This window comes from Bos indicus x Bos taurus, chromosome 20, assembly GCF_003369695.1.
Source record: "Bos indicus x Bos taurus breed Angus x Brahman F1 hybrid chromosome 20, Bos_hybrid_MaternalHap_v2.0, whole genome shotgun sequence".
Classification (NCBI taxonomy): Eukaryota; Metazoa; Chordata; class Mammalia; order Artiodactyla; family Bovidae; genus Bos; species Bos indicus x Bos taurus.
Genome location: NC_040095.1, coordinates 31,244,810 through 31,368,358, shown reverse-complemented (window position 1 = coordinate 31,368,358; position 123,549 = coordinate 31,244,810). Strand labels below are relative to the sequence as shown.

Here is a 123,549-nt window from a genome sequence, read left to right as displayed (position 1 = left end):
TTGGAAAATACTGATGATAGAATTAACTGAAATTTTTAGTTTGCCTTAAGATGTCCATGTTCCTGAGTTAGAGTTTTAAAAATGTTTAAATTCCTGACAGTGGTCTCAAGTATATAAATTACTAGTTAGTATCTAGTGAATTCTGAATGCTGAAAATAACTCATGCTATGCCCTTAAGCCAAGGTATGAAACAAGGTTTATTTTTAAACATAATTTTTCAAGAGCCCTGACTGCAATGTAGAGATCAGGGACAAAGGCACAGCAAAGCATTAAAATTATCATTTGAGTTTTCAGATTTGGCAAGGCCTTTCAAAGCAGGTTTGAGGGACAGATATAGTTCATTTACTTTTCCCAAAAGGTTTGAAGGCTATGTGTGCTCCAAATGCCAGTAAATTAGATTATCAGAGAAGACAAGGAAAGATACCCGCTGGTAGTAAACCTTGCAGTTCCTAAAGCATTTTTCATGTTATTGTTTAGTCACTAACTCATGTTCTTTTTGCATGACTCTTGGAACCTCATGGACTTTGTCCACCAGGCTTCTTTGTCCATGGGATTTCCCAGGCAAGAATACTGGAGTGGGTTGGCGTGTCCTTCTCCAGGGGAATCTTCCTGACCCAGGGATTGAACCCAAGTCTCCTGCATTGGCAGGTGGATTCTCTACCATTGAGCCACCAGGGAACGATAATGTATATTAAAGTACTGAACTGGATATTTTGTTCTTGCTTTACTCCTACTGGAGTTTTTAGCTAGGTCTACAGCATGACAGCTGGGTAGTACTGCCAGACGTTGGTCACCCACAGGAATCCCAAGAGCACTGGAAAATGATAGGAGAGCCTCTCCTGTCTACCCCACACTGTTCAACAGCAGTTCTTTGATTCCTAAACAGCAACTGGCTGTCCTTCAATTCTGACAGTACCTGGAATTAACATAGATTCCAGAAAGTGAGAAGGATCAAACTAGTCAATCCTAAAGGAAATCAACCCTGAATATTTATTGGAATGACTGTTGCTGAAGCTGAAGCTCCAATACTTTGGCCACCTGATGAGAAAAGCTGACTCATTGGGAAAGACCCTGATGCTGGGAAAGATTGAAGGCTGAAGGAGAAGGGGATAGCAGAGAATGAGATGGCTAGATAGCATTACCAGCTCAATGAACATGAATTTGAGACTTCAGGAGATAGTGGAGGACAGAGGGGCCTGGCATGCTGCAGTCCATGGGGTCACAGAGTCGGACACAACTTAGCAACTGAACATCCACGATACTGCCCCCACTTCAGACACCAGCCAAAAATAGAGTCCCCAGGGTACCCACACTTCCGCCTGGTTAACTACAAATTAGGTGTTCCCACTCCCGCCCAGGTTAAATAATTCAGTGGAATGATCCGGAACTCAGGAAAGCACTATGGAGTGTAGTTTATTATAAAGGATACAAACCAGGAAGAGACAGATCCATAGGGCAAAGGGGTGAGGTGGGGGGCAGGGGTGCACAGCACATCCCTGTCCTAGCCTGGTGCTCCACCCTCCCAGCACATGGATGTGTTTACCCAGATGCTCCCTTAACCTTGTTTACTTACTTCCCTTGGGGGTGGGGCTGATAGGTCTAGCCCTCTAATCAATATGGTTGAGGACTAGTGACTGGAGCTAAGAGTCACTGCATTATATAAACTCAGGTAGAGGCTTGTCAGGAATAACAAAAGTTACCACTCAGGAAATTGCAAGGGTTTTAAGATCTCATTGCCAGGAACCAGATACTTATTTTTTTATTATACCACATGTATCATCTGGGGTTCAAAGGGAAACTAACTGCACCCCAATGTCAAATTTAAAACCTAGAAATCTTTTGAACAGGTACAAAAACAAGGATCTTAACAGTCCTACCATTAAAAATAGGCTGCAATCCTCTTCCTAATATTGAAAGTAGAAATACTTTAATGGAAAGGTAAGTGCTTCTGATCCTACTACATTAAATTTTGAAGTAATATTTCAATATTAAAAAGTCTATGAGAATCTTCTAGGCTACTTACCCACTTTGTACTTTGATTAAGCGAACAGCATTGACTGTGGCCTGAATGTGATAAATGTCCACTGGTAAATCAAGTGGATTTTAATGCACATCAACATTTGTTACTGTTTTAAATGATCAGATGGTCATGACAGTATTCACCTGGAAACAGTTTTATAACCGTCATGTAAAATTACAAGTAAATGACCTTCAAAGTTTAGCCTGATTTTGCTGGAGATAGCAGCTTTGAATTTAACACTGAACTTTGTTACATCAGGAGAGGGAAACCTAAGCTGAATGTTAACTACTCCATGTTCTATAAATGTTACTTCCTTAATTCTGTAGACATGATATGTAGGAAGGCAGCATGTGAATTCATAATTGTTTTCTTAACTTTCCCACCTAATATGACACTAAATATGATGTAATTATACAACTGAAGTGATGCCCACCTTGATACTTGTACCAAAGTACAGCCTAGGAGAGGAACCTTGTAACATGATAGCATCATTTATGAATCACTTATGCCAAGCACTTTAATCATCTGAATGACCTCCTGAAATAATTACATTATTAGCTGTCATTTTGCAAATAGAGGAAACTAAGACAAGGAGATGAGAAATAGCTGGTGGAAAGTGAAGCCAGTATTTGAAACCAGAGAGCTTGACTTCACAGACTACAGTCACCTCTGTATGAGATCTTTGTGGCTGACAGTGTTGGCTTACACAGAGCATAAGCAAAACAGCCGTTTTCCTTCTGGAATTTACATCAGCCCTTGATGAGTTTGGTGTAGGGGGGAACAGGAGATCAGAAAAGATGGCAAGAGATTAACAGCAAATTGCCTTCTGATAGCTCCTTGCTGTCTCCTTGCCTAGAGACGGCACTGCCTAGGCAATGGTTCAACAACAGCATGCAACAGCATTTTGTTAATAATTCAATTGGTCTGGGTTAGTATTGCTGCTGCTGCTGCGTCCCTTCAATCGTGTCCAACTCTGTGCGACCCCATAGATGGCAGCCCACCAGACTCCGCTGTCCCTGGGATTCTCCAGGCAAGAACACTGGAGTGGGTTGCCATTTCCTTCTCCAATGCATGAAAGTGAAAAGACAAAGTGAAGTCGCTCAGTGTGTCTGACTCTTCACGACCCCATGGATTGCAGCCTACCAGGCTCCTCTGTCCATGGGATTTTCCAGGCAAGAGTACTGGAGTGGGGTGCCATTGCCTTCTCCCTGGGTTAGTATTAGGACCTGAGAATTTGCATTCCTAACATTCCCAGGTAATATACTGATACACCTGGAGAATGGCTGACATAGAGTACTTAAGGGAAGCACAGATGACTAGCCAGTGGTGTGAACATTTTGAGGGTTTCTCTTTTTTTTATAGGTAGTAGGTGCTACTTTCAAAATATCTTGTTATTTATTGTCCATGTTGACTATTCATGTAATGCACTGGACAAAGACAGTGGTCTTGTTTTTTCATATTTAATCAAGAACATTTTACTTATTCTCAGTAATAAATTGCTTTTATGTTTCTGAAATGAAAATGCCACAAAGACATGATCTATTAGAGAATAATAAAAACTGGGAATTCAGAATAATTGAATACTTTTGCTTCCACTGGGTAACTCAAATACACTTTAGAGACCAAACGATGGCTAATATCTGCTGAGGAGCAAATGTCAGTGTATGAACTCACCTAAAGGAAGAGCTGATCATTAACTCTGTTGCCTGGTAGACCACTTTATTAGAGGTGTATTAGAGCAGTAACTGTGTCCTGTGAAATAATAGTTATCTGTTAGATACAGCTATGAAACATTATGGAGGGAATAATAGATTCAGAACCCTAGTCCAGTTGAAATGGTGCTTATTAAAAACTAAAGGTAAAAATCAAAAGTAACTATTTGATTCTTAAAACTTTTCATGAGATAATTTTGGCAAAGGATCAATGGGCCCAGAGCCTTCATCTGTTCGTTGTTCAACTGTAGATCATACCCAAGTGCTGATTATTAAGACAATATCACACTTATTGCTATACTTGGGCTTCCCCGGTGGCTCAGACAGTAAAGAATCCCCCTGCAATGCAGGAGACCTGAGTTCGATTCCTAGGTTGGGAAGATCCCCTGGAGAAGGGCAAGGCAACCGACTCCAATATTCTTGCCTGGAGAATGTCAATGGACAGAGGAGCCTGGAAGGCTGCAGTCCATGGGGTTCCAAAGAGTCGGACATGACTGAGTGACTAAGCACCACACAGCACATTGCTATACTTAGCTACATATTCAAGAAAAGTTTGGAGTACAGTTGCTATTAATATTATAGTGGGAATCTCAGGTAATAACTCAAATTTAATAATGAAAATTACTTTTATAATGAAAATGTCTCGAGGTTACAATTTGGGTTTTTTTCTTTTTACCCCCTCTATTCATTGTACCTTACCTTTAGGAAGAAAGCTAAGTATTGAACACTAATGACTAAATGATGAGGCAGGAATGTCTGAAGTGAATTAAAGTACCCAGAATATCAACAAAATTTAAGCTGACTTGTTAGAGGAAGTAGTGGCACTTCACCAAGTCACTGAAATGTACAACCTTTTTTTCTATTTTGTTGTTTTTGTTGTTAAATTATACTTGCTCAACAAAAAGATTCGTGTATTTTAGAAAAATAAGAAAGTTAAAAGCCACTCCAAGACTCATTTGTTGTTCACTCACTCAGTTGTGTCCTATTCTTTTCGACCCCATGGACTGCAGCATGCCAGGCTTCCCTGTCCTTCACCATATCCTGGAGCTTGCTCAAACTCATGTCCATTGAGTCAGTGATGCCATCCAACCATCTCATCCTCTGTCATTCCCTTCTCCTCCTGCTTTCAATCTTTCCCAGCATCAGGGTATTTTCTAATGAGTCAGCTCTTCGCATCAGGTGGCCAAAGTACTGCAGCTTCAGCTTCAGTATTAGTCCTTCCAGTGAATATTCAGGATTTGTTTCCTTTAGGATTGACTGGTTTGATCTTGTAGTCCAAGGGACTCTCAAGAGTCTTCTCCAACACCACAGTTCAAAGCTCATTAATCAGAAATAATTACTGCCAATATTACATAAATATCTCTCCATACACATACACATGAGAGAAAACTTTTAAAAACAATTACCATACTAGTCTTAGTTCTTTTGGTTTAACATTGCTTGAAATTAATAGAAATAAGGGGAACAGAATACATGGGTAAACCTCAAATAAATGTTTCTTTCCTACTGGTTCTTTAAAAGTGCCTATAAAATTAAGGAAAAAGATTTTAATAAATCCTAATTGTTGTGATTCAGTTTGGTGTTCTAATTATACTTGCATTGTCAAGGCTTGTGAGGTTAGTGTGCCGATTAAACGGCTGACTAATTGGAGTACAAGAGAGAATCTGTGAAATAGATAGATCTGAAGAAACTAACCAGAATGTGAAAAAACGTAAATAGAAGATAAAAATCTGGAAAATACAAGAAAGACATGAGATAAAATGAGAAGGTCTGACACATAATGTTCAGCTGGAATTTCTTAAACATGGGACAGGGATCATAGTCAAAGAGATATTGTCTGAGAATGTTTCGGAATTGTCTCGAAGACTTGAAGTCTCAGATTGAGGTAGCATTTAGAATCTAAACAGCATAAATAAATTTTCCTGGAACAGGATATGCCTCTTGAGTTATAGATTCAGTTCAGTTCAGTTTAGTCGCTCAGTTTTGTCTGACTCTTCGCAACCCCATGAATCGCAGCACTCCAGGCCTCCCTGTCCATCACCAACTCCCAGAGTTCACTCAGACTCACGTCCATCGAGTCAGTGATGCCATCCAGCCATCTCATCCTCTGTCATCCCCTTTTCCTCCTGTCCCCAATCCCTCCCAGCATCAGAGTCTTTTCCAATGAGTCAACTCTTCGCATGAGGTGGCCAAAGTACTGGAGTTTCAGCTTTAGCATCATTCCTTCCAAAGAAATCCCAGGGCTGATCTCCTTCAGAATAGATTGGTTGGATCTCCCTGCAGTCCAAGGGACTCTCAAGAGTCTTCTCCAACACCCCAACTCTGCAGCAATACAGTCTTAAAAACTTTTGCTCTGTGTCCTCTCCCTGACATTTGTCAAATATCCCTCCCATATCCTTCCAAATATCCCTCCCAAATATCCTTCCCTTCCACTAGCTAAAAGTCTGAGGAAGAAAAGCAGAGGTAGGAAAACCTCATGAATAGCCTAGGTTCACATTCAATAGGGATGTTCTGTATCAGGTAACTTAAAATTAGAGTAGAATGTGCCTATATTCCCTAGAACAGCACTAAAGGTGGGAAGATACGTCAGAACTTGAAATAATAATGCTACCATTTATTAAGCATTTATTGAGGGGGTTCTGACATTTGGGCCCCAACTACTTAGAGACTGTGATGAAAGGAGTAGACAAATACACTGTTGATGAGGGAGCTTCCTGCCAATCATCCAAGCCCCTGGGACTCCAGGTTAAGAAAACCTAGTTCATTGTCTACCAGAAACTTTGTCTCATTAATTTTCACAACTCCCCGATTACAGATGAGAGAACAGATGAAGGTACATAAAACCAGAGTGTCATGTAATTAGTAAGGAACAGAGCTAAGAGGCAGGGTGTAGCTTTATGAGTCAAAACTCTAAACTTTTAGCCACTGCTGGTACTTCTTAAAGTATATAACAAGGACCTCCTGTTTTAGAGTAAGTTCTTCTATTAATAATTAGTTGTTTTTAAGAATGTACTTGGCTACTGCTAACGCAAGGGAGTTGTTTTAATACACTAAAGGAGTTTAGTTTAATACACTAAATTTTAATGAGCTCTCCAATAACCTGAAACTATATTGTCTTTATAGTTTTTACAGTTTCATCAATACTTTTGGAAAATAATATTTTTCTGACATTAAAAATTTTTTCTGACATATACTCCCATTGTAGAAAATGCAAACAACACTGGAAAGTATTAACATTGTTTAGATCACCTGAGGTTCCACAAGACAATGAAAAAGTATTTCTAATGTCTGGTATATTTCCTTCCAGTTACACATATCACAAATTTGTATCATTCTGTTTTGTAACTTTTGCTTTCTCTTAACATGTTGAAAGTATTTCCCCATACTGTTCAAAACAAAAATGTTAACTTTTCTATATACTGTTACATTGTAATTAGCCTATTGTTGAATGACCCTGTCTAGGAGAAAAACATTTTTTTCAAGTGAAGGAAATTCAGTGTGAGGTCAGTCCTGTATGGCTGAGTATCCCAGGACCCCCAAGGGAAAGGAAGGCATGAAGGAAGAGTTTATATTTTGAAATGGAGCAGGCCCTAGGAGTCTGTCTGCAAGAGGAATGTGGGTGACTCCTGGAAAAAAGTCTGGCTACTGGACTTTAGAAGTGGTTTCTGAAGCTGAGTTTTAAGTTTTCCTTTTCTACGGTAGCCTAAAGTTTTCGGTAACCTCTTAATTCTCTAGAATCCAGGATTGGCTTTGCCAAGCGTTGCTTTACAGGGGCACCATGGGATGACCTATGTCAGAGTATGTGTCACCTGGGAAGTTGAGGCTCTTGGTTTCTGGGCTGTTTCTTTAAGAATTCTTGTTCTGTGGATTTTCATGTTGTAGAATTCAAGGAGTCTTTTGTATTTAAAATATGCAATGACTTATCCTGTATTTCATTGTTTTAGAAAGACTGATGGCACGTACTATTTTAAGATTACTCCTTTAAAAAAAAAAGTCCTTTTGTCTTTGAGAAGAAGGCCTCCCTTTAAAGACACACTTTTCTCACAGAGAACCTTTATAACCACTCTTATAAAACAAGAAAGCACTTTTCCCAGGTTCTCTTGGTTTTCCTGCCAATCCCAGTGGTCAGTGTGTGGAGCTGTCCAAGGTTTTATTTCTTGCCCTTCCTGTTCTGGCCCCTTTAATCATCATACAAAGAGGCAGCACAGGCTGCTGAGGACGAGCACCAGACCTGAGTCAGACCCTCGGGTCTGAGTCCGGGCATCAGTACTGGACAACTGTGTGACCTTGAGCAAGTCAAGTAAATTTCTGGGCCTCAGTTCCCTCATCTGTCAAAACAGGGGTGGTAATCAGAGCACCTAACTGAAAAGGCTATTGTGAGGATTTAATCAGTCATTCTGTCAAAGTATAACAGTTACTGGCAAGTAGCAAAATCAGGAATCTTTGGATTCCCTAATTTCTACCATAAAAGGGCTTTAAACTCAGTTTATTTTTCCCCTTAGCTCTTTCGCTTTTGTAAATACACCCTAGCAATTATGGAGGATCCAGCCACATGAGGAGGCGGAAAGATTGTTCACAGAACTGTGACTTAGGGCCCCCAGTCACGGCTTTGCCATTAACCAGCCCTGTGGCCCTTGTTAACTGACTTCTCCGACTTCAATTTCTTCCTCTGTAAAATGATGGACGTGAACTTCAATAAATCATCTTTATTTTTTAGTATTCGGTGAATCGCATTCTCTCCTTGCTTGTAAACTGGAAAAACATTTGGCACCCACCCTGAGCCGGAGAGTCATAGCTGGGGAGTGCACAGGACATTGGGGATCCACTGCCCAAGGGGCACCCAAGGAACCAGGCCTAATCCGGGCTGAGCGTGGCGTTAGCACTTCTTTCTGCAAACCCTAAACGCTCCCAGACTCACCTGAAGGAGCTGTCACGGTGGTTTGCTAGAAAACCCCGTTCTGTTAGGAAGATTACCAGGTCTCCCAAGGACACGGAAACCCTTTTTATCAAGAGGCTGGAGCGACTCAGCACGCAGCGGGAGTTGATGGGAGCCGTGTCGCCTCTTGCCATCCATGCTCCAGGAGCGCTCCTCTTTGCGGCAGGGCTAACCCCCCCGCCGTGCTCCAGTGTATACGTTGGGTGTCCCCGCGCCGCGCGCCCCCAGCACCCCCCCCGCCCCTCCCCCCCGCCCACCTCCTTTCAGCCCCTCCTTCCCGGCTGCCATAGAAACCTGCCTACAAGGTCCAGGCCCTCGTCCGGGTGCCCCTCCGGCCTCCCCTTCCCCGCCTCCCCCGGGCCAGCCCCCAGCTCCGGATTGGTCCTTCGGGAAACGCTGCTGGGCGCCTGAGTCCCTTCTGCGGAGCCCCGGCCGGGCCGGTGGGCGGGGTCTGCCACTGCCGCCCCTGACAGCTCCCGAGCCTTCGGCGCGGCCACTGCGCTCTGACACCCACGCACCGCCCGCGCCCGAGCCCACCACCCAAAGAGCCCGGCCGGGCGCCGCGCAGCCGAGCCCGCGAGCGGAGCTCGCCACCAAGGTAAGCGAAGGCCGCGGGGCTCGCAGCCGGCACCCCACCCGGCCGCCCCTACCTCCGCCAGCCTGCCGACTTGGGTGCTGAGCAGGGACTCCTCTCCTCCCCGGAACCCCAGGGCAAAGAGAGACCCAACTCCCGGCGAGGGTGGGCGAATTGGGGTCAGGAGAGGATTAGCGCTCTTTAGGGGCGCCCCCTCCGAGGCCCATCGCGCCTGGGAGGCGAGAGCGTTGGAGGCGGAGGCCGGGGTGCGCCGGCGCGAGCAGCCTGCCAGTGCCCGAGGGCGTGAGCCCGGGGTGTGCTCGCCTGTGTCCCCGGGTCCCAGCTGGGTGCGGACATCCAGGTCTGTGCGCGCACCCCCAGCCTCACCCCGCGCACCCCAGCTGCGCGCCACCGGTGCCCCCGGGCGCGAGCCCGGAGCAGCAGAGTTTGAATCCAGTGCCGGGGACCTGCGTGACCCCGGCGGGCAGTGGGCAGTGAAGGGCACTGACAGGGAACGGCGGTGGTCCAGAGGAGTGGACCCTCCATCCCACCCCACGCCACGACGCGCCTTAAAGAAAGACGCTCCTTTGGAAAGACTGTACAAGTAAAGAAGAGCCTGTCTCTTCTTCCCTGAGGTCCCTTCAGGAATATTAGGAGCCCGAGGATTCGGCGACACGACTTGGAAAGGATCGCAACAGGGCTTTTAAAATGCCGTTTCCGATCAGCTCTGTGTGCCTGACCCAGGATCTGTGCAGATGGAGAGGTCAAGGCACCCGATAAAGGTGCTCTTAGCCCCAGTAAGGGCAGCGGAGATGTAGCCATCTGCACTTTTTTCTTCCCGGCTCTCCCCCTCCTCCTCCGTCCCTTCCCGGCTCTTCTCCCCACCCCCTCCCGATTTTCGTCCTCCCGACTTTATTAGACAAGAGGGCTCTCTGTTAGACCCACCCTCCCCCACCCCCTTCCTCACTCCGTTTCAAACCCAGAGCGAAGGAACCACATTTTAAGCTCTCACCCGTGCAATTCAGACAAGTTTGGAAGTTAAACAAATCGCCTTTGCACTCGAGGCCGCGGGAATCCAGAAGGGAAACAAACAAAACCAGACCGAAGGATCGATTCCAAGGTTAAGTCAAAAGATTGCAAAGGGGACTCTAAAACAAGTATTTGTTTATGGCAATATGATTTTTTTTAATGTTTGTAAATATGTATCACTCAAGCTTGCATCATCAGTATTCAATGTGATTCACAGAAGAGCTTCAAAAGATGGTTTCTGTTAGTGTTGCAAAAGCACTTCTAATTTTGGTTGCCATGGTAACTGGAGAAGTCGCCCGGCACTGTTGAGAGGCTGCCTGGATGGAATCGGGAACCGTTCTTGAGGAGACCTCCCCAAGCCCCCTCATGTTACCATGGTAATAATAATTGAGCCTAGAAGATACTTGTTTCTTTAGGGTACTGAAGTCCCGAGGCATGTTGTTGTTTAATTTTACCTTTGCAGAGTTTGCAGTTTGTGAAAAAGATCTTCCCTCGCAGACAACTGAGAGTAAACAGTGCCCTCAGCCAATTGGTCCTGCGGGCCCAGCTCTCTTCCCACAGTTCAGCTGCCCTAAGGAAGGGAGACCGAGAACAGTGTTTGATGCGAAAGGAATCCTGGCCTGTGACCAGATCTCTCTCCCCATTTAGCATGAAATTTGGACTCCTAATTAGCTTTCTAATTAGGAGGTGGAGGAATGCGAGAGGAAAGGCCAGAAAGAGGCTAATAGGGAAAAAGTCCAACTCTCCACGGACTGGTGCTTTGTATGCTGTTGAATTTGCCTAGTAAAGCCCTCATAGGTTTATTTTTGGCTTGACCACTGTTAAGTGGTAAGCCTGGAAAAACCTTCAGAGAGGTCTCCTTCTGTGCTAGGGGAAAACGTGGATTGATATTTAGTTTGAGGTGTGTGCTCTTTTCTAATAACAACTGCATTTAGAATAAAGGCAGTTTTGTATAAAACCTAAATTTTCCAGTAATAACTACAGATAGGCCATAGAGCCCTTTATGCTGTTGGTTTGGCCTTAGATTTTCAGTTTAAAAGGTTTAATTTGGGCAGAGTAATGGTCCCATTCAAATACTTTTATTAGTACATGTTCATGTCTTTAAAGGACCCTAATTCTTTACACATTCACAAGTCCTAAGCATTGAAACCTATAAATTAAATTTACATATTGATAGCATATGATTGGAAATTTTGAAAGCCAGTCCTTAGACTTACAGTTTTTTTTTTTTTTTTTTTTTAAAGAACATGGAGCTTCCCTGGTGGTCCAGTGGCTAAGACTCTGTAAAGCGGGGATCTGGGGTTTGATCCCTGGTCAGGGAACTAGATCCCACATGTCCCAACTAAGAGCCCATGCAGCCAAATAAATATTAAAAAAATGTTTTAATTAAAAAAAAAAACTTGTTTTAATAGGTTAGTGTTTTCAGCCAAATATTTAGTTCCATTTTGAGAAACTTAAAAATTAAAATATAATGTGAAAATCCAACTGCATTCTTTGAATCTCATTATAGTATTACTCTAAGGACTAAAGACTCTTAATTCATTTGCTAATTTTCTTTCAGTTGTTGAAATGACAACTAAAATTAGTTTATAAAATGAGTCTCATTCTATGTTTTCACTTTCCATGGTCATTGTAGAAAAAGTTCTCTAGAATTGAAGTTATAAATTTCAAGAAAAGAAGAAAATAGTCAAAGTTCTTAGGATGACAGTGTCTACAACTTGAATTAAGCAGATCACAGTTCTTAAATTACTTTTTCTCAAGAACTTCAAAGATAGCTCAATCGTTGTCATATAGCATCCTGAGGAATATTAACCAGTTTTATGGATAGGCAAATTGTGTTCAAAAAACTCAAGTCATTTCAGGTACCTACTTGGAAAATTAAGAAATGAAACCTAAAACCACCTGGCATGTCTAGGAATATGAGTACCAGGTAGGACTCAGAGAAAATCTAGGTGAGAAGAGAGATAAGGTACAGAGGCAGGAAGAATTTGGGATTAAGAGAAAAATAAAACAGTAGGTGAAAAAGAGTCTTAAATGAGAAGAAAACTCACAGATTAAAGGGAAGGGAGTAAAAAGAAAAAAAAAAAACATAGTGTAATGGGAGCTATACAGAAAAACAAAAAAACACAAGTTGGGGAACAGGAAGCTAAAACAAACTCTATTCTTTGCCTTTCACGGAGAACGGAGAACCTGATGCTTTTCAAGAAAGCTCTGGCTGTCCTATTTAGCCAAATTCTCCAATTTAGAGGCTCTCTGGTAGGACTGAAAGTGGACCAAAATTCACTTCCAGTGGTATGGACTTCCCATCTTCTGGCTAGACTCCTTCTTCTCAACCCTTCAGCCACCAAGAAAGCTTTCTACTCTGCGTTGGCTGGATCATTTAGTTGAGTCATTCTTAACTATAAGTTGCAAGCTTCACTTTTAAAAACTGCTCCAGTTGTTATCAGCCGAGTGCATTCATCTATAATTTTATGGATTAAAGCATGTTAAAAGATTCTAACAAAAAACAGTCCCTCTCTTGGGTTACGATTGCTCTGCTCTTTCTTAGCTGTTTGATCACATCCTTCCCTAGTTGGAAATAATTCTCTTATGTGGCTGGTCCTTGAGTTATCAATTTTAGACAGAATCTGTACACTTTCTTTTATTACAGGGGAGGATATAACTCTCTTACTCCTCCCCTCCAACTTCCCCTTCCTCCCTTTTTGCAACACAGTTGGTGGGAAAAAATCAGCCAGAGCACCCTTAGTATAATCCTTTATTTGCAAATGCCAGGCAGGGGAATGCTCCAGAGAGGGAAGGAGGACTGGATGTTTCCTAGGACTCCAGCCAGAGCAGCCAAAGTTCAGTTAATTTCAGAAATAGTTAGGGAGTTTGGGATCAACATGTACACACTGCTATATTTGAAATGGATAACCAACAAGGACCTACTGTATAGCGCAGGGAACTCTACTCAGTGTTATGTGGCAGCCTGGATGGGAGGTGAGTTTAGGGGAGAATGAATAGATGTATGTGTATGGCTGAGTCCCTTTGCTCTTCACCTGAAACTATCACTGTTAACTGGCTGTACTCCAATATAAAATTAAAAAGTTAAAAAAAAATGAAAGGAAATAATTGGTCAAGGATAGAAAATGGAGGAATTGCTCTTTCAAATTGGTAGCCATTATTTGAGTTAAATGGATTTTCTGCAGCGGAGTGGGAAGGAAGAGTCGGGGCCTAATATCTTGTGCTGGGATGGTGAGAAGGGAGGGTGCAGGAGGAAAGACCTTGCACACGTCTCCGTGCAAAGTTCTGCCCTATTAGTGCTTCTCACAAGAGACATCACAATGTTAATTATATCAACATTGCATCTGCATGATAATGACTGTGTAATTATTTTTCACTGGAGCCGGGTTGTGGACTGTGGATGTATTTCTTTTTCTGTACCACTCTTGGGGAAAATAGTTTTTCGTTTGTTTGCTTTTTAGAGTCTATCACCATTTATTCTAGTGGCTCTTTAAAATGCCTCTCCTTGGTTTTTTTTCACACAATGAAATACATCTGCCAATCCTCTTCCTTCTGGGCCCCACCCCAGCCCTCTGAACGGACCCCCCAGTTCTCCAGTCTGAACAGTTTTCTGATGGCCGGGACATATAGGGGCCTTCTGAGACTTCTCTTCACCCCACTTCTATGTTGAGTCCCTGTTCTCTTGTCTCCTTCTTTCTTGGTTTATGCTTTTCATTTTATAAAGCATCTGTTTTGCTATAAATAGCTTCTTAAAGGGGAGTATAGGAAGTAAATTTGGGGGACTTTGCATGTCTAGAAAAGTCCGTTTCACTCTCACACTTAATTGATGGTTTGTCTGTGTATAGGATTCTCGGCTGGAAATTCATTCCCGCAAATTTCCGAAGGCACTGATTTATTCTTTTCCAGCTTCCAGTGTTTCTGAAAGTTCAGTGCCATCATGGTGCTAGATTCTTGGCATGAGATCTATTTTTTCTGTCTGGAACCTTGTGGGATTCTCTCATTTTTTAAATGAAATTTCATTGAGCATAGATTCACTTTCTCTGCGTTATGTTCGTCTACCTGGTGGAGCCAGGAAACACATCCTGCACTTTCAGGGAAGTAATGATGTAGACATACTTGGAAATTACTCCATTTTATTGGTTTCTTTTCCTTATCATGTGTTGACTATTGTTAATTGTATCAACTCAGGATTTTTAGCTTTATATACATTGGTTGCTGTCCTTTGGAATCACGCATGCTGCCAGACCAGCTTCTCTGTTCTCACCACTTTTTGTCTTTCAGAAACTGATCTCTAGTGTCAATCACATAGAATCATATCCTTAACTTTACTAATAATTTTGGTGCTTTTTGGGCATTTGCTTTGTGTACATATTGGTTTAAAGATGTTAATCTAAGCACAAAGACAGCAAATTTGTTATAGGATGTGAAGGCCAAGTCTAAAATGCTGGTACAGCTTTCAAACGTTTCATGTAAATTATTGGTAATTTGCAGAGTAGGTATCTCTCTCGAATGTAGACTTGCATGCCTTCACATTTTACAGTGGAGGAAACCAATCCAGAGATGTTTAGCATGGAGTCATTTCTCCTGACTCATTACTTATTCTTTCACCCTGTCTCCTCCCTCTCCTTGGTTACTTTGTCTTATATTTCTTTTTGTTTTCATTTCTTAATCTTTTTAAAAAATAATAATTAATTGATTTTTGGCTGTGCTGGGTCTTTGTTGCTGCGTGGGCTTTTCTCTGGTTGCGGCAAGTGGGGGCTCCTTTCCCTAGTTCTCTAGTGCAGCTGTCTAGTTGCTGTGTGGGGCTTCTCATTGTGGTGGTTTGTCTTGTTGAGCATGGGCTCCAGGTGTGCGGGCTTTAGTACTTGCGGCACATGGGCTCAATAGTTGCAGCTCCCCAGCTCTAGAGCCCAGGCTCGATAGTTGTGGCAGTCAGGCTTGGTTACTCCATAGCGTGTAGGGTCGTCCCAGACCAGGGATTGAACCCATGTCTCCTGCATTGGCAGGTCGATCCTTTACTGCTGAGCCACCAGGGAGGCCCTCTATTTCTTAATATTATTTTCTTTAGCTTTAAGGAAACATAATTCCTTGCTATAAGACATTATAAAATATGTATTCAAAAGCAGCACATATTACAGAAGCAGCAAGTAATAGCGGTTAAGTCTAATTCTGGAACCAGCCTACTGGGTTTGAATCCTGTCTCTGTGACTTACTGTGTGACCTTGGGTGCATTATTTGACTACTTTTTGCCTCAGTTTGGGGACCTATAGTAATGCACCGACCTTCTCACATAGTTGTGAGAATTAAATGAGTTGATTCATGTGAAGTTCTTAGAATGGTGCCTGGCATACAATAAATATCAATGTCATTAGTATTATTGTCAAAAGTACAGAAATAAATGTTAAAAGAAATAATCTATTATTCTGTCTCTACTACCATCAATAATTCCCACTAGAGAGATGACTGTGGTTAACATTTCAGAGGGTTGGTTGCTTTTTGGTAGTTAAAGCAAAAAAAAAAAAAAGGAATGTTGTAGGTACAATTTTATTGTTTATTTTTCCACTTTATAGTTTGAGCTTTTTTCCCATATCATTGATTATTCAGTATTCTTCTGGGTGGTATTGATATATTGGCTTCCTGTATTCATCCTAACATAGAGCCTTACAAATTAGGTTCTTCATAAGAACCACCTGACTGGGAAGCCAATTCTTCCTTCTGGACCCCTTCGGGTTTAGAACAGGTGTAGAGAGGGGTCTTCCCATCATGAATTTGAGAAGACCCTGTTATAATGAAGACAGGCCTTCTCTTTCTCTACACAATGAAAGTATTCTGGAGATGGCACCTGAAGAGTGTGCATAAGAACAGAGTGATGGTGGGATTCGTATGAAAAGATTACGGGGGAGGAGGGGGAGGGCTGGGGGAGAACCAGATGGCAGTGGTGGGTGACACTCAGTGGGGCCATCACCCGTGGACGTGTGGGTCTCCCCACCCACACAGCAGAGACCACATGGAATGTGGATCTGATATTTTGAATTTTCCTTGGAACCTCAGCAATTCCATGAGGCTGGGAAGCCAATGAAAAGGCTTCTGTGTGCAGATACATCCTGAAAGCTGGAGCTGCTTTGATCTCCTGGGAGAGCTGACGTGACTTGGCCTCTTCCCAGGACATGACAGTCACCAGCCCGCTGCAGCCACACAGGACCTGTGTGGCCAGAAACAGCCAATCTAGCAATGTCTCCAGAATTTTGGAATTGAGCCTTGAGCAGCCCAGTGAAGATCCATACCTCTTGAGAGCGCTCCATTAAACCCTGAGACAAATGGATGTTAGTGGGTTTGTGTTCTGTCATGTCACAGGTACTACAGAGTTACTACCTTCCCAGGAGGAGGCAGAGAGGTTCTTCAGAGGATTGTGGGCTGGGTGTCTGGCTTTGGGTGGAGAGAGATAGAAGGTGATACAGAAGGTGAGGAGGGAAGCTTCTGTCTTGCCTAAACTCAAGCTTCCTTAAGAGTCATCCTCTCTGTTTAGCACATCATATCCATGTGAGAACCAGTCTGTGTGCTTTGGTGACTACTCTTTGCCAAGAAAAGTAAAAAAGATTTACCAAAACCACAAAATGAGTGACATGGTTAATATCTGTAGGAAACGGGATTCAGTGAGTTTTAAAGGTTAGTATATTGCAGTGCAAAGTCAGTAGACTCTTGGTTTAAAGCTGTTTGTCTCGTTGCTGAAATGTTCAGTGAGAGTGGAAAATGGGTGACTTTTGGTTCAATGCTAGATTGTTTGGTTGAAAGTTGTCCATCAGAACAGAGACTAAAATTCAAATACAGACTATTACTCCCATTCTTGGGTAGTAAGATATGCTTTGATCATATTTAATTATGGAAAAAATTTAAAAACCTTTTAAAGTTCTCTGAACTTCTAGTTCAGACAAACATGTCTTGGACACAAGCAAACACCAGTTCTTGTAGCAGACAATGAGGTACAGATTTTCCCACCCTTCACATTGCCTCAAGTCCATTTACAAACAACAAAACATATTCACTTTCTATTGCCCTGACCTACATTTTCTTATTTTAGCACTTGCTGAATCACAGGGGCAGGTTCTTTCAGGCCAAATCTCCTTCAGGTTTTCCCTGAACATGGCGCATACCGCCTGTGCTCTCTGGGTCCCATCCTTCCTGTACAAATGTCTAGCCCAGTGCTTTGAACATTGTATTTAGTTATCTATTTATGTATTCACCTTGCCCCCTAGCTGATGATTTAATCACATCCACGTGACTCTTGGGGAGGGACCTCATACCACTGGTTTAAAGTAGGCAGGCCCTTAAAAACAGTCTACTGAACTGGACACTTCAGTTCAATTACAGGATTGTTATTGGGGGAATATTCCCCAGTGGAGGAAGAGTGTAGCAACCTCACATTGCTTAGGTGAGAGCAAGAAAAGGGCTTCCCAGGTGGTGCTAGTGGGGAAGAACCCGCCTGCCAATGCAGGAAACATGGGTTGGATCCCTGGGTTGGGAAGGAAACGGCAACCCACTCCAGTATTCTTGCCTGGGAAATCCCCACGGACAGAGGAGCCTGGTGGGCTGCAGTCCATGGGATCGAAGAGAGTCAGACAGGACTGAGCACGAGTGAGAGTGTAAGGAAGTAGGGGAGAATGATCTCTTCTTCAACCTCACCGTTTCCTGCAGCATCTGTTCTGTGAGGGCACCCTGTGACACACACAGTTCCTGCTCACAAGACCAGGGAAGCCGGAGCACCTGTGGTTTGCACAGCTGAAGCACAGGCTCTGAGGTCAGAAAAGCCTGGACTCTGATGCTTATTGCCGGTATGACTTTAGAAAAGTTACCACGTTCTTTTGAAGTTCCTGAAAAATGAGGAAAACTGCAGGCACCTTTCAGGGCTGCTGTAAGGATGGAAGAAAGTATATACAGACGGCTTCTGACTTAGGATTTCTCGACTTTATGATGGTGTGGAAGTGACACACGTTCAGTAGAAACCAGACCTCCAGTTTTGAATTGTAATCTTTTCACAGGCCAGTGAAAAGATGCGCATACTCTCTCATGATGCCAGGCAGGGGCAGCAAGCTGCAGCTCCCAGGCAGGCACACAGTCACAAGGGCAAACCATTGCAATCCTTATAGCCATTCTCTGCACAGTCCACCTTCTGTTTTTCACTTTTGGTACAGTGACCAATCAGTTGCATAGGCTATTCAACACTTTATTATAAAATAGTCTTCGTATTAAGTGATCTTGCTGACTGTAGGTCCCCAGTGGTGTTAGTAGTAAGGAACCTGCCTGCCAGTGCAGGAGATGTAAGAGACGACAGTTCGATCCCTGGGTCAGGAAGAACCCCTGGAGGAGGGCATGGCAACCCACTCCAATATTCTTGCCTGGAGAATCCCATGGATAATGGAGCCTGGCAGGCGACAATCCATAGGGTTGCAGAGTTGGACACGACTACAGCAACTGAGCAGGTATGCACACAGGTTAATGTAAGTGATTAAAACATGTTTAAGGTAGGTGAGGCTAAGCTATTATTTCAGCTAAAAAAAGTTTATTTTTCTCGCAGAAGGGCAGTTCTAGATGGACGTATGTGTCTATTCAGGCTGTCATAACAAAATGCCATAGACGTGGGGACTTAAGTGCCAGAAATGAATTTTCTCATGGTTCTGGAGCCTGGAAGTCTGAGATCAAGGTGGCAGGCTGGTTGGGTTCTGCTGAAAGTGCCCTTCTTGGCTTCTTGCTGTGCCATCACATGGGAGGGAGGGAGAGAAAAAGGCAACACTCTCTGATCTCTTATTAGGACACTATACCCATCATGAGGGCCCCACCCTTATGACCTCATCTAAACCTAATTGTGGGCTTCCCAGGTGGCTCAGTGGTAAAGAATCTGCCTGCAGTGCAGAAGATGGGGGTTTGATCCCTGGGTGGGGAAGATCCCTGGAGAAGAGAATGGCAACCCATTCCAATATTCTTGCCTGGAGAATCCCATAGATGGAGAACCCTGGTGGGCTATGGTGCATGGGGCTACAGAAGAGTTGGACACAACTTGGAGACTAAACAACAACAGATGGTTGGATGGTATCACTGACTCAAGGGACACGAGTTTGAGCAAGCTCCCAGAGATGGCGAGGGACAGGGAACCAACCCATTCCAATATTCTTGCCTGGAGAATCCCATAGATGGAGAACCCCGGTGGGCTATGGTCCATGGGGCTACAGAAGAGTTGGACACAACTTAGAGACTAAACAACAACAGATGGTTGGATGGTATCACTGACTCAAGGGACACGAGTTTGAGCAAGCTCCCAGAGATGGCGAGGGACAGGGAACCTGGTGTGCTGCAGTCCATGGGGGCACAGAGTCAGACACAACTTAGCAACTGAAAAACAACTCCAGGGGATTTTCCCAGCCCAGGGATCGAACCCGCATCTCTTGCATCTCCTGCATTGGCAGGTGGACGCTTTACCGCTGAGCCAGCGGGGAAGCCCTCACCACTGACTGACAGGACAACCGTATGTCCCAGGTGGTCATGGGAAGCCCTGGTTTGCACCTCCTGTCCCAGAGTGGTTATTAATATCACCCCCTGCAACTCTCAAAAGTGTCTTGATTTGAATAACAAATTCTATGTCTCCCTACTTATTGAGCACTTGTTATTTATTATAGATTCTCATTAAACAGTAGTTATTAATAAGGGGGATAGACTACAACTATAGATAAATAACACTCCAAGATTTCACATAATGTTCTAACTGCAATTCACTGGTCTTATTGCTTAGACAGTCTGTGGCTGGCTGTTCTTCAACTCCACCCCTCCACTCCCATGTTTGTATGACTTCCTTTCTAAAAGGCATCCCTTATGTTTTGCAACTATACTTGACTATCACTTTGAATTTTGAAAGGAAAGACTTAGAATCGAGATAATTTACATGTTCAAACATCCCAACTAGTTTTTGATTAAGTTTTCCCTTGGGAAATATTATGTTACCAAGTAGATGAATATATTAGTATCCCAATATCACACTGCTACTTTAAGGAGTACCCATGTCATCAGATCAGATCAGTTGCTCAGTCGTGTCCGACTCTTTGCGACCCCATGAATCGCAGCACGCCAGGCCTCCCTGTCCATCACCAACTCCCGGAGTTCACTCAGACTCACGTCCATCGAGTCAGTGATGCCATCCAGCCATCTCATCCTCTGTCATCCCCTTCTCCTCTTGCCCCCAATCCCTCCCAGCATCAGTCTTTTCCAATGAGTCAACTCTTCGCATGAGGTGGCCAAAGTACTGGAGTTTCAGCTTTAGCATCATTCCTTCCAAAGAAATCCCAGGGTTGATCTCCTTCAGAATGGGCTGGTTGGATCTCCTTGCAGTCCAAGGGACTCTCAAGAGTCTTCTCCAACACCACACTTCAAAAGCATCAATTCTTTGGCACTCAGTCTTCTTCACAGTCCAACTCTCACATCCATACATGACCACAGGAAAAACCATAGCCTTGACTAGATGAACCTTTGTTGGCAAAGTAATGTCTCTGCTTTTGAATATGCTATCTAGGTTGGTCATAACTTTCCTTCCAAGGAGTAAGCGTCTTTTAATTTCATGGCTGCAGTCGCCATCTGTAGTGATTTTGGAGCCCAGAAAAATAAAGTCTGACACTGTTTCCACTGTTTCCCCATCTATTTCCCATGAAGTGATGGGACCTGATGCCATGATCTTTGTTTTCTGAATGTTGAGCTTTAAGCCAACTTTTTCACTCTCCACTTTCACTTTCATCAAGAGGCTTTTGAGTTCCTCTTCACTTTCTGCCATAAGGGTGGTGTCATCTGCATATCTGAGGTTATTGATATTTCTCCTGGCAATCTTGATTCCAGCTTGTGTTTCTTCCAGTCCAGCGTTTCTTATGACATATCTGCATATAAGTTAAATAAACAAGGTGACAATATACAGCCTTGACATACTGCTTTTCCTATTTGGAACCAGGCTGTTGTTCCATGTCCAGTTCTAACTGTTGCTTCCTGACCTGCATACAGATTTCTCAAGAGGCAGGTCAGGTGGTCTGGTATTCCCATCTCTTTCAGAATTTTCCACAGTTGATTGTGATCCACACAGTCAAAGGCTTTGGCATAGTCAATAAAGCAGCAATAGATGCCTTTCTGGAACTCTCTTGCGTTTCCCATGATCCAGCAGATGTTGGCACTTTGATCTCTGGTTCCTCTGCCTTTTCTAAAACCAGCTTGAACATCAGGAAGTTCACGGTTCACATATTGCTGAAGCCAGGCTTGGAGAATTTTGAGCATTACTTTACCAGCGTGTGAGATGAGTGCAATTGTGCAGTAGTTTGAGCATTCTTTGGCATCGTCCTTCTTTGGGATTGGAATGAAAACTGACTTTTTCCAGTCCTGTGGCCACTGCTGAGTTTTCCAAATTTGCTGGCATATTGAGTGCAGCACTTTCACAGCATCATCTTTCAGGATTTGGAATAGCTCCACTGGAATTCCATCACCTCCACTGGCTTTGTTCGTAGTGACGCTTTCTAAGGCCCACCTGACTTCACATTCCAGGAGGTCTGGCTCTGGGTCAGTTAAGTTACCTATGGAAATGGTAACGCTGGACTGATGTCTTCAAGGCACCAAGGACTCCTATTCCTGACCCACTCCATGCTGCCGTCCCTCACCACCCGTAATGTGGTTTGGAATTATTTTTAGGAATTTTTCTTCCCTGGAGAAGATAACTCCCTAGAGAGTTATCATCTCTACCTTCTCTGCTAACTTCTCTTCCCCATTCATGAAAACTCATTTATTTTTATGAAATCTTCTTCAGGTAAGATTTTTGTTTCCTCAGCTTTTTACTTATCAGAAGATAGTATCATCTGCTGAGTACTTCCTAATTGAGCAAAGTGATGGAAATACTGAGAAAGATTCCTCCCCATTTCATGCCCAGGACAACTCATTGCCTTTTTGGAAAGTTGCATAAAACTCGGCACTTCTGTGGCTGTTCTGAATGACTCATATGTAACAGTTTCGCAGATACCTCTTTTAGAAGGTACAAAAGATGTTTGCTCACCTGAAATTTGGAAATGAGAGCAAATGTACCAATTTACAGCATGAAAATGAAACAAGTGTGTTTGTATGTATGTGTTACCGAATACGATTCAATATACCATTTTAAGCATACTCATACAGAAAACCAAAAAATTGAACTTTGCTAAGGAAATTTATGACCAACCTAGATAGCGTATTCAAAAGCAGAGACATTACTTTGCCAACAAAGGTCTGTCTAGTCAAGGCTCTGTGGTCATGTATGGATGTGAGAGTTGGACTATAAAGAAAGCTGAGCGCCGAAGAATTGATGCTTTTGAAGTGTGGTGTTGGAGAAGACTCTCAAGAGTCCCTTGGACTGCAAGGAGATCCAACCAGTCCATCCTAAAGGAGATCAGCCCTGGGATTTCTTTGGAAGGAATGATGCTAAAGGTGAAACTCCAATACTTTGGCCACCTCATGCGAAGAGTTGACTCATTGGAAAAGCCCTGATGCTGGGAGGGATTGGGGGCAGGAGAAGAGGGGGATGACAGAGGATGAGATGGCTGGATGGCATCACCAACTCGATGGACATGAGTTTGGGTGAACTCCAGGAGTTGGTGATGGACAGGGAGGCCTAGCGTGCTGCAATTCATGGGGTCGCAAAGAGTCGGACACGACTGAGCGACTGAACTGAACTGAACTTTATAGATTCATTTGGGGATGAGTGTACATGTTTTTGATAGTGAGTATTCTCTTATTAATGTGGTATTTTTTTCTCATTTGTTAGGTATTTTTTAATATTCTCCAATAAATTTCCATAATTTTCTTAATTTATGTCTCTCTAACCTCCTTTGTTAGATTGATTCTTAGGTATCTCACAAATTTTACTGCTACTCATATGAATGGAACATGTTTTATTATACTTCCTTGTTATTATAAGATCATTATTGGTGAATTCAAATGTTATTGAATTTGCAGCAATATTGTCTCCTGCAATGCTGTTAAACTTACTTATTAGTTTTAATAGTTTATGAATAGAGTCTCTAGGATTTTCAGTGTTTAAAATCTTTGTATAGAGAACAGGCTTGTGGACACAGTGGGGGAAGGAGAGGGTGGGACAAGTTGAGAGAGTAGCATGGAAAAAATTACATTACCGTATGTAAAGTAGATAGCCAGTGGAAATTTGCTGTAATATGCGGGGAACTCAAACTAACACTGTGACAACCTAGAAGGGTGGGATGGGGTGAGAAGTGGGAGGAGGGAGGTTCAAGAGGGAGGTGACATGTATGCCTATGGCTGATTCAAGTTGATGTAGGTCAGAAACCAACACGATATTGTAAAGCAATTATCCTCCAATTAAAAATAAATAAAAAATTTTGAAAAGAACAGCAAGAGAGAAGGTCTAAAAAGAAAAACCTTTGCAAATCAGAACAGTTTTGTTTATTTTCAGTATTTAGTTCTTGTCTTCTTTCATTGGCTAGATGCTTCAATAATTATTGAATAGAAGCAGTGTTAGATGGTTCAGATAGTAAAGCGTCTGCCTACAATGCAGGAGACCTGGGTTCGATCCCTGGGTCGGGAAGATTCCCTGGAGAAGGAAATGGCAACCCACTCCAGTACTCTTGCCCAGAAAATCCCATGGACAGAGGGGCCTAGTGCAAGCTACTGCCCATGGGGTCGCAAAGAGTCGGACACGACTGAGTGACTTCACTTTCGCTTTCAGTGTTAGCAGGCAGTTTTGTCTTCTTTATGATTTTGTAGGGAATGCTTCTAATATTTCTTCATTTAAAAAGATGTTTGCTATAGGGTTTTGGTAGATAGCCTTTAACTTGGTTGAGCAAGTTCCCCTCCGTACCTAGTTTGCTAACAATTTTATTGATGAGTGTACATTTTTATAGAATGCTTTTTCTGCACCTGCTGAGATTTTTTTTTCTCCTTTAATTGATTCATGTGTTAAATATACACATCTATAATTAAGCCATGCTCACATTCTTGGGGGAAGTTTTAGTCAATCACATTTTTATAAATACACTGCCAGATTTGATTTAGTACTGTGTGTTTTACAGTTTTGATATTTATGTTAGGGAGTGAAACTGGCTTGTAATTTTGCTTTTTTGTTCAGTCTGCTAAGCTTACAACAGATATTCTATTCCAAGATGGCCTGAGCTATGATCTAACTTAAAGTATAGCTTGTTTCTTCTCTGGTGTATACATATACAGCAAATATTGCTGTGCATTCTTATTTATTTATAGCTGTCTTTGAGGCACTTCACTTGGACTTGTTCAGCAATAATAATAATCATTATGAATTATTGTTTGCTTTTTTTCTGGGTAGGTTGTCATCCAATAGCATAGGGCTATCTAGAGTTTCATCAGGTCAGTTTAGATCCTTATGTCGTTGGGAACAAAGGATACTTTCATTTGTGTTTGTACTGTCACTGATATTCATCAGGGTCAATGGTTTATTAAAAAGGAAAGCACTTTGAAGACTCTTCCTTAGGGAGGGAAGCTCAAGAGGGAGGAGATACATATATATAATTATGACTGATTTGCTTTGATATAGGGCAGAGACCACCACAACATTGTAAAGCAATCACCCTCCAATAAAAAGAAAGACTCTTCCTTTCTGATTCTCCTGCCTGCTTTTGCAGCTGTCTCTGGCCCAGACCCAAGCTTGGACCTCAGGGCAGTGGCCTGTTCCTCTGTAGTGACCCTGCGTGGAGGAATGGAATCAGGAGGGCCTGGGGCCCAGGCTGACCCTGACACTCACTTGCTCTCTGAGTTTGGACAAATTGCACAACCTGTGTGCGTGTGTGCTCAGTCGCTTAGTCATGTCCAACTCTTTTCGACCCCTTGGACTAGACTGCAGACTGCCAGGCTCCTCTGTCAGTTGAATTTTCCAGGCAAGAATACTGTAGTGGATGGCTATTTCCTCTTCCAGGGGATCTTCCTGACCCAGGGATCGAACCTGCTTCTCCTATGTCTCCTGCATCAGCAGGTGGATTCTTTACCACTGAGCCACCTGGGAAGTTCCACCCAACCTCTGTAAACCTTAAGTATTTCATCAGTGCAATGAGAATTTTAGTATCTGTCTTACGGTGTTAGTCATAATGACTAATCAATAATATAAGCGACACAGTGTTGGTATATAATAAATGCTTAATAAAATTAGCTTTTAGTATACCTTCTCTGTTGTAGCAAATAAAATGCTAGTAAGACTGTGCTGACACCAACTAAAAGTATGACCGCTTCTAAACAACCTTCCAAAAGTACCATTAGTTTATGGTTTACGCTGCTGTGCTGCTAAGTCGCTTCAGTCGTGTCCAACTCTGTGCGACCCCATAGACGGCAGCCCACCAGGCTCCCCGTCCCTGGGATTCTCCAGGCAAGAACACTGGAGTGGGTTGCCATTTCCTTCTCCAATGCATGAAAGTGAAAAGTGAAAGTGAAGTTGCTCAGTCATATCCAATTCTTCCCGACCCCATGGACTGCAGCCTATCAGGCTCCTCTGTCCATGGGATTTCCCAGGCAAGAGTACTGGAGTGGGTTGCCATTGGTTTATAGGTTTATATTAAATACATCACCTTTTATATATATTATGTTTTAAGTCTTTATTTTTAAAGCAAATATTTATTTGGTGCCTACCACATCCTAGGACTGGATGCTGGGGAATATTGAGGATACAAGGTAAACAAGCAGCAGAGGTCAGTCTAGAAAGGCCAAACATAATTAGAATATGAGCTGATAAGGGATCAGATATGAGATATCAAGATAGACTATCAGGATGGGATCTGAAAGTATCAAGAAATGAATTTCAGGGACTTCCCTGGTGGTCCAGTGGTTAAGAATCCACCTTCCAGTGCAGGGGACCCAGGTTCAATCGCTGGTGGGGAACTAAGATCCCATGTGCCAGTGGACAACTAAGCCCACACGCTACAGCTACCGAGCCAGCGCTTGCTCTTGAGTAACTAGGAACCAACACACGGGGACACATGTGCGCCCGTGGCGGCTTCATGGCGAGGTATGGCAGAAACCACCACAATATTGTCAAGGAGTTAGCCTCCAATTAAATAAATTAATTAATTTTCAAAAAAGAACCAACACAGCCAAATAAGTAAATATTAGAATAATTATTTGGGCCTTCCTGGTGGTTCAGTTGGTAAAGAATCTGTCTGCAGTCCAGGAGGCCACCCGCAATATAGTAGACCTGGGTTTGATCCCTGAGAAGGGGAAAGATCCTCTTGAGAAGGAAAATTTGTAATAATATTAAATGAATATTTTAAAAAAAATAAATGAATTTTAGAGGGCAGAACAGCTAGTTCTGTCTGGTCTAACACCGAAAAGGTGGTATTTCAGCAGGGTCCTGAAGACTGAGTGAGACAAGGAGCAAGTGTGCTCCAGTCAGGGCAGCTGGGTTCGTCAGGTTTCCTGGGCATGAAAGGATGTTTTCCGATAGGAAAGGTACAGATGTAGGAATAAAGTGCATGATAGATTCAGGTCTCAGAACTCCCTTCCGGGCTGCATAGTTAACTGTGAGTCTTCGGCCTTAGGGCGAGGGAGGAGGATTGCCTTGGAATGCTGGGAAAACACTGACCCTCCCGTGTCCCAGCAGTGGGATTTAATTCACTGCTAATTAGTGTTGGTGTTGGCTTCCCCAGGGAAGGGTAAACACAGAGAAGGCAAGGAGCAGGGAGAAGGGCAGAAGCAAGTGCATGGGTGTGTGTGTTTGCAGAACCATTTTGGAGGAACTGAGGAATGCAGAGAAGGTCTTGAAAATAGAGCAGGGATTAGTCCTCATGCTTTAAAAGACAACAAAATCTGCTGGAGGCTACTAACGAGTCACACTCTTAAAATAAAAATGAAGGGAGGTGGAGCCTTCTTGTTCTGTGATACTTTTTAACCTCGGTAGCCTTCCAAAGGGAAGCCATAATCAGGCTGTTTTTATTGTCTGTGGGCAGGAGCAAGCCTTGGTCTGTAAACACTGGATCCTTCCAATTCAAATAGCCTTCTATGGAATGTCTACCCACATTTGAGGTGTACTTCACTGGGAACCTTAGAATGCTCTGCAGAAGCAATGGGGCATCTCGTCAAACCCACAAGGTTTCAGAAATTTTCCAGCCAGAGGTGCTCGGGTTAGGGGCACTTGTAACAAACCTGCTCTTGTTTTAGTAGACAGCCTTGAGAGAGTTTTGGTTTTTTGGTTTGGTTGTCTTTTTGAATTTTTACCATATTTTTCTTCATGATACAACAGTTGTTTGTGGTGAGGTTTTTGTTTTTTAGCCAGAGAAGGATGTCTATGAGATAAATATCTATTTTTGTATCTTCCAGGATCCACACTACCTTTTAAAGTATCTGTATGATTCAAGTCAATTCAGCTAGCATTTATGGACTCCTGCTGGGTACTGGGTGCCCAGAACCTTGAAATTAGTAAGAATGAGGACCTACTCCATAGAAACCCAGATTCTGGTTGGGAGGACAAATGTGTACCCAAGTAACTCAAACATCAGACAGGATTTGAAGATGTTGAGAATGTTGGAGTTCATGGGGAAAACCAGAGAAGGAGCTAAGCTCTTGCTTGGAGTATGAGAAGAAGAGAAGGAAAAGAATGGGAAGACAATGGAATTTAATCTAGATTTGAATGTGTAGAATTTCAACTATTAGGTGGCTGAAATAAGAAAAGCAGTGAAATTTATCTCTTGTAAAATGAGAATTTAAAATAATTTTCTGCTTATCAACAGAAGAAACCTGTTTTAATTCATTTACTCATGTTTACTCCACAAACATGCACAGAGTACCTATGATGTGCCAGGCATTCTTTAGAGATAGAGATGAGATAGACCATCTCTGCTCTCAGCTCCTTCATAGTCTAAAGGTGGACAGAGATGTGTACACAGTGACACCACAGATATACACAGAGGAATGCATGAAATACTCTGAGAGCACTGTGGACATAAGGGATTCGAGGATGGGCTTTCCTGTGGGTACAGTGGTTAAGACTCCATGCTCCCAATACAGCGGCCCTGGGTTCAATCCCTGGTCAGGGAACTAGATCCCACACATTGTAACTAAGAGTTCACATGCTGCAACTAAGACCCATGCAGCCAAAATAAGTAAATTATTTTTAAAAAGAAACTCTAGGAAGACTTCAAGGAAGGATAGTGTTTTGCAGGTTTGATGGTGAGTGGGTCATGGAAACAGTTCATGTAAAGGGCATGTCATATGCAAAGGCAGAGGAGCACGAAGCAGCCTGGGATGTTTATGGGATCTTGGGTATTTTGGTATGTCTCAGGCTTCGGGCTTCCCTGGGGGCTCAGGTGGTAAAGAATCTTCCTGCAATGCAGGAGACCCAGCTTCAGTCCCTGAGTTGGGAAGATCCCCTGGAGGAGGAAATGGCAACCCATTCTAGTATTCTTGTCTGGAAAATCGCATGGATGGAGAAGCCTGGCAGGCTACGGTCCTTGGGGTCATAAAGAGTCAGATATGACTGAGTGACTAACACACATAGGGGAGGAAGAGTTTAGCTGGATCTGGAAATTAAATGATAAAAACAGATTAACAGGAAAAAAGATACACATTTATTTACTATATACTTTACGTGACATGGGAGCCTTGATAAGGAAATGAAGACCTGAAGAAACAGATCTAAATGTTTTATGCTGGATTTGATGACAAGTGGACAGTCATGGAGGAATGTGATAGGCTGAGGAGTAGAGTTGAGTGTAGTTAACTTAGCAAGACCTGTTTGTTAGGATTCTTCTTTAAGTTCTTTTGTCTTCAGAGATAAGGCTGCTCCTTTCCTCCAGATATAGGGAGGGCTGTCTCACCTGAGGGTTGTCTCACATGTTTCAGGGAAGAAAGCTAGAGTGACCCTGCTGCTGAAAATACTAGGGTGCCATATTTTGGGGTAGCTTGTCCTGAACCCCATCAGGGTATATGGAGGGGGACAAATGAGAGGGAGCCTGGGAGATGAGAAATGAGGCTGGAAATAAAATCAAGACCCAGACCTTGCAGAGTTTTCTGTACCTTGCAATGGAGATTGAATTTTGTCCTATAGTCATTTTAATAAAGGACTTTAAATGGGAAAGTAATATTTGCATTTTAGAAAGATCCTGCCGGTAGTTTGCTGCAGAATAAAGTTGAACTGGGTAAGATGGGAAGTAGAAAAGCCTGCTAGGAGACTGTTTCAGCCAAGTAGCTACTAGGGGGATTAAGACCTGTAAAGGCCATCACCCTCATTATCTCCTACATGCAATTCAAAATTTAAGCAGAGACTCAGCAGTAAAGAGTCTGTCTGCAGTGCCAGAGACCCAGGTTCAATCCCTGAATCAGGAAGATCCCCTGGAGAAGGGCATGGCAACCCATTCCAATATTCTAGCCTGGAGAATCCCATGGAAAGAGGAACCTGGCGGTCTACAGTCCATGGGGTCACGAAGAGTTGGACACGACTGAGTGACTAACACTCTCACTTTCAACCGTAAAATAAGAAAACCCAAGTTCTGACTTTTCTTATGATGATTGTTTAGATGCATTGAAAAAATATGTCAAATATAAAAGTATCTTAAGACTTCTATTGCATCTTCAGTGCCCTGGTCTGCTGATGCCCTAAAGCATGTGCGTCTCTATGAATTATGAGATCCAGCCCTGCCCTGAAGAAATGGTGGTCAGGATGATAGGTTGATTAAAGAATTGGGGTGGTTTAAAGTGGGAGGATGGACAGGATTGTGTGACTGGGTTCAGGGAAGAAAGAAGCCAGGGATGGCTCTGAGATTTCTTTTATACACACACACACACTCACATTTTTTTAAATTTATTAGTTGATATTTTTGGCTGTGCTGGGTCTTTGTTGCTGCACAGGTTTTTCTCTAATTTCTGTACACAGGCTGCTTATTGCAGTGACTTCTCTTGTCGTGGAGCACGGGCTCTAGGTGCGTGGTCTTCCGTATTTGCATCCCTGGGCTCAGTAGTTGCCGCTCCTCGTATCCAGAGCACAGGTTCAGTAGTTGTGGCACACGGGCTTAGTTGGTCCATGGCAAGTGGGATCTTCCCGAATTAGGGATGGAACCTGTGTCTCCTGCACTGGCAGGTGGATTCTGGATTCTTTACCACTGAGCCACCAGGGAAGCCTGGCACTGAGATGTCTGACTAGGTTGGCAGAGTGGTGACCATGGATATCTACCATTCATCACTCCTGACATTTGGCAGAGGACCCTCCCAGCAGGCACGCCTCCAGCATCTGTTCTCTCTGCAGAGTTCCTCCATCCTTTGCGCTTAGTCCAGACTCCCATGGGTATTTTAAAATGCGCTCTTCTGAGGGCCCCCAATAAATTCTTCACAAACTTTAAAATCCTCAGGGTCAGATTTAGCCTCTGACATAACTTCTGTCTCAGCACAGCTCTGTCATGAGGCTCCTGACTCAACCTTGGCTCAGACAGGAGGGCGCAGCAGGGACCCCCATTTCTTTCTCCCATCTCTTGTCCTCTCCTTGTAGGTGGCTCCTCTGAGCACAGGTAACCCTGTTTCCTTGTTCACTCTGGGACTGTGACCCGGTGACAAAAGAAGATGTAGCCTGTTGGAGACATAGTCACGCATAACGAATCCACCACCGGCCCCCAATTTGTCTGGGAACAAGGTCCCAGACAGCAGCTTAATATATCTCTGGGATTGTTCTTGAATATTCTGAAATATCAAGAACTCAGTTGGGAAGAGAATTCCCCCCATGATCCTGGGCCTTACTGTTCATTGCTCTGTTTTCTTAGGGATTCCCTAAGCCGTAACTTCTAGCGAAACAAACAAGAACAAGCGCACACCAGCACATATTCTCCATGAGAGCTTTAACTCCCTCTCCAGGCCCTGTGTCCAGATGCTGGCCCTGTAGAGCCATGTATTGTTTTCCATCGCCAATAATGGAGCACCTTGTTCTGCCTGGGGGGTGTATTCTACAGTCAGTTGGTAATTATGTCACCATTTCACCATGCCAGGTGGGTGGGCCAATTTACTGTATCAGAGATGAGTTACTTTTATATACACAGTCACCAGAGAGAGGCCACATTCCCAGGACATCAGTGGAGATGAATGTATATTTTTAGTTCTTAAGAAAATCACTGTCACAATCGATCATAAATAGTCCAAATAGCAACAACCACAGAAGTAAGCAGGATAAAATGTGGAAGAGCTTCTTTATTCTCTATATCTACCCCTATTTCATTGCCCTCCTCCCTGGCAACAGTTGGGTACTGCACATCCAGAGCTTTCCGTGGACTTTGTAGATATCTTTCCTTATATGTGCAATCTATGTGTGCATAGATTGCACATATAAGGAAATGAATAGTGACTCTTACCATGAAGCTCCCAAAGATGTGCCCATTTCCTGGGCCTCACGGCTGTTCCCCAGTACACCCCTTATCTTTACAATGATAAATAATTCATAAAACTCCAACTAGAAGGTCGTACAGGGCAGGGAGGAGGGGGAGTGTGGGCTGAGAATCACAGCAGAAAACTTCCTGATGCATAATGCACAATCTTTCCATGTTCAGTCTGTGATCTTTTCACAGTTTCATACATTTGAATAATACCTGGGTCTCTAGGGCTGACGCTGTACTCATGGGCTGCCCTGTGAGGTGAGAGATCTTTGTTATATACTTTCACTCACCTCCTTGGGGAGCTTTTTTTTCCAGCCAGAAATACCAGGTCAATTAGCTGAAGCACCGTGGAACAGTATGTAATTCTCAGAACTGGCTCTGAAAGCCTCCTGCTCCCTGGTGGGCACCACTTAAACTGCCTCCCAACACTGAGTAATCACTCCTTCTTCAATCAGCCCCAGATGGGTCCTGCTCTGGGAAAGGCAGCATCTCTAATTACATTTGTCTTTCTCCTCCTCAGTCACCATGGTCCTCTGTGCAGACACCGGTGCCCAGCAGTTCCTAGAGCAGCAAAGGCACCGCCGGATACGATAAGGCCCTTCCTCTCCTTTTAGAGAGCAGTGAATTTTGCTTTTCTAAGCCAAGTAGCCTACACAGTCTTTGACTTCTTGACTCATGTTCTTTAATGGGTTTGCCTTATTATTTACTACATTACTGCCTTCACCTGGAAGGCCAGTTTGGTTTTAATGTATTTTCTCTTCATATAAAGTCCAGAATGACTGCTTGTACTTACATGATTGATGAATTTCTTGCCTTTCTAGAGAGCCTGCAAGACCAGAGACTGGGGTTTGATCCCTGGGTCGGCAAGATCCCATGGAGAAGGGCATGGCAACCCACTCCAGTATTCTTGCCTAGAGAATCCCCATGGACAGAGGAGCCTGGTGGGCTACAGTCCATGGGGTCGCAAAGAGTAGGGCACAACTGAGTGACTAACACTTTAGAAGATTTTCTGTTTCTCATCAAGATAAATATTTATTTGATTTAAAAAAAGCAACTTAATCTTTGATCCTGGTATACCTATGGGTATCAACCTATAAGGACATGTAAATACCCTTTGTTACCATGTTCTTTCCCAAGGGCATTTAAGAATGTGGAGGTGCTGTATTTTATATGGACTAAATTGCTTTTTACTAAAGACCTCAGGAATGGTTTTCTGTGAAGTGAGTTGAGGGAACGTCCTTTATGGAAACCAGGTAAGGAGTTTGTCCCTGAATTTGCTCCTGGCTGGTCCGAGGCCAGCTTCCTGTGAAATTTGAATTGTTCGTGACAACTGAAAAAGGAAAAGCTACAGCAGCAGAGATGTCAGATATAGTGGCCATGGAGATAAAAGGGCTGTTTTTTTCTCTCTGGGCGGCAAACTTTGACTTTAAATGTGAATGATGTCTTAAGATCAATGCGTTTAATACCGTTCAGTAGTGCAATAAAGAATGGTGTCACAGATTGGGTAGAAAGATAAGGAAGTGTTCACTTAATGAATGAAGGCTTTTTGGAAGAGGTGAGCCAAAGAAAAAGTATTGAGTTAGCCAACAAGTTTGTTTGGGGTTTTCTGCAAGGTTTTATGGAAAAACCTCTATGAACTTGTTGGCCAATCCAATATTTTGGGAACCGGGGATACGTCATGTAACCTCTCTGGGCCCTTGTCTCCTAAGCCCTAAAGTGAAGGGTTGGGAGGGGAGGAGCACTGAGGGGGGTCTTACGTTTCTAAAGAAATGGAATATAAATATATTCCAGGATCGAGTAATTCTTTGTTCCAGCCATTTTGGACTGTGTGGGTAAAGGACCGTAGGCAAGACCTAAATAAAAGTGTGAAAGGGGAGATAGCTATTAAGACTGTGAGCTGGAATGGAAGATGTGGGCAAGATGTGACTGGCAAAAAGAGATCATGAATGGCTTGGAATCAGAAGATTGTATTTAATACAAATATATGGTCAAGGTAGGGAAAAGATTTGAAGGCAGCTGGCTGGGTAGTTTGCATTAAATTAAAACTTTGTAGTGTAAGATTTTAATTCCCTTAATTGTTTCAAATGTAGTTTAACAGCTTTGTCAACATGTAATTCAAATAGTATACAATTCACTCATTTGAAGTATACAATTCAATGACTTTTAATATATTCACAGAGATATCTATATTTACATCATCACCATCACCACAATCAACCTTAGAGTATTTTCATTACTCTAAAAAGAAATGCTGCTCTGCTTAGCCACATTCCCCACAAGCTCTAACCAATCATTCATTAATGTACTTTCTGTTTCTATAGATTTGCCTATTCTCTCATCATTTCATGTAAATGGAATCATACAATATTTAGTCCTTTGTTTCTTTCCCCTAGAAGAATGATTTCAAGATTTGTCCTTGTCACAGCTTATATCAGTACCTCATTTTTTTAATTGATGACTAATATTTGGTTGTATGGATATACCACATTTTATTTATTTATTCATCAGGTGATGGATGTTTAGGTTGTTTCTACTTTTTTAGCTTTTATGAATTATTATATGTGAACTTTGTGTCTAAGGTTTTGTGTGAACATGTTTTCATTTCTCTAAGGTATATATACCTAGGAGTGGAAGTGCTGGGTTATGAGATAACTATATTCAACTGTTTTAAAAACTGACAGATTGTCTTTTTAAGGTGCTGCACCATTTTACATTCCCACCAGCAGTGCATGAAGCTTCCAGTTCCTCCACATCCTCTCTAATACTTGTTATCACCTATTTTTATTTATTCTACCATCCTCATGGGTGTGAAGTGGTGTATCATTCTAGTTTTGCATTCCCTAATGGCACAGGATGTTGAGCATCTTTATATGTACTTCCTGGCTTCCTGTACATCTTCTTTGGAGAAATGTCTATTTAGATCCATTTTTAGTTGGGTTATGTTACTTTTTATTCAGTTATTTTTGAGTTATTTTATATTTATTTTATTTCTAGATACAAATCCCTTATCAAAAACGTGACTTGCAAAAAAGCCTTTCTTATCCTGTAGGTTATCTTTTCAATTTCTTTTTCTTTTTTTTATTATTATTATTTTTTTAATTCAATTTTAATTAAAAAAAAATTATACATGTGTTCCCCATCCTGAACCCTCTCAATGGTGTCCTTTGAAGCATAAAAGTTTTTAATTGATGATATCCAGTCTATCTGCCTTTTCTTTGTTTCTCATTTTTTTTTTGGTGTCACATCTAAGAAATTGTTGCCTACTCCAAGATTGTGAAGATGCATGCCTATATTTTCTTTTAAGAGCTTTATAGTTTTAGCGCTTACATTTGGATCTTTGATGTATGTTGAGTTAACTTTGGTTTATGGTGTGAGGTAGGGGCCTAACATCATTCTTCTGCACTTGGATAGCCCTTTAATTATTTTTTGACTATATATTTCTACTTATTTTCCAAGTCATTGCTGTAGGGCTTAAAATACACATCTTAATTGATCAGAGCCTAGTTTATTTATTTATTTATGACTGCACAGTGAGGCTTGTAGGACCTCAGTTCCCCTACCAGGGATTGAACCCAGGCCATGGCAGTGAAAGCACTGAATCCTAACCAATAGACCACTGGGGAACTCCCAGAACCTACTTTAAATTTATATGAACTCAATTTTAGTGAAGCCAAAAAACTTTATTCCTTTATAGCTCCATTCCCACCTGCCCTTTGCTGTACTATTATTGTTATAATTATGGTATCTCTGTTAAAAATAAAACAACATATTGTTATAATTATTAGTTTATATAATTTAATGTCTTTTAGAGAAGCTGAGAAAAGAAAGGAAAACAAGTGTAAATAGAGTTGGGGGTTATTACAAATCCCTCCAATGAAGAAATGCTCTCTACTTTGCTTCTCTATCATATCCCCTGCACCTGGAACAGTGTTTGTCACATAGTAGATGCTCATGAAATATATAAATGAATTAATAATGATCTCCATACAGATAAAAAATTAACTCCTAGAGAAAGAGAGTCCCAATAAAATGTAGCGATGAATAACAAAGACATTAAAGGGAGCAAGGTTGTGTGAGTTGTGCTTATTGGGGGAGAGGTAATAATCATCCTGAGAAGAAAGAAGAAAATGTCTTTCTCATTCAGTTTCATATGTAACTGAGGCTTAGCAGTGTTGGCACATAGCAGATACTCAATAAATGTTGAATGAATGAGTGAAGCATCCTGTGGCTGGTGCACGTCTTGGAGAATGAGGCAAGAGAACATCAGTCTTGTAAGTCCTTGTGTTCCCCAAATGGATGCAATCTCTGTCTCAGTGCCTGTGGGTCTAAACTGGTGCTTCTTCTGAGCTGGTCTCGCTTTGTGTCCCACATCCCCGCTGGACCACCTGCTCCCTTAGTGTGTCCTAAGCAGGATGTCCAATTATTGAAGGATGAGACATGCAAGCCTGTTGATTAGGTCTGAGCAGAGGAAAGACAAAATAAATTTATCATTAACCAAGTTGGTAGAGTGAGGGGTGGGCAGTGAGAAGGGGAAGAAGAAAGCTATTGGTGATAGATGGAAGCAACCGAGAGTAAACCTGTGATCTACATCTGGTACTCATTCACCTGCAACATTTTGTTGAAAGCTTGCTTTGTACCAGGTTAGAGATGCATAGAACAAAGTGTCAGCTTTCCCTATGCCAAATACTAAATCCTAGACATAAAAAACTACTGTATTATAAGAACATTTTGGAAATAACTATATAGTCCACTATAGTGGTTAAAATGAGTCCTGAGACTGGAGCTTCCCTGCCTAGGCTTGAATCCTGGATGGATAGAGTCGCCTGACCTCCCTTTTCTGTAAAATTGAGATGCATGGAAGGATTAAATGGTTAATACACATAAAGCTCCTAGAATAGTGCCTACCACATAGTATGTAATATGTAAGAGCTAGCTATTATTACTGATGTAATAACTGATATTAAACAAAGACTAGAATAGTTAGTTGAGATTATCAGTAAATTTCAACACAATTTTAGACTTCTCGTTTTCATACTATCTAGCTATCTAGGCAGCTTCTTGTGTGTGTGTGTTAGTTGCTCAGTCGTGTCCAATTCTTTGTGACCCCATGGACTGTAGCCCACCAGGCTCCTCTGTCCATGGGATTCTTCAGGCAAGAATACTGCAGTGGGTGACCATGCCCTTCTCCAGGGGATCTTCTCAACTCAGGGATCGAACCCAGGTCTCCCACATTGCAGGCAGATTATTTATTGTCTAGCCACCAGTAAAGCCAGGCATCTTCTTAGTAGCAGTCAATCATGTAAATATGGATTTATCATGTTACAGCTTGAGTTGTTATGAAGCAACTCTCTTCTTAACATTCACTTATTTCGTGTTGTTAAGCAATTACTATGACAAAGAGCTGTTTTCTCCCTTTGAAAAACCAGCTCTACTCTTAAGATTACCAGAACAGAGAGGAGACCCCGGGATAGATGATTCAGAGGGCTAGAAAGCAGTTGTTTTTCTTTCAAATTAGGTTGCTTTTAATGAATTCCTGCCAGAGATTTCAAAGCTGTGTCAGATCAATGAACTCAGGAATCAAAGGCTCCACAGGTGATGTTCTTAATGTAAATGTATGAGCCATTCGCAACACTAATTAATGACTGTTCCTAGCTGGTTTTATCTTGGAAGACAGCAGCACCATGAAAGTTTCCTTTTTTAAGGCTTAAAAAAATTCTTTAGAAATATACAGTAGAAAGGTTGGATATTTATTTCCATTACTGAATGCAAGAACCCTCCCCTCCCCCTACTCCAGCACTCCCCATCAGTGTTCTATAATCCACTTGTATTGCTTGGACCTTTAAAGTACCATTCACTTGTACAATCAAGATTTGTCTTACTGTAGAACTGCAGGGTCCCTTCCACTCAATTTTCTCTGTAGAAACACTGAACATACTTCAAACCCCAAACATTGGTACCCAGTGTGCTTATCTGAGCTGCAGATTGCCTATTTTAAGCCATGCATGCTCAGTGAGTATCCAGGTCATTGGATCCTTAGTAAACGCATCATGTGGAAAGGGGATTTTTGACACATAACAGGTGTTTAATAAATGCTTGTTAAATGAATGAATGATGGTGGTGATGGTGAGCTGAAAATAAATTTATTATAAATGGGAATCTCATCTAGATTTTTACCCTGAATGATCCCAGACAAGTCATTTAACCAGATCATTCTCTGCCTCAGTTTACATGTCTTTAAAAGAAAGTATTGATTAGAATATAATAGTGGTTTTAGGAGTAGAATAGAACTATGTTCATTCAAAATTTATTACACTGAAGACTTCTATGGCTCAATTCACCTGATTACAGCAAGGAGCAGGGAAGCAATCTAAACACCAGGTTATACACTTGTCAGGAGTCACACTGGTCGTTAGGACAGTGAGCACTTGCTCTTATTTGGCCTGGAAGGGACCTCTCCTTCCAGGAATGGATGCTAATAGGTAGAAGTAGTGCAGTGAATATGCAACTACATCAGAAGTCTCCAATTTTTTGGTACCAGGGACTGTGGAAGACAATTTTTCCATGGGTGGGCTTGGGGGGTGAGGGATGGTTCAAGCAAACGGGAGCCACAGATGAAGCTTCACTCGCTCACCTGCCACTCCCCTCCTGATGTGTGGCCTGGTTCCTAACAGGCCATGGACCAGTACCAGTCTGTGGCTCAGGTACTGGGGACCCCTGAGCTACATGATTATCTATCCTCACTGAGTATTCAAACTAAGAGAAATAACACATATAAGTAAAATAATCACAATATATATCATCCAAACAAGGACACTTTAGCGAATAAAGAGCTGATAATTAATCGCATTGGGAAACACTTGGACATCTTAAGCAAACCAGAATGTACAGTCAGCCTGGGTCTACGCCATCCACAGAAGCAGTCTCAAGTGTGCAGGATCAGTTTTGCCCTTTTTCACCTAACTGGAGATTTTCCCCTCCTGACTCCACCCTTTGCTGTGATAGAACTCTCAAGATCTCAGATCTACTCCTCTTAATATCTAGGGTAGATTTCGTGTGCATGTGTGCTCAGTCACTCAGTCATGTCCAACTCTTTGAGACTCTGTGGACTATAGCCTGCCAGGTCCCTCTGTACATGGGATTTACCAGGCAAGAATACTGGAGTGGGTTGCCATTTCCTCTTCCAGGGGATCTTTCTGACCCAGGGATTGAACCCACGCCTCCTACATCTTCCTGCATTGGCAAGTGGATTCTTTATCACCAAGCCACCTGGGAAACTCCAGATCACTTGTAGCTTCGCCTTTATTGGCTAGTTGCAGCATCTGTGTTTCTCATTATAAAATCATTAGCATTACCGAGGCAACTATAAGTGAGGCGTGTGCCTTCTGCTCCACTTGGTGAAATTCTTCCTGTGTTTTTAACTAATTTCCTGAAGTGAGTGTTCTACTGTTACTCAAGCCTCATTTTGTCTGGTTTTCTACAGGTCTTGGTGACCTGCTCACATTTTCCTGAATTTACTCACAACCCATTGCATTTCTACTAGTGAATCATGCTCACTTTCCTTCCTCCAGTATGGTAGATATCCCCTCTAGCACTGCCCACTCAATAGTCGTAGGATATTGACACTTCAGCTGTCTGTGAAAATGAAAGTGTTAGTCGCTGAGTCATGTCCAACTCTTTGGGACCACATGGACTATAGCCTACCAGACTCCTCTGTCAATGGGATTCTCCAGGCAAGAATGCTGGAGTGGATTGCCGTTCTCTTCTCCAGAGACTCTTCCCAACCCAAGGATTGAAACTGGGTCTCCTGCACTGCAGGCAGATTCTTTACCGCCTGAGCCACCAGGGAAGCCCTGTACTGCTAGAATATCCATGTATTTTGGAGGAAAAGAGTCAGGTGTTTTGTATATTAGCTCAACAAATATTTAATTGAGCTCTTACTGTGAGCCAGATACTGTTTAAAGTCTTGGATATATAATATAGCCTCTGATTTGTCTGTTGGTTTTCTTTCTCTCTCTTTTTTAATGCTTTTTAAAAGTGTGTTTTCTTCTAAAGACCTAAGCAGTTTTTAACATTTTATTTATTTATTTATTTATAGCTAAGCAGGTCTTTGTTTCTGCTCGAGGGTTTTCTCTAGTTGCCGCCAGTGGAGTCTACTCTCTAGTTGCCATGTGCGGGCTTCTCATTTCAGTGGCTTCTGTTGCGGAGCACAGGCTCTAGGGTGCATGGGCCTCAGTACTTGGGGCACATGGCTTAGTTGTGGGACACAGGCTTAGTTGCCCCATGGCATGTGGGATCTTCTCGGATCAGGGGTCAAACCTGTACCCTCTATTACTGGCAGGTGGATTCTCAACCACTGCACCTAGAGGGAAACCCCTATTGGTTTTCTTCATGGTATCTTTTGATATCCAGAAATGTTAAATGCCAATGAAGTTAAACTTAATTTTTTTTCCCTTTTAAGGTTTATGCTTTTTGTATCCCATCCAAAAATCTTGTCCTTCTTAAGTTCAGTTCAGTTCAGTTACTCAGTCATATCCGACTCTTTGCGACCCCATGGACTGCAGCATGCCACATTTTCCTGTCCATCACCAACTCCCGGAGTCTGCTCAAACTCATATCCATCGAGTCAGTGATGCCATCCAACCATCTCATCCTCTGTCATCCCTTCTCCTCCTGCCTTTACTCTTTCCTAGCATCAAGGTCTTTTCCAATGAGTCAGTTCTTCTCATCAGGTGGCCAAGGTATTGGAGCTTCAGTTTTAGCACCCATCTCTCCCTTGGATATTCAGGATTGATTTCCTTTAGGATTGACTGGTCTGATCTCCTTGTAGTTCAAGAAACTCTCAAGAGTCTTCTCCAACACCACAGTTCAAAAGCATCAATTCTTTGGCACTCAACTTTCTCTATGGTCCGACTCTCAAATCCATACATGACTACTGGAAAAACCCTAGCTTTGACTAGATGGACCTTTGTCGGCAAAGTAATGTCTTTGCTTTTTAATATGCTGTCTAGGTGGGACATAGCTTTTCTTCCAAGGAGCAAGTGTCTTTTAATTTCATGGCTGCAGTCACCATCTGCAGTGATTTTGAATCCCAAGAAAATAAAGTCTGTCACTGTTTTCATTGTTTCCCCATCTATTTGTCATGAAGTGATGATGGATGCCATGATTTTAGTTTTTTGAATGTTGAGTTTTTAAAGTTGAGTGAAAAGGCCAATTTTTTCACTCTCTTCTTTCACCTTCATCAAAAGACTCTTTAGTTCTTCACTTTCTGCCATAAGGGTGGTGTCACCTGCATATCTGAGGTTATTGATATTTCTCCTGGAAATCTGGATTCCAGACTGTGCTTCATCCAGCCTAGCATTTCTCATGATGTACTCTGCATAGAAGTTAAATAAGCAGGGTGACAATATACAGCCTTGATGTACTCCTTTCTCAGTTTGGAATCAGTCCATTGTTCCATGTCTGGTTTTAACTGTTGTTTCTTGACCTGCATACAAATTTCTCAGGAGGCAGATAAGGTGGTCTGGCATTCCCATCTCTTTAAGAATTTTCCAGGTCCTGGAGATATTCTCCTATGTATACTTCTAGAAGCTTTATGGTGCTAGGTTTTATGTTTAAGTCAATGATCGATCTCAGATTAATTTTTATGTATGGTGTAGGATAAGGTTAAGGTTCAACTTTTATTTACACAGACATCCAGTATATCCAGCACCATTTGTTAAAAAAAGACTTTTCTTTTCCCACCGAATTGGCTTGGTGCCCTGGTGGAAAATCAATAATGGACCATATGTGTGGATCAGTTCCTGGACTCTTTTTGATCTTTTGGTCTATCCTTCCACACTGTCCCAATTACTATAGCTCTTATAGAAATAGTCCAAATAAGAGAGTATGATCACCACCCTGAAGGAGCTTACAATCTGATTTATGAGAGAGACAGACAACATAGAAGTCATAATTGTACAAAGAGATGGAGAAATTCACCATGCTAGCTACAGATGTTGGAAGTACAAAAGAGAACTCTGCCTGGTTTAAGTGGGTGGGTGTGCAGGCATCCTGAATGAGGTAGCACCTAAAGCAATCCTGAAGGAGGCTGTGGGGGACTGGGCCTGGTACCCTCAAGGAAGAGAGAGGAAGCCAGTGTGGCTGGGGTGGCATGATTGAAGTGGAGATTGGAAGAGATGACATCAAAGGGGAACCGGACTGTACTGGGAAGAGCCTTGAAGGTAATTTTAAGGGCCTCGGCTTTTACTCCGAATGAGAACAGAAGGCATCCAAGGGTTCTGAATAGAGAAGTGACATGATCTGATATCTTTCAGAAGGATCCTCCTGGATGCTCTGTTTGAAAGAGACCATGTCTGAGCTGGTTTCAGAGCTTCTGATTTACCTGGCTGGTGGGTGCCAAATAAAACAGAAGCTCTGAGACCACCTAAAGAGACTAACTATAATCCAAAAAAAATCTGATGGTGGGACTTCCCTGGTGATCCACTGGTTAATAATCCACCTGCCAATGTGGGGGACACGGGTTCAAACCATGGTCTGGGAAGATTCCGCATGCCAAGGGGCAACAAAGTCCACTCGGTCACAGCTGTTCAGCCAGCACTCTAGAACCTGTGAGCTGCAACTGCTGAGCCCATGTGCCGCAACTACCAAAGCCTACTCACCTAGAGCCTGCGAACCACAACTAGAGCAGCCCTTGCTGTCCTCAACTAGAGAAAGCCTGTGCACAACGATGAAGACCCAGTGCAGCCAAAAATAAATAAACGTTAATTAAATAATTTTAAAAATCTGACGGTGTTTTGGACTCTGATAATGATGAGATGATTTGGGTGTGAATAATATTGGGGTGAGGGCTTCCTTGGTGGCGCTAGAACCTGCCTCCCAATGCAGGAGACAGAAGAGACACTGGTTCGATCCCCAGATTGGAAACATCCCCTGGAGGAGGGCATGGCAACCCACTCCAGTATTCTTGCCTGGAGAATCCCATGGATAGAGGACCCTGGCCGGCTACAGTCCATAGGGTTGCAAAGAGTTAGACATGACTGAGCACAGCACATAGTTGCTGCTGCTGCTAAGTCGCTTCTGTTGTGTCCAACTCCATGCAACCCCATAGACTGCAGCCCACCAGGCTCCCCCGTCCTTGGGATTCTCCAGGCAAGAACACTGGAGTGGGTTGCCATTTCCTTCTCCAATGCATGAAAGTGAAAAGTGAAAGTGAAGTCACTCAGTCGTGTCTGACTCTGTGCGACCCCATGGACTGCAGCCCACCAGGCTCCTCTGTCCATGGGATTTTCCAGGCAAGAGGACCGGAGTGGGTTGCCATTGCCTTCTCCGACAGCACATAGTAGACACCTGAGAAACGATAGCCAGTAGTAGGTGTTCTATGGGGGGAATAATGACAAAATCGTGAGTCAGACTCTCTTGATTCCACCTCACTCCCATGTCAACACTTACTCCTTCGGTGGCCTTTGCCCTTTCTTCTTTCCTGGGTTGTCTTCTCATGCTTCTATAAGAAACCTTCAAATCTGGCTTTCTAAATTGTTTATGAGCGGAAAAGGGACTCTCCTATTTCAGCATGTCCATGCAGGCTTCTGGATTTTTTATCATCTCACTCATGTGAAGACTACAAAGGTCCAGAAGGGGGCGATGTGACACTTGGACTTCAGGAGGGCCTTTTTTTCCCATAAATACTTTGGAATTCATCCTCCATTGTTAACATCAACAGTATCAGGTCAGGGCTGGAATGATCTATCGCTGTCATGGGGTCCAATATTCTCACTTGCCAGTAAAGATGCTAAAGCTCAGAGAGGGGAAGGGACTTGCTTAAGGCCCCACAGACGTTAGTGGGAGTTGGGACTTGAACCTCATTCTGACCTGAGTCAGTGCTAATTCCACAACCCCATCTGGTCCTTTGATTTGGGAGAATCACTGACAAAAGCCAAGTTTCTCAAACTTGTGTCATGTAAAAATTACTTTTAAAGGAATAAAATTCTCACAACTCCTTGGACTTAAATTATTTAGATAACTATAAGTAAAAATTCTACTTTAAAGACACCAAAAAAGTATGAATACGAAACTCCATTTATATTCTCTTTCCTTGTAGCTTATAAGCAGCTATAAAGCAAAATAAACTTTACTAAATTAAATTTAAACAGAAATTCAATGAAATTTAGATTAACAATGTTACCTGAAACTTATGGATGAAATTCTTTTGACAAAGTTGGTTTATTCCTCGTAAATTAAGTAAATATGGTACTTTTTTAAAAACAATGACATACTTTTTCATATCACCTTATTTTCTTTCATATGACCAGTCCTCAATAAGTATTTGTGACTTTGTATACATGATTTGAAGTCTTTTGAGATACAAGAAAACCAAAATCTGAAGTCTCTGAAGTTGCTATTTCTATCAATGACCCACATATTTTCTATCTATCTAGATATATATAAACTTCTAATTTTGGAATTAATTATATATTTTATAAACGATTCACACAATACAGAAATACATGAAGAAATGAAACAAGTTCATTCTGTAAACATCATAAAAGTTGTATAACATTAGGTCAGACTGATAGCTAAATAGTAATGTGTCCAGATTTAAAAAAAAATTTTTTTTTGGCCATGAGATGCAGCATAAATAATAAAATAGAAATATTTAGTCCCCTCATCAGGGATGGAGCCCACGCCCCCTGCACTGGCAGCACAGAATCCTAACCACTGGACTACCAGGGAAGTCCCCAGATAAAACTTTAATGTGGTAGAATAGTAGTTTTCAAATCTGGCTACACAACACAATCACTTGGGAAACTGAAAAACAGATGAAAAAGCATGCCTTCCTCCAAGACCGATTAAATCAGAACCTTTGGGACAAGGCCTGGGCTTCTGCATTTTTACAAAGCTCTGAGGTGATTTTGATGCAGTCAAGGCTGAAAGCCACTGTAAGAGAAGAAAGAAAGAACAGGCAGCAGGGGCGTAACTAGCCTCCTCCGCCACACTCCTTGTCACTACCCCACTTCTGTACCACCCACTTCCCTGCCCCTGCCCAGTTGTCATCCATGAGTTCAAGATTTTTCTTCCAGACCTTTCTTTCTATGAACACCCAGATGTACGTATACATGTGGTTTGTCCCAGCACCAAATAGTGACTCCTGAATTTGTGTGTAGTTGGGTTTTGGGTTAGTAATATTACTGGAAGAGGTGTGTTTGCATGGCCCTTTACATTCATTTAAGAAAATATGAATAATCTATATCAAAGAATGGGGGAATTTGATGGAGAATTTAGGTGGTAGGAGAGCTAAAGTCTACACAAGTTGCCTCTTGGTTCTGTCCCTACGAGCATCATAAACTGAATCATCTTTTGCCAATGGTTTGAAATGTCATCTCTAGTACACATTAAGTTTTCATATCTATGAAGATTTTTAAAAATTCTCTATTCTATTAGTGCAAATCACTACTGCATGCTGAGATTTGTTCAGTTTTTTATATTTAGTAACTTCTCTCTTGTCCCTTGCCACCAACACCCTTTGCTCGCTTACCTCCACTGCTGGGTAAATATTTAAGAATGCTCAGATGTGTTGCTTATACTGTGTAAAGGGATCATTTATGAGAGATGTGAGGATCTTAATAAAGACTTCAAATCCACCTGAAATTTTTATGATGATGAAAGTAAAAGCTTTGTTCTCCTATATGACTGTAGCCTTCCAGCCCCTCCTGCCATGTTAGACTTTCTGGAGTTCTGCTCAAATAGAAAAAAAAAACGTTTTCTCTAACATCCCCTATGGCCATCCCTCAAAGTTTATTCCTGCTTCTTAGTGAACACATTACATTAGAGCTGAAGAAAGTTATAAGGCAGGAAAAGAGCAGTTTCTGCTTTGACTTGCAAATATTTTTAATCCCCTAAAAATAAGCCATGAGCTGCAAATAGGCATGAATGTTCCTGTACTGCATTTCCTAAATTAGTTATTTCTGAGGAGATGTAGAATTCATTTTGTTTTTCTGCTCAGGGCCACCTGCTTGTGATTCAACTGATGATTTCATTCTGTATCTTAATGCCTTTCCTTATTTGTTTGGAGGCAGGCATGCTCTCTCAGAAAAGCTGGGAAGACCTGTGTTTTGGAAATGAATTATAACTGAGGTTTATATCTTTATGGGGAAGAGCTTGAGTTTCTGCCATGTCGCTACTGGAACATGTCCCCATTCTCTTGCTCATGTGTTTAAAATTCCTGGTTTCACGTGTTGTAAGGGTAACTTAAATATGCAGTCTTCACTCTCTTTGAGTAAACTGTCAAGACATCAAGGACAACTTTCTTAACTTCAGATAGCCTTGGTTTTGTTTATTGTTTTAATCGGTGCAAAGGAAGCGACAGTCCTCACCTCACAGGGTTGTCCGGTCATTCATCCGTTCATTCACTCAGTCATCTGCTGCACTGTTGCCTGCTGTAAAATACTATAAATATTATATTTTTTGATCTAGCAGATTTTAGCAATTTTTAAAACTGCATTATATAAAAATTTAATATAGATACAAAAATGATGTATTTTTTTGTATAGATACAAAATGCATTTGTATCTATACAAAATGTACGGATACAAAATAGGTTTAAATACAGATACAAAAATTTTTTTTGTACAGATACAAAAGTGGTATATTCCCAAGGTTAAAAGATACTTAATCACTTAGAAGGCAGGCATGACACCCTACTCCAGTACTCTTGCCTGGAAAATCCCATGGACAGAGGAGCCTGGTAGGCTGCAGTCCATGGGGTCACTAAGAGTCGGACACGACTGAGCGACTCCACTTTCACTTTTCACTTTCATGCATTGGAGAAGGAAATGGCAACTCACTCCAGTGTTGTTGCCTGGAGAATCCCAGGGACGGGGGAGCCTGGTGGGCTGCCGTCTATGGGGTCGCACAGAGTCGGATACGACTGAAGTGACTTAGCAGCAGCAGCAGCAATCACTAAGAAACTATGTCATCCTACACCTCACAGAGGTGGGCCGCTTCCACCCAGTTAGCTACATTTGTGGATTAAACTAGGCTAATCTATTTTCTGTTTCATTTTATAGTGAATTGTTTTCATAATCTTCCTCTTGGGACCCAAATTATTATAGCTGTCTTACTGACAGTTAATTGAGGATTTTATAACTTTGTCTAACTCTGAAATCAGAGTTGTAAGAAAATGCCAGTGAGATAAAGGTATTCTGTAAGAATGAATTCCACGGTCAAATAAACTTGGAGAACACTGAATTAAACAAACAAACAAAAAACAGATTTTCTTTGTGTATGTGTTTTAAATACCGCAAGATAGTGAGGTACTAACGCAGAAATCTAAGAAGGGTGAACACGCACCATTCCCAGGGGTATTTGACTATGGACCTATTGACTGCCCTTGCCTTTTTCTCTGATGATGTTTCTATAAAACCTAGAGCAGAATTGGTAAATTAGCAACCTGACAGTCAAATCTGGCTGGAGGGGTCTGTTTCACATGGCCACACAGTGTTTTTAAAATATTTGAACCACCATTTAAAGATTGAGAGAGTTGACTAAAAATGTATTGATTTCCAGTTGCCTTTAAAGGATTAAAAGGCTTGGGAAAAGCAAGCTTGCCTTCCAGCGTGGCCGCCCGTGTTTTTGCTGGGCCTGGCTGCCTTATCATGCTGGGGTTGGGGGCTGCACTATGCCCCGCTGAACACCTGCAGAGCCCTCGTGGGCACTGGAATCTGTGACCATGATGGTCAAGAGCGCCTCAACAGTGGCAGAGCTTAGTGTGGAAAAAGTCAATTGATGTAAGCCCATCAGCCCGGGTGGACGGCCACGGTCACGAGTGTAAGGGTAATGCGGAGACCCAGCCTGGAGGCTGGGAAAGTAGCCTGTGAATGTGTCAAGGAGCCATGTTGCTGTTCATCTCTAGGGCAGAGTCAATACGTTCATTTTCCATTCGCTTTAGTTTCCCAACTGCTGACATCCCTGCTCGCCACCTCCCATGGGGATCTTGACGGGTGTGTTGGGGAATACAAAGCTGGGGCCAAAAGCTAATAAGGTGCAAATAATTTTTAAATGTTAAGATCGATTTTCAAATGGAGCGTGTTTGCTAATGATCTCCCCCGAGGGTCCACTGCATCTGAGGAGGATTACAGGAGCTTTGGCTGTCCTCCCATCGTGTCGCCACATGGAGAGAAAACCCAGCTTTTTTTTCTAAGCAAACCCGTGCCTGGCCTTGCCAACCAAGGAAGAAGTTGTCTGTGAGCCTTGCCCAGAAGTTTTATAATTTAAACTCAGACAAAGAGAACAAAGATGAACTGGTTTTCTTTGATATTATTTTCACAGTGGGTTGCAAGTCAAGAAAATAAATGACCGAGTAAGCTCCGTTTTCTTTAATCTTATTTAATACATTGCTATGCAGCCACAGCAAGCTAATAATTAAGAACCATTCTGCCTCCTCCAGAGGCTTTGATCTACAGCGACGCGACTCTTGTATTTTTGGCTGGTTGGGTTTCTAAGCTCTCATTAATGTCCATAAAAACTGGTCAAAATCAAAAGGGCAGAGAGTAAAACAACAACAAACCATGATAGCATCTAAGAAAAGGGAGGATTTTGTCTGCAATTATGTATGTCATAATTTCCATTATTTGCTTATTTTCAGCATGATATAGCTTGATATTTTAGGACACTACTAGAAAACAGTCCAAACATAAACCATTTATAGTAATCTCACAACCTCTCATCAGGATTTCTGCTTCCAGATATCTAAGAGAAGTCTTCAGGAAAAAAAAAAATCCTGCAAAATAAAAATGAATATTCATCACCAAATAGGATGTATCTTTCTAGTTAGATATTTTCTTCTATTTTTATACTCTGTTGGAATTTGTGAGAATCTGGAGTTTTTCCCCATTCATCACTAATTTTGAAATTTCTGAGATTTGTAGGCAGTTCAAGTACAATAGAATCCATGTGTCTTTATTGGGAGCACAATAGTGTGAGTCTGGGAATTCTGATAATTAGATGTTGGACTTCGTGAATGGATGGTCCTCGGTTTTTCGGTCTCTTTAAACAGCTCTTCAATTGAATTCCTAAATTTCAGTTTCCCAGAGCTCTCTTTCTTGTTCTTTGAGGGTTTTTGTTTTGGTTTGGTTTTAGCACTTTGTTCTGGTTTTATGGATGCAGTATTTTATCTTTTGTCCTGTGTTGCTTTCTGTTTTCTTCAAGTTCCTTTCGGTCACTCCTATTTGGGTTGGGTTTGCTTTCTTTCTTTCATCTGGGAGCCTTTCCTCAGGTGTCTGGTGCCTCTTGACTGGACATTCATTCTAAGAAGAAGGCACTCAGATCTGATTGGAAGTTCCTTGCCTGCAAGTGAAACTGGCACCTGGCGAACTGAACAGTTGGTGGTCAGGCGGGTTGGAGAACTTCCAAGTATGGGTTTCAGGAGGTCTTTTCTCTTTAACCAAAAGAGAAATCCCCTTCGTGGCAGCTTTTGTACCTGTTTCCCTTTATTCCAGAAACTCAGAGCGTAGGGCTGCAGAGAGAAGAGGGGAACAGGAGATTCCTTATCCGAGTCTGAGCTAAGGGACCGTCCTTGCCTTGTGTGCCTGAGCTGCTCTGTGTGAGCAGCACCACTCTGAGAAGAGAGAGGGTTGGGCTCCCACTGCTCTGCGTTCAGACAACCCCCATGGTTTTGGTCTTTTTCAGTCCTCCAGACCCTGAGTTAGTTGGTCTCTTACAGTTTGAAGTCTCTTGAGTGTTCAGGAAAGTGCATCTCATTGGCGTGTCCTGATGTGGAATTCCAACCAGTTCATTATAAAGAAATCTGCTGCTGCTGCTAAGTCACCTCAGTCGTGTCCGACTCTGTGCAACCCCGTAGATGGCAGCCCATCAGGCTTCGATGTCCCTGGGATTCTCCAGGCAAGAACACTGGAGTGGGTTGCAATTTCCTTCTCCAATGCATGAAAGTGAAAAGTGAAAGTGGAGTCGCTCAGTCGTGTCCAACTCTTAGCGACCCCATGGACTGCAGCCTAAAAGGCTCCTCCGTCCATGGGATTTTCCAGGCAAGAGCACTGGAGTGGGGTGCCATTGCCTTCTCTGAAAGAAATCTAGTCCTGAATATTCATTGGAAGGACTGATGCTGAAGCTGAAACTTCAATTGTTTGGCCACCTGATGTGAAGAACTGACTCATTGGAAAATATCCTGATGCTGGGAAAGATTGAAGGCAGGAGGAGAGGGGGACGACAGAATGAGATGGTTGGATGGTATCACCGACTCAATGGACATGAGTTTGAGTAAGCTCTGGGTGTGAGTGATGGACAGGAAGGCCTGGCGTGCTGCAGTCCATGGGGTCGCAAAGAGTCGGACACGATTGAGTGACTGAACTGAATTGATGTAGAATTTTAGGTTGCAGTTTTCTCTACCTTCTTTGCAGTCATTAACCACTCTTCAATTTGCTTTCCATCTCCCCAAAACATGTGGACACCTTGCGTCTGCTATTACTTCTCTTACACTGTTTATCGTTATGTGTTTATGCCTTTTCCCCTTCCTATTCCTATTGTGGAGTTTTGGAAGGAACTAGAGATAAATGAAGGACTTCCCTGGTAACTCAGATGGTAAAAAAGTCTGCCTACAATACAGAAAGCCCAGGTTTGATCCCTGGGTCCGGAAGATCCCCTGGAGAATAGAATGCAACCCACTTCAGTGTTCTTGCCTGGAGAATTCCATGGAGAGAGGAGCCTGGTGGGTTACAGTTCATGAGGTCACAAAGAGTCAGACACGACTGAGCAACTAACACACACACAAAGATAAATGGAAGTGTAAAATTCTGTATTTAACTGGACAAGTTCAAGTTCAGTCGCTCAGTCATGTCCGATTCTTTGCAACCCTATGGACTGCAGCACACCAGACTTTCCTTGTCCATCATCAGCTCCCGGAGCTTGCTCAGACTCATGTCCATTGAGTCGGTGTTGCCATCCAACCATCTCATTCTCTGTGGTCCCCCTCTCCTCCTGCCTTCAATATTTCCCAGAATCAGGGTCTTTTCCAATGAGTCAGTTCTTCTAATCAGGTGGCCAAAGTATTGGAGCTTCAGCATCAGTCCTTCCAAAAAATATTCAGGACTAGTTTCCTTTAGGATTGACAGGTTTGATTCCTTGCAGTCCAACGGACTCTCAAGAGTCTTCTCCGACACCACAGTTCAAAAGCATCAATTCTTCAGTGCTCGACTTTCTTTACAGTAAAACTCACATCCATACATGACTACTGGAAAAACACTAGCTTTGACTCGATGGACCTTTGTCAGCAAAGTAATGTCTCTGTTTTTTAATATGCTGTCTAGGTTGGACATAGCTTTTCTTCCAAGGAGCAAGAGTCTTAATTTCAAGGCTGCAATCACCGTCTGCAGTGATTTTTGGAGCCTAAGAAAATAAAGTCTGCCACTGTTTCCATTGTTTCCCCATCTATTTGCCGTGAAGTGATGGGGCCTGTTGCCATGATCTTTGTTTTTTGAATGTTGAGTTTCAAGCCAGCTTTTTCACTCTCCTCTTTCACTTTCATCAAGAGGCTCTTTAGTTCTTCTTCGCTTTCTGCCATAAGGGTAGTGTCATTTCATATCTGAGGTTATTGGTATTTCTCCCAGCAATCTTGATTCCAGCTTGTGCTTCATCCAGCCCAGCATTTTGCATGATGTACTCTGCATATGAGTTAAATAAGCAGGGTGACAATATACAGCCTTGATGTAGTCCTTTCTCGATTTGGAACCAGTCTGTTGTTCCATGTCCAGTTCTAACTGTTGCTTCCTGATCTGCATACAGATTTCTCAAGAGGCAGGTCAGGTGGTCTGGTATTCCCATCTCTTTAAGAATTTTCCACAGTTTATTCTGATCCACACAGTCAAAGGCTTTAGTGTAGTCAATGAAGCAGAAGTAGATGTTTTCTTGGAATTCTCTTTATTTTTCTATGATCTAGCAGATGTTGGCAATTTGATCTCTGGTTCCTCTGCCTTTTCTAAATCCAGCTTGAACATCTGGGAGTTCTCAGTTCACATACTGTTGAAGCCTCACTTGGAGAATTTTGAGCATTACTTTGCTACCCTGTGAAATGAGTCCAATTGTGTGATAGTTTGAACATTCTTTGGCATTGCCTTTCTTTGGGACTGGAATAAAAACTGATCTTTTCCAGTCCTGTGGCCACTGCTGAGTTTTCCATATTTGCTGGCATATTGAGTGCAGCACTTTCACAGCATCATCTTTTAGGATTTAGAGTAGCTCAACTGGAATTCCATCACCTCCACTAGCTTTGTTTGTAGTGATGCTTCCTAAGGCCCACTTGACTTCCCATTCCAGAATGTCTGGCTCTAGGTGAGTGATCACACCATCATGGTTATCTGGGTCGTGAAGATCTTTTTTGTATAGTTCTTCTGTGTATTCTTGCCACCTCTTAATATCTTCTGCTTCTGTTAGGTCCATGCCATTTCTGTCCTTTATTGTGCCCATCTTGCATGAAATGTTCCCTTGGTATCTCTAATTTTCTTGAAGAGATCTCTAGTCTTTCCCATTTGATTATTTTCCTGTATTTCTTTGCATTGATCACTGAGGAAGGCTTTCTTCTCTCTCCTTACTATTCTTCGGAACTCTGCTTTCAGATGGGTATATCTTTCCTTTTCTCCTTTGCCTTTAGCTTCTCTTCTTTTCTCAGCTATTTGTAAGGCCTCCTCAGACAACCATTTTGCCTTTTTGCATTTCTTTTTCTTGGGGATGGTCTTGATCACTGCCTCCTGTACAATGTCATGAACTTCCATCCATATTTCATCAGGTACTCTTTCTATCAGATCGAATCCCTTGAATCTATTTGTCACTTCCCCTAAATAAGGGGATTTGATTTAGGTCATACCTGAATGGTCTAGTGGTTTTCCTTACTTTCTTCAATTTAAGTCTGAATTTTGCAATAAGGAGTTCATGATCTGAGCCACAGTCAGCTCCTGGTCTTGTTTCTGCTGACTGTGTAGATTTTCTCCATCTTTGGCTGCAAAGAATATAATCAGTCTGATTTTGGTATTGGCCATCTGGTGATGTCCATGTGTAGAGTTGTCACCTCTTGTATTGTTGGAAGAAGGTGTTTGCTATATCCAGTGCATTCTCTTGGCAAAACTCTGTTAGCCTTTGTCTTGCTTCATTTTGTACTCCAAGGCCAAACTTGCCTGTTATTCCAGGTATCTCTTGACTTCCTGCTTATGCATTCCAGTCCCCTATGATGAAAAGGACATCTTTTTTTTTGGTGTTAGTTCTAGAAGGTCTTGAAGGTCATCATAGAACTGTTCAGCTTCTTTGGCATTAGTGGTTGGGGCTCACACTTGGATTACTGTGATATTGAATGGTTTGCCTTGGAAATGAACAGAGATTATTCTGTCATTTTTGAGATTGCACCCAAATACTGTAATTCAGACTCTTTTGTTGACTATGAGAGCTACTCCTCATTTAACAGGAAGCTCCTTATTTTCTTTTGATTTTAAAAGCAATCCATTAGTTTTAGAGAATCAAGTGTGCCAGTGCAGGAGACACAAGAGAGGCAGGTTTGATCCCTCTGTAAGGAAGATCCCCTGGAGGAGGGCATGGCAACCCACTCCAGTATTCTTGCCTGGAGAATCCCATGGACAGAGGAGCCTGGTGGGCTGCAGCCCATAGGGTCACAAAGAGTCAGACACAACTGAAGTGACTTAGCATGCGTGCACGGTTGGCAGTTTCCCTATATAACCAAATGTAAAGCAAAATTTTTGTACACCAATTGTTTAAGATGGCAACACATTACGTATTTTTCTTTTTTTTTAATTATTTATCTTTGGCGCACTGGGTCTTTGCTTTGAGGAGGATTTCTCTAGTTGCAGCGCATGGGCTTCTCATTGCAGTGGCTTCTCTTGTTGCCAAGCGTAGGCTCTAGGGCCCGCAGACTTCAGTAGTTGTGCTTCGCAGCCTCTAGAGCACAGGTTAGAGCAGTTGTGGCACAGGAGCTTACTTGCCCATGGCATGTGGAATCTTCCTGGATCAGGAATTGGACCAGGAATTAAACCCGTGTCCCCTGTGTTGGCAGGCAGATTCTTAACCACTGGACCACGAGGGAAGTCCTAATTTTCTTTTGTAAAGGTAAATACATGCACATGAAAAAAAAATTAAGTAAACCACATAAAAGAGTAGTGACAAACACACACCTTTTCCTCATTCCAATTCCCAGTCCAGCAACTTCCCTCCCAGGTGCAATAGCTATTGCTAGTTTCTCAGGTATACCCTCCTGTTTCTCTTTTTTTTTTTTTTTTAATATTTTTATTTATTTATTTGCTGCTCTGGGTCTTTGATGCTGCAGGTGGGATCTTTAATTGTAGCATGGAGGGTCTAGTTCCCTGACCAGGGATCAAACCTGGGCCCCCTGCCTTGGGAGCAAGGAGTCTTATCCACTCAACTGCCAGGGAAGTCCCCTATACTTCTGATATCACATTATGTATACTCTGCTGACCTCTTAACAGTATTTCTTGGATATCATAGCTCTTTCTTTGTTTTTACAAAAGCACAGTAATCCATTATTTTTGTATATGTATGTATTTTATCTTATTCAACTGATCCCTTCTGATGGGCATTTACGCAGTGTCCTTACTATTTACTATACTATATACAATTACTATAAAACAATGCAGCAGTGAATATGTACCTTTATATTCGAAATATGTATGTCTTTGTGAATGTGTGTATAGGATAAATTCTAGAAGTAAAATAGCTGAGGCAAAGATTACATACGCTTGCACTTTAATAGCTATAGCCAAATTGTCCTCCAAGGAATTGTACCAATTTATATTCTCAGTAGCAATGAATGCAAGCTCCTGTTTCACTCTCTAACCAGTGCATTATAACTTTTTTTAGTAGTTTCTAAATATAATTTGTACAAAATCTAATTTCAGGGACTTCCTTGGTGATCCAGTGGTTAAGACCCTGCCCTTCCACTGCAGGGGACATGGGTTCGATCTCTGTCTGGGAACTAAGATCCTGCATACCATGCAGCATGGCAAAAAGCCCCACATAATTTCAGCATAGTTTTATGTCTATTTCTTTGGTTGTGAGATTGGGCATCTCTTTGTATGTTATAAACCCATTTGTATTTTCTGTGAAATGTCTGCTCAGGCTCTCTGTCACTTTCTTTTGGAATATTGTTTTCTTTCTTATCAATTTGTAAAAAATAGCTCCTTATTTAGAAAATTAGCTCTTTGTCTTTCATATGCATTGGAAAATTTTCTCTACCATTTATCATTCAATTTGTTTTGTTTATGATACACTTTTAGCAAATGGAAAGTTATAGTTTTTAAAAATTATTTTATTGAAGTATAGTTGATTTACAATGTTCTGTTAACAGAAAGTTGTACTTTTATTCAGTCAGACATTATTTTATTTTATGGTCTTCTCTGAGATCTTTAAAAAGTTTCTGATTTTTTTCTAGTATTTTATGGTTTCATTTATTTTGCATTTATTTGGTGATCTATTTTGGAATTTATTTGAGACTAGGTGCAAGATCGGGGTTCAGTTTTTTCTAGTTGGTTTGCTAGCTCTCCCAACAAGTTGAGATTCATACTCAATACAATCCCACAGCACTATTTGCAAAACTGTAACAACTTTATTATCTGATCTAAACAGATAATTAAAGTCTCTGGACTTTAAGGCAAGACAATTGATTCAAGCCCACTGTGTGGATGTAGGGGATGTAATCCAAAATAGAGCCTGACTACACTTGGCATTTGTGTCAGATCCCTCCTCCCTCTATGCTGAATTAGGAGGGCAGAAAGGAGAAATTCCTGGGGCACCTGAAGTCAATCAGGGCAGCAAGTCTAAAACTCCATTGTAAATCCCAGGCCAAAATGAAGCTCGAGATATAGATCTCAAATCGAGAGAGTTGGGGAACCAGGAAAGCAGAGAAGCCCTGGCCAAGCAGTGCCCCAGGGAGTCGGAGAGCAATCCCAGGAGTCATGAAGCCTGGGTGCTTGGGGAGACTTGATCCTCTGAACGGGGCAAGGAGAAGGAAGATTTTGAATTTCTTTTTTTTTTTTTTCTCTTAAAAAAAATTTTTTTTATTTTAATTGGAGGCTAATTACTTTACAATATTGTGGGTTTTGCCATACGTTCACATGAATCAGCCATGGGTGTACATGTGTTCCCTGTCCTGACCCTCCCTCCTACCTCCCTCCCCATCCCATCTCTCAGGGTCATCCCAGTGCACCAGCCCTGAGCACCCTGTCTCATGCATCGAACCTGGACTGGTGATCTATTTCACATATGATAACATACATGTTTCAATGCTATTCTCTCAAATCATCCCACCCTCGCCTTCTCCCACAGAGTCCAAAAGTCTGTTCTTTATATCCGTGTCTCTTTTGCTGTCTTGCATATAGGATCATTGTTACCATCTTTCTAAATTCCATATATATGCATTAATATACTGTATTGGTGTTTTTCTTTCTGACTTACTTCACTCTGTATAATAGGCTCCAATTTCATCCACCTCATTAGAACTGATTCAAATGCATTCTTTTTAATATGTACCTCAGCTTTCTTGTCCATTCGTCTGCTGATGGACATCTAGGTTGCTTCCATGTCCTGGCTATTATAAACAGTGCTGTGATGAACATTGGGGTACACGTGTCTCTCTCAATTCTGGTTTCCTTGGTGTGTATGCCCAGCAGTGGGATTGCTGGGTCATATGGCAGTTCTATTTCCAGCTTTTTAAGGAATCTCTACACTGTTCTCCATAGTGGCTGTACTAGTTTGCATTCCCACCAGCAGTGTAAGAGGGTTCCCTTTTCTCTGCACTCTCTCCAGCATTTATTGTTTGCAGACTTTTTGACAGCAGCCATTCTGACCGGCATGAAATGGTAACTCATTGTGGTTTTGACTTGCATTTCTCTGATAATGAATGATGTTGAGCATCTTTTCATGTGTTTGTTAGCCATCTGTATGTCTTCTTTGGAGGAATGTCTGTTTAGTTCTTTGGCCCATTTTTTTATTGGGTCGCTTATTTTTCTGGAATTGAGCTGCAGGAGTTGCTTATATATTTTTGAGATTAGTTGTTCGTCAGTTGCTTCATTTGCTATTATTTTCTCCCATTCCGAAGGCTGTATTTTCACCTTGCTTATTGTTTCCTTCAAAGGCTGTATTTTCACCTTGCTTATAGTTTCCTTCATTGTGCAAAAGCTTTTAAGTCTAATTAGGTCTCATTTCTTTATTTTTGCTTTTATTTCCATTACTCTGGGAGGTGGGTCATAGAGGATCCTGCTGTGATGTATGTCGGAGAGTGTTTTGCCTATGTTTTCCTCTAGGAGTTTTATAGTTTCTGGTCTTACATTTAGACCTTTAATCCATTTTGAGTTTATTTTTGTGTGTGGTGTAATAAAGTGTTCTAGTTTCATTCTTTTACAAGTGGTTGACCAAAGATTTTGAATTTCTGAACAGTCCTGTAGCAATTCTCAGTCGTATGGGGGAATTCAAAGTAAGCTTTTCCCTACAAAAGAAGGCAGGACCAGAAATCCTATTACGCACCAGTAGGTAGCTCGGGTCTTGAAAATGTGGAGTGAAAGAAGCTTTCTGGATAACCCAAGTAACTGTTGCAATAGTGTTGGGTGTGTGCTAAGTCGCTTCACTTGTGTCCGACTCTTTGCAACCCTCTGGTCTGTAACCGGCCAGGGTCCTCTGTCCATGGGATTCTCCAGGCAAGAATACTGGAGTGGGTTGCCATGCTCTCCTCCAGGGGATCTTCCTGATGTAGGAATTGAACCTGTGTCTCTTGCATCTCCTACACTGGCAGGTGGGTTATTTACCTCTAGCACCACCTGGGAAGCCCCATTATCTGTCTATAAATAAAAATATTTACCTGTACTAGATAGATCATACTTGAATATAATGATCGATGACTGGGTAAGTTAATTCATTCCTTCTTCACCAAATGTGTGTCAAACAAATGCCAAGCACTGGACTGAGCCCTGGGAGCTGGAAGAATAAGGTGCAGGTTCCTGCCTCCAGGTGCTTATCCAGTTGGGGTACAAGTAGGTCGGCAGCAGTGACCACACCGTGGTGAAGTGCTCGCAGGGAGGCAGGCCTGGAGTCCTGCAGAAGGCCCAGGGAGGGATAGAGCCAACCTGCAGGGACACCAGGTGAGCAAGCACTGCATCTTGTAGGAAGGCCGTACTCTCTTTGTGAAGGTGAAATTAAAGTTTCTTCCAGAATTACCGGGTTGACCAAAAAGTTCGTTTGGGTTGACCAAATGTTCATTCCATAACATCTTATGGAAAAGCCAGAATGAACCTTTTGGCCAACCCAATACAATTGTTACCCCACTTCTCGTCTGTGTGGTCTTGCTATGCCAGGAATCTGAGGAGATCTTCATAGAACTTCTTAATCTGAAGTACAGGGATGTTCTCAGAGGGTCTGTGAACCCTTACAGCTGGATGCAGACTTTGTGTGGGTGGTTCTTCCTAGAGGTAGGGTCACAGACTTTGCTAGAATCTCCAAGGAGTGTGCAACTTCAGAAGGCTTAAGAACAAGTGACTTAGATTTTCCTCAAGCTGATCAAGGCTCTTTTTATCTTAAAAAATATCTTAAAAAAAAAAAAAAAAAACCTAATCAGACTCTTGGGCCTTCCCAGGTGGCGATAGTGGTAAAGAACCCTCCTGCCGATGCAGAACACATGAGACTCAGGTTCAATCCCTGAGTGGAAAGATCCCCTGGAAGAGGCATGGCACCCCACTCCAGTATCCTTGCCTGGAGAATCCCATGGACAGATGAGCTGGGCGGGCTACAGTCCACGGGGTCACAAAGAGTCAGACACGACTGAAGTGACTTAGCATACACGCAGCCAGACTCTAGCCTAGAGATGTGTGTGGTTATTGATACCTGGCCCCTTTATCCTTTGGCCAGCTTCTCCTGCCCCATAGGAACAGGCACAGTGCTGGCAGCAACCTCCTCTTTCCTGTCCTTGTTTCTCTTTATTCAGCAACCCCATACTTAAACACAATAGCAATGCAAACCATTCTGTACCTAATTGTAATAACTAGATATCATCAAACAGAATTGGGAATTCCCATTTCCAAAGCAGTTTCTCATGTTTTTGCTCAGGTTTTGGTTCAGAATGCTTAAGTCCAAAAATCAAGTTCAACACACATTTAGTGAACACTTTCTTTATATAGGACATCATGCTCCATACTGAGAGAGACAGAAGAGGAGCAGGATACACAGGGGAAGTAAACCCCATTCCCACCTTCAGGGAAAGGAGACCTGTTGGAAACTGTACAAAGTGCTGTGGGGATCCAGAGAGGAAGCGACTGTTTCTTGCTGGAGGCTACATAGAAGAAAGCATGAAGATACCCGGGCTGGGCAATATTGCTCATCATGGAGGATGCCATAGGCAATTGCCCTCCAGTGACATTACCCTGTTTCTGAACCTTTAAAATGAGCTGCTGGATTATTTTAATAACCTTAAAATCATCTATCAGCTGGAGACTCACAGCTGATAGAAATACCTAGAAAATAAGCCTCGGAGAAAAATTGACCTGCGTTATAGAATACATTCAGAAAACTAAGATCATGGCATCTGGTCCCATCACTTCATGGGAAATAGTGGAAATTGTCAGACTTTATTTTTTGGGGCTCCAAAATCACTGCAGGTGGTGATTGCAGCCATGAAATTAAAAGATGCTTACTCCTTGGAAGGAAAGTTATGACCAAGTTATGACCAGAGACATTACTTTGCCAACAAAGATCCATCTAGTCAAGGCTATGGTTTTTCCAGTGGTCATGTATGGATGTGAAAGTTGGACAGTGAAGAAAGCTGAGTGCCTAAGAATTGATGCTTTTGAACTGTGGTGTTGGAGAAGAGTCTTGAGAGTCCCTTGGACTGCAAGGAGATCCAACCAGTCCATTCTGAAGGAGATCAGTCCTGGGTGTTCTTTGGAAGGAATGATGCTAAAGCTGAAACTCCAGTACTTTGGCCACCTCATGCGAAGAGTTGACTCATTGGAAAAGACTCTGATGCTGGGAGGGATTGGGGGCAGGAGGAGAAGGGGACGACAGAGGATGAGATGGCTGGATGGCATCACTGACTCGATGGACGTGAGTCTGAGTGAACTCTGGGAGTTGGTGATGGACAGGGAGGCCTGGCGTGCTGCAGTTCATGGGGTCACAAAGAGTTGAACACGACTGAGCGACTGACCTGAACTGAACTGATCTGATAGAATACCTGTCTTCCAGGATGGTCCAGTGGTAAGAACCTGCCTGCCAAGGCAGGAGGCACAAGAGACTCAGGCCCCATCCCTGGGCCAGGAACATCCCCTGGAGCAGGAAACGGCAACCTACTCCAGTATTCTTGCCTAGAGAATCCCATGGAAAGAGGAGCCTGGTGGGCCACAGTCCATGGGATTGCAAAGAGTCAGACACAACTGAGCGACTAAGCATGCACATGCATGCACAAAGAATACTACAGAAAGAAAGAGCAGGAGCAGCCCCTTTAGGAAAAGTCCTATGAGAGCATACAGGATAAAGGAAATATTTGTTGTTGTTATTCAGTTGCTAAGTCATGTCCAACTCTTTGCGACCCCATGGACTGCAGCACGCCAGGCTTCCCTGTCCTTCACTGTCTCCCAGAGTTTCCTCAAACTCATGTCCATTGAGTTGGCGATGCTATCCAACTAGTGCATCCTCTGTTGCCTGCTTCTCCTCCTGCCCTCAAACTTTCCCAGCATCAGGGTCTTTTCCAGTGAGTTGGCTCTTCGCATCAGGAAATACACTGTTATTTGAATCAATGTAAGAACTTTTGAAAACTAATATTAATAGGAAACATTTATCATCATGACTATTGTATAATTTTAAAAGTCTCGCTTTAAAGCAAGCCAAGGCAACCTGCTTATTTCCCTAAACATCAATAAAAAGAAAAATTGTTTCGCTAGAAACAAAAATAGAGATGTCATTTTGCTAGAAATATTACAGCCCGTGAGGGGTTTTCTGAAGTGTTGACAGGTGTGTTTGTGTGCATGTACATTTTCTTCTGACTTAATCGTGTGTGATCAAGCGTTTACTATGATATGAGTCAGAACCAAATGTGTAGATGCTTTTCGATTGTTGCTTCCCCAGCAGTTCTGCATTCATTATCAATGCTGTCCAGTGTGTTAACATGGGCTAATATATTTTCTTATTCTCTATTCTTAGGATGAATCAGCACCCACCAAATTTTTGAGACTGCTCACGGCTTAGAGGCAAGCTCGTCTAAATTAAGGCCGGCTAAGGTGGCATTGCAGGGATTTAATCCTCCTCTAGCTGCCCGTGTGACCGGAAGGCTGATTTGCAAGTTTCTTCTTTCCTGGGGTCTGGATTGTCAGGTCTCCTGGGACCTGCGACTTGACAGCAAAAGTGCAAAATGAAGATCAGAGATAAGCACCAGCAGCGGGGACCTGGGGGCCTCCTGGGGGCTTTTACACACCAGGGCAGAAGATTTTCTGACCATCAAAGGAAATAGCAAACTGGAGCCTTTGTTTCGGGACAGAGCCACCTACCACAGAGCATCAGCACAGCCGGCCAGAAAGTTCTTGGAGCCTGATCAAGGCTAGGGTACCTGGATGCGTGCCTGATGGTCCAGTTAGAGCGGGGAAGTTCACTGTGAAGGAGGGTGTGAAATGTCTCGAGTGAGGCGGGCAGCTTTGGTCTTGGCTGGGTAGGCAGTGCTGGGGTTGGTCTCTGCCTTCGGCTGACTGAAGCCCAGAAAGGGGTTTGCGCATCCAGGAGTCTTTGCACAGCTCGCAAGGACGCAGGGCCCTTACAGCCTTTAAGTCCCATCTCCCATCCCCCTTGGGCCCCTTCCGCTCCTCCCCATCCTGCCCTGCTTGGTGCCTCTGCTGAGATGGAGAGGTGAGCCTGCCGTGGACGATGACTGCTGTGTATGTGAATGGAGGCGGCCTGGTGAACCCCCACTGTGCCAGGTGGGGTCGGCGGGAGAGCGAGGAGAGTGGCTGTCAGACGGAGTGTGCCAAGGAGGACGAGGAGGGAGAGCCTCGCCAGCTGACACCCTTTGAGAAGCTGACCCAGGACATGTCCCAGGATGAGAAGGTGGTGAGGGAGATCACTCTGGGCAAGCGGATCGGCTTCTATCGCATCCGAGGGGAGATCGGAAGTGGGAACTTCTCCCAAGTCAAGCTGGGGATTCACTCCCTAACCAAAGGTAGGAACTGACCTCTGAGGGTGATGTCCAGGGTGTGGGGACCTGATTTGAGGGGCGGGTTAGGAGTCTGGGGCCAGGGAAGCCGGTGGGGCAACTTCACTGAGTCCCTGCTAAGGGCAGGCATTAGGGCAGCTGCTGTCTGTCGTTATCGCAGTTCATTTTCACAGTGATGGCGTGAGCTCAGTGTTTTTATTTTCGCTTTATAGATAAGGAAACTAAGATCCAAAGAAGTCCAGTGTGGCTTTAGTTGTTTCATCTTAGGTGATTTTGACTCCAAAAACTCTTCTGCTATACCATGCAGCTGAACTCAAACACTGAGGGTGTTCTCTCCAGTTATGCCTTGGAGAAGCCGAGTGGAGTGTGGCTTGATCCCAAGGCCACTCACGTTCCAAGTCCTTCTTTGTAACTTCTGTCTATATTTGTGTGTCAATACCAGTGGCACAGGGACCCTCCCGGATGGTCAGTGGATAGCGGGGTCCAGCCTCTCCTCCTTACCTGAGGCTGCTGCATCTGTGAGGTTAGGGGAAAAGGGACTTGATCTCAGGATCTTCTCTGCTTCATCTGCCCTGCACCAATTCTCACTGTTGTTAGCTCCTTGCTTTCTAGCACAGACCAGTGCTTGCTTGACTGCTGGCCCCTCTGGACTCTAGACCAGCAGTGCCCACTGCCCTGGCCTCAGGAGCTGTGAGGAGAACCCACGTGGGCACTTCTCCAAGTTACCTGGAATTTAGCTAAGCTTGGAGATCGACATAATGGAGTTACAAGACAGAAAAAGAACACCTGCAATTCAGTATCGTCTATTGGCTTTTTTTTTAAATTTAATTTATTTTTTAACTTTACAATATTGTATTGGTTTTGCCATATATCAAAATGAATCTGCCACAGGTATACATGTGTTCCCCATCCTGAACCCTCCTCCCTCTTCCCTCCCCATACCATCCCTCTGGGTCGTCCCAGTGCACCAGCCCCAAGCATCCAGAATCGTGCATCGAACCTGGACTGGCGATTCGTTTCATATATGATATTATACATGTTTAAATGCCATTCTCCCAAATCATCCCACCCTCTCCCTCTCCTACAGAGTCCAAAAGACTGTTCTATACATCAGTGTCTCTTTTGCTGTCTCATATACAGGGTTATTGTTACCATCTTTCTAAATTCCATATATATGCATTAGTATACTGTATTGGTGTTTTTCTTTCTATTGACTTTCTAAAGCCCATGGGCTCTGTTCTCTCCCTGCGAGTCCCATACTGATATTTATTCTCCTTGGATCTAGGCTGCCACCACGTCTTCAAGGGTGTTCTTTCTTATGTTAGAATTTTCTTTTCTCTTCTTCTCTAACCTCCAATCCCATTTCACTCTCATCCTTGTTGGATCCCTATGGAGAAAGCAGCACACACACACACACTACCCCCCACAATCCACCCCCACACCCAAGTCACTGCAGCGTCCCCTTCTGTCTTGCTCTGAGCCCGAGTGTCTGGGTTCATGCCTTCACATCTCGGCTACTCATCTTACCTACCTGGGTGCGTGACAGCACTGCTGTGAGCCTTGGGTTCCTCACTGACAGAATGCAGCCAGGGGCATTGATTACATAAAACTAAATCGTGTGTGTGTGTGTGTGTGTGTGTGTGTGTGTGTGTGTGTTAGTTGCTCAGTCATATCTGACTCTTTGCAACCCTATGGACTGTAGCCGTCCAGGCTCCTCTGTCCATGGAATTCTCCAGATCTAGTGTGTGTGTGTGTGTGCGTGTTGGTTGCTTAGTCGTGTCCGACTCTTTGCAACCCCATGGATTGTAGCTGTCCAGGCTTCTCTGTCCATGTAATTCTCTAGGCAAGAATACTGGAGGGGGTTGCCATTTCCTTCTCCAGAGCATCTGATCTTCCCGACCCAGGGATCAAACTTAGGTCTCCCACATTCAGGCAGATTCTTTACCGTCTGAACCACCAGGGAAGCCTATAGGATTTAAATCTAAATTAGGACAGATGTTGCTTTTCAATGGTCTAGAGGAGAAGTGAAGGGTAAAAGAATTTTTCAATGGTCTAGAGCAAGAGTGAGGGGCAAAAGAGAAAACACATAGGGAGAGCTGAGGGGCTGGAGACTGAGACAGCAGTTGGAAGACTTGATCAGGAATGGGAGACAAGAAATTGGATAAACACAAACCAGGAGAGGAGTTCAGAAAGGAGAGAGTACCCAAAGTGGCAGAGAGGACACAGGGGCTGATGTCTGAGCAAAGCCTACTGGATGTGGCCAACATGGAACTCCTTCCTGAATGTGGGTTCAGATATTCGATTCTAAGGGAGAGGAAGCAAGAGAGAGTGGAAAGAACGTGGGCTTCAGAAACAGACAAATCTGAAAACATGCACTTCAGAGCATGGGCTTCAAATCCTTGTTCATTCACTTGCTAGGTATCTGACTTTGTGCATATTATACTCATTCTTTTGGTCCTCAGTTGCCTTAACTGCAAAACAGAGATAATTATTCTTAGAATTGTAGGGGAAATTAGGAATAACATAAACTCCATGGCACACAGTAGCCACTCAATAAATGGTAGCTATCACTGTGCACGTCTATTTTTTACTTAAATTTATTTCAGATGGAAATTTGATATTAATGTCTTGAAAATCTGTGATTAGAAGATAGTGGTAAAAGTAATACAAGGCAAACAAATTTAAAAGTTGTATTTATTTTTCCAGCTTTATTGAGATGTAATTGATGTACAATATTAAGACGACCATGTTCTGATTTTGTATATGTATGTCCTGCAAACTGATTACCTGGATAAGGTTCTTTAACACATTCATCCCCTCACATACTTACAACTGTGTGTGTGTGTATAGTGAGAACTTAAAAATCTATTTTCTTAACAACTTTCAAAAAATTTTAAACAGGGGATTCTCTGGCATTCCAGTCATTAAGACTCCACGCTTCCACTGCAGGGGGCAGGAGTTCGATCCCTGCTGAGGGAACTGAGATCCCACAAGTCACCCAGGGCAGCCAAATTTTTAAAAAAAATTTAACAATATTTTATTTAATGTCCTGCTGCTGCTGTTGCTGCTAAGTCGCTTCAGTCGTTTCCAACTCTGTGAGACCCCATAGATGGCAGCCCACCAGGCCCCGCCGTCCCCGGGGTTCTCCAGGCAAGAACACTGGAGTGGGTTGCCATTTCCTTCTCCAAAGCATGAAAGTGAAAAGTGAAAGTGGAGTCGCTCAGTGAAAGTGGAGTCGCTCAGTCGTGTCCGTCTCTTAGCGACCACATGGACTGCAGCCCACCAGGCTCCTCCCTCCATGGGATTTTCCAGGCAAGAGCACTGGAGTGGGGTTCCATTGCCTTCTCCGTATTTAAAGTCCAAACTATGTCAAATTATTGTCCAAACTATTGTCATTTCAATGTGTATCCAATATAAGAAATTACTAATGCAATATCTTACATTAAAAAAAATTTTGTTTAAAGAAACTTAACAAGTGACTGAAAGTAATTTAAAACATGCCAAAAACCCATCTGAGTTTCTCTTTACCTTACCTAGGAGAGTTAAGGAAGAACTCTTAACTGATACTCTTAACTCCTAAATGATACGAAAATAACATTTTTATGCTGTGGTTCGGTGCTATTTAAGGCTGTTTCCTTGCACTAAAATCACTGCATGCCCCACGAGTGTTCCAGGTTCCGCTTTGGGAAACACTGACCTCATCTCATCCTCCTGTGTTTTACAAGTGGGAGTTACAGAGGTTCCGGAGTGCCTGTCCTGAGGTCACGGGCAGAGGCGGGGTTAGAACTCAGCTTCCTTTTTGCTGCACCCAAGCTGCCTCAGGATTTTGGTGCAGTGATGGGGTGACTCGTGTGCAGGGGAACTTTGTGGCCCCACATCGGGGTGGTGGAGCCAGGTTTCAGGGATGGAGGTTACCCTCTCCACCTCCCCTTTCTCTGGGACCACATGTTTTCTTGTTACTTCATACTTCTTTCTGCAGAGTGGTCTTCTGTGCTTAATTATCCAAAAGCACATCACCAACAATGACTGTTGCCCGTATCTATGTAATCTCTCAGCTTTATTGCCCATCTCCATCTGACCAGTCTCATCCTATTGCAGCTCAGATTTTAAAGGGAGAGAATATAAGTGCTCACTGGCCAGCCGGTGATGGGCCGCCCTGAGTCAAGAGCCTGCCTGGGTCAAGTCAGTGGCAGCCCCTTGGGTCACAAGGCCCACCTCACTGTCAGAAAAGCCCAAGGTCCAAAGAAGCATCTCTGAGAAGGGAGAGTGGAGAGCACTGCGAAATGATAACGTATCATCACAGAGATTGTAACCAGCTGAGCAGGGAACTGCCACTAGCCAACGGCAGCAGAGCATCTGGTTCTGTAGACACTGTTATGTGAGGAGGACAGAAGAAAGAGGATCAACAATTGGCATTTACATAGTGACTGTCATCTCAAATGCCAAAGGCTACTTGCCTGTTGTGTTACAGAATTAACTTAACTCTAGCCCCTTGGGTTTCAGAGAGCGTGGCTTTTCCTGCTTGTGCAGATGATGCCTCCGTGGCCTCACTGTCATGCTCTCCTCACTCATAACCCTCTACAGAGGAGCCTTGTTTTCAGAGGTCCAGTGTCACCCTCTGCTTATGGAATGGTATGGGAGCAAAGGAGGGAAAGACGGCTAAAAGCACAGGAAGAGGAAAAATCAGTTCAACAATTATACATATAAACAAAAGCCAGAAATTGTAATGGCAGGTCCCTGCACATGCTGTACTGATGCAACAGGAAAATGAATCCTGGACTTCACCTCCTAATTATGGACTTGTCCCCTGATGGCCTCATCCTGGTCCCATGCTCATCTCTCCTCTGGTTCTCCTGGAAGTGAGCCCAGGAAAGAATAGGAAGGTGAGAACAAAAGGGACTGAGAGCGTGAAGAAGGGGACCCAGATGCAAATTGATGTGAGGATGAAGAAAGAGCCAGGCAGTTCATGTATTGCTGCCGCTACTGCTGCTAAGTCGCTTCAGTCGTGTCTGACTCTGTGCGACCCCATAGACGGAAGCCCACCAGGCTCCCCCGTCCCTGGGATTCTCCAGGCAAGAACACTGGAGTGGGTTGCCATTTCCTTCTCCAATGCATGAAAGTGAAAAGTGAAAGTGAAGTCACTCAGTCATGTCCGACTTGTAGCGACCACATGGACTACAGCCCATCAGGCCCTTCCATCCATGGGATTCTCGAGGCAAGAGTACTGGAGTGGGGTGCCATTGCTTTCTCGGAGTTCATGTATTAGGAAGCAAGAACTCAGGGAAGATGCAGAGTGAAGACCAGAATACTGTGGGACTTCCTGGTGGTCCAGTGGCTAAAACTCTCCTGGTCAGGAAACTTAAGTTCTAAGTGCTGAAACTAAGAGTTCACGTGGCGCAGCTAAAGATTCTGCAAGATTGAGGGCAGGAGGAGAAGGGGGTGACAGAGGATGAGATGGTTGAATGGCATCATCAACTCAATGGACATGAGTTTGAGCAAACTCCAGGAAATAATGAAGGACAGGGAAGCCTGGATTTCTGCAGTCCATAAGGTGGCAACAAGCAGGACATGACTGAGTGACTGAACAACAATGCTGCAGTTAAGACCTGGTGCAGAGACAAATGTATATATATATATATATTTATATTTTTTTTTTTTAAAGGACTGTGACTTGTGACAAGAAGGAGGACATTAGCCTACCTGGAGGGGACTGGGATAGAAAGACAGAGGGACTACCTCTGAAATCTTCACCTCTACAATGGGGGAAGATTTATCAGGGAGTGGTTTAACCTTGCTGAGAATTCCAAATACCCTATCCTGTTACCAAGCCGTGTCAGATGACATCGTCTGAAGAGCGACTTGTTTAAATATGGTTCCCATACAAAGCCAGCTGGCCCAGAATTGTCATCAGGTTTTCTAGGAAACATGGACAATCTGGATAAGATCACGGAGGAGATTCCCAGGGAAATGGAAGGTTTCAGTGCCAGGGGTAGCTTCTAAGACAGTAGTTTATAAAAAGGTGCCCGCTGCTCATGATCCCTTGGGAGAAGACTCCATACAGGCCCCCCGCTGGCTGGAGTTTATTTTTATAGCTAATGGCTCAGACTCCCTTGGGCCTTGCAAGCAAATAGAGCAGGCTGAAACCACCATGAGTCCCATTTTAGCTGATGAGAAATTTCTCAAAAGAGATGACACACTCAGCTTCTGAATATTTTATGTCCCATCTGTTGCCTCAATCAAAAGCAAAAGCGGCCACAGCGCCTGGCCCTTTCTCTGATGCTGCCCTTCCTGACCCCTTCTTCCCTGTCTTCTTCTCTTTCACTCGAGTCTCGTGTTTCTAGAACCCTTTCTCCTTCTCTCTTGATTTATTTATTCATCGGTTCATTCATTCTTTTTTTTTAAAAGTATAATTAACTCTCCTGTGCCTTGCAGAAGTGAATAAGATAGGGTTCTTGCTTGACAGGAACTCTCAGTAAGTAATGGAGACAGACAGGAAGCATTTGATAAGTGCTGTCACAGGGTAAGGGACAAAGGGTGTGCTCGACTGAACCTGAGATCAGGAAAGGGTCAGTTGATCAGGAAAGGCTTGTGTTATGTCTTGAGGTTTGCGGAGAAATGCTACAAGGGGAAGGGGGATGGCAGGCAGAGAGAGATGTTAAGTGAATGGAGGCATGAGCCAGGGTGAGGAGTGTTTGGAGATTTAAAAGTAATTCAGTGAGGGGGACTTCCTTGGGGGTCCCATGGCTAAGATTCTGCACTCTCAGTGCAGGGGCCCAGGTTCAATCCTTGGTCAGGGAACTAGATCCCACCCCCTGAAACTAAAGATCCTGCTTACTGACAAAAATCAAAGATTGAGGGTGCCGCAACTGAGACCCAACACAGCCAAATAAAGGAATGGAAAGTGAAAGTGTTAGTTGCTCAGTCATGTCTGACTGTTTGCGACCTCATGGACTGTAGCCCACCAGGCTGCTCTGTCCATGGAATTCCCCAGGCAAGAATACTGGAATGGGTTGCCATTGCCTTCTCCAGGGGCTCTTCCTGACCTAGGGATCGAACCCGCATCTCTTGTATCTTCTGCATTGGCAGGTGGATTCTCTTACCACTGTGCCCCCTGGGAAGCCTCAAAAGTGATTAATTATTATTTTAGTGAGGAAAATGAACTGAAGTTGAGGACTGCCAAGAGTCAGGGATGTCAGAATCAAATAGTCTAATGGTCCAGACAAATGACGATGTCCATCTCAACTAAGGAAGTGACAGTGAGGATGGGGAGAAGAGGATGCATTTGAAGACTATTTCAGAATATTGGAAAACCTGTGGTCGACTGCATGGGGAAGAGCAGGAAGGGACAGGGAGGGGAAGAATTTAAAATGTCTCCCACGTTTCTGGCCTCAATGATTTATACTGAATAGTGACTACTGGAGAAGAAATGGATTTGAGACTGCAGATTTTGAAGCCCTGACTTGGAGATACACAGAGGTCATGAAGTAGAGGAGCTAAATGACCATCTTGGAGCCCAAGAGAAAGTATGAATGAATAATAAAAGTTTGGAGCCTAACAAATCCAGATAGAGTGAAAGTCTTGTGTGTCCTGGTCACAGGCTCCTTGGTGTCAGACACTGTGTCTTATAGATCCTCAGACTTCCCCCACATTCAGTATAAGTAATAAGCATTCAAACAATACTTGGTGAATTAAGTCAGTATAATAACGTCCTCTGAAAATCCAGTGGTAGTGAGAAGAGATGTGGGAGGGAGCCATGCAGGGCAGTACTCTCTGGTGGGTTCCTCATGCTGTGATCTCCCAGGAGAACAGAGCTGGAAGACTCACACAGGCTCTAGTAAAGCTTAATCAATAAGGCCTACTGGTGTTTATTTTTTTATTGTATTTTAAAATATTTATTTTTATTTATTCGGCTGCATTGAGTCTTAGTTGCTGCACTCGGAATCTTTCGTTGCAGCACGTGGGATCTAGTTCCCCAACCAGGGCTTGAACCCGGGCCCCCTGCAGTGGTGGCACAGAATCTTAGCCACTGGACCATCAAGGAAGTCCCCCAACTTGTTTTTAAAGACAATCTCTCCTATTGGGTACATTCATTAAAATAGCAATTTAAAATGATGTTTGCTGGATGCAACTAGAGATTATTGTACTAACTGAAGTAAGTCAGAAAAAAGAAAGACAAATAATGTATGATATCACTTTTATGTGGAATCTAAAATATGGTGCAAATCAACCTATCTACGAAGCAGAAACAGACTCATAGACGTAGAGAATCTACTTGTGGTTACCAAAGGGGTGGGGGAGGGGAGGGATGGACTGGGAGTTTGGGATTACACATAGAGTGGATAAACAGGGCCCTACTGTAGAGCACAGGGGACTACATTCAGTATCCTAGGATAAACCATAATGCAAAAGAATGTTAAAAATAATGAAAATATGTGTATAAGTCATTCTGCTGTACAACAGAAATTAACACGATATTGTAAATCAACTGTGCTTCAATTAAAAAATAAATTAAAGGGACTTCTCTGGTGGTCCAGTGGTTAAGACTCTGCCTGCCAATGCAGGCGATATGCCTTGCAGCAACTAAACCCCAGCGCCACAGCTACTGAGCCCGTGCACTCTAGAACTCTCGAGCTGCAACACGAGAAACCACTGCCATGAGAAGCTCACACACCAAATCGAAGACCAGTCCCCACTCCCCTCAACTAGAGAAAGCCGGAGCACAGCAACGAAGATCCAGTGCAGCCAAAAAAATAAAGTAAAAATAGATTAAATTATGTTTTCTTGCTTTAAGAATAGTTAGTGGCTTTGGTGAATCCATCCTAAAAAAAGTCCAGAATTACTATAATAAAAGAATGTTCTATATTTATAATGCAAAAGACTAAAAATAATTTATATGATCCAATGATACAGGCATGCTCAAGGACATTAAAGCAAATATACTGGGTGGAAGTCACACAACTATTAAAAAATCACGATTATGGGGAGTCTGTAGTAACATGGAAGATGCTTGGGACACGATAGTAAATAAAAAAGCAAAATTGAGTTTATACTTCAATGGGGATACTTATCTTGGACTCTTGTGAGCATTAAATGAGGTCACTTATTCAACAAATATTTGTTGATCACCTCCCATGTAACAGGCACTTTTCTAGGGACTGGAAATATAGCAGTGAACAAAATAGACAACAGTCTGTCCTGTGGAGCTTATGCTCCAGTGGAGAGAGACAGACAAACATAAGCCAGGAAAATATTCATTATGTTATGTAGTGATAAGAGACAAGAAGGAAGATAGAGCAGAGGGAAGGAGGTGGAGCCTTGGGGACTGCAGTTTTAGACAAGATGCCCAGGGACAGCCTTCCTGAGGAGGTGATCACTGAACTGAAGAGAATGAGGAAACTGGCCATGGGGTCCATGGGGGAACATGGTCAGGCAGAGGGGACAGTCCTCAGAAGAGCATCAAGGTGGGAGAGTGCCTGTAATACTCTAGAAATGGCCAAGGCAGGTCACGGCGGAGAGCAGCAGGGACCAGATTATGGAGGGCTAATGTGCAATACCGCATTGTCAGGATTTTGGCTTTTTCCTACAAGGGAAACCAGAGCCCTTGAAGGGAGCAGAGAAATGATGCGACCCGGCTTATGCTTAATAGGATCACCCTGGCTGCTCTGTTGAAAACAGGCTACAAGGGGTCAGAAGCAGAGATCAGCTGGGAGCCTATTATAATCCAGGCAAGAGAGAATGGTGGCTTGGGCCAGGAAGGGGGCAGTGAGAGGCTGAGAAGGGGCTGGCTTTTGGCTATATTTAGAAGTAGGGATAATAGGATTTGCTGACAGATTGAAAGTGGAGTGTAAAAGAGAAGAGTCAAGTACTCAAGGTTTTTGACTGCAAGAATAGTTTCCATTTACCAAAACTGGGAAGACTGTAGGAGGAACGGGTTTGGGATGGAAGACATCAGTATTGAATGTACACGTTGGACATGCCTGTTACACAAGCACAGCAGAGGCTGTTGGTGCCTCACTTGTGCCTCTTTGGGTCTTACCATCTCAGGGCATGCAAGCCGGGCCTTCATCTCTCATCTCTTTGCCTCTGGGCTTTCTCTAGCTGCTGGAGCTGCTTTTCCTGCATGCATGGGAGGCCAAAAATACAGGGGAATTAACATCTGTCAAGAGCATCCAACAACCAGTTACTGGAAGTAACTGATGTACCCCTGCTCTCTCACACTTCTCATCAGTCAGTCAGTTCAGTTCAGTCGCTCAGTCGTGTCTGACTCTGCGACCCCATGAATCGCAGCACACCAGGCCTCCCTGTCCATCACCAACTCCCAGAGTTCACTCAGACTCACGTCCATCGAGTCAGTGATGCCATCCAGCCATCTCATCCTCTGTCATCCCCTTCTCCTCCTGCCCCCAATCCCTCCCAGCATCAGAGTCTTTTCCAATGAGTCAACTCTTCGCATGAGGTGGCCAAAGTACTGGAGTTTCAGCTTTAGCATCATTCCTTCCAAAGAAATCCCAGGGCTGATCTCCTTAAGAATGGACTGGTTGGATCTCCTTGCAGTCCAAGGGACTCTCAAGAGTCTTCTCCAACACCACAGTTCAAAAGCATCAATTCTTTGGCTAGTAAAACTCAAATGATAACTCGCAGCAGGATTTTTGGTGGATGCAAGGAACAAAAAAAAAAAAAAATCCCCAGTAAAAAATGAAGCAGTCAGTGCCATAAGCCTCATGGATCAGTTTATTAAAGGGTAACTTACTCATAAGGTGGGATCAGGATTGGACAGACAATGATCTGGAAGCATTTGTAGGGTGTACTCTGCACTGCCAACCGGCCACTGGGACAATTCTAGAGCTAATCTAGGATATGGGGGTATGTATGTGCTTAAAACAGCAAGTGTATTTCTGAATCAAGATGATTGAAAGGGTAACGAGTCTTGTGGGTACCAGGAATATGCCAGCAGAAGTCTTCATCATTATTTGGGAACTAACAGAGCATAGAGGCCACCTGGACTTAACAATCCTTGAACAATATCTATGCGGTAGAAAATCCGCCTGCCAATGCAGCATACCCAGGTTTGATCCCTGGGTTGGGAATATCCCCTAGAGAAGGAAATGGCAACCCACTCTAGTATTCTTGCCTGGAAAATCCCATAGACAGAGTAGCCTGGTAGGCTACAGTCCTGGTAGGCTACAGTCTGAAAGAGACACAACTTAGCGACTAAACAACAATATTAACTACAAAGCTCTTGACAACAGAAAAGTGATTTACTGCATGGTGCAGTCCTGGATAGGGTCGGTGGAAGGACATGAGGAATTGTATGGGCCCAGGATGGTGTCAGTTATGCTAAGAGTCATACAGAAGTAACTGGTAACTTGCTTAGTAACACATCCTTAATTGGCTGCCTTTCCTTTCCTCTCTCACTTCCTCATTCTTCTACCACTGTTTGCTGGGTACAGCTGTACCATTCCTCATCAACTGTTTGCAGTTGAATCATTACCTCATGATCTTCTTTGGAACCCAAACTGAGACAGCCACATGGAGAGGTCTTGTAGGCAGGTGTATATATGAACCTGGGATCACCAAGGAAATGATTGTAGAGATGGCCAAGGACTGAGCCTTCAGGTGTCCAACATTTAGAGGCTGGGCAGATGAAAAGAACACAGCAAAGGAACCTTAGAAGAAGTGGCAAGAGGTAGGAGGAAAACCAAGAGTGTGTTTCGTCAGAAACTCAGTGCAAAGATGTTTCTAGGAGGAGGGATGAAGCCTGAGAACTGGCCATTGTTTTTAGCAACTTGGAGATCATCGGTGACCCTGAGAAGAGCATTTTTAGTAGCATTATCTCTTAGGCTTAAGGTATAATGAGGGTGGGACTTCCCTGGTGGTCCAAGGGTTAAGAATCTGCCTTGTAATACAGTGACATGAGTTTGATCCCTGGTTGGGGAACTACGACCCCACGTGCTGAGGAGCACCTAAGGCGGCAGCCGCAACTACAGGAGCACGTGCACTGCAAAGAAGAGCCCGAGTGCCGCAACTAAGATTTATTTGGCAACTTAGCTAAATAGATAAATTAAAAAATACATATAGTGGGAGAACTGGGACAGTGACATAGGACCAACTCTTTAAGGGAGCTTTTCTATACAGAGAATGAGAAAAAGAGGCCTGATGTTGAAGGGGGAAGTGAGGTTTTTCTGTGACTTCTCAAAAACTTTTAAAACGTGTTCAGTGTACATAAATACACAAATGAAGTTTTTAAATCTGAAATATTCAGTTAAATGAATTTTCCAAACTAAAAAAGACCTATATAACCACCACCAAGTTCAAGAGAAAACATCCCCAGTACTTCAGAGGCTCCCCATCCCCGCTTCTATTTACTACATCCCCACATATAACTGGGCTTTCCTGGTGGCTCAGGGGTAAAGAATCCACCTGCCAATGCAGGAGACGTGGGTTCGATCCCTGGGTTGGGAAGATCCCCTGGGGAAGGAAATGGCAACCCACTCCAGTATGCTTGCCTGGGAAATCCTATGGACAGAAGAACCTGGTGGGCTATAGTCCATGGAGTCTCAAAAGAGTAGGACACAACATAGCGACTAAACAAGTGTAACCACTATCCTGACTTTTAACATCACAGATTACCTGTAAAACTTTATGTAAATGACCTCATACAGCGTGTCTTCTTTTTTGTCTTGTTTCATGTGCTCAATATTAAATTTGTGAAAACCAGGGACTTCCCTGCTGGTCCAGTGGTTAGGACCCAGCACCCTCACTGCCAGGGCCCCTAGTTCAATCCATGGTGCAAATCACACAGCAGAGCCAAAAAAAAAATTTTCTGGCGGGGGGAAACCATTCATATTATTTTGTGTAGTTTAGGTGCTTCATTCTTATGCTATACAGCAGCTCATTGTATGAATATATTATAATTTATGCCATCTATTGTTGATGAACATGAGGATAGTTTCCAATTTGGGGCTACTATGAATAATGTTACTATGAATATTTTAGTACAGTCTTTTGCTAGCAGGTATGTATTTTTGTTGGGAAGATTTTTCATTTTTCTTAGATGGGTAAATAGCATGAATGTATGCAGATGGAAAAGAGTAAGTAGAAAGGTTAAAATTGATGATGCAGGAGAGAAGAAAGAAATTTTGGCTGCCCATTCTTGAGTAGATGAGAGTAGATGGAATCTATTCAACAGGTAGAGGCGTCTTAGCCAGGCCTTAGGAGCAGGGACCATTTATCCAGAAGAACAAACAGGAAGACAGAGTTTATGAGCACAGATTCAGGTAGGTTGGAAGACTTGAGGAAATTCTCTTCTATTGCTTTCTTTACTCAATACAATAGAAAGCAAGGTCATTCAGCTATGAGCAAGGAGAGAAAGCATTAAAGAACTGATGGGAGAAAAGAAGCCATGAAAGTACCATCTAAAAGTGTAGGAGTGTTATTGGACCAGACAAATAAAGTGTTTGCCAGGAGCATTAAAGACGCACCCGAGGTTATAAATCATGAATTCAAAGTGAGACAAGCCATCATGTCACTGCCTGGGTACAGGCAGAGAGTAGGTGAGAGGGTGGGTGTGACCAGGTATGTTTTAGCTGAGTGAACAGGATGAGAGAGAGAGCAGAGATGCTGAGGGAGCACACAAACCCATGCCAACAACAATAAAGATGCTTCTCCAACATATGCCATCATCCTCCCAGTTCCTCAACCCAGAAACCTTGACCTCTTCTTCAACTCTAAACCTTAGCTGAACCCCGAGTCCTACTGACTCCGCCTTCTAAATATCTCACCCTTTCCTAGTTGATTAAGCTGTTGTAATCTGTCTCCCTCATCCATGTTTATCCACACGGCAGCCAGAAGTGATCTTTTAGAAAATGCAAGCCTGGTCATGTAAGCTAGCTCTCTGCTTGAAACTTTCTAGTGGTTTCTTTTGGTTACCAGAGGGGAAGGGTAGGGGGTGGAGGGGATAGTTAGGGAGTCTGGGATTGACACTGCTATATTTAAAGTGGGTAAGTAACAAGGCCTTACTGTGTAGCACAGGGAACTCTGCTCAATATTATGTAACAACCTAAATGGGAAAATAATTTGAAAAAGAATGGATATGTGTATAACTGAAATCACTTTGCTGTTCAGCTGAAACTAACACAACATTGTTGTTGTTTATCAACTATGTGCTGTGCTGTGCTTAGTCTCTCAGTTGTGTCTGAATCTTTGCAACCCCATGGACTGTAGCCCACCAGGCTCCTCTGTCCATGGGGATTCTCCAGGCAAGAATACTGGAGTGGGTTCCCATGCCCTTCCCCAGGGGATCTTCCCAACCCAGGGATCGAACCCAGGTCTCCCCAGATTCTTTATTGTCTGATCAACTATACTCCAATATAAAATAAAATAAAGAAAAAAAAAAGAAAAGGAACTTTCCCATGGTTTCTCTGTGTCCTTAATCTGAGGTCCAGAATATGACTCAGGGACTTTGGCCCTGACTGACTCTCTGGCTTGTTTCTCTGTGTCCTTAATCTGAGGTCCAGAATATGACTCAGGGACTTTGGTCCTGACTGACTCTCTGGCTTCATCTTGGTTTATCTTTTCCTTCATTCCCCATGTGCCAGCTCCACGATCTTCTTTCAGTTCCTCAAAGGCAGTGGTCTCCAAAGTAGGGTTCATGTACCCCTGGAGGTGCCTAAGTGGGGGTGCCAACTGGGATGAGGGAGGAAAATATTAAAGCCTTTTTTTATATTTGTAATTGCATGGTTTTTAATATCAACGATTACATATACTAACAGTGTGTATATTTATAGTTACAGTTCAGTTACAGTTTAGTCACAGTCATGTCCAGTTCTTTGCAACCCCATGGACTGCAGCACGCCAGGCCTGCCTGTCCATCACCAACTCCCGGAGTTTACTCAAACTCATGTCCATTGAGTCAGTGATGCCATCCAACCATCTCATGCTCTGTCATCCCCTTCTCCTCTGACAACACGTGGTCCGCTGGAGAAGGGAATGGGAAACCACTTCAGTATTCTTGCCTTGAGAACCCCATGAACAGTATGAAAAGGCAAAAAGATATTAATAGTGCATGCATCTAATTTGTAAATATACATATATTAGAGCAGTGCTTAAAAATGTTTTATTAGTAAGGGAAGCTAATCAAAAAAGTGAATAGACTAGTCCCCTAAGGTGTCAGGGGCTTTCCTGTCTCAAGGTCTTTTCTCCTATACATCCCTATACACCCCTAAGTATATATCCACCTCCATATATATATATATATATATATCTCCTTATTGCTTCTCCCCTACTTTCCTCTAATTAACACTTAGACTCCAGGGAAGGTGTTAAAAAATCTTCCCTGACTCCATGACTCGGGGTATATCCCCTTGTTTTTCACTCTACTGCATCCTGCTCTCTTACCCCGCAAACCTGCTGTGCTGGACATCTCCCATCTGCTCCCCCAGGTCCATTTTCCACCCTTCATTTTCCACTCTGTCCCAGACTATAGTCCTCTAAGTTCCAGCTAAGTTTGGTTTGTAGGGAGATCTTGCAGGGGATCAAAGGAAGGAGAGCAAGAATCTGAGCTGTGTCCCCCCAGCCTGACTGTGAGGTTGATTCGGGCCAGCTATACTCTGGAAGAATGGTCGTGGCTCCTCTCAAGGCAGCTGCCTCTACACAGCACTCTCTAGGTTCTAATATCTTTTCCTTCCCCTTATCTCCTTGGTCCTAAAGACAGATTTTTGGTTGATCCACTCTAGGTTTGAAAAATTTGAATTAGTTGTTGACACTTAATGATTAGAATGATTGCATTACAATTCCGATGTCTCTTGAAAAACATTAGATTTGACAACACTGAGTCTACATTCCCAATAGTAACAATTGTCTGAAGTTGAGTAGCATCTGCCTCTTTGCTTTGAGGCATGTATTCTTCAGGACGCCACAGTCCCCACTACTCCCTGTTGTCTTACAGTAAGCCTGCCACCTTATTTCCACCCTAGCCTCTAGAGACATTTAAGTTTGCAAGCCCTGGTTTAAAGAATGTGTCAGTCTTTTCACTAAATTTGGAGAAAGGGGAGGTTTACCTTTCAAATTTCTCTGCTTCTTTCTTTCTCCTCTCTGCCACTACCCAGGGAGTCCTCTCTCTGCCATTGCTATCATCACCTCCGAAAACACTGCCCTTAGGCATCCTCTGCTCCTATCCATTCCCCATACTGCAGCCTGAGTACCCATTCTAAAATGGGAATCAGGGACTTCCCTGATGGTCTAATGATTAAGAATCCACTTTGCAATTCAGGGGACATGGGTTCGATTTCTGGTCAGGGAGCTAAGATCCCACATGCCTCGGAGCAGCTAAGCCCTCACACCACAACTAGAGAGCCTGCACATTCTAGAGCTTGTGCTCCACAACAGGAGAAGCCTTCAAGCTGCAACTAGAGAAATCCCATTCACTGTAAGGAAGACCCAGTGGAGCCAAAAAAAATTTTTTTTAAAAGAATAAAATGGAAATCAGATTATAACAATCCCTTAAAATCTTAAAATGTCTTCCCACATTTTAAGAATAAATGTTAATTTATGTTTTATTCTTCTCTAAAAATAAAGGCAATTAAAAAAAATTTGAAGTACAATATTATAATGGCCTTACAATATTATAATGGGCTTCCCTGATAAAAAGAAATTATATTACTTTCAGGTATACAACATAGTGATCCAATATTTTTATACAATACAAAATGATCACCATAAGTCATCTGTCACCATATAGAGTTATTATAATATTATTGACTATATTCCCTAACCTATATGTTACATCCCTGTGACTTTTATTTTATAACTGGAAGTTTGTACCTCGTAATCTATCTTTGTCAATTGAAAATGAAAAGCACAGACTAAAAGTTGAGAATAATCTTTTATTCAGCAGACAAAACTGAGGACTTAAGTGGGGGACACAGTCTCTCAGATATCTCTGAGAGATTGCTCTGAAGAGGTAGAGGAGGAGCCAGAATAGATAGGAGTTCTTGCAACAAAGACCAGGTAGTCAGAAGTCCAAAAGATTACTGTTAAAGAAAACCAGATATCCCAAGCTAAGGAATTCAGCGTTTTTCTATGTCTGGGAAGATGCAAGAGTCTGGACTCATTGAAACCATTCCTCGGATATGCTCCACCTCAGCTAATGGAGCCATTATCCTGTGCTTTCTCCTCCTGAGTCTCCTCGGGTGCAGGGGGCTGGGGTTGCGGATGGGGGTGACTTCGGGGTGACTGCTTGATGGCTGGCATCCCATTTCCGTCCCCAGTTCCCTCAGGGCTCACCTTCAGCGGCTGTAATGTGAAGGCTTGATGGCTGCAACATTCTTTGTTTACTGATAGGTCAGGCAACATTTTTTTTCACATATAACCTATTTCTTCATTTCCTTCCTCCAAAGCTATATTTCTTTCTTTTTAAAAAATATTTCTTTATTTGTCTGCATCAGGTTTTAATTGCAGCATGTGGGATCTTTTGTTGAAGTGCACAGGCGTCTCTCTAGTAGTCGTGGCAGGGCGGGCTGGCTTAGTTGCCCTGAGGCACGTGGGGGTCTTAGTTCCCCAACCAGGACTCGAATTTCCCCTGCCTTGGAAGGCAGATTCTTAACCACGGGACCACCAGGGAAGACCCAAGGCTACATTTCTTGAAATAACTTCGAAGGCTCTGGGTCATGTGACACCTGCCTACTGTTCCGGGCTGGTTAGTGACTCCTTCCCCTCCACCGCCCACCCCGCCGCCCCTTCAATTCCCAGTGTCCAACATAGTGGGATCTTCAAACACAAACACGACATCTTGCCCAGACCTGGCACGCTGTCCCCTTCCCATGGCCAGGTATTGGGCCTCCTTCCTCACTTCCTGGTCACAGGGTGTGTCACTTCTTAATGGGGAGCTGTCTGTTCTCCCATCTGCACCCCTTCCTAACACATGCCACAGTGTAATAAGGTTTTTCTCAAACCCTCTGTCTCATATGTCTGTCTTCTTCACCATCTGGAACACAGTAGGTACTGCCTGAACGTTTGTTGAAGGAGTGGACTTAGAGACCTAGTTCTCCATGGAACTGCGATTTCTACCACTTAGTGGCAATCCAGAACACCAGGGATTTTTAAATGTTTTCTATGATTATTCATTAGTGTTAGAGGAGGCATGGTGGAGGAAGCAGGTTGGGACTAGAGTGAGCAGGCATACTGCTGCTGCTGCTGCTAAGTCGCTTCAGTCGTGTCCGACTCTGTGCGACCCCATAGACGGCAGCCCACCAGGCTCCGCCATCCCTGGGATTCTCCAGGCAAGAACACTGGAGTGGGTTGCCATTTCATAGGGTGTAGAATTTCAGGAAGGGCTTCCCCTCACAGCTCCTCTCTTGCCTAACTCTGACCCCGGCCCTGGGAGGGCAGCCTCTGCTCACAACCACTCAGGTATACAACTGAAAAACCAAAACTAGGATGGTGTTTAAAGGGCGGTTTGAGACAGCGCCTGACCTGCACGCAGTGCGAGGAGCGAGCGTGCCGCTCCCGGGCGGGAGGGGGAGACAGAGGAGGACCCGCACCTGAACTGAAGCCGGGCGGGCGCTGGGAGGACCGGGCGGAGAGGCGGCCTCTCCTACCGGCAAGCTGCCAGACTGAAGGACGGAATTCACTATTCTCGCTCTTAAAAACAACAGCTCGCGCCCTACCTCCAGGTGATCTGCCCGACCCAGGGATCAAACCAGGTCTCCTGCATTGTGGGGATGGCTTTACAATTCCAAGTGTACTAAAAAACCATGGAACTGCACACTATGGGTGGATTGTGTGCTGTGAGAATTATAAAAAATAAATAAATAAATAAAATAACAGCTCGCCTAACGGGCTACGCAAAACCAAAGTTTCTGTTTCAGGTGAACAGCTGCCCGGATTCTTAATCCCAAAGACTGAAGAGTAGGAAAGCCACGACGAGAGAGGGGACCCCTACCCCACCTTATCCCACCCCCCGTACCCCGGGGGGATAGCCGGGGCTGTCCGTCCCTCTGCCTGGAGCATGGCCTGCGGAGGGAGGGCGCGGAAGCCCCCAGGGTTCCGCTCGGTAGAGCCTCCCCCACGATGTTGCGATATTGCGGACACCCTGAGCCAGCGTGGTCACATCAGGCACCGGGAAATCCTGCCGCTGTCTTCTGGGAGACCTATGACCTACTTTAACAAAACCACTGACACTCTTACTTTAAACTAGCTGCTTCTATTTTCACGACTGTAAGATAGAAGCTCAGCTGGTAAAGAATCCTCCTGTAAAGCAGGAGACCCCGATTTGATTCCTGGGTTGGGAAGATGCCACGGAGAAGGGATAAGTTACCCACGCCAGTATTCTTGGGCTTCCCTAGTGGCTCAGAGTCCACCTGCAATGCAGGAGACCTGGGTTCGATCTCTGGGTTGGGAAGATCCTCTGGAGAAGGAAATAGCAACCCACTCCAGTATTCTTGCCTGGAGAATTCCATGGACAGAGGAGCCTGGCGGGCTACAGTCCATGGGGGTCACAAAGAGCGGGACACGACTAAGGGATTGAGGACACACACTGTGCCAAAGTTCTTCAAAGCAGTTGTTTTTCAAGTAGGTCAAATAGGAGCCTTGCCATCCTGTGTTCTCAGAAGTTTTCTTGCCTGGAAAATTATCAAAGTCTGGTCCAGTTTGAGCAAAAACATGAAGTGTCAGTTTTTAGTAGAGATTCATTCATTTTCAAACATTAACCATTTTTAATACGTAATTCATTGATGTTAATTGTATAATTAATTGTAGGAAAATTAAAAAAGGAAAACCATCCGTGATCCCCCTATTAATAATATAACTATTCTAAGCATTTGGTGTATTATCTTGCCAGATTTTTTTCCTATGCAAATGCATATTTGTGTTTTTCCTCATGTTCTTTGTTTTTAATGTTTATTTATTTATTGGTTGCGTGGAGTCTTTGTTGCTTCATGCAGGCTTTCTGTAGCTGCACTGCATAGGTGTCTCATTGCAGTGGCTTCTCTTGTTGCAGAGCACAGGCTCTAGAGTGTGGGGTTCAGTAGTTTGGCTCATGGGTCTAGTTGTCCTGCAGCATGTGGGATCTTCCAGGACCAGGGATCCTACCCATGTACCCTGCATTGGCAGGTGAATTTTTAACCACTGAACCACCAGGGAAGTTCCCTCACATGTTCTATATTGAATATCTTTCCATGTCTATCAATAAAGATCAAGATCATTATTTTAATCACTGCACATACCATTTTGATAGCTCTGTACCATTGTGGAGATAGGTGAACCACATTTTATTTTAACTATATCTCTTGCTAGACTCCTAAGCTGTTCTCTGTATCACCGAAGTCTTCTTACACAAGCAATCTTGTATATGCATCAGATTATTTAAGATTAACTGCCAAAATGGAAAAAGTCTGGGTAAAGTATTCGACCATTTTTAAGGCTCTCAAGATGTAAAACCAAACTACAATCCAGAACCATCTTACCAACTAGTCCTCCCACCAGTGGTACCTTGCAGTGCCCATCTCCTCATGGCTCTCTAACACTTCACCCACACTGAGCACTGATGCTTTCCATGCTGGTACATGGTGTGCCAGGCACTGACAACGTCAAATCAGAATGCAGCCCAGGCAGGAAGAGGGTAGGAGGAAGAAACGAGTAAGGAGTCATCATTTTCAGGGCAGGGTGCTGAGATTATTGTATAGAGAATACACAGAAATTGGATGTCATCTTCCGGGGACAGGTGTCATAGAAGGCTTCCTGGAAGAGGTTGTTTCTGAGGCTGGCCGTGAAGAATCATCTGTCATTAACCAAGTAAAGATAGGGAAGGAGTGATGAGCCAGATAGAGAAATAGTCCTGGTAGACGCAGGTAGAGAAGAGATCTCAGGTGTGAATGTAAAAGACCTTTTCAGTGAACTGCAAAGCATCCTGTAATGAACTGAAGGGTACATGGGGAGGTGGGGACCATGGACAGGAATGATGGACAATGAGGCTGAAGGGGTGGCTTGGACCTGATCAAGAGAGTCTCTGTTGGCTACGTAGAAGTGCTTTCTCCAGAAAACTGGATAAACCTCACCAAACTGAAACCTCCTGGGGAGGCAGAAGTTGGCATTAAAACCTATACATGGTAGAGTCATACTGATCCCAGGGACCAGCACTGATGTTGAACTCGGAAATTGCTAGGAGCTCTCTGAGCTATAAACAGCCACTTAACCTCTTTGTCTATTAAAATAAAAATAAAGGGACTAGGTTCCTTCCAGTTCTAAGCAGCTATGAACTCAGGCACATCCTTTGACTTTTTTCTTTTTTTCCAGAAAAAGTGGCTATTAAGATCCTGGATAAGACCAAGTTAGACCAGAAAACTCAAAGGCTGCTATCCCGTGAAATCTCCAGCATGGAAAAACTGCACCATCCCAACATCATCCGCCTTTATGAGGTCGTGGAGACTCTATCCAAGCTCCACCTGGTGATGGAGTATGCAGGGGGAGGGGAGCTCTTTGGGAAGATCAGCATGGAAGGGAAGTTCTCAGAACCAGAAAGCAAGCTCATCTTCTCCCAGATTGTGTCTGCCGTGAAGCACATGGTGAGCAGGGTGAGGAGGGAGGATCTAGCTCCCATTCCCCCCACAATGGAAGCATGGAGCTTTAGTTTACCGTTGTCTAAGCCAGCAGTCTTCAAACTTTTGGGCACTGGGGACTAGTTTTGTGAAAGACAAGTTTTCCATGGACCAGGGCAGGGGGTGGTTTCAGGATGGTTCTCATAAGGAGCTTGCAACCTAGATCCCTCCCATGCACCGATCACAGTAGGTTTCGAACTCTTTTGAGTATCTAATACCCTTGGCAGAGCTCAGGCAGTAACGCGAGTGACAGGGAGCAGCTGTAAACACAGGTGAAGCTTCACTTTCTTACCCGCCACTCACTTCCTGCTGTGCAGCCTGGTTCCTAACAGGCCATAGGCCAATACTGGGAGTCGGGGCCCCCTGATCTAAGCATCCCCGAGGGCTTCAGTCCTTTATAAGGGCAGATAGCAGTCCCTTCCGTGAGAGTCAGATGTCTGGCTGGGATTGTGCTCCTGACCTCCAAAGCGATGCCCAGGGGTCTCAGTTACATTTGTAGCCTCCTGGCTTCTGCGGAAGTTGGAGGAGTCACTCTGGGCAGCCAGATGACTGATACCCATTCCCTGGCCACACCCATTCCTCCAACCCCGTCTTCTGGTACTCAGAGAGCTGGCTTCTCGCTGCTTCTTGGCCTTGCCTTCCTCCTGTGTCTAGGATGCCCTCTCCCCGCTTATCACGCCTCACAGTCCGATCTCATCCACACTTTGTGACCCAGCTCAGCTTGTCTCTGTGAAGCTTTCTTCAGTCTGGGCTCAGCCCGCACTGATCTTGATGCCTTTGGTGAACTCTTCTAGTTCTTCTGCCTCTGTGCTCAGCACACTAACACTTGCTTGTGTCTTTCTGATTTTAGTTCTCTGATTATTTCTTTAAATAAATCTGGTTTCCGTAAGCACACTCCCCCTGATTCTCCTGTGTCCTCTCTATCAACAGCCATATTACTGGGCACACAGGAGGAATCAGACTTGCAGTCCTGACCACCACTTGTACCACTCTGTTAGTGCAGAAGTTTTGGCCACCCTCTTTGCCCAGCCCTCAAAGTAACTGGCAGGAAGAGACACTTTTCTGGGATCTGTGTTAGCTGAGAAGCTGTATCTTTTGCTCCTCTTCTTGGATGTCGTGAGATAAGAACTGGAATCAGTGAGCTCCTGGCCAAATTATTAGCAGGGTATTAGTGCCCTAGGGACCCCAAAATCACATTTGAGAGGGAGAGGGGGAAGAAAAAGAAGTGAGCAAGGGAGAACCTAAGCCTGATAGTGGTGGCTGTGGTACCACCGATTGTCACCTAAGTGACTCTGTGCTGGGGTGGACTTTCCCCAGGCCGAGAACTAAGCCAGACCTATACCACGCACAATGGTGAAGCTCCAATACTTTGGCCACCTGACGCGAACAGCCAACTCATTGGAAAACACCTTGATGCTGGGAAAGTTTGAGGGCAGGAGAACGGGACAACAGATGACGAAATGGTTGGATGGTATCACCGACTCAGCAGACATGAGTTTGAACAAACTCTGGGAGATAGTGAAGGACGGGGAAACCTGGACTGCTGCAGTCCATGGAGTCACGAAGAGTCGGATATAACTGAGCGACTGAACAACAAATACCAAGCAGTGGAGCAGATGGTCAGAGTCTTCCACATTCTACTCAGAAAAGAGATCTGGCAGGAGAGCAGAGAGGATCCAGCAATCGAGAATGCAGACTGAGTCCTCTGAGGCTCTATACCATGACTTTCTCCAGCTCTCAGGTCTCCAAAAAGAAAGGATGACAGGCATAGATCTGGATTTTATTGGGTTTGCTTCCTGTATGCCGGGACCATGCTGAACACTGCAGATACAGCATCACGTTCAGTTCTCACAAGAGCTTTGTGTGTGTGTTAGTTGCTCAGTCTTGTACGACTCTTTGCCACCCCATGGGGTGTAACCCACCAGGCTCCTCAGTCCATGAGATTTTCCAGACAAGAATACTGGAGTGGGTTGCCATTTCCTTCTCCAGGGGATCTTCCTGACCCAGGGATTGAACCGGGGTCTCCTGCATTGCTGGCAGACTCTACCATTTGAGCTACCAGGGAAGCCCATACAAGAGCCTTAGGAGGTGGTTCTCAGTGTTCTGTTTTACAAAGAAGGAAGCTGACATTCACATACACAACTGGCATAGTTGAACCTAGAACTAATAAAAATGTCAGGCTCCGAAGCTTGGATTCTTACCCCAGAAGGTCCATCTGGAAAAGTAGCATTAAACCATTTCCCAAGTGCCCTTGGCATTAAACTGGTCAAGAGTCTTCAAGCTTGTCTGGATCCAGAATGCAAGGGTGGGATGGGATCTGCTGCCAGAAACTTGTCCACTATAAATTGCTCCCTTCTACTGAATTGTATAAAGTTAGAGGAGCCCATCCAAAGGAGCAGGGGTAGGGGGTCGGAGGAGGGCTCTTTTTCTTCTTGAGGTTGGCCCTAGTCGAGAGATTGCTCAGCCAGGAAAACCTGCATATGGTCTCAGAGGTGAAGGATTAACTGTCTCATTGTGTTTCACAAGATCTAGGTCTTTCTCATTCTCTCTCTCTTTAGTCACTAAGTCTTGTCCAATTCTTGTGACTCCATGGACTGTAGCCTGCTAGACTCCTCTGTACATGAGACTCTTCAGGCAAGAATACTGAAGTGGGTTGCCATTTCCTTCTCTGGGGGATCTTCCTGACCCAGGAATTGAACCCGGATCTCCTGCATTGCAGGCAGATTCTTTACCAACTGAGCTAGGAGGGAAGCCCATCTAGGCCTTACTTTTGGCACTAATTCCTAAGTCCACGTCAGGGACAGACTCCAGCTTTGACTCCACAGAAAAGAACCTTTGGTCTGCTTGGAGGGTACAGGTGTTACATTTGGCTAAAGGTTATGCCAGGGCAGCTTGCAAGGTCTGAGATCTGATATGACTTAAGTTGATTTCCATTGAATTTCTGTTGTTACACCAACATCACCTCACTGTTTCAGAGCAACTGCTGCATCTTTAATGTTGGCTTTTACTTTGAGAATGACTTTCCCTCCTTTGTCTTTTTCCACAGCATGAAAACCAAATTATTCACAGAGATCTGAAAGCAGAAAATGTGTTCTATACCAATAATACTTGTGTGAAGGTGGGCGACTTTGGATTCAGTACAGTCAGTAAAAAAGGTGAAATGCTGAACACTTTCTGTGGGTCTCCACCCTACGCGGCGCCTGAACTTTTTCGAGATGAGCACTACGTCGGCGTTTATGTGGACATCTGGGCCTTGGGGGTGCTTCTCTACTTCATGGTGACTGGCACCATGCCATTTCGGGCAGAGACCGTGGCCAAACTGAAGAAGAGCATCCTGGAAGGCACCTACAGCGTGCCTCCACACGTGTCGGAGCCCTGCCTCCGCCTCATCCGGGGAGTCCTCCAGCCAGTACCCGCCGAGAGGTACGGAATCGACTCCATCATGAACAATGAGTGGATGCAGGGGGTGCCATATCCCACCCCTTTGGAGCCTTTCCAGCTAGATCCCAAACATTTGTCAGAGACCAGCAGCCTCAAAGAAGAAGAAAATGAGGTCAAAAGCACTTTAGAACACTTGGGCATTACGGAAGAGCACATTCGCAATAACCAAGGGAGAGATGCCCGAAGCTCCATCACAGGGGTCTATCGAATTATTCTGCATAGAGTCCAAAAGAAAAAGGCTTTGGAAAGTGTTCCAATAATGATACTACCAGACCCTAAAGACAAGGACCTAAAGAAAGGATCCCGTGTCTATAGAGGCATAAGACACACATCCAAATTTTGTTCAATTTTATAAATTGCATTAGATTGCTGGTAATTAACTAAGATCGTTGTTGCTGCTTTTAAATTTTTTTCACCAACTTGAGTGGAGACTTTTTGTAATTTTTAAATAAATTTAAATTTAAGATATGCATTTCCCCCTGCCCCTCCCAAACGTTTGTTAGCTCAGATTCTAGCTTGGTTTGCAATCTTGTCTTATTCTCAAACTCTAGCCTTCATTCAGTTAATCGAGGAATATTTACAGTGCCAGCCACGTGCTACGCACGATTTAAGGTGCTGCAAAATAGGATGGCCAAGCAGTCCAGGGTACTGTGTTCAGATAGCAGTATCCCCTAGAGGTGTGGGTTTGAACCCCACTGCTGAATGAATTTCCCAGCTAGCTCAATGGTAAAGAAGCTGTCTGTCAATGCAGGAGACACAAGAAACATGGGCTCAATCCCAACGATCCCCTGGAGGAGGAAATGGGCAACCCATTCCAGTATTCTTGCCTGGAGGATCCCCACGGACAGAGGAGCCTGGGGGGCTGCAGTCCATGAGATCGCAAAGAGTCAGACAGGACTGAGCAGACACATTGCGTTACATTACCATATACCAGGCACTGTTTAAGATCCTGCAAAATCAAAAATAGGCCAAGTCCTTCCTCTCCTGTGTGGGATAGTCTTGTGCTGAACAAACGTACCAACAACAGCAACAACATTTTCTAAAATATCAGATAGTAATAGATGCTACACAGATAATTCAAATACAGTAATCTGATATTAGAGGCTTGCCACTTTGTATGTTTTGGAAGGCCGGTTTGTGTAGCCGACGATCTGAGATCTGAATGAGAGCAGGAGTGACTTGGAAAGCCAGCTGTGAGCATCAAGCAATGAAGGGTTTGAGACATGGTTCTTTTCTAACAGAGCCTAGGACAGAGGCTCCAGGTAGAGTGATTGATTTGGGAAGTGATCCTAGAGAGCAGGAAGGAGGGTAGAGGAGAGAAGCAGGGAGGATCATTACAGGGTGGCCCATGCTCCAGGTGACTGTCACCCAGTCCTGTAGGATGCTCTGAGGAGCCTTATGAAACACATCTGAGGAGTCTGCCCAGGGTACTAAAAGGGAAAGTGTCTATCCAGCTGCTCTTGGGGCCCTACGATGCCACCTGCACCTCCAGATTGTGATAAGTGAGGGCCACGGGGGCTCCCCATGCTTCTCATGCCTTAGAGCCGGGGCAACCCCAGGGCAGGAAGTAAGAGGTACACACAGTTGGCCCTGGGACAAGATGCAGTCAAATAGGGCCTGCGTGAAGCCACCAGCTTGCCCCAGTGATTGCTGCATCAGTGGCTGGAGAAGGAAGTGTGGCTGAAAGGATCTGAAATCGGTGGTCGGACACAGCCCACCCCCAGCCCTCCTCATATTCTTCTTCCATTGAAGTCTGATCCATTGCTGTCATTCTCCTTCATGGGGTGAGAGCTGGAAGGACTTAATGCAGTAGGATTAGTCAAATAAGTCCCAGGGGTGATTCTCAAGTTCCAGGTCACCAGAATCACCCAGAAGGCGTGTTAAAACAGACTATGAGGCCCTGCCCCCAGTTTTGGAGTCAGAAGTGAAAGTGTTAGTTGCTTAGTCAGTTTATGTCATTCACTCAATCGTGTCCGACTCTTTGTGACCCCATGGACTGCAGAACGCCAGGCTTCCCTGTCCATCACCAACTCCCAGAGGTTGCTCAAACTCATGTCCATCGAGTCGGTGATGCCATCCAACCATCTCATCCTCTGTCTTCCCCTTCTCCTCCTGCTTTCAATCTTTCCCAGCATCAGGGTCTTTTCCAATGAGTCAGTTCTTCACATCAGGTGGCCAAAGTATGGAAATACAAATTCTTCAAGAGGGTCCTTGACGGTCATGGTGAATCATTTCCGACTCTTTGCGACCTCATGGACCATACAGTCCCTGGAATTCTCCAGGCCAGAATACTGGAGTGGGTAGCCTTTCCCTTCTTCAGAGGATCTTCCCAACCCAGGGACTGAACCCAGTTCTCCAACATTGCAGGGGGATTCTTTACCAGCTGAGTCACAAAGGAAACCCAAGAATACTGGAGTGGGTAGCATATCCCTTCTCCAGGGGATCTTCCTCACCCAGGAATCTAACCAGGGTCTCCTGCATTGCAGGCGGATTCTTTACCAACTGAGCTATCAGAGACTGTCATGGCAAGAAAAATCAATTCTGCTTCCATCTATTGGTGCCCAGACTTGTATATTTTAACAGCAAGGAGCATATATTTATGAGCCAGTGTTAAAGCATGTATACTGAATCCTGGGAGTCAGCACCCCAACCCTGCAGGATGTTGTCCTATGGCCAGTGTCTTAATTGAGCTGCTCCATTGCTCTGTCTCTGCTGGCTGCTTCTACTGCTGAGGTACTTAATAAGAGAAGTACATCCCATGGTCATGTGCCCGTTGCCCCCACTGCTTTTACCAAAGATGTGGTATTTGAGGCAATGGTATGTAATATACATGACAATGGATCAGGTATTCTCTAGGACCTCGCATGATGGTCTTGGAGGATTACACTCAAGACAGGAAAGGTGAACCTATATCCTGTGTAGATGTCAGCTCTGTGAGGATGAATCGTTGCTTTGTCTGTCCGAATGTATGACTCTGTGGATCTGATAATGCTCAGCTCACAAGGAGATCTGCTTGGTCCCTTGGTGACCCATAATCAGGTGCTCAGTCTCTCCTAGGGCCCAGAAACATGCCGAGAGCCTGAGGAGATCTCTGTTGCAGAAAGCGTGGCTCACTCCCGGATCCTGCAGGGCTGTCTATAACCTTCTGCAGGGGTGGCCAAAGAACACACAGTGTTCTTAAGCACCACTTAGACAGAGTAGCAATGCAGTTTGCAGTGAAGCCTGAAACTACTGTAGGTCTTTTTTCTGTAGCATCCACCTGAAACCAGCAGCCCTGATAAATGGGCTGGAGGAATATACCAGGTGCAACGTGTGTTTCCAAAACCCAGAGAGGCCTACTAAACCCCGTGTCTCTATCTCAGTGATAAAGGGTACAAGGTGCAACATACAGAGATGTGCCTCAAGTCACTGGTCTCTACATGCTTCATCAGTGTGGCCTGGCCCCTCCATTTTCATAGGACTTATCACCCACACTCTGACACACACGTCTTAGTACGGCCTCTGTAGGACTCGTTACTTTCTGATGACACATCCACCTAGAATGCTGTCGTATGGACCAGCATAAAGTGCTGCAGAGTGTCCAGATGATGAAGGTCCTTTTAGACTATCTTGTGACGTAGAGCAGGAGATTTCACATTGCCTCGGGACAATAGAATAAGTAAGAATTTCTGTCTATCCCAGAAAAGTGTAAACTTCTTTTTAATTTTAAATTTATTTATTTTTTAATTGAAGGTTAATTGCTTTCCAGAATTGTGTTGGTTTCTGCCAAACATCAATATAAATCAGCCTTAGGAATACACATGTCCCTTCCTCCTGAACCTCCCTCCCACCCTCCTCCCCATCCCACCCCTCTAGGTTGTTACAGAGCTCTGGTTTGAGTTCCCTGAGTCATACAGCAAATTCCCATTGGCTATTTTATATATGGTAATGTAAGTTTCCATGTTACTGTCTCCATATGTCCTAACCTCTCCTTCTCCCCAACCCCTGCCCCCGGTGTCCATAAGTCTGTTCTGTGTGCCTGTGAACTGCTTTTAATCCTCCCTTTTGATGTAAAATGAAAATGAAAATTTCCCCCCAAATAGCTGCATATCAATGCTAGAGTCTTTGTGTAAAATGCACACCCAATATGGCGGTGAAAACTGAGACTAACAGCGGTCCACCATCATTAGCCATCTGCTCTTTCAGAGTCTGATGAGTAAATTAAAGTAAGTTGACGAAGTTATGATGGAAGCCATTACCTTTGGGTCCTTTATTCTCCCATGGTGACACTGATGGATGCATTTCCTCATGTGGTTACTTACGAGTTATTAACATGGCTGGGGAGATGACATACTTTCAGAGGTCTCCATGTGGTGCCTCCTCTCAAAATGGTTCTTACTCCACAGGTCAGGGGTCTAAATGTGTTTATCCCAAATAGGTACTTGGAGATGAAGGAAAGGACCCCAAGATGAGACCCCCAGTGTGGGATAGACTTTGGCCAGAGCTCCAGCCACCACCTGGTTCCCACAGGTCTCCATCCCCTCTGTCTACATGTAGGGCTGTAATGGTACTTGGGGTTCTCTGGTGTCCACTTCAGTTCACACCTTTTATCCAACAGGCCTTAAACATCCTGGGTGCGCGTATCATAGGCACTTGTAGCAGGGCCTTTCTTCATGGAATCTTGGCTCCCCCCTCACTGCGCACTGGATCTGTAAATTAACTCAGATCTGGAATCATAATTTTCTTATTGTGACAGGCTATACCAGCCTGCTGCTCACAGCTTGTCTCTTTTCTTTCCTTTTTGGTTATACAAGTCAAGTAACACTCTACAAATTGTCACTCAGAACTCTGATCTGTTAGCAATTGTCCCAAAGCCCTGCAAACCAAGCTCCTGGACTCCCCCTCTAGCCTCACTGCCCATTTTACTATGCCAACCTCGCCTCTGACATTTAAATAATGGTACATGGCCTCTGCCATTCTGGAATCCCATGCATGCCCTGTTTCATGACAGCACTTTCTACTGTCATCCCTGCCTGCAGGGGGCGGTCGTCACTGAGCTTGTGGGAATTGGGGTGCCCCCTTCCTCCCCACTGCAGTCTTTGTTCCTGCGTGAAGGCAGTGTCCTGGGAACTTAGGTGGTTCTTCAGTCTCACATAATGAATCCATTCTAACAGCAACACCTCTTGGAACTTTCTGAGCCTTTCCTTAATCATGTAGCACAGCAGTTCCACCATCTCCACCTCGCTGGTATGCCAGACTCACATCCAAACCTCAGTAGCCATCCCAGCAGTGATATCAGGACCAGCTTCAGGTGACCTTCACCTCACGGGGACAGGCTCCCATGATAATAAAGTCTCCGTCATCCTGCCTCAACCTCCATCCCCAGCTCCCTATCCTCGGGGCCCACTCGCACACATTCCCCTCTGGTTCCTGACAGTAGCATATTAGCCAGCTTCTGTAATCCCCTCAGTGTCTAGGTGCTTTCTCCCTGACAGAGGTTGTATTTCTCTGCTCAGACTGTTGAGACAGGACCAGTTCCTTGTTTGGAGAATAATGGTCTTGGAAGAACATCTTGAGGTCAAGCATCCTCGGTGTCGGTCTCACCAGTGGTCTTGGCAGGCTCTTCAGGAAAGGAAGTACGAGCTGCTCCTACCAGCCCCACACTCGAGGGATCCTGGTCTTCAGCATTGCAGGCTCTTCTACCCTGTTTGCCCTGCCTTGTCCTGCTCTTGCTACTGAGGCTGCGACTTTGATACGGAATGGTCAAGACTGAGTATTTCATTTCCTTTGCAGCTCAGCCTGCCTTACAGTAGACCTGGTGCCTGTTTTATGTAGTGTTCTCTCTGCTGCAGGAGAGAAGCTCTCCTTAACTCTCACTTCAAAGGCTTTTAGTATACCTTGAGCTGATTGTTGTCACTGTTCAGTCTCAGTCATGTCTGACTCCTTGTGACCCCAGGGACTGCAGCACGCCAGTCTTTCCTGTCCTTCACCATCTCCTGGAGCTTGCTCAAACTCGAGTCCATGGAGTCAATGATGCCATCCAACCATCTCATCCTGCCCCACCATTTCCTCCTGCCCTCAACCTTGAGCTGACAGTTGACTTAAACCTGTCATTGCCCCCCACAAACCCCAAAAGGTTTCTGAAACAGTTAACAAAAGCTAGCCAAATCCGGAGACTTTTATCATTGCCCCATTCCATCAGGTGCCATATGATCCAGTATTTCACCTTCCATCTGTACCTACAGACCACAGGCTCAGCAGGAATCGTGCTGCTCCTGCAAGCCAGGGTTGTCAGCACCCTGCTTACCAACAGCACATCAGCGTTCTATTGACAGTGCCATGAGACAGAAGTCCATCATGTGTCTCTTGGGGTTAAGATCCAAATGGCATCAGGCCTGGTTCCTTATCAGGGGAGCACCCACTGCCTTGCTCTTACCTGCTCCTAGAGGTGGCTCATTGAAGGCAATGGCACCCCACTCCAGTACTCTTGCCTGGAAAACCCCATGGACGGAGGAGCCTGGTAGGCTGCAGTCCATGGCGTCGCTACGAGTCAGACACGACTGAGCAACTTCACTTTCACTTTTCACTTTCATGCATTGGAGAAGGAAATGGCAACCCACTCCAGTGTTCTTGCCTGGAGAATCCCAGGGACAGAGGAGCCTGGTGGGCTGCTGTCTATGGGGTCGCACAGAGTCGGACACGACTGAAGTGACTTAGCAGCAGCAGCAGCAGCAGAGGTGGCCCATATGCCTTGGCTCGTGATCTCCTTTCCCCATCTTCAAAGTTAGCAATGGGCCATCTCTTTGGTTATCCTTTTATAGACACATCTCATTCAGACTACAGCCCAGAAAGGTTCTCTGCTTTTAAGGGACCCTGTGATTATGTTGGGCCTATCTGGACAATCTAGGATATCTCCGTTACAAGGTCTTCAACCTTGATCATTTCTGGTTTTACCATGTAAGGTCACATACTCATAGGTTCCCAGAGGCAGAGATCTTTGGCTGGGGTGTGGGAACCATTCTGCCTACTGCAAATAGCAGTGGGGTTTTTGCCATGACTGTCAGTAAACCAGCTCCAACCATCTATCCTGAGAGTCAGGCTGTTCTGGGTACCAACTGTATTAGCCTGGCTTCTCCAAAAGAACAGCCTGAGACAGAGGCTTCCATGTAAGTCATTTATTTGGGAACTGTTCCTACAATGCAGGAATGAAATATAAAAGAGGCAAGCCAATAAAAGGATGTATTGCCAAATTGGCTGAAGTGAAGTGAAGTGAAAGTCGCTCAGTCATGTCTGACTCTGTGGGACCCCAAATTCTCTAGGTAGCCTATCCCTTCTCCAGGGGATCTTTCCGACCCAGGATTGAACCAGGGTCTCCTGCATTGCAGGTGGATTCTTTACCAACGGAGCTATCAGGCAACTGGTAGTTCAGCAGAGGAACTGCCAGCCTGGAAGGCTTCCCTGCCCAGGCGAGGGAAGCGGGGAAGCATTTCTCGACCAGCAAGTAAGGATCCACTGCTGTCAAGAGTGGTCCTGTGGGAGCTTAACTTCTCTACACTTCTGGGCCATGAAATTATGAGTTCCAATGACCTCTGTGTGGACCTCGTATCACAGTGAGACCAAAGTGAGGGGTGTGCAGCAGGAATCCGAGAAGAGGTACTATCATATTCTCTGAGATCCCAGTCAGAGACCGCATGGACATAGCTGTCACAAATGCGACTGCTGTAGAAGGCAGGGCAAAGGAGGCCTGAAGTGGGGCCCACAGACCGAAGGCTCTAAGGCTGGAGTAAGTGAAGCGCAAGTGTTAGTCACTCAGTCATATCCAACTCTTTGCAACCCCATGGACTGTAGCCTGCCAGGCTCCTCTGTCCACGGAATTCTCCAGGCAAGAATACTGAAGTGGGTAGCCCTTCCCTTCTCCAGGGGATCTTCCTGACCCAGGGACTGAACCTAGGTCTCCTGCACTGCAGTTAGATTCTTTATCATCTGAGCCATCAGGGACGCCCAGGGTGGAATAAACTTGGCGTATGTGAGGAGCAGAGAAGGCAGGGGCAATGAAAACATAGGAGGCCTTAGTAGTACTGAGTAAGCAGTGGCCAGATGCCTCAGGACTTGGCAAGTTTGAATAACGAAATCTGATATGTAGGGTGAGAAGTGCTTACTACTCAGGTAGTCCAGGCAGCCTTCAGGGAGGAAGCAGATCTTGAGCAGAGATCCCCAAAGGTCAACAAGGCTTTGCTAAGATGAAGTGGAGGTGCTAGTTTAATAGCATGCAGAAACAGCTGGAGACAAAAGGAAGCTTTAGTTCAAAACTTTCATTATTTTTTTACTCTATTTTTTACTTTTATTACTCTGCACAGTAATGAAATAAGACAAAGAAAAGGTGAATTCTTTGCTTTGCACTTCTAAACATTTAAAATGAAAAGTAAAAAAAAAAAATAAGTAAAAAACAAAAACAAAAAAACAAAATGAAAAGTACATTTTTTGTTATAAGCTAGACCCCTGATAATATATAAACTTTCTGAGGCTTGGTATTCATAATCTTCAGCACCATAGTATTGACTTAGTACTAGTTTGACGGGGAAAAAAATAAAAAATCACAGGTCAATTATTTCTTTCTCCCACTAAACTAGGAAAAAAATAGGAACTTCTAATTTAATTAAGAGTGGTTGCTAGAAATTTTAAAGGAAGTGTTTGCTTTTATATGAAGATTACATAGCTCTAATTATTTAAAGATCCTGTTACATCCCTTGGTCTCTCCATTTCTATTTTAGTGTGTCAGGACATTTCAAACAGCAAACAAGAGATGAAGGGTATCAACCAAGTCCCAGGAGGATGGGAAGTAGCTGTCTGCATCTGTGAGTTCTGTCTAGCATTCATCTTCAGTGTACTTACCACTGTTCATGAAATAAACAAAATCCAGAAAGTAAAAAAAAAAAAAAGTTAACCGCAAAAACTCCAAAAAGGAGAAGGGGAAGGATAGAATTCTCAAAGTCATATTAATTAGGATCTTAGACTTTGCAGAATTAGGATCTAGAATTCCTAGAACTGCAGGATTAGAGAACACAGGCCTTATCTTCTATCACCCAGAGAAATTGGGAGACGGGCCCCGAAAATAAAATCATTACTAAGTATTGAATCTAGATATGACAGCATGATAAAATAACTGATCAGTACTAGAAATATTCTGATTTAATTCCTGGTTCACATAATCCTAAAAATTGATAGCGATTGAGATTATCTCATCCAATATTACTGCCAATGTAAAAATTCTCTCTATAAAACATCTGCGAGAACATCAGCAACCTGAGACATTCAGGCTGGAGGCTCTAGTTGGTAGTAGGCAGTTCTATATTGGCTATAAAATCTGCTTTTAATGTTTAATTGCCAACCCTTAATCTTAGGTTGTTGTTAGGAAAACACAGTAACTCTCTTCACAACTATTTATGGCAAAATTTATACATGTTAATCTGGGAGTTAATTTCTTTGTTTGAAGTATAAGAATAATAAACTATCAGTATATGTTCCTCCATACTAGACAAATAGCTCCTTGAAGGCAAAATCATAGATCTTGTAAGTCTTTATTTCTGACTTAAGTGATGTAAGTAGAATGTCCTGCTTATATCAGGTTTACAAATTTTGGTGAAAGAGTTAGTGAATCAGTGAACTGAAATGAAATGGATGCCTGCACTTAAAAATAGCATATTAGCTGCTTTCTTGCCTAAACTGTTAGTTCAGGATGTTAGTTCAGGAGGGAAAAAAAAAAAGAATATTCAAGTATCTAAAATATTTCTCTAAAACTTTATTCAAAGTTACCCACCTCACTGTTAATAAGGTGCACAATTGATGCTCTGTGCCAGTTTCACTAGGCCTGCCCATTGCCGGCAATGGGCTTTGAGAAAACCCGTTTCCTGACACCCCCAAAGTTAAATTACTCTTTTCAAAACATACTGAACTCCCGATACTTGCAAAAAGTATTACATGCACCATGTCCCCATCAATCTTTAAATCTGAACTTACATTATTAATCTACATCAGTGTATGTTAAAATGAAGTCATTTCAACAAATCATAACTGTACAAATCAAAACACCACTAGTTAAGAGTATTTTACAAATACTACATTACATATTACCTTGCAATCTGAAACATTACATTTCATATTTGTGTAAGTTTATTTTAGATAACTGAAACTTCACAGAATTCAACGGCAAATAAAGTTTAAAAAATTTAGTTCTGTACATTAGTTCCAACTATCTCTATTTTACAATCTATAAGGCTCATGTCATAGTTCAGCACCAGAAGGATCTAAGAAACTGTCCAACCAGTCTTCTTATTCATTCCATGTGATGGTTTGTTACTGTTGCTATTTTTAAGGTGAAAGTCTGAGAAAACGCTTTATATATCCTACTTCCAGACCTTGAGAAGTGGAATACTTTTTGGCTGGTCATTCTATGTAAAAACCTTGAGTTGTATCTTTCAATTTGCACTGAACAGATACAAAAACGAAAAAGGAAAGGAATACTTACAACATGGGTTGAGGCTGTCAGTCTTTAAGTTGAATTTATAATACTGAACCATCAGAAATAACTTCACAATGCCCTGTCCCTGTCCTTCCTTTTTGTTTTAAATTTTTGAAAGGCAGCCAGAAAAATGTTTTATTTATTCCTGAAAATAAGGTACAAGGGAAGGATCACAGCCACAAGCTTTCTCATACACAGCTCCAATAACATCAAGGCTCTTCCACAAAATACACTTTGAACTGAGTCAGGAGCAGACCTAGGGAGCAGACCCATAACCCCCAAAGGTACCATGTTTTCCATACCACAGTCTGCTCAGTGCTGGCATCCCTCTGTTCACAGAGATCATGGCAGTAACTCATCACTGATGGCCTGGATTTAAAGTAACAGTTTCCAGAACTAGTGTCACCGTTCCCAATTCTTCTCTCTCTCTCTTTTTCTCTCTCTCTCTCTCTCAAGGATTCACAAATTCTAGAAAAAGAGTGTGTTTGTCTTGTCATTTTCAAACTGGGTTTGTGCATATTACATTAAAACCACACATTCCCTAAACTAAAAACTTTTTTTTTTTTTTTTTCAAAAACCACAGGAACCTTCAGTAATCTTGTTTGTTCAAAGTATAAAATTCTTACATGTTTAAAAAAATTAAAATCGGAGACTAGTACCGCTGCTTTCCTCACCAGAAGTGCACGATTTCAGGCTACATTTAAAAACTAAGCTTCATGCATACACATGGCCAGAGAGGTATGAAGTCTTACAGAGCCCTTAACATCCATCATTCGAGTACAGTAAGCATTGGCTAGATCACAACAGGAAGCATGTTAGCAAACTGAGCAAAGAGACTTTCTCAAGGACACGATAGTTTTCCAGGCTCCATGTCAGTCACGTAAAAATTTAAGCAACATGTAATCTTTTAAAATTGACCCCAGACGTCCCGTTCCCCCAACCGTTCCCATACGCTCCCCCAACCCCCCCTGAAGTCCTCCACCTCACAGAAGTATCTTAATGCTCCCCGTTACTGATGACAGCTGCTTCAGGTTCTGCTGCTGTTGCAGGGAGTCTTGGCACTTTCTTAGCAGGGCTTGGAATATGCTAAAAAAAAAAATATATATATATATATATGGTCACCTCTTAAGAGTTTTTTTCCCCAGGAAAAATCATGTTGCTAACCAAAGTTCTAATAGGAAAAGGGCAGCTCTGGAGAGAAATATATATATATATATATTATATATAAATATATATGTATATTTATACATATACAACTATATATTCTGTAGAACTTTTCATGGAGGGAGCAAAAATGTCCATTCTTTACCTTATGGTGAACGTATCATATGATTACCCTGTAGCAAGGGAGAGGAGGGCTACGGAGATCTATCTACCATACCCAGTATTTCCCTTGTTATAGCTTGCCTTTGATTTCAAACACTCGGGGCTTGATTTGCTACCTCAAAGAGCAAGACTACGCATTCAGCACATTTGTGCTGAATGGATAAAATAAATAACTTCGAAGTTTTTAAAGTCCTCAGTTTGAAGCCTGGCTCTGATCTTGGTCAAGTCTCATTTAACTTCTTTCAGCTTCATCTCTAAAATGGGCACAGTAGCATTTACCTCAAGGGGGTTTTTATAAGGGTTTATGTAGAAAACCTAAAAAGTGATTAGCATGTAATACGAAAATTCCAGTCATAACAATTACTACTCCTTCTTGACACCTGGAGATAGAGTAGACAATGGCCTGAGAGAAGGGATGTGAGGGGCTCAACACCCAGCCCCTGCTTCATCTCTCACCAAGATACAAACCACAAGTGAGCCTTCTCAGTTTTGCTTTAAACTTTGGTATTGCTAAAAAAAAAACAACCTAGCATTTACTGTGCACTGAAAAACACTAACTGCCAAGGGCTGCATACAACTGGAAAATGCACAGCTGGAACCCACTCCCAGAGCCCTGGTTCTCAATCACCCTGCTTTATTGACATTCCTTTAAGTGGACAGATTTCAGTGAGGTCACCTCAGTCAGGAGATCTGGGGATGGAGATTTTCTTATCCCATCAAAGCCCAAGACCAACACAATAAGCTTTACTTACCTCGGCTGTAGTGCTCGGGTGCACAAGGCCTACTCCCTCATTCAAAGTGTCGTCGTTTAGAGACGGGCGCCGAGCGTAAGTTCTTCTGTGTTTTTCGTCTACTCGAACTAGGTACCATGTTCCTTCGAAGAGGGAATCTATGGAACTCTGGGGAATGTAGTTGGCTAAAGGAAAGGCAGAGCATATGAAAAATGAGTTATAACATATAACTCATCTGGTAATAAAACAGCCCTCCAGTAGGCTTCTGGGTGTATATTAACAATTTAATGTTTTTACCCAAGTGATGAGTATCCTCTCGGAGCTTCATGTTTTCAGCAAAAATATCTGGTGCCACACAAGTTCTTGAGTCAAGCCTTGACTTAAGATCACATATGCTTGCTACTATTTTATCAAGAGCAGACCCTAAAATAGCAAATAATTGCAACATTAATACAGTAAAAATAGTATACATATCCCAAAGCCTGAACAAAATGCTGCCAAAAGGAAAAAACAACTTTTCATTTCTTTCAGAACTACAGGCTATTGTTTAGTTAAAAGATAAGATGTTATTTATTTGATGTAGCTTCCTATGAACCTTGACTAGACATTTGTTCAGCCTTGGCCAGCAGACAACTGAGGAAATAGGTGGGATGTGAAACTATAAATAACTTGTCTAGAGTCAACGAACAGTTTCAGAATAATGCCAAGTCTTTCAACCGTTTTTCTCTGTATTTTTGCTCCTTCCTGCTCAGGGAGGGCACAAAAGTATCCTTAAATACAGCTAAGACCACATCCCTATAAACATTAGATAACTTAATAAACCACCAAGCCTGCAAGAAATGGCCTGGTATTATTCACTCCTATGATCAGTCTCTGGAGAAGGCAGTGGCACCCACTCCAGTACTCTTGCCTGGAAAATCCCATGGATGGAGGAGCCTGGTGGACCTCAGTCCATGGGGTCGCTAAGAGTCTTGACACAACTGAGCGACTTCACTTTCACTTTTCACTTTCGTGCACTGGAGAAGGAAATGGCAGCCCACTCCAGTGTTCTTGCCTGGAGAATCTCAGGGACGGAGAGCCTGGTGGGCTGCCATCTATGGGGTCACACAGAGTCGGACACGACTGAAGCGACTTGGCAGCAGCATGATCAGTCTCAATCATTAGTGTGAAGACTCAAAAGCTGCCCGCCTTAAATAAAGACACTTCCTTTTCTCTACCTATGCTTTAAAAATGCCATAAAAGGGACTTCCTGGGTGGTCCACTGGTTAAGAAACTGCCTTGCGATGCAGAGGAAGTGTCTGATCACTAGCTGGAGAACTAAGATGCCACATGACTCACAGCAACAAGGCGGGCATGCTGCAACTGCAAAGCCCAGGCACGAGAGAGCCCGTGCACAACTACTGAGCCTGCGCACTGCAACCAGAGCGTCTAAGCACTGCAACTAAGACCCCACGTGGCCCAGAAATAAAGGTTTTTAAAAATGAGATAATAGATTAAAATAAAATTACTTGCCAAAGAAGGAAAAGTTGAACACTTTATCATTAAAAAAAAATGTTTAAGCTCATTATACAGTTTTTTTCCTGACTTGGAAAGATATTCTGACTCAGACATCATCCTGCCATTTACCCAGTTAAAGCAGAATTTTTGGGCAGAGTGTTGACAGAAGTAATAAAGATTAAAATGTCATAAAGATCTATGGAAGAGAGTTAAACGTTTCTTGAGAAGCCTAAGTCAGCCTTACCACAGTAGGTTCTCAGTACATTGTTGTTAAAAGACTCAGCGTTTACCTGGTGTGGCATCTTGTGTAACTTTGAGGGAGTACAGAGTGGCAGCCAAACCAGAACCGTAAGAAAACACGCCGATCCTCTTTCCTGCCAGCTGCTGAGGTGAGTACCTATGTAGGAGGGAAAAAAACCTTTTAAATTAAAGTTTAACTCATCCTACTACAGTGGGTAGAGAACCACAGCTGGAATAAACTTCATCCTAAGCCTAGGGATCTGACCTAAAGTTTTACTGTTTACAGTAAGCAGATTGAAAACAAGAGTTCTCATCTCTTTAGGAATGATGGAGTTGAGAAAAGTTATGCCCTAAAATAAACTACTTTGTCAACTGGGGATTTATGGTTCAACTGTAGGTCAAGAATAAAAAGACCATGAGAACAACAGCAGGGAAAGATAGCGTGAAATTTAGTACTCTGGGATAAATAACTATAGCCTCATTCCATATCTCCCTCAAGTCAACAAAGAGGCTAGAGACCCTGAAAGGAAAAGACCATTCTGTGACCTGCCACCAACGTGCCTGATACCAGATCTGGTCTTAGAAATGTAACATCCCCAAACAAGCGGACTGAAGCAATGGAAATCCATACTTACTGTGCGAGAACAGAAGCCAGGGAGCCGTACACTGAAGATGTGTACATATTTCCATTTTGATTTGACACAAGCAAAGATGCCTTTGTTTTCTGATTGAAGAGTTCTGAACTAGCTTTCATAAATGCCTTTTCCACATCTCTGTCAAAGTAGGTATCTTCTAATTTAACATCCCTGAAAAGTTTAGAAAAAAGATAATCTTATAGTGTCCAAAGACTATATTTTTATTATATTACTTACTAGACCTAACTACTATTCTAATAGAAGTATATGATGCTGATTTCTATTTATTAAAAACCAAGTAGCAGTATGCTAATTGCTAGATAAGATATAACAGTTGTACAAATGTGGTCCTTTTTCTGAAAAGTTTTTTTTTTCTTTAATAATCAAGACAACATAATTCTAATGGGTTAATAACCCCCTACAGCTCTGTCATCACCAAACAGAATATACTACTATTTCAAGTCCATAATATTGTCTATTTAGTTAGAAGAGTCACGTTTATAGGAGCCAAGTGTTAAAAAATATTTTATCAGATGGAGAAGGGACACAGGAGAAACAGCAAGAGTTTAACAGGCATAGCATGCCAGGAGGCCCCAAAAGTGGGGAAAACGGAAGGAGTATGAGAGCAGATATCAGGAGTGGCCAAGGGCAGAACGGATGTAGGCAGAGGAGAGGCAGGGGGAAGAGTGAAGACGCTGCTGTATAAATACAGGCACTTGAGGGGCAATATTACCAAGGTGACAACAGGAACAGATCTAAAAGGAGGAAATAAGAAAACCTGAATAGAAAAGACTAAAGAATTCATATAGGTGAATGACCACCTCTCTGGGACTCAGTTTCTTCACTGATTAAATAGGTTAGACAAGATGACTTCTTTTGACTCTAAAATTTTCATGTCTGTATAAATAGCGGTTTAACCAATATAAAAAAATACTCTCACATAGAAGGGAGAAAAATCATAATTCCTCTTACCCAAAGGCTTCTAGGCCACTGTAGATACTATTCTTATCTCTGTTCTGGTCATTAAGGAAGTCATTCAGCAACATCCGAGCTAGAGATTTCTGAACCAGTTTACAATAGGGTGAGTGGAATATCATGAAACCAAAATCATTCAAGGTGAAATCTCTATCATTTCCCTCTGAAAGAGAAATCCAAAGAAATTATGAAATCCATTTAAGCCACTAACTTTTGAAGTCTGATTTTAGAACATGGTTGGGATGTCTTTATATCTTTAAGTAGCAATAAAAAAATATACTATATAATGAAATATCTCTATGGTTTAAAATTTGTGTCAAAAAGACACCCAGAAATTGAACAATATACACTATTATTGGTTTTCAAACTAAACTATCACAATCCATTAGAGGGCTGTGTAATCAATTTAATGGATCAAGGCCAGTTTTTTGTTTTTTTTTTTAATCTTAATAAATTAAGAGGTTGTTTTTTTGTCTGAATGAAAAAGAGTAGAAAAGAGTAAACTGTATAACTTGCAGCATGGGCAAAAAAATTTGATGACATTAGTTTCCATTTAACTGCACATAACAATGTAAAGTCTATTTCTTACTGCAGATTCTAATAAATGTTAGAAAATCACTGTACTGTTAAATACTGGTAAACAGTATATATTACATACTTCAAGAATGCTTCTTATCTAAAGCCACTATGTTTCCTAATATCCGTTATTGAATCTTATTTTTAACCCAGTCTCACAAACCCTATAAAGCGAAGTTGGACTATGGAAAAAGCATACTTTATATAATACTGTGTGCTTTCATGGTTTTAATTCAAATACTGTCCTTCTCAGTATCTCAAGCACTTTCTCAGGGTTAAAGATAGAGATTGATGATGATGCTAAAAGAGCAAATATGAATTCACAGAAGTGAAAGTTGCCCAGTCGTGTCCAACTCTTTGCGACCCCATGGACTATACATACAGTCCATAGAATTCTCCAGGCCAGAATACTGGAGTAGGTAGCCTTTCCCTTCTCCAAGGGATCTTCCCAACCCAGGGATCGAACCCAGGTCTCCTGCATTGCAGGTGGATTCTTTATAAGCTGAGCCACAAGGGAAGCCCATGAATTCACAGGTCAAGTACAAAAAGACTATGTGGGGAGGTGGGGGTCACTTTGGTAATTTATTTTCATTAGTTTTCTCCAGATCACAGTTGCAAACTGAAATTTGTTTGCAACTGTCTACCTCTTTCAGAATATGTACCAAATTCAAGTTACTTTCTTTTTTTACCTTACTTTTGATATTCTTACTGGGTTGCTGCTGCTGCTGCTAAGTCGCCTCAGTCGTGTCCGACTCTGTGCAACCCCATAGATGGCAACCCACCAGACTCCCCCGTCCCTGGGATTCTCCAGGCAAGAACACTGGAGTGGGTTGCCATTTCCTTCTCCAATGCATGAAAGTGAAAAGTGAAAGTGAAGTCGCTCAGTCCTATCCGACTCTTAGCGACCCCATGGACTGCAGCCTACCAGGCTCCTCCGTCCATGGGATTTTCCAGGCAAGAGTACTGGAGTGGGGTGCCATTGCCTTCTCCACTTACTGGGTTAAGTCATCCTAAGTATTTTTACAGAAATAAACTTCATTTACAAAGTTTACCTGTTCTCTTAAATTATACATTACCAGAAACTGTGGGAAAACTATGCTATTTGGTGGGTGAGGAAGCAATGGTTAAAGGAAAATACTAATGAAGGATGCCCACGAAGTAGTTTCTCACTAAAGACAGTGAGTACATTACACTGCCCTCAACAGATAGCAAAACCAAGGAAAACTGATAAAACCCACCTTTCTGCCACCGGGCACGGATCTTCTTGCGGTAGACAGAATAGCAGCGGTCTAATGCACTGAGGTAGCACTGTATGGACAGTTTTCCATCTACTATAGGATATTCAGAAAGCATATCAGGCTTGTAAAAGTCATAGGCATGTTGCATATGTGTCCCACGAAGTCCTATTAGAACAAAAAAGGAAGAGGTCCATGTAACTCTGCTTCCTGATGTATGTCAGTAAACAAATTGCATTATCTGGGAACTTTTCTTAAATCTAGTCAACTCATCACTTGCAGAATAGAAATCACAAGGTGAAACGAGTATGTGATTGAAGTGAAACATAACAATAGCCATGGACAGGCCTAAGCCTCTTGATATGCAACATTTTATGCAAGTTTCATACACCTAACTGGGAGTTCACAATTGCTCTGAACTGAAAACAAATTACTACATGACTATGGGCAAGTTACTTCTCCCAGTTGTTAGCAACCCTACTTAAACCCATTTTACTCCTCTGTAAAATGGGGATGACATCACTTATGTCATAGGATTGCTGTGAAGACTAAATATGATAATACACATAAAGCTCTTAGCAGGTAGTGCCTGCATTTAATGAACACCAAGTACAAGCTTCTAATTTTTAAATTTCTCAGCATATTGTGCAAATTTAAAAAAAGTACTTCCCAAACACTCACCTCGTTCAAAAATTAAAGGTGCATTAGGCCCAATTAGCATAGCAACGGCTCCAACTCCACCTGTAGGTCTGGCATTTCCTGTGGCATATACAGCAATATCCCCTGCAACTACCAGGGCATACCGTCCTGAAAAATATTATTTGTTAGTATACAAGAAGGTGATTGACACCCTAACTATCATACATACAAACTGAAAGTATTGTATTTTCCCAGAATGTATCATATTTTCCCATCTTTGGTAAAGAAAAAAAAAAATTCTGACTAAATTTTGATAGATAATTTTATCCTACATGATAAACAGAACTAATTTCTAAAGCAAATATGTTGAAAGTCATAGCTATCTTTCTGAACACATTCAAACAAGCATAACTGGTAAAAGTCTGCAAATGGTATTTAGGCCTATTCCTCCTCAAGGATAGTTTCTTTGGGAAAATATGCAACATACCATCCCAAGAGCTGGACTCAATCCAGTTAACAGCATTAAAGACAGCGGCCGTGCCTCCATAGCATGCATTAGTTGTATCTATTCCTTCTATATCCGTATTCCCAGACTCCTCAAAGAGCTGCATCAAATTTGTCTTCACTGACTTTGATTTGTCGATGATTGTCTCCGTTCCAACTTCTAGCCGCCCAATGCAGTCATAAGAAAGGCTATTTCTCTCCATAAGATTCTGGACCACAGTCATGCACAGAGAGTTGATATCTTCTCTATCTGTGCAGAAGCCCATCTTGGCTTGGCCCAAGCCAATAGTATACTTTCCAGCATCTACACCATCATATTTTTCCAACTCTGCTTGATCAACATATTGAGAAGGAAAATAGATCTCAAGGGCAACAATTCCCACATCTTTGGGCCAGCAGGCTTCTGCATTCAAAGGAAGCGACCCAGGCATGGTGAAAGAACTTTAGAAAGAAAAACAGAAAAAGCAAAACAAAACATTGTTTTAGATTATAGGTTGTAGACTGTCAAGTTCAAACTTGAGAAATCAACATTGATATTAATTTCTAAATTTAGTATATTCTTAGGACAGTCAATTTTAATATGTGGAGGTAGCAATGATAGTATGAGCAAAGTTATTGACTCCACTATTACTTAAAGTTATCTTTTAGAAAGACTTACAAGTTATTCAAAACTAGGTATCTTTAGATTTAAAGTATGATTACTAGAGGTAAAGAAAACTGAAATAAGACTCATCTATGTTATAAAGAACTATAAGATAAAATGAGAATTTAGTAACATGGCCCACAGATCAGAACTCAAGTATCTGATCTATTCCTGGCCACTCAAAAAGTTTAAATCATTCATTCATTTCCATATATGGATTATTCACAGCTATTGACTTTATGGGACTTTACATACTAACAGTTTTAGTTAAACTAAGATACTAAACTAAACCTGTTACATACTAACAGTTTTAATTAGGTCAAACAGTATTGCATTCTTTATTGATCTAAACAATCCCAATACCTAGAAAGGCCACACTGTCAAGTCTGCCATGGCACTCTATTCAAGGCCCCTGCTATTAAAATCTCAGCCTTCCAAAGTAACCTCCACCCCCACCCCATCATCTAGAACCCAGATGATTACAATTTTAAGCAAAGACAAGTTCCCAGACCCATAACAGGACAAAAGTCAATATTCTGTACATTCCACAGCTAGTGTACAGGTGATAAATGATCATGAGATCACAAGATTATCATTTCGCTTCTACATCAGGCAAAAGAAAACAACCGATCCAAATCTGAAAACTGGTACCATAATCCACATATTATTTGCATGGCATCTTAGACAACACCTCTTAAAATAATCCCTTTTTTAAAAAAAGGGCCTTTAAAAGTTGCACTGTTGCCACACCAACGTTCAGGAGTGTTTAGATTTATTTACCAATAGTGAAAAGAAAATGTGCTAGCCACTCAAGGGTGTTGCTATGACCTATGGGCAAGTCACATAACCTATCAGAGCCTCAATTTCTTTAGAGGTTATTTCAATCAGAAAAAGAGAAATTACTCAGGATGTTTCTAACAAGGAGGAGGATTTTAACATAGGGCAATGGTTACCACTCCGTTGGCCCAGCTACAGGAGCAAAAGTGGGGAAGACGGTTACTATTCAGACCCCATGAGCACACACTCCTACTGAGGCTGCACCTTGGCTGCTGAGTGAGAGCCAAAGCCCCACACTCTCACCGCTGCTGCCACTGACAAAAGGCAGATCCTGTATTTATGTCATTTTTCTTCTGCCAGTCTGCCAACACAGGTGGAGTACTGGCGATAATGAAATCACAGGCTATTACCATAGTGAGTTGTTAATTACTAAAATCTTGAGAAAATATCTCAAGCAGAGAAGCTGTCCTTAAATCATGAGATCTACACTTAGCCTGTAGGTTATCAAGATATGAGTGTATTAAAAGCTGAAAAATAAGCACCTGGAAATACAAAATTTTTGTGACAAAAGTCACAAAATTTTAAGTTAAAGGCCTTAAGGGACACCAGTTGAATCTTCCTTCTAAATAAAAGAATCTTATTTACATTTTTTCATCCATCCAAACAATGACAACATGTTAAATGCCAAACATTCGGGATAAGTTTAATAGGAGGTAACCCTTGCCCTTTCTAATATTCACTGTCTTGTGTGATGGTAAGCTACAAATATAACAATAAACAAGTGAAACGAGAGAGACAGTCCATCTCATTCTGTTAGGAGAACTACCTAACCCAGCTGGGGAAGGAATGAGAAGAAAGGCTTCTTGGTCGAGTCTGAGGAAAGAGTTGGAATAATCAGTAAAGCTCTGCAGAAGCAGATGGTAGTAGTTTTCACAGGATGGACAACATAAACAAAGGCACACCACAAGGAACCACGGAAACTTATACTAATTTACTGAAGTGCAATGTGAGCCCAATGAGTAGATCAGGCAAGTAGCGGGTCAGGAGAGCTAGCTAAGGGTTGAGTCATAAAGGTTCTGGCATGTGATATTAGCGAGCTTCAGTATCATCATGAAGGCAGAGAGAAGCCATCGAAAGAGTTTTAAACAATATGGTTACATTAGTGTTCAGATCAGTCTTTTTCCAATTCTGGAATCAATTTAGTGAGCATCAACAAACATCTTTTTAAAACAAAATAGAAAAGAACAAAATATCAGATTGCATGGCACATAGTAAATGCCAAGAATTTTTCATGAAAATTTTGTTTTAATTATTCACATGTATTCTGGGTTGCAATACAATGTGGATTCCTTACTAAGGGTCACAGCCAGAAAAGTATAAGTCCCCATTTTACACAGTCACTGGTGCTATGTGGAAAATGGATCTGAGTTAGGAAGTTGATATGGAAGCCCGAGATATAGCTCATGAAACAGAGCAATTACTGCATGAAGAGAAAAGGAGCAGCTTCAGAAAATTTTGGAAGCAAAAAACTGGCAGAAATTGTGATTGACTAGATGGTAGGAAAAGGATGAAATATTTAGGGTAGATAACTCCCAGATTTCTAGCCTCCACTGTTGTATTTCTTGACAGAATCACTCACTGGCAGATACACTAAAGTGAGCAGAGAAGCACCTCTCCACTTTGTCCCATTTCTTCCCTCTTTTAGGCAAACCCATTGATTTTATGATAATCTAAACTCGGCTACACTGAGGTTTAAATGAAGACGAGGCATATTCTAAATTTATAATAAAATATGTTTAAGTCATCTGCATAGTCCACAGAAAAGAACTCTAAAACTAGTGTTAAAAACAAAAAGCAGCCCCTATACTTATAAAAAGAACCCCTCCTATATGCTACCCTTTAAAGCACCAAAACAGAGGCAGTAGGATTAACCACTTTTCCAGCCTTTCCCCAATGTACCCTTCACCTTCTTTTCAGCTTTTCAAACTGCTCTAAACATGATGAGGACAATATAATTTTCCCTGCCTGGTCCAATAGCTTGCAGTGCTGTTGGAAATAAAGTGGAAAAATACATATAATCTGAAGATATGAACCAGTTTACGCCATAAAGCAAAGCTCTAATTCCAGAATTAATCTACGTTTATCATAATCAAATCAGCTCTGATTAGTTCTTATTATATGGTACTTACTAAATAAGGTATAACTCTATTATTAAGCCTAATACTTCAGTATTCTTGCCTTGAGAACCCCATGAACAGTATGAAAAGGCAAAATGATAGGATACTGAAAGAGGAACTCCCCAGATCGGTAGGTGCCCAATATGCTACTGGAGATCAGTGGAGAAATAACTCCAGAAAGAATGAAAGGATGGAGCCAAAGTAAAAACAATACCTAGTTGTGGATGTGACTGGTGATAGAAGCAAGGTCCAATGCTGTAAAGAGCAATATTGCATAGGAACCTGGAATGTCAGGTCCATGAAACAAGGCAAATTGGAAGTGGTCAAACAGGAGACAGCAAGAGTGAACATGGACATTCTGGGAATCAGCGAACTAAAATGGACTGGAATGGGTGAATTTAACTCAGATGACCATTATATCTACTACTGTGGGCAGGAATCCCTTAGAAGAAATGGAGTAGCCATTATGGTCAACAAAAGAGTCTGAAATGCAAAACTTGGATGCAACCTCAAAAATGACATAATGATCTCTGTTCATTTCCAAGGCAAACCATTCAATATCACGGTAATCCAAGCCTATACCCCAACCAGTAACCCTGAAGAAGCTGAAGTTGAACGGTTCTATGAAGACCTACAAGACCTTTTAGAACTAACATCCAAAAAAGACGTCCTTTTCATTATAGGGGACTGGAATGCAAAAGTAGGAAGTCAAGAAACACCTGGAGTGACAGGCAAATTTGGCCTTGGAGTACAGAATGAAGCAGGGCAAAGGCTAACAGAGTTTTGCCAAGAGAACGCACTGGTCATAGCAAACATCCTCTTCCAACAACACAAGAGAAGACTCTACACATGGACATCACCAGATGGTCAACACTAAAATCAGACTGATTATACTCTTTGCAGCCAAAGATGGAGAGAAGCTCTATACAGTCAGCAAAAACAAGACCAGGAGCTGACTGTGGCTCAGACCATGAACTCCTTATTGCCAAATTCAGACTTAAATTGAAGAAAGTAGGGAAAACCATTAGACCATTCAGCTATGACCTAAATCAAACCCCTTCTCATTATACAGTAGAAGCGAGAAATAGATTTAAGGGACTAGATCTGATAGACAGAGTGCCTGATGAACTATGGACTGAGGTTCCTGACATTGTACAGGAGACAGGGATCAAGACCATCCCCATGGAGAAGAAATGCAAAAAAGCAAAATGGCTGTCTGGGGAGGCCTTACAAATAGCTGTGAAAAGAAGAGAAGTGAAAAGCAAAGGAGAAAAGGAAAGATATAAGCATCTGAATGCAGAGTTCCAAAGAATAGCAAAGAAAGATAAGAAAGCCTTCCTCAGTGATCAATGCAAAGAAACAGAGGAAAACAACAGAATGGGAAAGACTAGAGATCTCTTCACGAAAATTAGAGATACCAAGGGAACATTTCATGCAAAGATAGGCTCGATAAAGGACAGAAATGGTATGGACCTAACAGAAGCAGATGATATTAAGAAGAGGTGGCAAGAATACACAGAAGAACTGTACAAAAAAGATCTTCATGACCCAGATAATCACAATGGTGTGATCACTCACCTAGAGCCAGACATCCTGGAATGTGAAGTCAAGTGGGCCTTAGAAAGCATCACTACAAACAAAGCTAGTGGAGGTGATGGAATTCCAGTTGAGCTCTTTCAAATCCTGAAAGATGATGCTGTGAAAGTGCTGCACTCACTATGCCAGCAAATTTGGAAAACTCAGCAGTGGCCACAGGACTGGAAAAGGTCAGTTTTCATTCCAGTCCCAAAGAAAGGCAATGCCAAAGAACGCTCAAACTACCACACAATTGCACTCATCTCACACGCTAGTAAAGTAATGCTCAAAATTCTCCAAGCCAGGCTTCAGCAATACGTGAACTGTGAACTTCCAGATGTTCAAGCTGGTTTTAGAAAAGGCAGAGGAACCACAGATCAAATTGCCAACATCCACTGGATCATCGAAAAAGCAAGAGAGTTCCAGAAAAACATCTATTTCTGCTTTATTGACTATGCCAAAGCCTTTGACTGTGTGGATGACAATCAGCTGTGGAAAATTTTGAAAGAGATGGGAATACCAGACCACCTGATCTGCCTCTTGAGAAACCTATATGCAGGTCAGGAACCAACAGGTAGAACTGGACATGGAACAACAGACTGGTTCCAAATAGGAAAAGGAGTATGCCAAGGCTGTATATTGTCACCCTGCTTATTTAACTTCTATGCAGAGTACATCATGAGAAACGCTGGGCTGGAAGAAGCACAAGCTGGAATCAAGATTGCCAGGAGAAATATCAATAACCTCAGATATGCAGATGACACCACCTTTATGGCAGAAAGTGAAGAGGAACTAAAAAGCCTCTTGATGAAAGTGAAAGTGGAGAGTGAAAAAGTTGGCTTAAAGCTCAACATTCAGAAAACGAAGATCATGGCATCTGGTCCCATCACTTTATGGCAAATAGATAGGGAAACAGTGGAAACAATGTCAGACTTTATTTTTGGGGGCTCTAAAATCACTGCAGATGGTGACTGCAGCCATGAAATTAAAAGATGCATATTCCTTGGGAGGAAAGTTATGACCAACCTAGATAGCATATTCAAAAGCAGAGATATTATTTGCCAACAAAGGTCCGTCTAGTCAAGGCTATGGTTTTTCCAGTGGTCATGTATGGATGTTGAGAGTTGGACTGTGAAGAAAGTTGAGCGCCGAAGAATTGATGCTTTTGAACTGTGGTGTTGAGAAGACTCTTGAGAGTCCCTTGGACTGCAAGGAGATCCAACCAGTCCCTCCTAAAGGAGATCAGCCCTGGGTGTTCTCTGGAAGGACTGATGCTAAAGCTGAAACTCCAGTACTTTGGCCACCTTATGTGAAGAGTTGACTCATTGGAAAAGACCTTGATGCTGGGAGGGATTGGGGGCAGGAGGAGAAGGGGACAACAGAGGATGAGATGGCTGGATGGCATCACCGACTTGATGGACATGAGTCTGAGTGAACTCCGGGAGTTGGTGATGGACAGGGAGGCCTGGCGTGCTGCGATTCATGGGGTCGCAAAGAGTCGGACACAACTGAGCGACTGAACTGAACTGAACTGAACTGAGAGTTAAACAAGTGACTTGTTTCACTTCGGGGGGAAAAAAATGTAGCTAAACTAAATTAATCCATACCCATCAAAGTGAATCATGAAGAAAATCATGACTCAGACTTTGGTGTGGAAAATTTTTACACTGTCTGCTTCAATCAACATTGCTCATTCTCTGAGGATTTTTGATAGCCAAAGTATTTTCGTTACATCCTTGGTAAGTTAGTGACGTCTAAGTTGCTCATTTGTGTCCGACTCTTTGCAACCCCATGGACTATACAGTCCATGGAATTCTCCAGGCCAGAATACTGGAGTGGGTAGCCTTTCCCTTCTCCAGGGGATCTTCCCAACCCAGGGATCAAACCCGGCTCTCCCACATTGCAGGCAGATTCTTTACCAGCTGAGCCACAATGGAAGTCTTGGTAAAACACCATCTAATTTGAAAATATTCACTTTTTGGTTGAAATTGAGGGAGAGTGAGAAAAGTAGAAAAAGAGAGGAATATTAATTCACAAAGTAATTGGCTTCATGGCATTTAAAACAACAAAAAGATTGATATAGTTTCTGGTCTAAAATCTTTATTCTATTAAGTTGTGCTCTTATGTCGTCCTCTCAGATGTCCTCTGATATAGGCCAGATATAAACTAGAGAAAAAAAAAAGGCCAGCTAAAGATTTGAGATTTTAAATAAAAAGATGTAAATTTTCATTTAAAATTTCTTCTTTACAAAGAAGGAGAAAAATACACTTTTACCACAGAACTCTGTGAACCTTGCAAAGCTATCTTCCAACAAAGACCAGAAGACGACTCATTCTGTCCTAAAGCGAAAGCTCACCCCCTCTGGTGGACAGGAGGAGCTCCAGGTCCCACTTCCTTGTGAACAATTTCTGAAGGCTTCCTGCCTAGCAGGACACAAGATGGACCAATATGATCTGCTGAGAATCTTTTAAGTTTGTGAATGACAGACAGATGGGAAAAGCAAAAGGAAAAAAAAAAACCAAAAGGCAAAAAAGCAGGGAAATCAGCTAAGGATGCTGATATAAGGGCAGACCTAGCTCCTCAGGGCTCATCCGGGAGGGACTTCGGCATCAGTTCCCAGGACCATGATGCCAGCCTCCTGAGCTCTCTGCCTCCATCCTTCCCCTGTCCTAGGATCACCTTTCTAAAATGCACATCTGACCTTTGATAAGATGCTATTTAAAACTATTCCAAGCCTCTTCCTTGCGTTGCACAAGGAGCTTCTGGAAAGCAAGAAGTGTTATTTTGTTCATCTTTGTGTTCCTAGTCTCCAGCCCAACGCTTGGCATAGGCTAGAAGGTGGATGTTGAATAAACGAAATCCTACTAGCCTTCTAATCTAAAATTAGTAACAATCATAAGAAATCATAAAGCCAAAGCATAAAAAAGCAGAATCATAAGAGGAGCTCCATCATTACAGAAGAAAGCAATAGCTGCAAATAGTTAGATTATTGGTTCAAACACATTTCTAACTACTGTCCAGTCTCACGTAATTGTAAACATTCATCCGTAGCCCAGATGGATATCTTTTGAGGCTGTAATTCAACATGCACTATTGGTACACATGCATACCTGTGACTGTTTCTGATTAAGCAGTTTATAGGATTACATTTTATTATCTACATTTATTTCCTCTTATGAGCGAACACTAATTTTGAAAATTAGTTTCTAGATTTTAAACATTAGCCTAATAAACACAAAATTAGTCTTCTGAAGCATTGTGGCATTAATCAATATTTAAAAGATAAAATTCTATAATGGGTTTTAAGAATGTGTAGTGCACACAATGGTTATTTGTCCTAGCATAAGAATTAAAAGTCCCCCTTCCATTAGAGAGGAAAACTCTCCTTTAGCAGCATGACAGGATGCCGTACCTGCGTGAGGGGTAAAGAACTGCAGTCTCCAGGTCTGTCACTCTGTCTCCTCCTTCAGGCACTAGGAATTTCAAATAAGAACCTTTTTTAAAGTCATATATCAAATAATGACTGCAATTCAAAGTAAGTTAAAATAAACATTTCCTGATCCAATTACATTATATAGAACAGAATTTGACTTTGCTTAAGGAAAAAAAAAAAAAAAACAATCCCAAAGAAAAGCAATGCCAAAGAATGCTCAAACTACCACACAATTGCACTCATCTCACACGCTAGTAAAGTAATGCTCAAAATTCTCCAAGCCAGGCTTCAGCAATACGTGAACCGTGAACTTCCAGATGTTCAAGCTGGTTTTAGAAAAGGCAGAGGAACCACAGATCAAATTGCCAACATCCACTGGATCATCGAAAAAGCAAGAGAGTTCCAGAAAAACATCTATTTCTGCTTTATTGACTATGCCAAAGCCTTTGACTGTGTGGATGACAATCAGCTGTGGAAAATTCTGAAAGAGATAGGAATACCAGACCACCTGACCTGCCTCTTGAGAAACCTATATGCAGGTCAGGAAGCAACAATTAGAACTGGACATGGAACAACAGACTGGTTCCAAATAGGAAAAGGAGTATGCCAAGGCTGTATATTGTCACCCTGCTTATTTAACTTCTATGCAGAGTACATCATGAGAAACGCTGGGCTGGAAGAAGCACAAGCTGGAATCAAGATTGCCAGGAGAAATATCAATAACCTCAGATATGCAGATGACACCACCTTTATGGCAGAAAGTGAAGAGGAACTAAAAAGCTTCTTGATGAAAGTGAAAGAGGAGAGTGAAAAAGTTGGCTTAAAGCTCAACATTCAGAAAACGAAGATCATGGCATCTGGTCCCATCACTTCATGGGAAATAGATGGGGAAACAGTGGAAACAGTGTCAGACTTTATTTTTCTGGGCTCCAAAATCACTACAGATGGTGACTGCAGCCATGAAATTAAAAGACGCTTACTCCTTGGAAGGAAAGTTATGACCAACCTAGATAGCATATTCAAAAGCAGAGACATTACTTTGCCAACAAAGGTCCATCTAGTCAAGGCTATGGTTTTTCCTGTGGTCATGTATGGATGTGAGAGTTGGACTGTGAAGAAAGCTGAGTGCTGAAGTATTGATGCTTCTGAACTGTGGTGTTGGAGAAGACTCCTGAGAGTCCCTTGGACTGCAAGGAGATCCAACCAGTCCATTCTGAAGGAGATCAGCCCTGGGATTTCCTTGGAAGGAATGATGCTAAAGCTGAAACTCCAGTCCTTTGGCCACCTCACACCAAGAGTTGACTCATTGGAAAAGACCCTGATGCTGGGAGGGATTGCAGGCAGAAGGAGAAGGGGACGACAGAGGATGGGATGGCTGGATGGCATCACTGACTTGATGGACGTGAGTTTGGGTGAACTCTGGGAGTTGGTGATGGACAGGGAGGCCTGGTGTGCTGCAATTCATGGGGTCGCAAATAGTTGGACACGAATGAGCGACTGAACTGAACTGAACCGAAAGATTATAAAACTTTTTTCTCCTTATTTTATTAGCTCTTACAGTGGTAGTTTCAGTCCTGGTAATGAGTTGATATCTCCTGGAGTAAAGAGACTTACACATTCAAGAGCTTGCTCTGCACTTAGGAGCTTGTGACTTTAATGACAGTCTGTGCCTTTCTGAGCTTCAATTTCCTCATCTGTAAAATGGAGCTAATACCTGCCCTCCAGGTTCATTGTAAAGGATGCTTGAGAAGATAAAATATGTAAAAAATATAAAGCACCAATACACTGATTATTATCTTAGTTCTTAGTATTTTTCAAACAAAAACAAATCTTTCTAGCAAGAGCTAATTACCTTCATTTATTTAATCTTATGCTCCTGGTTTTCAACATGTCACTTTCACCTACCCCAACCTTTTAGCAAGTGATTTTCCTCTTAGAGCTTGGGTTAAAAAGGTAGATATTTGATATCAAGACCAAGGATCATTAAGCTTTATCATCATTTAAATTATGTGGAAACAAAATGGAAAGTGACCTTGGAGCATTTTCCTCTGTCCATTTACTTTGAAGGGTTGTTACTCGGAACAGTTCCTGTTGGACGAAAACACAATTACCTTTGTGCTCTATTTAATTGTTGGCAAATACAGCATCTGCCCTTGCCTGATTAACTGGAGAGTACTCTCAGATGCTATTCAGTAAAGCTTTACTGCTTTCACATAATTAGATCATTTAAGAGCTTATAGACTTAATTCCTTTTACTTCATTAATCTCCCCCCACCTTAAATAGATTCTGAGTTTTATCAGAAAAGATAAGACTGCTGCTGCTGCTGCTAAGTCGCTTCAGTCGTGTCCGGCTCTGTGCGACCCCAGAGACGGCAGCCCACCAGGCTCCCCCGTCCCCGGGATTCTCCAGGCAAGAACACTGGAGTGGGTTGCCATTTCCTTCTCCAGTGCATGAAAGTGAAAAGTGAAAGATAAGACTACTGTATTCCAAAAACCTGATGACAGAATAATATATACAATGAGAAAAGAACTAATTTTTTGTTCTTGATTACCTTAAATTATGCTTTTGTAATCTGCAAATTAAGCTTTCCATGGAGACTAGTAGGGGGGAGCATGATCCCTCTTCTCTGAAAAATGTTGAAACTATTTAAATAACTTAATATTTCTTCTTGAAACCACATATGTATATGCATTTGACACTATTTTAATCAAGGGAATTTCTCCTGAACTGCCAATATTTCTTCTTTCAATTTTGATTATTTTCATCAGGGAGGGCGCTTAGGTGGGAAGGCATAGAGCAAGCAGCAGGGACAAGGGAGGGAGTGAACTCAGTGCACAAGAGAAAGCGAGGAAAGACACAGAAGATAAAAGAACCGCACAGGACTGGCCAGCTACTCAAGTTCTCAGGAGAAACAGAGGCCTGGAGTAGACAGGAAATGGAGGCCACAAATACGGCTTTGGGAAAGAATCAATCCGAAAGGGACCTCCCCCCAACCCCGCAGCTTTCCATTCTCCTCTGCAGCTGCTAGGAGGCTTCTCTACCTGGACAAAAACAGCAGTGCCAAAGGCTCAAGCAGGTTATCAGCTTATTTCTAACAGGTCTCTTCAGAGCAAGCGATAGAGGCAAGCGGTATGGCTCAGGAGGCAGTTAATAAATCATAGGCATTTTGAGTTTGGCAGAGATTAAACCTGAAGGTGGAGAAGGAACCAGCAACCCACTCCAGTATTCTTGCCTGGGTAATCCCATGGAAAGAGGGCCTGGAGGCCTGGATTCTATGGGTTCACAAAAAGTTGGACACGACTTGAGTGACTAACACACACACACCTGGAGAATGATGAGACTGCCTAGGGCTAACCAACTTTCTCCTGGGATTTATTCAGTGTTCTGAGTTCCTCCTCTGGCTCCCTTGTTAGCACATATTCAAAGAGGTGGTCAGAGAAGTTCACCCAGTACATATCCTGGTACACAATAAACCACACGCAGTTACCTGCTGATGCTTTTCACCATTACAGGAAAGATATCCAGGAATCCTTCTTAACTGAGAATGAGCTGGCAACCTTTCCTCCTTAGGAGGGCCAGCAAGCAAAACTACTGTTAGGAAAGCCTCACTCACATCTGTACAACTCTGGTCTAGTTCCCTAAGAAAAAAATACAGACACCCTGCCTCCCCCCAGAGGTACTGGTCTGCCTATCAGTTACTCTACTCGTATTTCAAGGTCCTGTTCTAGGCTCTCTCTTCCAGGAAGGTTTCCTCTAGCTTTCTATCAGGCCCTGCATTCACAATGACACTGAAGCCTTCAAAGTCTACTGTCAGTGGAAAGCTAGTTTCCGGCAGTTTTCTTAAGCATTTGGAATACTTAGACTCCTGTTGGGAGAAGGGCTATAATTTGATTCTTTTAAAATCCCTTTGAGACGCTGGAGTAAAGGGCACACAATTGCATTTTTGAGTGACTGAATTTGGAGTTATAATAACTAGAGGAAAAATCTTTTAAATTCAAGTAGTTACAGCAGGAACCCTCATCAGTGAATTCTTTTCACTATCCTTTTAAGATGAGCTGCAGCCCCAAATGGTGTCCAGAAGCTTAAAAAAAAAAAGAACAAAAAAAAGGTTTTTTTCTGCTGCTCTTCAAAGCAAATGGTAGGTTTCAATTATTCCCTGAAAAATGTAAGGAATTCATATGGAATCAGAAGAGAACGCTTGTTGGCCTTATGTCATTCCCAAATGCACACCCCTCCAGGTCCATGCCTTCCAAAGATGAAGCCTGTAAGCTCTGAAAGACTAGCTCCTCTACTGCTCTCACTATACTCGGTTAACAAGCAGCAAGCAGGCACTACCACAAGCCAAGCATTAGGATGACTACATTACTAAGAACTGAGTCCTATCACCTTCCCATTAGATTGGGTAATATGTTTTTAATCTATACAACTGTCTTGAGAAACATAATATCACATCCTATGATGCTTGGTTTTTTAATAAACCCAACATAAAATTAGGACTATTTTCTTTTTCAAATGAAACTAAAGATTCTCATATATAGCCCATTAAACTCCTCCATCCACAGCCCCAATGCATCTCCTGCATTCAGTTCTACTGGATTGCTGTTTTAAATAATGCTAGGGTCCCCAGGAAGCACATATTACACCAATATCAGGGTTTTGCATTTCCCGTGAGAATAGCTATCTAAAACGTCAATCAAAAAAAAAAAAAAGTAAATCTCAAAATCAATCCCTCATTTAAGAGAAACAAGATATAAAAGCACTCTGGAGAAATATTAAAAAAAAAAAAATGAAAAAACAAAGGCCCAGGATTAGTTCAACAAATGACGTGGACTTCTATGGCCCCAAACATAATACCTGTATAACTCACCCCATCTGGAACACCTTCCAAGAACTGGGGTTACTTACTAAACTAGAACTGAACTGAACTACACTGGAACTGATTTACGTGCAAATTTACAAACTTAGGAGAGAGACCTGCAAAGTTTAGACACCCAGAAAATAAAGTCTTTCTCCTTTTCCATAAGATCTGCTATCCCTGCCCTCCTCATCCGCACAAAAAAATAACTCAAATTTTAAAAATAAAAACCACAAACTGCTTGGATATCTCAAGCTGCAAAGAACCATTTGGCCCAGATACAGGATAAGGACTTTCAGTTAGCCTTCTAACAGAAATCTGTGCAAAGAAGTCTAAACTCCACCTCAGAAGGAAAAATCTGCTTACTAGCCCTTCCTATGTCTTAATCTTCTCATTTGTCATTGTTTTTCATAATTCATCCCTGAAATAGAGCAAATGTTACTCAGCAGCGGCTAGAACACCTCAGGTGCAGCAGGTTGGCAAGAGCATCAGTCTGAGGGAAGAGTTGATGCAGAGGTGAACGAAGAAGCCTGTGATGCCCTAAACCAAGGCCGCCGGGCAAGTGTAACCAACAGGGACAGCCTCACATTACCTGTTGTCCAAAACTCTCCTCCAGGGTGGGTCAGCATAATGCCTTCTCTACCACTGGTCAAGGCAGTTCACACGTTTTTCAAAGACTCCATATATCGAGTTTTGAAAAGCCCTTGGTTCAACCCAAAGCCTACTGTGTGTGAAGCCCTATGCGTGCCTGCCCATTACATCATCACAACATGTCAGGCTGGTTCTGAAGCTATTAATATTAGCAGGAGGAGATACGGACTTTCTAGAACACGGAGGAGACATATATATATGGGCTTAAAAAATATGGAGGCAGGAAGGTGGGAGGCAGGAACCTGTGATATTGGAAGCAAGCACAGACCGAAGCAGTCTAGAGTCTGAAGTACTCAGCCAGGTTAAACCGCGGTTGTGATGCTTTCTCTCACCTAAGCTAGGGAAGAAGAGCAACGCTGCCCACCTCCCTTCCTCCCAGTCACTCTCTTTAAGTGGCAAGACGACACACCCCCTGCCAACCTGCAAGGCTCCAAGTGTGATCCTCCGCATCCTTGGGCGTCCACCCTGAAGCCAAGGCTCCAGGAACACCCTAGCAGGCCAGCTCCTTTCTCATCCCCCTCATGTACCCACCCCCATCCCCTCAAGGTGGTCACAGCCACTCCCCTGGCACCTCCAGCTCCTATGTCATCAGAAGCCTACCCCTCAATACCCTCTTCTCCTTCTCCCCTCTGCGACTCGCCTGCCCACATTAATGCCCCCATCCTCCAGGACCCACCGCGGTCGGCCCCAGGTCCCCGGCAGGGGAAGCCCATGCACGGCCCCCGCTCCCGACGCCCTATCCTCCAAGTCCAGGTCCAAACCTTAGCCCTGACCCGGACGGAGCCGGAGCTGCTTCGGGCCTAGTCAAGGACACTAAATCGCCGTGCCCTCACCCTGCCCGCGAGGCCTCAGCAGCCCGGGTTGCCTCCTCCACTCAGGACACTCACCCAAATATGACCGGGCGGTGGCCGTAGAAAGTGAACGACCAACGAAGGGGTAGTGCGAGCCGCCTTCACTCCGCCACTAGCTTTATAGCCGCGGACCGACCAGACTCCGGCAAGGCCGGGAGTCCGCGAGAGGCGGGACAGTGGCCCCAGCAGCCAATCGTGGCCGGCAGAGGAACCCCGGAGTGCCCGCCCCCTAGTCGGGCTTCAACCAATCCGAAGGAAACTAGAGGAAGCGCTAGCTGGGGGGTTTTCCCTCGTGGCTGGAAGGGCGGGGGAAGGGGCGGGGACAAAGCCGGAGGGCAGAGAAAATGGGGTGAGAGAGTGACGTGTGGTGGCCCGAGAGCCGGCCTACCAATGACAGAGCGGCGAGACACGGCGAGAGCCAACGGGAGCGGAGTGAGAGGTTCTCCGGCCAATTGAAGCTCAGCGAGAGGAGATGAGAACCAATGAGGCCTCCGCGTCCCACCACTGGGGAGAGGTGGTCTAGTGTGGGAGGCAAGTTGGTCCCTGCTGGAGAGTCCGTCAGGTTGCCTAGCAACCAGAGCAGGCGTCACCTATAAGATTTCTAAAATACTTGATTTAAATTCAATCTTAACGTTTCCTAGTTTCCTAGAGCAGCCCACATACAAGCTGGAGCATAATACATCACCAAGAATTTGTAAACTTATTCTAAATACCAGATTTGTAAATAATATTGTAACCTCTATACAAACGAACTAAACTTAAAAGCATGTTGGTTTGGGATTAGACACCAGTGAGGAGGGTAAGGGGCCTTGCCTAAGCAGGGAGTTTGTCCTAATTCTTGGATTTTTCCTAGCCCATATCATATACTCTGAGGAAAGTGGCTCCACCTGGCCCATTCTCCACTGTATCTGCTGAGCTTGATATGTGGTAGGTGCCGAATAAAAGGTTGTTGAAAAGGAAGGGGTCTCATAATTCTCAGTATAGCAAACCCACAGGATAAGCACCATCTAGTTCCCCCAGGAAAGAGAGAGGAGCAATTCAAGCTGGAGGAAAACACTGAAACACTGGGAGAACCCAAAGGAGGATAATTATGGCCTTAAGTAAGACTCTGCCTCATCTCCTCAGAGAGAGAAACTATAGTACTTTGGTGGGAAACCATGAGAGTTTCTGAGTTGTGTCTCCCCTTCAGTTTCATTATGACACAGGAATGCTGTTGATAAGGGGTCCCTGATGATTCTATATATCACACAACTACTGTTATGTGAAATTTCTTATCCACTATAGATAATAACCTAGTAAGAGACATTCTCAGCAGGAGGGTGGCAACGGAACCACTGTGGAGTGGTGGCAGCATAAGTTACTTGGGGGAGAGGACCACTCAATAATGGTTATACTCCATAATGTTGCTCATGACATTGGTTCTGTTCCAGAACCAATGTCACTGATACCTTCATAAAGTAACTAGGTGATAGAGACACCACTTGATTGTGACCAATAACAATTTGAGGATGGGATTTAAACATTTTGTACATGCTAAAATTCACTGAAAGACAGTAAGGACAGACACGAGAAAGAAGACAGCTTTGTCCTTAGAAAAACACTTTTAGCAGTAGAGCAAATATTTCCAACTCCAGGAGTACACAATAGGAAATAATTAGCTAGATAGTCTTGAAGATTATTTTGCACAACAAGAAATTCCCACAAAGCCCAGACTGCCTTTTTGATTGAATTAATCTCCAATTAAGCAAAGTGAGCATGGTTGTTGATTACTGGGAAGTCAAGCAATAGACAATGAAACAGGTTAATAATTAAATATAGAACTTGTCAATTGAATTTTAAAACACAAGTCTCTGTGATTCTGTGAAATATAATGGTAGATTATACCAGGCTACATATACATTAGCTATCCGTGCAACTGAGGACAAAATATACATACATTTATTTTGGTTGCAAGTATAAGGATTTTTGAGCTACAATTTGACATAAGCACGTCATACTTGAATGTGCATTTTTAAGCTTGTTAATATATATTTAATTATATTGTTTCTAAATTTAATGCCAAGTAGTGTCGGTAAATCACTGTAGATGATATATATCAAAGGGAAAGTATACTTTATTGTTCTGCCCTCCCTACTTTGAAAGGAACAAACTTTAAGAAGCAAGAAAAGAAATATTGCCTGCCATATCAGTAAACAAAGGATATCACAGTAATCACTGATTGTAGCCAACTGCCATACATGAGCTGGTGAGCCCTGAGGGAACTCAGGAAGGAAAGAATACCTGCCAACTGTAGCCATGTGACTGCAGCCACTCCCCACGGTGAGCCCTGAGAAAACTCACAATTTAAAAATACAGAATACTGAGATTGCTGAGCTTGCATATCAAGAGGAATAATTTCAGTGAGTCCAGACTCTTGCATCCTCCCATACACAAAAAAGTCTTAACTTCCTTAACTTGGGATATCTGTTTTTCTTAACAGTAAACTTTGGATGTTCTAACTACATGGTCTTTGTTGCAAAACTTCTGTATAACCTGGCTCCCCCATTGTTGCCTCAGAGCAGTTTTCTCAGGGTTTAAGATGCTGCCTCCCAGGATTAAAGTCCTAAAAATTCCTACCAAATAAAATATAACTCTCAACTTTTAGGGTGTTCCCAAGTAGTGCTAGCAGTAAAGAACCTGCCTACCAATCCAGGAGACATAAGAGGTGGGGGTTCAATCCCTGAGTCAGGAAGATTCCCTGGAGGAGGGCATGGCAACCCACTGCAGTATTCTTGCCTGGAGAATCCCATGGACAGAGGAGCCTGGAGAGCTACTGTCCACTGGGTCGCAAAGAGCTGGAC

At 43.1% G+C, this 123,549-nt stretch overlaps 2 protein-coding genes across 4 annotated transcripts; one reads left to right on the top strand and one right to left on the bottom strand.

Moving 5' to 3' along the window:
* The first annotated feature begins 9,101 nt into the window (after nucleotides 1-9,101).
* On the top strand, nucleotides 9,102-87,356 carry NIM1K (NIM1 serine/threonine protein kinase). Its single transcript, XM_027520293.1, has 4 exons — nucleotides 9,102-9,266; nucleotides 60,857-61,862; nucleotides 83,148-83,416; nucleotides 86,496-87,356. The coding sequence occupies exons 2-4, from the start codon at nucleotides 61,571-61,573 to the stop codon at nucleotides 87,243-87,245; spliced, it is 1,311 nt and encodes a 436-aa protein (XP_027376094.1). The 5' UTR covers nucleotides 9,102-9,266; nucleotides 60,857-61,570; the 3' UTR covers nucleotides 87,246-87,356.
* Nucleotides 87,357-96,648: 9,292 nt separating this feature from the next.
* On the bottom strand, nucleotides 96,649-120,892 carry HMGCS1 (3-hydroxy-3-methylglutaryl-CoA synthase 1). Of its 3 annotated transcripts, XM_027520608.1 has the most exons (12): nucleotides 120,746-120,846; nucleotides 116,384-116,439; nucleotides 114,331-114,391; nucleotides 105,730-106,187; nucleotides 105,285-105,410; nucleotides 104,607-104,771; nucleotides 102,790-102,955; nucleotides 101,818-101,988; nucleotides 101,233-101,339; nucleotides 99,743-99,868; nucleotides 99,467-99,630; nucleotides 96,649-98,474 (listed from the first exon to the last, which is right to left on the bottom strand). In XM_027520608.1, exons 2-12 carry the CDS (start codon nucleotides 116,391-116,393, stop codon nucleotides 98,385-98,387), a joined length of 1,644 nt encoding a protein of 547 aa, XP_027376409.1. In that variant the 5' UTR covers nucleotides 116,394-116,439; nucleotides 120,746-120,846; the 3' UTR covers nucleotides 96,649-98,384. The 3 variants fall into 3 exon arrangements, with proteins under 3 accessions (XP_027376409.1, XP_027376410.1, XP_027376411.1); XM_027520609.1 differs by lacking the exon at nucleotides 116,384-116,439 and having other exon boundaries at nucleotides 120,746-120,892; XM_027520610.1 differs by lacking the exons at nucleotides 114,331-114,391; nucleotides 116,384-116,439 and having other exon boundaries at nucleotides 97,507-98,474; nucleotides 120,746-120,887.
* Between the last annotated feature and the right edge of the window lie 2,657 nt (nucleotides 120,893-123,549).

What these genes read in the sequence shown, in the direction of transcription:
- NIM1K (XM_027520293.1), top strand. Translation starts at nt 61,571, where the DNA reads ATGACTGCTGTGTATGTGAATGGAGGCGGCCTGGTGAACCCCCACTGT. An exon ending in GATTCACTCCCTAACCAAAG is followed by an intron (nt 61,863 to 83,147) that starts GTAGGAACTGAC and finishes CTTTTTTTCCAG; the next exon opens with AAAAAGTGGCTATTAAGATC. An exon ending in TGTCTGCCGTGAAGCACATG is followed by an intron (nt 83,417 to 86,495) that starts GTGAGCAGGGTG and finishes CTTTTTCCACAG; the next exon opens with CATGAAAACCAAATTATTCA.
- HMGCS1 (XM_027520608.1), bottom strand. An exon ending in GTTCTTTACCCCTCACGCAG is followed by an intron (nt 106,188 to 114,330) that starts GTACGGCATCCT and finishes TTCTTTCTAAAG; the next exon opens with TTCTTTCACCATGCCTGGGT. An exon ending in AGAGGATACTCATCACTTGG is followed by an intron (nt 99,631 to 99,742) that starts GTAAAAACATTA and finishes CCTTTCCTTTAG; the next exon opens with CCAACTACATTCCCCAGAGT.